The 121,896-nt window shown below is 42.0% G+C and overlaps 2 protein-coding genes and 3 long non-coding RNA genes across 6 annotated transcripts; 2 read left to right on the top strand and 3 right to left on the bottom strand.

The window, feature by feature from the left end:
- The first annotated feature begins 28,939 nt into the window (after positions 1–28,939).
- Positions 28,940–65,869, top strand: tm9sf2 (transmembrane 9 superfamily member 2). 2 transcript variants are annotated; one of them, XM_056394906.1, is made up of 18 exons: positions 29,137–29,208; positions 33,246–33,313; positions 33,631–33,676; positions 33,900–33,993; positions 36,453–36,580; positions 48,631–48,760; positions 49,150–49,274; positions 49,542–49,650; positions 50,588–50,667; positions 51,258–51,366; positions 51,713–51,845; positions 52,830–52,949; positions 53,298–53,355; positions 53,436–53,595; positions 53,881–54,032; positions 59,218–59,329; positions 62,379–62,550; positions 62,928–65,869. In XM_056394906.1, exons 4-18 carry the CDS (start codon positions 33,925–33,927, stop codon positions 62,993–62,995), a joined length of 1,725 nt encoding a protein of 574 aa, XP_056250881.1. In that variant the 5' UTR covers positions 29,137–29,208; positions 33,246–33,313; positions 33,631–33,676; positions 33,900–33,924; the 3' UTR covers positions 62,996–65,869. The 2 variants fall into 2 exon arrangements, with proteins under 2 accessions (XP_056250880.1, XP_056250881.1); XM_056394905.1 differs by lacking the exon at positions 33,631–33,676 and having other exon boundaries at positions 28,940–29,208.
- On the bottom strand, positions 39,820–42,462 carry LOC130181118 (uncharacterized). Its single transcript, XR_008829525.1, has 3 exons — positions 41,946–42,462; positions 41,241–41,310; positions 39,820–41,145 (listed from the first exon to the last, which is right to left on the bottom strand). It is a non-coding gene; the product is annotated as an uncharacterized LOC130181118 (long non-coding RNA).
- Positions 65,870–66,653: 784 nt separating the features above from the next.
- Positions 66,654–104,512, bottom strand: pcca (propionyl-CoA carboxylase subunit alpha). Its single transcript, XM_056394903.1, has 24 exons — positions 104,400–104,512; positions 102,838–102,949; positions 100,734–100,811; positions 100,457–100,504; positions 100,189–100,257; positions 99,655–99,768; positions 98,750–98,803; positions 97,802–97,933; positions 97,291–97,327; positions 95,558–95,636; positions 94,271–94,373; positions 93,971–94,065; positions 88,225–88,375; positions 87,825–87,968; positions 83,608–83,682; positions 83,322–83,390; positions 83,127–83,202; positions 82,832–83,045; positions 78,114–78,216; positions 77,735–77,833; positions 77,570–77,623; positions 76,781–76,921; positions 75,570–75,647; positions 66,654–67,285 (listed from the first exon to the last, which is right to left on the bottom strand). The coding sequence occupies exons 2-24, from the start codon at positions 102,889–102,891 to the stop codon at positions 67,217–67,219; spliced, it is 2,136 nt and encodes a 711-aa protein (XP_056250878.1). The 5' UTR covers positions 102,892–102,949; positions 104,400–104,512; the 3' UTR covers positions 66,654–67,216.
- Positions 104,513–104,830: 318 nt separating this feature from the next.
- Positions 104,831–106,223, top strand: LOC130181119 (uncharacterized). Its single transcript, XR_008829526.1, has 2 exons — positions 104,831–105,015; positions 105,290–106,223. It is a non-coding gene; the product is annotated as an uncharacterized LOC130181119 (long non-coding RNA).
- Positions 106,224–106,643: 420 nt separating this feature from the next.
- LOC130181117 (uncharacterized) lies at positions 106,644–113,805 on the bottom strand. The gene is made up of 2 exons (XR_008829524.1): positions 111,179–113,805; positions 106,644–111,059 (listed from the first exon to the last, which is right to left on the bottom strand). It is a non-coding gene; the product is annotated as an uncharacterized LOC130181117 (long non-coding RNA).
- Positions 113,806–121,896: the final 8,091 nt, after the last annotated feature.

The following is a 121,896-nucleotide window of genomic DNA, read 5'->3' on the forward strand; positions in this document are numbered from 1 at the left end:
CCGGAAACTGTGTAACCATGCCCACAGAAGCTGAGAATATCTGCTGCTAGGAGATGCTGTGGCACCTGTAAGGGGTTAATGTTTTATAACGTACTAAAATACATTCATTTCATTGTATGGTTATTTAGTGTTAAAAACAGTGTTTTTCTGTGGTTAAAAGGTCAAATTCATGGACTGCACCCGCCAGCAGGTGGCAGTAGTTTGCTTTATGGAACGTAGCCACAGGCCACAGCACGTGGAAGTAGACATGTATGTTAGTTGGTAGTCAGAGCCCGGACAAAGTGTTGACGCAGGTGCCCAGTGCTGCTGTATTGCTACTCTTGCCGTTTTGCAGAGTTTTCGCCGGTGAAGTCAATAAACGAACATTCTTCTACACCACGAGTGTCATCTGTGTGAGTGGTGTAACAATACCACAGGGAGCATTCTCACTAGACAAACTAATAAGTAATTTGTTTCGATTACATTTATAATAAACCATAGCATTTACCATTTGTAATTCACTGTAGGTTACCAGACGGCTATGGGAGGTCGAGGAAGATTTACCATGTATGGTAGGCCGTCCTGAGTTGGAGCCGCTCTGCCTCAATGTGTACCCCCTCCAGAATCCCTGCAACATGTACCGTGCTGACTACGGTACTTTACGGTTGAGAGGAATACACCAGTACGTTTTGCTTCTTTGTAAAAACATAGTTTCAATCTAAATAAAAGATGTTAGGCAGTCTTGTTTTACTTCAGTGCACATAATTTTACAACACACCACAAATGGAGTAACACACCCTCAAATAAACATCTCCTCAAATGTGTAGTTATGGCAACAGCTGCAAGCAGTGCAAAAATGATAACAACAGATGCACTCAATTATTTGTAAATTGGGTTGTCAATAGCTTGTAAATGCTGCAAATAGCTCACTATATGTGCAAAACGCAAGAAATGCGTATTACAGACTATCCCCTTTCACATATTCCCTGTAACTGGTGCGCTTATCTAGATATTCCCCACAGGCACTGTATCTGTAAACATGATATAAACGTTAAAACTGACATCACAAGGCATGACTCTCAATACTAACTTTCACAGCACTAACAAACAAGCCCACAGACCTATGCTAATCGCTGCAAAGCCTGTTTTGTCTGAATTTTACCAGCTTGACTTTGCAGACAGCTGCACTGCATTGTTCGATTGTTAGCAGAAAGTAGTGAATATGCCATGAACACTACTTTTTTCCTTCCACTCTGGATTTTTTGAGGGCACTACGTAGTGGATGTATTTACACACTCAGACACTCAAATAAAATGGTGCAGGGTACCCATTTCTGTCAACTATACTGAAAATGTGTTTTAGGTCTTATCATTTGAGCTACCCTACTGTAGCGTTAAGCCATATTTAAGGATTTACTCGTTGAAATGGGGCACCAGTCCTCCAGGAGGACAACAATTAAATTACTTCATTGCCAAATTTATCAATCTCATATCGGAAGCCATGACTTCTCGATTCAATGGATCTCCAGTCTCTACGTCAAAAGAATACAACAGGACAACAACTGGGTGTAAATAAAAGAGTTTATTTAACTAAACTACTATGTACAGAGTAAATGCAAGGTGTAATAATCATAAAGATTAAAATAATAATGAAATGAGCAGTGTGATGAGTTGGCAATGGCGGGAGAGAATGTGAGATTTGGTAATTAAATATTACTTTATTTCGACATCAATCCAGTCATGAGCAGAGTGTTAAGACCGGCCTACTGTGAGTTGCGCTGTAGCTGAAGACCCTCGGCTGGAACCCAGGTGGCTGTGGTTGCCGTGGTAACACTGGAGACGCGGGATCTAGGTGGATTCTCCTGGAGGCCGTGTCCCGTTATAACGATGACGGATTCTGCCGGTGTCTCAGCGGTTCAGCTCCGGTGGAGTTTGCCAGGAGACTTTCTGTCTCGGGCACTCTTGATTTCTGCTCGGCTTCTCTGCAGGCGGTTGTGCAGAGGTGTCTCTGCTGGGGTCTCATGCGGGTTGATGCGAAATAAACTCTAATGCTCTTCACTTTGGCTGGATAACTTTAGAGGAGACTGGCATTGACCAGATGACTCTAAAGTTGTCAAAATCTTCAAAAAGGAAAACTTGATGATGATTAAAAGTTACAAAATTACTCTGAGGCACTTAGAATAGGCTTCTGAACAATGTGTGAATTGTTCACGACTGTTTTATCCCCTGGGGACTGGCGCATGTTTCAGGGGCGTCACCCATCTTCTCCTGTATTTCCACTTGGAGAAGAGAGTAATTTTCCACTGAACTTTAGAATAATTTAAATCTAGAGGTTACTTATAAACTCACACATCCTTCTTCCACCATGACCACAAAACATTAAATGGAATAACATAAACCTACTTGCACTAATAATAGCAGAGAGGAGTAATAGGAGTGTTGATTTCATATTACATCCTTCAAACCTAGAATTAATTATGATACAAGTGGTTAATTGATCAAACAACAATATAAACATTTCCCAAAGCTAATGGTCTATACATATGGATTACACAGCAGTTCTTCGACTGTAATAATAATAATAATAATAATAATAATAATAATATGCACATTCCGGATGTCATGTAGTGTGTTACCTTGTGTGAAGGATGCTGACAGTATGGTCACATGAAGGACATTGTCTTAAAATCTACATGTTACATTTCAAACATTCTATGGGATAGAAGTTTGGGATTAAACTATTACATAGAAACATCTCATGAGTTACAGAACAGTTAGATATTTAATTTTACATTCATCCTTTGATCTGTGTCTGTGAAGAGAGTTCTGCTGGTCACTACCCAGGATTGGAATGTGGGTTGTAGTTTATGACTCTTATCTAGAGAGGGACAGAGGAAGGGAGGTTGGTGTGTGTGTGCGTGTGTGTGTGTGTTCATGCATGGCACAGACAGGCCAGGATTCACACGTTAGTGTTAATCAGTCCTTTTGTTGTTACTTGTTCTATACAAGAAACAATCAAATATCATTAAACAAAGTCTTATTGTTACAAACTGGAGATTTTGCCTATATTCTCCAGTTGTCTGGTGTCCATTGGTTGATCCTCTGGAGCTGACCCTTTGATCTTTGGTTCTGTGTCGTTCAGCCATGCTAACAGCATGGTCTGTTTGTGGAAGAGGGGTCCTTCTCTGTTTCCTATCAATCTGATAATTTGATGGTGGAAAGACTCGCAAAGTGTCAATTGTGGGTCCGTAACTCTGCATGTCCTTATAATGAACTTCCTTAATGGTTTTTGACTGATGCCAGGCCACGTATGTACGCTACACTACTAATTCCTGATGTGCTCTATAAAGGACCTGGCCTTTCCAATGATATCTCATGTGTTTGGGTGGGATAATGGGAACTATCTTTTCATGCTGAGACTAAATGGAGAATGTAGCAAAACACCCATGTCAGGAAAAGAGAAAAGATAAATCAAATATTCTTAAGATATTTTCCTTTTTATGAACATGTCAGGAATTATAGATTGGTGTCAGAGTGCAGTTAAACTTTTAAGGAAGGAATAGCCTTTTTATGAACATCAACTGTAATGGACATGAGAACAATTTAATGGGCTTAGCTAATAGATAACTAGCTTGCTAGTTCTTTGTTTACATTCAAATCTCTGCCCCAAAGCACATTTCTTTGTGTGGTAAGAAACATGTTGAATGTATTTTCTATGTAAAGTAATTAATGTAATAAATAAATACATGTTTATAACAATATTTCATTCAACCTCTTAAATGTTCCTGGAGGAAGTTTTAGAGGTGTCTGTCTGTCTGTCTGTATCTGTTCCTCTGTCTGTCTCTCTTCCTCTGTCTGTCTGTATCTCTTCCTCTGTCTGTCTGTCTCTCTGTCTTCCTCTGTCTGTCTGTCTGTCTGTCTGTCTGTCTCTCTCTTCCTCTGTCTGTCTGTATCTCTTCCTCTGTCTATGTGTCTCCTTTGCTCTGTCTGTCTGTCTCTTCCTCTGTCTGCGTGTCTGTCTATCTCTCTTCCTCTGTCTGTCTATCTGTCTGTCTGTCTGTCTGTCTCTCTCCCTCCTGTCTCTCTCTCTCTCCCTCCTGTCTCTCTCTCTTCCTCTGTCTCCTCCTCTGTCTCTCTGTCTCTCTCTTCCTCTGTCTGTCTGTCTCTCTCTTCCTCTGTCTGTCTGTCTGTCTCTTCCTCTGTTTGCCTGTCTCTCTCTTCCTGTCTGTGTGTCTGTCTCTCTCTCCTCCTGTCTGTATCTCTTCCTGTCTGTGTCTCTCTTCCTCTGTCTGTATCTCTTCCTCTGTGTCTTTCTCTCTCTCTCTCTCTTCCTGTCTCTCTCTCTCTCTCTCTCTCCTCCTCTGTCTGTCTGTCTCTCTCTTCCTCTGTCTGTCTGTCTCTCTCTTCCTCTGTCTGTCTATCTCTTCCTGTCTGTCTCTCTCTCTTCCTCTGTCTGTCTGTCTCTTCCTCTGTCTGCCTGTCTCTTCCTCTGTCTGTCTGTCTGTCTGTCTCTTCCTCTGTCTGCCTGTCTCTCTCTTCCTCTGGCTGTATCTCTTCCTGTCTGTCTCTCTCTCTCTTCCTCTGGCTGTATCTCTTCCTGTCTGTCTCTCTCTCTTCCTCTGTCTGTATCTCTTCCTCTGTCTGTCTGTCTGTCTCTCTCTTCCTCTGTCTCTCTCTCTTCCTCTGTCTGTCTGTCTGTATCTCTTCCTCTGTCTGTCTCTCTTCCTCCGTCTGTCTGTCTCTTCCTCTGTCTGTCTGTGTCTGTCTGTCTGTATGTCATCCTCTGTCTGTCTGTCTGTCTGTCTGTATCTCTTCCTCTTTCTGTCTCTCTCTTCCTCTGTCTGTCTGTCTCTTCCTCTGCCTGTCTGTCTCTCTTCCTCAGTCTGTCTCTCTGTCTTCCTCTGTCCTTCTGTCTGTCTCTCTCTCTCTTCCTCTGTCTGTCTGTATCTCTTCCTCTGTCTGTGTCTGTGTGTCTCCTTTGCTCTGTCTGTCTGTCTCTCTCTCTCCCTCCTGTCTCTCTCTCCCTCCTGTCTCTCTCTCTTCCTCTGTCTCTCTGTCTCCTCCTCTGTCTGTCTGTCTCTCTCTTCCTCTGTCTGTCTGTCTCTTCCTCTGTCTGCCTGTCTCTCTCTTCCTCTGTCTGTATGTCTTCCTCTCTCTGTATCTCTTCCTGTCTGTCTCTCTCTCTTCCTGTCTGCCTCTCTTCCTCTGTCTCTCTCTTCCTCTGTCTGTCTGTCTGTCTGTCTGTCTCTCTTCCTCTGTCTGTCTCTCTCCTCCTCTGTCTGCCTGTCTCCCTCTTCCTCTGTCTGTCTGTCTCTCTCTTCCTCTGTCTGTCTGTCTCCTCCTCTGTCTGCCTGTCTGTCTCTCTCTTCCTCTGTCTGTCTGTCTGTCTGTCTGTCTGTCTCTCTCTTCCTCTGGCTGTATCTCTTCCTGTCTGTCTCTCTCTCTTCCTCTGTCTGTCTATCTCTTCCTGTCTGTCTCTCTCTCTTCCTCTGTCTGCCTGTCTCTTCCTCTGTCTGTCTGTCTGTCTCTTCCTCTGTCTGCCTGTCTCTCTCTTCCTCTGTCTGTCTGTATCTCTTCCTCTGGCTGTATCTCTTCCTGTCTGTCTCTCTCTCTCTTCCTCTGGCTGTATCTCTTCCTGTCTGTCTCTCTTTCTTCCTCTGTCTGTATCTCTTCCTCTGTCTGTCTCTCTCTTCCTCTGTCTCTCTCTCTTCCTCTGTCTGTCTGTATCTCTTCCTCCGACTGTCTGTCTCTTCCTCTGTCTGTCTGTGTCTGGCTGTCTGTCTGTATCTCATCCTCTGTCTGTCTGTCTGTATCTCTTCCTCTTTCTGTCTCTCTCTTCCTCTGTCTGTCTGTCTCTTCCTCTGCCTGTCTGTCTCTCTTCCTCAGTCTGTCTCTCTGTCTTCCTCTGTCCTTCTGTCTGTCTCTCTCCCTCCTGTCTCTCTCTCTTCCTCTGTCTCTCTGTCTCCTCCTCTGTCTGTCTCTCTCTTCCTCTGTCTGTCTGTCTCTTCCTCTGTCTGCCTGTCTCTCTCTTCCTCTGTCTGTATGTCTTCCTTTCTCTGTATCTCTTCCTGTCTGTCTCTCTCTCTTCCTGTCTGCCTCTCTTCCTCTGTCTCTCTCTCTCTCTTCCTCTGTCTGTCTGTCTGTCTGTCTGTCTGTCTCTCTTCCTCTGTCTGTCTGTCTCCCTCTTCCTCTGTCTGTCTGTCTCTCTCTTCCTCTGTCTGTCTGTCTCCTCCTCTGTCTGCCTGCCTGTCTCTCTCTTCCTCTGTCTGTCTGTCTGTCTCTCTCTTCCTCTGGCTGTATCTCTTCCTGTCTGTCTCTCTCTCTTCCTCTGTCTGTATGTCTTCCTCTGTCTGTATCTCTTCCTCTGTCTGTCTGTCTGTCTCTCTCTTCCTCTGTCTGTGTCTCTTCCTCTGTCTGTCTGTCTGTCTCTCTCTTCCTCTGTCTGTCTGTGTCTCTTCCTCTGTCTGTCTCTCTCTTCCTCTGTCTGTCTGTATCTCTTCTTCTGTCTCTCTTACTCTCTCTCTCTCTTCCTCCGTCTGTCTGTCTCTTCCTCTGTCTGTGTCTGTCTGTCTGTATCTCTTCCTCTGTCTGTCTGTATCTCTTCCTCTTTCTGTCTATATCTCTTCCTCTTTCTGTCTGTCTCTTACTCTGTCTGTCTGTCTCTCTTCCTCAGTCTGTCTGTCTGTTTCTCTGTCTGCCTGTCTCTCTCTCTCTCTCTATTCCTCTGTCTGTCTGTCTCTTCCTCTGTCTGCCTGTCTCTCTCTCTTCCTCTGTCTGTCTGTCTGTCACAGCATTACATTGCTGAGCGTTAGTTCTAGCGCAGGTGCATGTTTCTCCACACTGGGGTCACGCAAACAGCTACCTACTGACTATGCATGAAGTACCTCATACAACCCCTTTTCAAAAATTCCTAAATATCCCTTAACCTACAGAGGAGTTATATTGTGAATACGTGTGTATGTGTATTCATATTCATGTACATTTACCTTTGAAGAAACTCCATTGTGGCCCTGAGTTCCACTGGATAGTGCATATTGAAGATGTAGAAACACATGAACATGCCAATCAGTGCATTGGTGAAGCTCTTCAAGTTATCCATCATCATCTCCTGGTACGCTGTCACCATGAAAGTTGTTGCAGACAATGGACTCTCTCCTATGAAATAAAAAAGTCATCAGTAAATCCACCCATTTAAATGCCTCTATTTGCATGTAGGGCTCACACATTCTATTGCCTCTCACTTACCACATACAACAATACATGGTGTGGGTGGCAGGTGTTCTGTCTCAACTTCCACAGCGATGCATGTTCTGTCGACCATGTGGAACATTCTTGCACGATCCTCTTTGAAGTGTGAAAGTAGCATCAATACTCTCCACAGGGTCCACCTCCAGCTTGGATCTCTGCTCTCTGTTTCGCAGCTACACTTGATTTCTCCAATGGAAGAGACTGAAAATATTCCAGGATAGAAATATACTCATATTACAGATTGAGCCTTGACTTACTTTTAACACGTGCAATAAGCCTCCTTGCTTTAATGGGTCTGAGCACACCTGCAAGGTCATTTATCTGGATAAGCTGCATATCATCAAGAGGAGTACTGCATGAAGAATGTAAATCTGTCAAAATACTTAAAGCTTCATCAACATCAGAGTCAGAGAGGTTTGTTTCAGTGGCGGCTGCTGGTCTTATAAGGAGGGGAAGCTAATTTTCGGCCTACATCATAAAATGTGTCCGTTTATGTAAATGTAAATTCGCAGAGTGACAGAAGAGAGTCGCCAAACACAACACTAGTCGTTTTTAACAAAGACAAAGTCGCTGAGGATCAGTAACGTCTCCAGATAAACTCCGAACAACGGAATGAAAGACTTGAAAACTGCTCCGGTGGAGGCTTATACTTCAAGATCGCTGATTTGCTCATTTCGCTGTCAATCAAAAACGGACTCAGCCTCAGACAGATCATCCAAATATCATGCAGAAGCCGAGCCAGCCAACTACCCCATAGACCCCCAGACATGCTGAGCGTCTGATGGGCGGGACAAAGCCCAGCATTTATCCAATGACGGTCTAGTTTCGCTGCAGTGGAACAACCCACTCTATGCTTCGCCATTGAAGTCAGTAGACGCTCGGCTGACTGTGTAAAGCACTGTGGCGCTGCGGGGATGAATGAGAAGAAGTCGTGTTGGTTACCTGTGATAAGTAACTAATTCTGAACAAAAGATGAACGTGTTCTAGCGCATATCTAGTCAATGAAATGTACACACAACAGTACATATTTGACCAATTATTTTGTTGACATTTTAGGGGAAGCTGAGCTTCCCTTGCAGTCTTAGAGCAATCGCCACTGGTTTGTTCTGGCTTTAAGTACCTCTTTACATTGCTTTTTTGCGTGCTGACTGCAAATATCATGCAAGTCATTTTTCTGAACAACCATCTGTATAGTGGATGAAGGAATGAGGTGTTTTGCCTGAAGTTTCATGTAAAAAAATACAGAGATTTTTTGTGTACAAGGCTCTCAAATCAATATCATCTGGCATATCCACAGATTCAGGGACATTTTCAGCTGCACCACTTTCCATCACATCAGATGCTGGCTCAGTACTCACCAACTCCACAAAACATGCAGCAGATACTTGCCCTGCTGTTGCATGTTTGTGGATCCTGGATATATGGGAAGTAAATGAAGACCTTACTTTAAATGTTTTGCCACATTTAGCAAATGGACAATTTACCAAATTATTTTGGGAAAAATGTGACCTGAGATGTGCAAGAAGGTCTTTGAGATCTGTGCACTGTTTCTGACAACTTGTGTTCTCACATGTATATGGTCATTGCATAATGTCCAATTCTGACACAGATGGGTTGTTACGTTGTCTATAACTATGTGTTTTAAAAGCACCGTATTTGACAAACACACGTTTACAGTCAGCAACACAACATGGAAATTGGCCATTAGCTTCATGTCTGTGCAGTATTTGGTGATCTACATAACATTTTACCGATGTTAACGAAAGGCTACAGAAGCGGCATGGAAAGACCTTCACCATTTCGCTTTACACCAATAACTGTAGGCAATAATACACACTAGTTGAAACTTATAGACTTGTTCACACCAGAGCTGAAAGCTCCATGTACACATTTTGTAGAAACAATATATTATTTCACAAAGCGCTTAACATGGTAGCCAGGGCGGCTTTGGAATGAAAACCGAGTCAGACCACTCGGAAAATCTTACAATATATTATTAGCAAAATGCGTAGTTATTAGTCAGTACATGCATCGAATGTAATTTGCAAGGAGATACCCCTGAGCAGCAGCGCTGTTTTTTGCTAGTTTGGGTGGATGCTACTGACCTGCACAAAGCTAGTGTGCGTGGTAGAAACACGTGTTCCAATATCTACTTAGTCATCAAACATACATTTCCACATGAAATTAATCTAGAAAGTTTATTAACGTTACCCACCGTGTTAGCCACTTGTGTATCTGAGCAGGGAACTGGGGACACATCCGTCCACTCTTGCTGCAGCAGCTATCGTTCATGCAGAGTTCTCCTCGAAACTTTGTTTGAAGACTGCCGCCAGGGCGGGAGAGGAGGGGGGGGGGTAACTGCTCAATCCTTTGAGAAGAGTACAGCTGTAACTTCGTCTGCAAGCGTCACCAGATCAAAATTTTGAGTTTAAACAAAGTATCACATTTAAAAACAAACACAGATATACCATATGCCCAATCCAAAGTCTGGATCGGGACTCACATGTGGGAAGAAAAAGCCCAGAGAGCCTGTTAACGCAGTCTAATTGCACTTATTTATCTAATTTATTTATTTATATTATATTATAGTATTTAAAATTTTTTTACTGATGAGAGGAAATAAAAATAATGAGATAATTTGTTAACTGCATAAATACATTTATTTGGTCTCATTTATAATTTAATTTGTTTGTTTTCCTGCATTAAACAAAGTTGTGATTCATCAATATCTCTTTGAAATGGCTGGTTGACTTATTCAAGTTAATATAAGGTGATGCAGAAATAGCAGTAAAATTGGTCAGGAATGTTCATTTATACACATATTCACTCGTCTCACAATTTAAGGCCTATTGTGAATTGGGTGACGATGGTTTGTCATTTTTAAAAAAGTGGGTGTCATGGACTCTGCCGGAGCTTCTTAGCCCCTCCCTCCTGCTGCTCCTCCTGCTCACACCCTTCTACTCATCCTCCTATCAATTACCAGCCTGCTCTGCCTCCACACACCTGTTCCGCATTGACTCATTATCCCCTTAGTACTTATACCAGTCAGTTTCCCTCTGTTGTTGTCAGATCGTTGTTTGTGCTAATGCCCGCTTCGTATCCCTTTCAGGACTTATGTAATTTGTGGAGGGGCGATTAGTTGTCATGGTACCCTATAAAATAAACAGCTCTTTCTTCTTTCATAATTGATTTTCTTAAAAGGTATAATAATTCAATACAAATTGTGAAAAGTAGGCTACCACAAATTTGATAGGAACCATGTGTAATTATTTAAAACTACCAATTAACAGCTAGCAATGTCTTCTACAGAGTGCAATAACACTGCAGCAGCATCCATCATTTCCCTCAGGAGATGCACATTTCTACTTTTTAAAAACAATTTTATTGAAGGAATATGAGTAGGCTACAGTACAGATTATGTTTACATATACTCACCCCCCCCTTCACTAACCCACCCCAAACCCACCATGACAGCTCATGTATTTACAAAATAATATTATGTTAATACAAATGCATATATCCACATCAATTCCTCCACACATGGATCTACGTACATGGATCTATTGGATAGTTAGAAATACTCTTATTTTATCAACCATTCTGTCAGGTATTCAATGTAAATGTAAAGGCAATCGGAACCACAAAAACTTGCCAGTGAGGGATGGCGTGGAGCCCTTTCCAACGAGTGAAGCAGTTGACAGTAGAGGTGTTCAGTTCATTTGAAAACGTTTATTTTGAAAATGCAGCAGGGTGTTATGAAGCATAAACAAAGGCCGGGTGTTAATTGTAAATTAAACAACTAACTTGCGGTAGGAAAATAAACCGAAATAAACTCATAACAACTGAAAACAAACAACCGCCCGCACGGTTGAAAAACTGTGTGGCTTCTGCCTGATTACCAACCCCTTCCCACTTGTGCCCCAGTGACACCCTCAAGTAAACTTCATGTTGCCTGCTATTGGCTGGACCCCTCCTATAACCCGGGTTGTGAGTTGTCATGGTAACACAACAATAACATAGCACCTTCATAATATAAATGCATTGCAATAAAAAACATCATATTGGCTACAACAGTAAATGTACATATACACACATGTAGGTGAAAGAGGCTATGCACCTCTTTCACCTACATACATACAGTACAAACGTACTTACATACGTACGTACATATGTATACATATACATATATACACTCACCGGCCACTTCATTAGGTGCACCTGTGCAATGTAATCAAATACAACGGTTATGCCATAAATTCTATTTTTATGAAGCTTATACATTTTTGGTTTTGGTGACATTGTCAGAATAGTGATCGTTCTACTTTATGTTTGTTATTGAGGTCATAGTGGATGTTGGTGGTGTACTGTAGGGCTTTTTTTTTTTTTTTTTTTTTTTTTTTTTTAAGGTAAACACAAGAAACTTGTGCTACAGAAAATGGACCAGACTCAGTGAATAGCTCATTATGCTTAACATCCTAAGTCCTATGATAACTATTAATTTAGCTATACAGACTTATGAGCAGCGATGACTAACCTACTCCCCCACTCTTCAAGACAATACAACTCACCATACAACTCACCTAAAACAAACAAACTCACCTAAACAGTCAAAGACACACTACAAACCAATTCAAAGCAATACAAACAAACAATACAGGTCAACTCACCTTGACTAACCGCATGGTCTCAAAGAGGCTCACACAGGCCACACCCCCCACTTAAAAACACTTCCTCTTCCTGGATTTCTTCCTTGCTTCTCCTAAGAGTCTGTCTATCCTAAGTGCTCCCCCTGCTGGGCCCCCAGGTAACATTGTTTCTTCTCATCCAAATCCACTAACTGGATCTTACTGCCTCATCTGACATGTCCTTTACTATTTTCCTCACACTCTGTCCACTTCCTCCTAACTCCCTCACCAAAGAGACAACAGACCTTGCTACAAATTCATATGCTTCTACAACTAGGGCCTCCAATGGAACAGTCAACTCTATGAAATACACTCTCATTCTACTCCTAGACCACAAGACTATGTCAGGCCTTAGTTTTGTACTGGCTATTTCCTGGGGAACAACAAGCTTTCCTCCTAAAGCTACCTGCATTTCCCAATCACAAGCATCCTCTAAGCTGCCTTGCCTCCTTGCTGTCTTACTAACTTTTTCTCCCCCTTGAACAAACTTGATTGCAACTCTCTTTATTTTAGACCCTCCTAAATTTGCCTGCCTCCGTAAATCTTCAATTCCTGCAGCTAAGCTTTTTAAAACCTGGTTATGTCGCCACGTATACCGGCCTTGCGACAGACTAACCTTACAACCTGACAAAATGTGCATTAAAGTTGCACTACCTGAACACAATGAACATAGTGGGTCTCCATTTACCCAGAGTTTTAGGTTCTGGGGAGTTGGCAGTACATCATAAATTGCCCCTATCAAGAATCTAATACTACTTTCCTCCATGCTCCAGAGTTCTTTCCAGCTAAGCTTTTTCTTATCTACACCTTCCCAATTCACCCACTGTCCCTGCTTAGCCTGGGCCACTGCCTTAGCACCCCTTAATAATTCCTCCTGTCTACGAACCTGCTCCACGACTAGCTTTCTCTTCTCCTTGGGACCTGCTCTACTCCACACCGGTTTGCCTGGGCCAAGCCCCAAGCCTCCCCGGCCTATTTGGACATTACCCACAATCTCTGTATGCCTAAGTGTTGCTTCTGCCTCCTGCATTGCGATTCTTGGATTCCACTTTCTCCCCTTGATCGGGTTTGGAACCACCTTACTAACTACCGCATCTTTGCTCCCAGATAACAGGAGCTCTGTCCTAACCTTGGTACATTTAAACTCCTCCACTAGACTAGTTACTGGGAGCTGAAGTATGCCTTTCCCATACAGTGCCACTGTGCTTAAACATCTAGGAACACCTAGCCACTTCCTAATGTAAAAGCTAACTAATTTTTCCATTTTTTCTGCAGTGGATATTGGAATCTCATATACAGACAGTGGCCACATCAGCCTGGGAAATAACCCAAATTGCAGACACCACAGTTTCAACTTTCCTGGCAGCCCTGATTTATCTATTCTATCCAGTCCCTCAGCAACATCCTTCCGAAACTGCACTACCTGTTCTCCGTCATTCAAGTCTGCCTTGTACCACCTACCTAGACTCTTTACTGATTTTTCCCTAATTATTGGAATTTCCTCTTCATCTATTACAAACTTCCTATCACTTAACTTCCCTCTGCTTATTGAGATACTTCTAGACTTACTAGGCTTGATTTTCATAGTAGCCCACTTTAAGTTTTTATTAAGTCTCTCAAGTATTCTTTTCATACATGGCACCGTTGTAGTTATCAACGTCATGTCATCCATGTAGGCCCTAATTGGTGTAAGGCGCATCCCATCCTGCCGCCTCTCTCCACCTACAACCCACTTAGAAGCTCTAATGATTACCTCCATCGCCATTGTGAATGCCAATGGAGAAATCGTGCACCCTGCCATAATGCCTATTTCTAGCCTCTGCCATCCTGTTGTGAAGCCTGCTGTGCTTAAGCACAGCCTAATATCTTGGAAATACAATTTTACTAAATTAACCACTACTCCAGGCACTTTAAAATAATCAAATGCCTCCCAAATAAGGCTATGTGGCACTGAACCAAACGCATTTGCTAAATCCAAAAATATGACATTCAAGTCTCTTTTCTCGGTCTTGGCTGCCTGAATCTGATGCCAAATCATGCTAGTGTGCTCTAAACATCCTGCGAACCCTGGTATTCCTGCCTTCTGTACTGCAGTATCAATTAAGCTATTCCTTTCTAAATAACTAGTTAATCTCCGTGCGACTACGCTAAAGAAGATCTTCCCCTCTACATTTAGGAGAGAGATCATTCGAAACTGACTCAGGTCTGAGGATTCCTTCTCCTTTGGGATAAAAACACCTCCTGCCCTACGCCATGCTCTGGGAATAACCTGTTTCTCCCAAACTATTCTTAATTGCCTCCACAAAAACTTTAGGATATCAGGTGCGCTTTTATAAACCCGGTAGGGGACTCCATTTGGCCCTGGGGCCGAAGAAGCCTTTGCACGCCTGACTACCTCCTCAACTTCCTTCCACCTGGGTGGTCTAACATCCATCTCATGATCTATCTTTCCTACTGGCGGCATGTCAGGTGGAAGGCCTATTACTCTATTCTGCTCAAAATCTGAATATGTGTTTCTTAGATATTTTTCTACTTCTAACTTTGTTGCCTTAAGCTGCCCTCCCTTTTCCTGGTTAAACAATCCTTTAGCAAACTTGAAAGGGTCCCTGTAAAACGCTGTCCTTACATACTCTTTATTCTTTCTCTTTTTCCTAAGATATTCAGCCCTTCTAAGTACTGCTAGTCTGCCTCTCAAATCTTCTTGCAACACATTAATTCCCCCCCTCTCTTCCTCTGTTGCCCTTTTCCACTGCTTTCTTAATTGTCTTCTTTCCTTAACTAATTTCTCCATTTCCCTTTGCCGTCTAGACTTAACTAACTGTGCTCTTTCCACCCTCTTTCTGTCTTGCACCCCAAATCTTTCTGTACCATAGGAGTAAATTATATCCCCCATCTTCTCTAGTCTATCGCTTGCATTTCCTCTTAGTCTACTTAGAATTGCAAACAAATCTCTATTGACTGACTCCCATTCTTTCTTGCTATTTGCCCTCGGCCATTTTACTCTAGTTTTCTGCTCCATATTTCTCTCCTTGACTGGCTTATTCACCTCAGTCTCAGCTGCATCCCCTCTTGTACTCTCCTCTTCCCCCTCTGTAGCTGTGTTATTGATATCCTTCGAACTGTGGTTTTCTACCTGTCGCTGGACTTCATCCGACTTATTCGATTGACTTCTTAAAAAGTATCGATCGATGCGGCCACACTGCCTTTCCTTTGCAACACATCTCTTTCTTCCCTGATGTATTCTAAGGCCCCTAACTGACGTTACTTTCTGCCAGCCACAAGGACAAATCTGGAGCTTATTTCCCTCTGGCCTATCATTTTTATTCTCTCCAGCTACCCTCACGTCACCCTGAAAACTATTCTGCCCAGTTCTAGTCCTAGAGAATAGGTCCGTGCCCCTATCCTTCACTGAGTCGCATATCCAGCTCATAGTCATGTCCGTTCCAGTGTCCGTTGCCGTATAGTCTGCCTGTGAGTCATCTTCCACCCCTGCTCTCGCTGACCCTTGGGGTATTTTTCTTAAGTAAAACGTAGCTTATGTTGGCTGACAAAGATGCTAGGCCTCGCCACTGCTACCATGGATTGCTAGCCCATGGCAGCACCCTTGGGGTCTTTGCCTCCTGTCAGCTGTCTATCCAGGCTGTCACATGGTCTTTCCCTTGTTGTCAGCTGCCCTATTCACAGCAGTCACTAGCTAGGCTAGCTTTGAATTAATATGATAAACACAAAGCTTGTGCTACAGAAAATGGACCAGACTCAGTGAATAGCTCCCTAAGCTTAACATGTCCTATGATAACTATTAATTTAGCTATACAGACTAATGAGCAGTGATAACTAACATGTCTTTGGGGTCATCAGGTGGGAACCTCCTTTCACCAGTGTTTCGTCTAGTTGGTCCCACGACACCTCCAGGAGGCTAGACAGTGATCACTGGCGTCCCAGAGTCACTCCCCTAATGCCAGCCATCACTGCTCCTCACACCAACTCATTTTCTTCAAATAATTGTCATGTTATAGTTATGTGGGAAATGTCAGCGTGCAAAGCTCCAAATGTGCACAGCCCAGGCTAGGACTGCACAATATTAGAAAAATATTTCGCCCTGTGATATATAGCCTATTGCGATATGAAAAAAAATGCAGTAAACTTCACCAAATACATGCAGTGTGTTATTCATGTACAGATATACAGCTCATTTTCAAGTTGTGGTAGGTGAGTAGTGCAGCTGCTTTGGTTGTTTGATAAATTGAACTTTGGGGACTGATCAAACTCTGTGTATCCAAGAACCCTTAAACTGGACTAAATTATGTAACATAAGTGGGGCTATTCTTGTAAATTTGTCATAGAAATTTTACCACTTTCTACGACTTTTTCACAAAATATTGCAACAACTTTTCCTCAGACTAACAGATGACCAAAAACCTGATGATCACTCTGGCTAAGCTCCAGAGATCCTGTGTGTATATATATATATATATATATACACACACACATACATATATACATGTGAAACAAAATGTGAAAAAAGTCAAGGAGTGCATGTGTATATATATATATATATAGATAGTTTATTAGTGCCACGGGTGCATAATAGCCCCGAGGCAGCTTTTATCTTGTAGCACAACATGGATTTTTCTTACTTTGAATGCACACAATGAATTCTGCACTACATGTGTTTTTTTTTTTCATTGTACTGATTTTCATAAATTAAAATAAAACAACATGTATGTGGTTTAAGTGTATTTTTGCTATACTTACTAAAACTGTTTAATTCTGAATTAAATTCTTTTTCTAGGGAGCAAATACAATATAATTATAAAAGCATGTATCATATAGGATTTTGAATTCACTGTAATGGATTTAAGTAAGAAACAAAAAATAATTCAATCATTTCTAGATGATTTCAAATTTTTACCTTATTCCTATAGGTTTATGAAATGTGGAATTTCAGACTTTTATAAGACTTAATCCTATAGGATAATTTTATAGGATTAGATGCATTTTTATAAGAATTATACGATAGTCCTTTTGGTTCTTATAGTCCCATAAAATAGGCTTTTGTTTGATATAAAATATTATAGGATATAACCTATAGGATTTTGTCCTATAGGATTGGTGTCACGACCAGGCTTAGACACAGGACGCAGATGCAGGGTATCAGAGTCTTTATTGGGAATTTGAGGTTCTTAACTCCAAGACAGAGAAATAAACACAGGCTATGAAATATTACCTCTGACGTGCTTCTTAAAGAAGAAGCGTAGTTTAACAAATTACCAAAATAATAATCGCTCCAATAAGGGAGGAAAAGACTACATAAAACGTTAACAGAAAATCACTCTCGCTACAGAGGAAAAAATAATTAACAAAAGAAATCAAATAGAACAACAAACTCTCCTGAAAACTGGAGGCACTATAATATGAAAAAGGAAAGTAAATAATAATCACTCCACACGGAGGAAACAAAAAGGCTATGCAAGCATTAACTATGAAGACAAAACGAGGATATAAAACTTACAAAAAAAAAAAAAAATCTCTCTTGGAGGAACCGACAAAATCTGTGGCAATGACTATGGACCAAACTGTGAAAAAGGCTGGGGTGAACGCACATGAACGAAGACGAACACACTGGCACAAGACAAAGGGAGACACAGACTATTTGAACACATGAGGGTAATGGGGAACAGGTGGACACAATCGGGAATCAGGGAAGACAATCAGACCAGATCATCGGTGACACGTGAGGAAGGGCAAGTGACCTGAAAAGAGGAGAGTTACTTTTTCAAAATAAAACAGGAAATGACAAGACAAAACATGGAGACAGGACAAAAACCCAACTTGACCTCACCGCGGTGCGACAGTACCCCCCCCCCTAGGGCCGACACCTGATGGACCAGGCAACTCAGGATGATTTCTATAAAAGTCTTGTATAAGGGAAGGGTCGGCTATGTAACTCCGTGGGATCCATTGCCTCTCCTCTGGCCCCTATCCCTCCCAGTCCACTAAAAACTGTTTTCCCCGGCCTCTGTTGCGTACAGCCAACAGTCTCTTAACTTTATAAAGCAGGCCTCCATCGGCTGCTTCCAGTGGCGGCGGGGGCTTGGAGGCTGGGACCATGCGGCTATCCTTAGTGGGCTTAACCTGACCGACGTGGAATGTGGGATGAACACGGAGGGACCTGGGCAAACGGAGACGAACGGCAGCTGGACTGATGACTTTGATGATGGGGAAAGGAGCAACGAACCGGGGTGCCAGCTTTTTAGAGGGGACCTTGAGGTGAAGATCTTTAGCTGACAACCACACTCTCTGCCCAGGCCGATACTCGGGTGCAGGACGGCGTTTTCGGTCTGCTGCCCTTTTGACTCTGTCCCCCTGACGGATGAGCACTTGGCGGGCGGTGGCCCAGATGCGGCGGCAGCGGCGAACCAGGGCGTGGGCGGAGGGAACTGAAACTTCTGGCTCTGCGTCAGCAAAAACAGGAGGTTGGTAGCCATAGGCACACTTGAAGGGGGAGAAACCTGTGGCAGAGGTGGGCAGTGAATTGTGGGCATATTCCACCCAGACCAGGTGGGTACACCATGAAGTCGGGTTCTGGGACACAAGACATCGGAGACCGGTTTCCAGCTGTTGGTTTAGACGTTCTGTCTGGCCGTTGGCCTACGGGCAATACCCTGAGGTCAGACTTGCTGTGGCACCAATGAGTTGGCAGAACTCCTTCCAGAATCGGGAGATGAACTGGGGCCCCCGGTCTGACACGATGTCCTTAGGAAACCCATGGATCCTGAAGATGTTCTGCATCATAATTTGAGCAGTTTCCTTAGCTGAGGGCAGTTTAGGTAAAGCAATGAAATGTGCCATTTTGGAAAAATGATCCACCACAGTCAGGACCGTGGCGTTACCTTTCGAAACCGGGAGCCCCGTGACGAAGTCCATGGATATGTCCGACCACGGTCTGGAGGGGATGGGCAAAGGTTGCAGGAGTCCCATGCGTGACCCGGAGGCCGTCTTGTTGCAAGCGCAGACCGGACATGCCTCGATGTACTCCCGGACCCCGACTCCATGGACGGCCAGCAGAATCGTTGGGAGATGACGAACATGGTTCTCCGGACTCCCGGATGGCAAGTGAGCAGTGAGGTGTGAGCCCAATGAATCACCTGTGGGTGCAGATCAGCAGGGACAAACAAACAATGCTCTGGGCACCCACTAGGTGGAGGCATCTCACCATTTGCTTGCTTCACCTTTTGTTCTATCGGCCAAGTAACCACTCCAACCACACGGGTCAGTGTGAGGATGGGTTCTGGTTCCTTGGCGACAGGCTCAGGGTCGTAGATCCGTGACAGGGCGTCTGGTTTGACATTCCTGGACCCCGGCCTGTAAGACAATGTGAAGAAAAACCGGTTAAAAAACAATGCCCACCTGGCCTGGCGAGAATTTAGTCTCTTGGCTTGTCTAATATATTGAAGGTTCTTGTGATCTGTCCACACAATGAACGGTTGCTGTGCCCCCTCCAGCCAGTGTCTCCACTCCTCTAAGGCGACCTTGACTGCCAGCAACTCCCGGTTGCCAACGTCATAGTTCCTTTCCGCGGAACTCAGTCGCCGGGACAGAAAGGCGCAGGGGTGCATCTTGCCATCTTCCTCTGACCGCCCCGATCCCCTCAGATGCGTCAACCTCCACCACGAATTGACGCCGTGGATCTGGCAGAGTGAGGATGGGTGCAGAGGTGAAGCGGCGCTTGAGGGTCTGGAACGCCTCCTCCGCCTCTGGGACCCAGTTGAATCGAACCTGGGGAGAGGTCAGAGTGTGGAGGGGAGCAGCTATGACACTGAGTACAGGCGTCCCTTGGGGATGGTGGAACCGGGGATGAGCTCGATGGCGCAATCATGTGGTCGATGCGGTGGAAGTGACGTAGCCTTGACTTTGTTGAAAACTTCCTTGAGGTGGTGGTAGCAGGAGGGTACAGAGGTCAGATCCGGGTACTGGAACTCTGTGACAGGGTGAGCAGAAACAGTGTTTATACTAGTGGTAACCTGTCCATGAGACTTGTCCCGCAGGCACTTCCCCTCAGTCTTCCCCCCACCCCAGGATTTTGCCCGTAGGCCAGTCTATGTGGGGGTTGTGGCTGACGAGCCACGGATGACCAAGTATCAGTGTGCGTGCAGGTGAGTGAAACGGGTAAAAGTTTGTCCGTTCAGAGTGGTTGTCTAAGGTAAGAGTTGCAGGTTCTGTGACGTGTGTGATAGTGAACAGTGCTGTACCATTCAAGGCACTAGCCTTGATGGGTTGTGACAGAGCCTCAGTCTTCAACCCCAGCTTTTTGGCTATTCCCCAGTCCATCAAGTTTTCATCAGCCCCAGAGTCAATTAAAACATCTAATTCAATAACTGTGGCATTGTGTGTTACCTTGATGGAGGTCAAATGACGTGAAACAGGCCTTGACCGGGCAGACGACCACAGGGTGTCCAGGTTCCCTGCAGTAGAAGCACCGCCCCTCCTTGAGGCAGCCCGTTCCGCCTGAGTGAGCTGGGCCCTGCCCAGCTGCATCGGCTCCTCACCTCCAGCCAGAGGAAACCGGCCGCGCTGATCCGACGATGATCGACAGGGAACAGACCCGGGGAAAGCGGGGATGTACTGTGGGTGGTCTGGCAACTGCTGGTGAATTCTCTCAGTCGGTTTTCCATTCGGACAGTGAGGGAGTCCAGGTCTGGAGGAAGGTCCAAAGGCAACAGCCGCTCTTGAACGGGACCACCCAGCCCCTTCAGGAAGACGTCATAGAGGGCCACAGCGTTCCAACCACTTTCTGCGGCCAAAGTCCGGAAGCGTATGGCGTAGTCACAGACGGACTCTCGACCTTGCCTCAGCCCACTCAGCTCCCTTGCCTTTCCTCGTTCCGTAGAGACTGGGTCGAAGGTCTTATGAAGGGCTTCCTTTTAGTCTCAAAGGGATCTGCAGAGCGGGGAGTCTCTCACCCACTCAGCCGTGGCCCCTCCCCTCGCCCTTCCCGCCAGGTGGGAAATCATGAAGGCAATCTTGGCTCGATCTGTGGGAAATGCGTGAGGTGAAAGTTCAAAATGCATTTCACAGTCGGTAAGAAATGACCTACTTTGTTCGCCTGGCTCCAGCTCCGGCATAAGAAATGGTGGGGACCGGCGGGGGCTCAGGCGCAGCGAACAGAGTATCAGTCTTGTCCAATCGGCTGAGAAGCCGCTGCATCTACTCCGCGAGATGCCCCATCTGAGCATTAATGACAGCCTTGAAGTCTTCTTGGCTATGGGCGAGGCCTTTGACTCCCTAGCCTAGCGCTTCCATCTGCTCCTCCTGATGGAAGAGGCGGGCTCCCTGTGACCTGAGAGACCTGTTAGCTGCTCAGACCCTGCTGCTTCCATACTGGGCAGTGTGTACTGTCACAAGGCTTAGACACAGGACGGAGATGCAGGGTATCAGAGTCTTTATTGGGAATTAGAGGTTCTTAACTCCAAGACAGAGAAATAAACACAGGCTATGAAATATTACCTCTGACGCACTTCTTAAAGAAGAAGCGTAGTTTAACAAATTACCAAAATAATAATCGTTCCAATAAGGGAGGAAAAGACTACATAAAACGTTAACAGAAAATCACTCTCGCTACAGAGGAAAAAATAATTAACAAAAGAAATCAAATAGAAACAACAAAAACTCTCCTGAAAACTGGAGGCACTATAATATGAAAAAGGTAAGTAAATAATAATCACTCCACATGGAGGAAACAAAAAGGCTATGCAAGCATTAACTATGAAGACAAAACGAGGATATAAAACTTACAACAAAAAATCTCTCTTGGAGGAACCGACAAAATCTGTGGCAATGACTATGGACCAAACTGTGAAAAAGGCTGGGGTGAATGCAGATGAACGAAGACGAACACACTGGCACAAGACAAAGGGAGACGCAGACTATTTTAACACATGAGGATAATGGGGAACAGGTGGACACAATCGGGAATCAGGGAAGACAATCAGACCGGTGACACGTGAGGAAGGGCAAGTGACCTGAAACGAGAGGAGAGTTACTTTTTCAAAATAAAACAGGAAATGACAAGACAAAACATGGAGACAGGACAAAAACCAAACTTGACCTCACCGCGGTGTGACAATTGGTTCCCAAAGCAAATGTCAAGGAGGCATGCACTGCTTCAGCTCCACCACCACTTGGCAGACCAGATCATAATCTGGTTTTTCTTCAGCCTTCCTACAAGCCCTGTGTACTGAGGCAGGCTGCAACCTCCCGCTCATTCAGAAACTGGATCCCGGAGGCCAGTGACTGAAAAGTCTGTTTTGAATGCACAGATTGGAATGAATAATAATAAGGATAAAACCAAGGACCCTGACCTTGATTGAATGGTTGAATGTACCACGGACTACATTTTTTTTTAAATGTATTTTTTTGGGCTTTTTGTGCCTTTATTGATAGAGCAATGGAGAGAGACAGGAAATGGGGAGGCAGAGAGAGGGGGAATGACATGCAGGAAAGGGCTTGTCCGATGCAGGAGTCGAACCGGGGCCAACTGCAGCGAGGATCTTAGCCTCTGTACATAGCTCAACCAACTGAGCTATACGACACCCCCCACGGACTACATTAACTTCTGTATGGACACTGTAATACTAGCAAGGAATGTACACTGCTTTCCAAACAATGAACCCTAGATCACCAGTAACATCAAGACCCTCCTCAACCAGAAAAAGAAGGCCTTCAGGAATGGAGACAGGGAGAAGCTCAGGTGTGTGCAATATAAGTTGAAGAGGAAATTAAAGTAGGCGAAGGAGGACTACAAAAAGAAAGTTAAGAGGAAGCTGCAGCACAACAACACCAGAGAGGTGTGGAAGGGGGATGGGGACTATCACTGGCTATAAAGAGAAGACCAGCCAGGCAACATCAGGTGATGTGGACAAGACCAATGAGTTCAAACTGTTCTACAACAGGTTTGACACAGCCTCACCTGTTCTCTCTCCCACTGTTCAGCTGCAGCTTCTCCTACAGCATCTCCTTCATTACCTGACACTGCAGCTGCAACTCCCTCCACACTGGGGTCAAGTCTCCTGTCCTTTACATCAGAAGAGGTGAGGGAAGAGCTCCAGAGGCTATGTCCTGGAAAGGCAACAGGCCTGGAAGGTGTGTGTCCAAGGCTGTTAAAGAACTGTGCAGCCCAGCTGGTTGAGCCTCTCCAGAGGAGATGATCCTGGATTGTGGATTACTTGACAAGAGGTGGTGCACCCTTATAAATACCTTGGCGTGAGAGGTGTCCGTGAACATGGATACCATCCAATGGAAGGGGCAGAGCCGGCTCTTTTTCCTCAGGAAGCTCAGGTCCTTTGACGTCTGCAGTGAAATGTTGCACATGTTTTATCAGTCAATGGTGGCCAGTGTGCTCTTTTAAGCTGCAGTCAGCTGGGGCAGCAGCATGTCAGACATGAACACAAAGAGGACAAGCTGGTAAAAAAAAAGCTGGATCTGTGCTTGGCAAGAGTCTGGACTCACTCAGGACTGTTGTGGAGAGACACATAAGATGGAAGCCATCTTAGACAATACCAACATCCTCTCAACATTCTGGCAGGACACAGAAGAGCTACAGGTGCAGCAAACGTCTCATCTCACTGTGCTGCAGAATAGAGAGGTTGAGGAGATCCTTTGTTCCACTGCCATCAGGGTATACAACACCTCAGCCAAAGGAAGTGGACTGATGTAATTATTATTGTTTATTTATTATTCAGTTATTATTATTATTATTATTATCATCAATGAGCTAATGGACACATGAATTTCCCCTAGGGGATAAATAAAGTAGCCTATCTATCTATCTATCTATCTATCTATCTTGTTGAGCTTCGCATCCTTGCTTGCGTTGAACTTCAGGAAGCAAACTTAGACGATATATCTTTAGCCCTCCTGGCATATTTATTTCAGACTTAACTTGGTATAACCTTCATGACCGAACATGTGCACGCACAGACAGACTGAACAACAAATCGGGGTGTGTCCCAAAACAAAAACCAATGGCATCCGTGCACAGCGCCACACTGTGGTGAACACGCAACACCACAATTGTACAACAACCATACATTCACACACAACAACTGAGTACATCTAATTGTATCTCTTAACACCCCCACTTGTACTCAGGTTCTGGAATTTCAAAACTTAAAGAAAATCACACAGTAAAATACAGTGCAGATGTGGACCTTTTCCATTCTTTAGATACCAAACATAATACCTGCGAACTTTTTCAGTTTGACTTTGGTGACAGGCTTAGTCATAACATCTGCAACCATCTCCTCAGTACTACAATAAATCAGATTCATTTTTCCCTCATTCACAATGGACCTTATGAAGTGATATTTAATGTCCACTTGTTTGCATCTTTGCCTGCTTACAGGGTTTTTGGCTACTGCAATTGTTCCCTGGTTATCCTCATACACTACAGTCTTTGTGTATTTGTAATCATCAATGCTTTTTAGCAGTTGCTCCAAATATATACACTCTTGCATAGTGGAAGCCAGGGCCATATATTCTGCCTCACAGGTTGAGAGCGCTACCGTAGGCTGTTTCTTTGTTTTCCAAGAAACTAGAGAACTGTTCTCACTAAGGCTCACACAGTAACCTGTAGTGCTGCGTCTGTCTGCAGTATCTGACGCCCAGTCAGCATCACTATAGGCCACTAGCCCTAACTCCTTTTTGTCATTTCTTCTGAAACACAACTCTCTGTCTGCAGTACCTCTCAGATACCTTAGTACATGTTTCACAGTTATCCATTGTTCTTCTGTTGGTTCACAAAAATATTGTGATAGCTTGCTTACCACAAAACTTAAGTCTGGACGAGTACAGGTTGTCAAATATATAAGGCTGCCTACAGCCTCCCTATACATCCTAACATCACACATTTTAACAGCGTCTTCTGTGTAATATAGTTTTTGATCACATGGAGTGTCTCTAGGTTTGCAGTCCTGCATGTTAAACCTTTCCAAAATCTTGTGGACATATGTTTCCTGTGACATTTTTACACATCCATCAGACTGAGTAAAGTTGATGCCGAGAAAATGCTTAAGTCTACCTAAGTCTTTCATTTTGAACTTTTCTGCAAGCATCTCTTTTACATCTTTCATCACTTTTTCATTGTTGGTTGCGATTATCAAATCGTCCACCCAGACTATCAAAATCACCTTTTCATCTTTAGTCTCTTTGACATAGACACAATGGTCTGCTGGGTTTTGTGTGAATCCTTTTTCAGTTAAACAGTCATGTAGAGTCTTATTCCAGTTTCGGCCAGACTGCTTTAGGCCGTACAAAGATTTCTCCAGCTTACATACCAGACCTTCTCCTTCCTCGTAACCTTCTGGTTGGTCTGTGTAGATCTCGTAATCTATCGGAGCATGTAAGTAAGCAGTTTTTACGTCCATTTGATGAAGCAACAGGTTCTCCTGTGCTGCTTTCTGTAACAGTACTCTTACACTTGTCAAATTTGCTGTTGGGGAGAAAGTTTCACCATAATCAATCCCCATCTTCTGACTGTAACCCTTTGCCACAAATCTTGCTTTGCACTTGTCTTTACCTTCAATGTCAGTCTTTACAGAATAAACCCATTTACCCCCCACTGTTTTCTTGCCCTTTGGCAGAGTAGTCAGAGTAAATGTGTTGTTTTCCTTTAATGACTGGATTTCTTCATCCATTGCTTTAGTCCACTGTTTTGAGTTAACTGACTCCATAGCTTCTTTAAATGTATGTGGGACACCACACATTGCTCTATAACAGTAATTAATAGTAGTATGAATCCCATCCCTATCACTGTTACTAGTTACAAAGTCCTTTAAGTAACCTGGTGTCTTCCTCTCTCTTGTAGGATACCTCCCGCTGGCAGTTTCACTACTTGTCTCACTTGACTCTTCTTGGTTAAACTCACTTGATGTACTACCTTGTGAATTTTTGTCTCTTACCCTTGTTTCCTGAGATTTCTCAGTGTTCTCATAAACCTCTTGTGTTGCTCTATCAGTCTCTGTCTGTCTCACTCTGTCATCTTCATCATTATTTGGTTCTATCTCTACTGTCTGTGTTTGCTTTTCCACATTTACCTTGTTCACAAATTTCACAAGTCTGTGTTTCTGCACCTTTTCAGTGTCAGGATGATAAACCAAATAAGCTGGACTATTTTTGTCGTAACCGACAAAATATCCCTGATCACATCTGGAATCAAGCTTTCCCTTGTTCTGTTTGTATGTGTAACATACAGATCCAAACTTCTGCATTTTGGACAGATTTGGTGTTTTATCAGTTAACATCTGGTAAGGGGTCTTCCCTGTTCGCTTATTAAAGCATCTGTTGCGTACTATGGCTGCTGTCTGAACAGCATAGTTCCAGAGAAATTTGGGTAGCTGACTTTCAATTAGCATGCACCTGCCCATCTCAAAAAGAGTACGCCAGCCCCTCTCAGCGGTACCGTTCTGATGAGGTGAATATGGAGCTGATGTCTCATGCTTAATGCAATTTTTCCTTAACAGGGTTTGAAAGTCTTTACACATGAACTCAGTGCCATTGTCAGACCTTATACATTTAACCTTCCCATAGGGGCAGTATCTGCAAGGAACTTTTCAGTTGCCTGCACCGTGTCACTCTTTGATTTTAGAAAGTATACAAACACTGCATTTGAGTAATCATCGGTAAATGACTGCACATATTTGTACCCATCTATAGATCCATTAGCTACTGGACCTGCTAGGTCTGTGTGTACCATTTGCAAGGGAGCCTTTGCTCTTGTATCAGGTTCTCTACTACGGGTTTGTGCAAACTTTCCCTGGATACATAGCTCACACTCTTGATCAGGCTTAGTAGCCTTGCCCTTAATCTGCATACCACTGACAACATTTTGCAGTCTAAGTACATCCTCATAGTTACAATGGCCTAATATTTCGTGCCATGTTTGCATGTCATGACAAGTACTACACTTATCACTATCATCAACCTCAGTGTGCAAATAATACAATTTGTCATACACATGAATGTTCAACCTGGTACCATCTTCATGTATCAACACATCCTGTCCTTGTTTAAAAGTGACTGTTGCTCCAGAGGCAGTTGCTGACTTTACCGAGAAAATATCCTGGGGGTAAGACGGTATAAACAACGCGCCTCTCAGCGTTGCTCTGCATCGTCGTCCCGTGCTGTCTAACAGGAACACCTCTGCATTCCCCTTGCGTTGAGCGACGCCTCTGCACAGGGTGCCGTCTGCCAACTCCACACAGTGCGTCTCCGGCTTGAATGTGTTGTGGAAGCTTTTAAACTTGGCTATATCGGTAACGATGTGGGATGTAGCTCCAGTGTCAACCATCAGGCCCTTTTCGTTGATGCTGCGTGCTGGTTGTTGCTGCTGAGCCCAGCTGTCTGCGTCCCTGATCCTGAAGGCGTAATCTGCTGCTGCTGCTGTAGATCCGTTGCCGCTCTCATCTGCGATTTTCCTCGCTCCGTCCTTTATGTTTTTACGTCTACAGGTGACATCGTTGTGAGTGTCACTTTTACAATGACTGCACCATGTCTTTCGCCGACATGCTTTCGCTCGGTGACCTTTCATGCCACACTTAAAACACACAATTCCCGCATCCTCGTTGGTCCTGTCCCATGCACTTGACTTGGCGGGCCTCCGCCCGGCTCTCGTAGCCGTTTTCATCACATTGTCATTGGACTCTGCTGAAGTTAGCTTTTCTGTGGCTTCAAAGCTACGTAGTCTTGTTTTGAACTCCGCGAATGTGATATCGTCCTCATTATGTGTTACATGAATTGCAAATGGCTTAAAACTTTCAGGCAATCCCTTTAAGACCATGGCAATCAGTAAGCCGTCTCCTAATGTTTCACCCGCGTTCCGCAGCGCCGTGATGGTGGTCTCTGCCCTGATGATATAGTCCGTAACAGTCTCGCTGCTCATTTTCTGCAGCGACGTCAGCGTTGTGTACAAGTTAATAATGCGGGGCTTCCCCTTCCCTGCATAGTACTCTATCAATATTTTAAATGCTTTTCTGGCATTGTCCGGTGCATCTCTCATAATTAATGAGAGGCTCTTATCATCCAAAAGTTGAATTAACTCAGCATATGCATCGGCATTTTTCTTACCGTCTGCTGCTATCTCATTTTCACTGTTGGGCTCTCTCAAAACCGTATTCTTGAGTCCCAATAAATGCAAATGTCCAAGTACCTTAGTCTCCCACAGTTCATACTTAGTTTCGTCTCCATCAAACATGAGTCGAGGCAACCTGCTTGTCCCTCGTGGATCCATGATGCTATCCGTTAGCCGTTAGCACGCTGTCCGTCGCGACTTTCTATCGGCAATCAAACATCAGAAAAACTCTTCCCGGAGTTGCTCCTGGGCCCATAACCTGTTGAGCTTCGCATCCTTGCTTGCGTTGAACTTCAGGAAGAAAACTTAGACGATATATCTTTAGCCCTCCTGGCATATTTATTTCAGACTTAACTTGGTATAACCTTCATGACCGAACATGTGCACGCACAGACAGACAACAAACATTTGAACAACAAATCGGGGTGTGTCCCAAAACAAAAACCAATGGCATCCGTGCACAGCGCCACACCGTGGTGAACACGCAACACCACAATTGTACAACAACCATACATTCACACACAACAACTGAGTACATCTAATTGTATCTCTTAACATATCTATCAAATGGATTTTTTAATTGGAATTTTCTTTTGGAATGCTATAGGGCTTTTACAGTTATTTTATTTTTATTTATACATTTTATTTGTCATTATAGCAGGCGGTTTTGAATATGTTTGAGGAATGCAAAATCAATTCATACTACTCCCACTACTACTAGTAAAAGTATTGTATTGAATTGTTCTATATAAAGTTTATCGTTGGATAACGACGATAGAGCGACGTACTTATGAACGACGTTTGAAGGACACTCCTCTCACGCTATTACCACACCACAGGCTCCTTCGGTAGGAAATCCGTGGCACTATCTACCCGCCACAGCTGGTGTATGATCCCACAATTCTTCACTTCACCAAGCGGGGCTTCCGGCTGTGACGTGTCTGCCTGCTGCAGAACCGGATACTGGTGGCTGTGAGTGCTGGATGTCAGAGTGGACTACGAAGAGGTGGGAGGTAACTGTGTGAATCTCTAGGGAAGACTCGCCGGGGTGAACATGGTGCTGTGGCTGTTTGGAGCTGCGCTGCTGGCTCGAGCGGCTGGCTTCTACCTCCCGGGCCTGGCGCCCGTCAGCTTCTGTGAGCCGGGGAAAGACCAATTTCCAGACTGCAAGGTAAACATGACATGTTACAGGTACCTGTACGACAACCAGGTGTTCTCACAAAGTAGCCGAATGACTGATTTACAGCGCAACCACTAAACAAACAGGGAGAAGGTACCAGATGCGTTAGAGGAGCTCGAGCTTTACAAACATCTGTAATGACTAACGTTAACCACAACAAACAGCAGGCTAACGTCCACGGAATCCGTGCTAAACAGACAACAAGCTAGCTGTTTAGACGGCTCTAAGTAACTTCGTTAGTCTGGATATCAAACTGTGAACAGCTACTGGCAGACTGGAACCTGTAAGCGACACATTATTTGGTTATAATGTTAGTCCTGGATAATCTGTGTCACGAAGCTGGCTATGAACTGGTTCTGTTCACTCTGAGTTCATGTGGAGAGAGCCACAATGAAGTGATCAATATGATGTGAGATGAAACAGCAACAGCAGAAAGTGAAATCTAAAGAATATGATCACATAACTAGAATAGAAAAGAAGCTGCAGATCAACACTAGAAAAAAAATCCTACAAGTAAGGCTGATGATATACTGTAAGTAAGTGCAGGGAATACTATAAGTGTCAGTAATGTTACTTTTCTAAACATGTGACGCACAAAAAGTTAAAATTATTGTCAGTTTCTGAAGCAGAGGTGGAGTAGTTCATGTCTAATGACCTCTGTCTGACTGAGAAAAATCATCACTGTCAGGAATGAAATGATTGTGCAGTTAAAATACAACCTTAATCATCATTATATAATTGAATAGTGATTAAATAACAAAAAATAAAATTAAAACCACAGGAAAGTGGAATAATAAATAACAAAATGATTCCACTGATCTATATAATATCTACTGCTCTTTTATTTGTCCCTTTATTGTTAACTCTTATCCTCTTGTCCCTGTCAGGATCCTGTAGAAATGATGACTCAGTTTTTCCAGTGATCCGATTGGTCATTAGTTGACAGGCTGTGACAGGTTTTGATCTGATCCTCTAAAGTTAACCTGCTTTGGAGCAGGTTAGGAGTTCAGTGTAAGTTACCATGGTGATTTACCCCAGTAAAGAAGTGAACCACTGTTGTAGGATTGAAAACCCAGAGTTAATCTCAATAACCTCAGATCCCATTTTGTAGTACAGGCTTCTCACCTAGTCAAAAGTGAGAGTTGCCACATACAATATATTGAAATATTTGAAGTCATTATACTACCAAGTGGTGGGAGGGATGATACTTTACAGTGTTTCCCACTGGTCTGAAATATACTTGTGGTGGTAGCTGGCGAAAAGGGCAGATATTACCTGCTGGCACAAAAATGGTCTACTACATGTGACAAACAACAAATACGTGTGACCTTTAACACAATATTTTGATTTATTGAATATTTCTATTAACTTTACATAATATACTTAACAGATCCTACCCACATGGGAAATCAATGGGTACGCATCTGTACATTTCCCCTATATACATTGTATTTTGGAATGAACATGGCGATGTGCACCTGAAAAAATGGGACATGCTTTTTTTATTTGACTTGATATTTGAAAATTAAACTTGAAAAAGAAGGATGTAATTAGATTAAAACAGCAAACAAAAACATGTTCAGCAAAAACAAATGCGGCCAAAGAAGCATGTGAGTTAATTTTTAATTATTCAATTAATAACTTTCCTTTCACAAGCTAACTATGCCATGAATGTGACCAGAGCCAAGTCATTGCCCACACACCTACATCTTTGATAATGATGTGCATAAGATTATCTTTTAGATAAATATTGATTTAACTACAATATCCGCGTCCGCATCTTCTAACATACAGTACTTGTCCCTTCTAACGTCTCTCTCTCTCGCCCAAGTAAAGACTATGTGTGGGAAACACTGTATAACACCCTGTCATTTTATGTCACATCCTCTAAAATAAAGAGGTTTTCTTTTTGCAGTCTTTTGCAGTCACCATCAATGACACAAAGTCCACCAAGGTTTCCCACACAGACTTTGCTTTGGCAGGCCAACCAGGTATATTAACGGCCACTCAAGTATATTTGCTGACTCATTTTGACATTTTATTTGTATGTTGTCAGAACAACACCATTTGATATCGGTTACTATTCTCTGCTCACTCCCCTGTAACACTTTGTTCTGATAATGCACAAATGTTGTGTTAACATTCACATATAGTATTATAGTATATTTCAGATCTGTGGGAAACACGGTCCATCATGTAAAAAACTTGAGTTAAAACCACTCAGACTAACAAGAAAACATACAATCAGAACATAATAAATAATTCCAAACTTTTGTGCTTCTAACAGCAAACACAGTTTGAAGGACAAACCACTAACAGAGTTAGATTATTTCCCTGCTACACATTAAGAAATGGAATGGACCTAAAAAGGTACAAAGACTTTGTCACTCCAGCTGCAGCAGGGTACAGCACTGTACCTTTGAACGTTGGTACATTTTTGTACCTTCTTGCCTACCTCTAAAAGAACATTTCTGTACCCCTAGTGACAAATTTTTTTTCTTTTTTTTTGGCATTTTTGCCTTAATTTTGAGAGAGACAGGAAAGCCAGGTTGAGAGAGAGGGAATGACATGCAGCAAAAGGCCACAGGTTGGACTCGAACCCATGGCCGTTGCAGTTAGGACTGAACCCATGTGATATGCATTCCACCAGGTGAGCCACAGGGGTGTCCCCAGAGTTGGCTTGATTGAGTTATGAGGTACAGTTAGTGCGACATGTCATTTTATACCTTTATGAGGCAAAAACATACCCCTAAATTCAGAGACAAAATCATTGACAGTTTTTGACCAAAATTTATTTAAAGAAATGTATTTTAAAAAACATCATCATCAGCCTGTACCATAATCTTGTTAAAACTACAATTATGTACCCTTTGCTGTCAGCAATGATCTTGTACTTTTAAAATTAAACAAAGTTTACAGTTATCACGCTAAGGACCATTTCACTACCTTACAGGGTACTTTTCTGAAAAATGTACTGTTGGGTACAAAAATGATACCCCTATTTCTCTGTGTGTACACAACTAAAGGCACACCATGAAAAAGTCAGTATGCTTTACATTCAAGTACATAGTAACTCCACAGCAAAAACATTAAAGTGCTGCATTGCCACAACTTATCTGTATCAGCATTCACCAAAACATTAATAACACACTGAAAAATCACAGCACAGCTACAGTATCTATACACTCAGCAGCTACACTCCTGTCTTCATATGATGTTCAGGTTTAATTGGGTTGTTTTAGAGAGGTGTTGATTCAACTGTGTGATAATTCTAAAATTAATCACGACCTCCCTGGAACAACACAAACTGAACATTAAAATCTTTATGGAGGCTTATCTGTTATGGGACTGTAGCATTACTATATCATCTGTAGCTAGGTGCACCTAACACCTAACTGCCAACTGAATGTATCCTACTTTCATGTAGTAAACAATTTGTTGGAATTTCCTTTCTTTGCAGTCACATTGTCCGAGTTGGGTTCATTAGAATGTTCAATGTTCAATTTTTCAGGTCAGGCTTTGTGAAATCTCAGCATGGACTAGTCCTGATTGATTGTCATGCTGCCATAGACAACTGTTCCACACACTGGTTTACACTCTGCTCAGTAAAAAGTCCTGAAAACAGACTGGAGTAACAGAGGGACTGTGACATGTAGAGTCCCCACAAGAAGAAATTATTCCCTGAGCCTTTTTCATGATTAATATTTTTAACTGGGGAATTTAGTCACACGTCTTTAAGTATTTTTCTATTGAGCTGTGTCAGAAAATGTTAAAGGGGTCAATTCACCCAAATTACTCACACAGTGAGCTACAAACACATAAACAAAAGAAAAAACAATTTCCTTCTGTATCCAAAACATTGTTTGTGGAAAAGTTACACTGCTGTTAAGTCTTAAAAATCTCATAAAGGCCTCATGACAAGGTGGAAAAAAGAAAATCAACTAGTCTGAACAGCATGAAAACAATTGTGTGATTGGAGTGTTGCTGCCCTCTTCTAATACGTGTCTGTTTGCTGTGTGTTCTTCTAGTCAACCATTGAGCTGTTTGTGAACAGGCTGGATTCAGTGGAGTCTGTTCTGCCCTATGAATATACTGCGTAAGTAGCACTGTACCAATATGTCTGTTGTTTCTTTGGAGGATTTCTTGTCTTATCCTTCAGGCTTCAGAACCTAATTTATTTTATTGTTGGCCAGAAACATTCAAGAGTTGTTATTCTTGCAGTTAGAAGCTAAAGTTGATTTTTATGTAAGTATTCAGATATTTTATTCAGTAAGTTCAAAAACTATTACAGTGCAGAGTCCCGTCATCACTACAGTGTTTTAAAAAAAAAAAAAATAGACTGACAGGACAGGTTTCTTAGTTTGAGGTATGTTTTGAATTGAAATATTTTTATCATGGCTTTATTCACAACAGATTGAACTAAAAGGCAAAACAATAAGCCTCAACCTTCAAAGTGAAGGTAATTGTCATTTTTACATTTAATTTGCTAGTTTTAGATTTACAAATGGATCAGTTTTTCATGTTACAATTTAATATAATTTACATGTTCCCAACTACTGGAATTACAGGACGTAAAGAGTTGAGAAACCCTAGAACCAGACAAAACGTCACTAGTCCAGTATGTAATTGGGAATAAAGATATAGTTTAATGTGCTCTGAAAAGTCTCCTCCTTTTTGTGTAGGTTTGACTTCTGCTCTGAGAAAACAATGAAACGTCCATCAGAGAATTTGGGCCAGGTTCTTTTTGGGGAGAGAATCGAACCTTCACCATACAAGGTACAAGAGTTGTTGAAGATATTTTAGTTGCTGTTTACATACACAAAATAGACAGCAGATAGCAGCTCACAGATACGTGTGTAGGCCAGTTACACAAAAGTGGAAACTACCTTATGATGGGATCACACCAGCCCCGACGTCTGTCAACAAATAGACATTAAATAGTCATTATTCAATTCAATTCAGTTCAGTTCAATTCAATTCAGCAAAAGTTATTTGTCACCAGGGGGCACATAGAGTAGTAAGTAGAGTAGTAAGTAAGTATACAAAAAACACACAACAAGTGTCAGACAACTGTACACATTAAGAAAAAAAAGGTGGTGCAAAACAAATACTATACTATATGTAACTATAATGATAAGGATAGTAACAAGATACCATGGGAAGATACCATCACTAGTGTAAATAAAACACTGTACACCATTATTGTTTCTATGTTATCACATCAGTGCTCAGTGCTGATGGCTCACCCATCTTCAAACTCGGCTGCATTTTGAGCTCAACCTCACACTTGTAAAGCTTCATGACTTTATCTTGCAGGTTGTGAAGCTATCATGGTGACGGACGGACGGACGGACGGACGGACGGACGGACGGACGGACGGACGGACGGACGGACGGACGGACGGACGGACGGACGGACGGACGGACGGACGGACGGACGGACGGACAGACAGACAGACAGACAGACAGACAGACAGACAGACAGACAGACAGACAGACAGACGGGTGGTGTCTGCTACAATAGGACTCTATAGGACCACTTTTTGCCAAAACAGTACCAGCCCCACATTCTTGCAGCAGAGTAATAATAAAGCAGAAAATCTTTATACTGGATTATAGCTTCTGACCTTTATTTGAACTACCAAGCAATGTTGCATCATCATATTGCAAATATATGTATATATTTTATATTTACTTAAATAAATATGAAAAAGACATACTGCTGACATCATGGTTAACCCGTGAATAAAATTTTCTCGATAAACACTCTGAGTAAGGCACGCTGGTTTTTTCTACATGCACATAGTAACAATAGTAGCTTCAGTACTGATTATTCACACATGATAAACCAGTGGAAAAGACAGAACAAAGGCTCCTCAGAATGATACATCTTTGGTATGTGTTAGGCAGTCAGACAGATGTATGTGTTTCACATGCTGTGAAAACTATATATATTTGTTCAGGGTTGGCAGCGTCATGTCACACACTCTAGCTCTCGATGTTCTGTGCAATACACACCCACTATAAAATCTGCAACTGTCTAAAAATAGCATGAAACTTTAAGTCGCTATTTGTAAGTTTTCTTTTTGTAATAGTTATCACAACATCAAATTTTTCACAGTTTTTTGCAAATTGTGTCGCCATGGTTACTTACACCTCAAAGAAAAATCATGGCACATTATCATGGAACACCGATCAGACCATTTTGATGTATAATTGGCCTTTTTCTAAGAGCTGCCGGAAGAGTTCTAGTTTGTCATATGAAATACAAGTGATTGCTACAAGCTGCTGCTGCCGCTGCTGAAGCTCGCTGCTTTTGTCCTGGTCCTGCTCCTACTTGCAGCTGGAGTAGCGGACTCCCAGCTCTTGCTGCTGGAGCTGGCAGCTTTCCCTCAGCAATTAAATCTCAAAGGATTAATAAACCTATCAAAACAAAAGAAAATGGGATATTAGAGACTACTGCTTGCAGCAATCAACAATAACATTTTGTGTCTCTGTGTGGTGCACAGCAGGCACATAATTAAGCAATAAAAATGTTAATATGTTGATCAGATTGAATAATAAATACTAAACAATCTAATAAGGTTTTGATAAAAGAAGAAAGAACACTCAAAGATTAAGGGAAACTTGCAGTTACATGAGAACATTAATATCAGTTTTGGTGGAACAACTCTACTATCCTTTATGCACTCATTGTACTATAAGTACCCAGTCGGGTTCAATGCAGATCAGCATTATTACTTCATCATTTAAGTGGGTGGCAGATTAGACATACTTGTGTTCTTTGTTCAATAGTGAAAAATATTTTTTCAGTTTGATGTACTTGGCTAAAAGTTGTCCCTGCTTCCAGTCTTTGTGCTAAGGTAACACAACTCAGGTGTGCTAAGCCTGTGCTGAATGGAACGGTAATATTGATATTATTATTTGACAAGGTATGACGACAAACTAGGGTTCCTGTATGGGGCTGGTGTGTGTCATTATTCCTTTGTCATAACAGGGGACATAGAAACTTCTGATTGACCAGACAGAGTAACAGCTAGTCTGTGTTTTATATGAGCAAGAAAAGGTGTTAAATTTCACATCTTAGATCCAGCTTCATTTTAAATGTCATGTTGAATTGAAATTTTTGTTGTAACATTTGCGCAGTGGAGAAAGTTGTGTTGTTGTATCAGTGACAGCAGACACAAACAAACAGTTGCAGTGGAACAGTGCTCACGACGGTGTGTCCTGTGTCAGTTTGAGTTTAAGAAACCTGCAGTGTGTCAGAAGGTGTGCACCAGAACCTACAACACCAACAACCCATCAGACAAAGCCAAACTGGACTTCCTCAAGAAAGGCATGTTACTCAACTACCAGCACCACTGGTATGTATGACTCACTGACACACACATCATAAAGTGAAAGAAAACACAACCTCATGCACACACCAAAACACATGAATAATTTACACATCACAACAGAGGATTTCAAATGTAAACTGGAGGTTCTCTATAAATGGTTTGAAAAAAATAACAACTAGGCCTTTATGACCAGGGAACTTTTATGTCAGTGTATGAGAATTACCCGATCAGTTTCTTTGATAAAATAACTTAACATGACAGGACATGGTATGAAAACGATATGTCTCCACAGCTAGTCTAGCCTTCACTTCCTTTGTTCCACTGCTTAACAGGAGTAAATGTGCCTGGTGCATTCCCTTAAAGTGACAGTACCTGATTACCTAAGAAAATGAGTTAATTAACCCATTCTATACATTAAATATAATCTAAAGTAAAATTTTCTCTCCCAAAAAACATGAAATAAATTATGAACAATTTAATTTTACCATTTTAAATACACAGGTATAACTCAAAATTTACATCTTCTAGGAATGTTATAAGAAAACTATGAGGAAAAAAATCAAGCTAATCCTTCTCTCATACATTCCCGACCCCCTTATTGTTCTCTAAACTTAGAAATGATTACCAACCAGCATAAACACAGAACCATGTGCTAATTTAAGTCCTAAGAACAGTCTTGAGTCTTTTCTTTTCTTTTCTTCTTTACCACTGCCTCATACTGATTCCAAGAAAAGATGGATCTTGGTGATAGGTGTATCTAGTTCGGTGGTCTTAGACTTTACACAAACCCGGCAAACAAGTCCATGATCATCTGGCACCGATTAGATCACTTTGCCTAAGACCCATGAGTTTATAGTTGCAGTCTCATCCACACGCACAACAATGTCCCCAGGCACAAGTTTAATGACTTGTGTGACCACTTCTGGTGGAGCTCAGGCAAATACTCTGTCATCCAACGTTTCCAGAACAGGTCCAGCATATATTAGACCTGCCTTCACCTTTGGCGTGCATAAAGGTCTTCTGGAAAAGTCCTGGAGGCAGAGTTGGCTTAGTTTTTGGGGGTTTTTGGGGTGAGTGCCTCCCAGTCATTTGGGTCACTGGATGGTCTGGTAATGGGCCGACTATTAAGGATGGCCTCAGCCTCACAAAGAAATGTCTGAATGCTCGCCTCGTCTAGACCTTGTTTTTAGGGTGGAATTGAGGATTTTTCTGATGGACCTGATCAAACGCTCCCACACTCCTCCATGGTGAGAGGCTGAAAAGCAAAAGCAAAGTGCCCTCTATTTTGGATGTGTTCCTGCTCTGCCCCAACAAAATTGGTCCCGATTTCAGAACACAGCTCCTCAACTTCACCTCTTCTTGCAGCGAATCAGTGTACTGTTAATGAAGTAGTATGTGTCGAGGGATACTGCTGCCTCCAAGTGCACAGCACAAATGGCTAAGCATGTGAAGATGATGCCGTATCTCTTGACAGTAGCCCTTCCATGCTTGACCTTGAAAGGACCAAAATAATTTTCTCCAGTTCTAGCGAAGGGTAGTTCAGATTGTTGTACTAGCACTGGGGATCCAGTATTTTAGACGCAACTTGGATAAAACATGATGTGCCCACTGTGACCTTATTCTTTGTGAATCTCCTGAAGGATGAGCTCTGACACACGTAGGTCTTTAGACAGAATGGGTGTTTGGCTTCTTCTAGCATGGCAGCCCAACTTAGCCTTAGATTGAGCTTGTATATGTGGCTGCTCCTTTTGACAGGCTCACCCTTTTGCAGAGTGTTCATTTCCTCTTCCAATTTCTTTTCTTTGGCAGCGGCATATAATCTTCAGTTTAGCTTCTTTATCCAGGGGTAAGGGTTCCTTTGCTGTGGCTTGTTTGTAGTTTTCCATAATTTTGTGTTTGTGTCTTTGTTGATTCTCATCAGCGTACGTTAAAGGGGACCTATTATGCAAAATGCACTTTTCCATGGTTTTCTATCAGTAGTATGTGTCCCTGGCGTGTCTACGGACCCCCCAAACATGAGAAAAGTCCATTCTCTCTGTCTTTTGCTTTCTCCACCTTTCAAGAAATGTGTGCTCAAACGAGCGAATTGAAGATTCTCCCCTGGTGACGTCAAGAAGGGCGATGCCCCTCCCCCCGGATGGGTGACGCTCCCCGAGCTAGGTGTGTGTTCCGCCCCCTGAGTCCGTGTTGCAGACGGTATCGTTAATTCCCTCGCGAACACTGGCTTTCGGTAGAACAATGTCGAAGGTACGAGCGAAACACAGTCGTTTATTTGTTGTTGGTTGCACAAACCAACACAGAAGTCTTTTTTTAATCCCTACGCCCGATGATCTGAAGACCCAGTGGATTCATTTTATTTTTGATGGAAATGTTCCCGCTCCAACTCCGAAAGTGTTGTACGTGTGTGCTAACCATTTCACCTCGGACTGCTTTCTCAACGAGGGCCAGGACAACGCAGGATTTGCTACAAGTCTCAAGATAAAGCTTGGATCAGTACCGACTGTCCGTGACCCAACTTTGAACTTCGGAGTTGTAAGTTTTACCATTTTATGTTGCTTTACTGTTTGTTCACGAGAGCCTGTTGCGTGTGTTGTTAGCATGGCAGCTAACGTGGCTAACGTTTAGCGTCGTCGACACGCAGCCGGGTGTAGCCGGGTACAGGTTGTATGTAATTCTTCTGCTTGGTATCGCCGTGTCACATTGATAAGAGCCACCCTGTTAAATGTATTATATTTTAAAGGCGTTTTAGCTGTCTGTAAAGTCAAGCCGGTAAAATTCGGACTAAAAATAGGCTTTGTAGTGATTAGCGTAGGTGTCCGGGCTTGTTTATTAGTGCTGTGAAAGTTATTATTGAGAGTCATGCCTTATAACGGCCGTTTTAACGTTTATATCATGTTCACAGATACAGTGCCTGTGGGGAATATCTAGATAAGCACACAGTTAAGGGGATATATCCAAGGGTATAGTCTATAATACACATTTTTTGCATCTTGCACATATAGTGAGCTATTTGCAGCATTTACAAGCTATTGACAACCCAGTTTACACATAATTGAGAGCATCTGTTATCATTCTTGCACTGTTTGCAGCTGTTGCCATAACTACACATTTGAGGAGATGTTGGTGTAATCTCTGTTTCCTCTGTTCAGGCCATCTATACAGCTTCCTGCAACAGGGGATGTTGCATGCCAGACTGACCCACTGCAGGCACACAGTTATCCTTGAAGATCTTCAGCCTCACATCAGAAGTACAGGTCTGTAGCCATCTGAAGTGCATCTACTTTTGATAAACCTAACAGTCATTTATCAGTCGTGGAATAATGTGCAGGTAAATGAAGCTGTGGTTACTTAGAACTTGTGAGAGTGTGTAGGCTAAGGTTTCTGTCATCATCTGTCACCTGGCTGCCATGTAGTACAATGAAAATGCTGACCGACCACAAGCCCAAACAAAAGAAGGTGAACCACTGTTCAAGGTCCAATTTCCAAAAGCCATGAAGGGAGAATGCAGAGCTACACCAGTTAAGACTGAGGCGACATTCTATAAGTGTTATATTATTTTATTTTTCAACCAAAAAATGTTTTGTACACATTGTATTAAATATTGCACATATAATGTTATGACAGTTCCATCAACAACAAAATACAGTAAAGAAAATGTCAGGAGGTATTTAGAAACAGACTCATTGTCATTGTTTTGTAAAAACAAAAGTGAAAAATGTAAAAAAAAAAATCTTTTGTGTTTTATCAAACAGGGAATGTGGTGGACCTCATATTTGAAAAAGTCTTTGTGACCTGGGACCATACACAGAAGCTGCTTTGGCCATCCCCATCCCAGAGGACCTCACTGCACAGTTCGAGCGGCCTGAGAAGGAGGAGGTCATATCCAGCTATGTGTCCCGGTTCTATCATGGGCCAGTCTAAAACCCACATACCGGCCTGTGGCGTCAGGAAACACGGCATGGATGCGTAGGACCACGCAGGCTAGAATGACGACCCAGATTCTGCAACCAAGGAAGCCCCAGCACCAGCTCACAAAGCTCCTATAGGCTAGATACCTGTACTGACTAAAACAACTGGACAGGACATTTAGTCTTGCAAACATATATCTATGTTGTGTCTCACAATTTTTTTTATGGATCCAGTGAATCCTACAGTTTTTTTATCATCACTGATTATAAGTGCCTCATTTGATGTAAATAAATGCTTGATTGTTACTAAAGAAATGACTCCTCTGAATTCATATTATATGCACACTATCTGCTGATAGAAGAACTTTACAAATCAAAGAGCAGCTAAACTAATTTATTTGAGTGTGTGTTACTCTATTTGTGGTGTGTTATTACCATTGTAAAATTATGTGCACTGAAGTAAAACAAGACTGTCTAACATCTTTTATTTAGATTGAAACTATGTTTTTTACAAAGAATCAAAACGTACTGTTGTATTCCTCTCAACCGTTAAGGACCATAGTCAGTGCAGTACATGTTGCAGGCATTCTGGAGGGAGTACACATTGCAGAGCGGCTCCAACCCAGGACGGTCTACCATACATGGTAAATCTTCCACGATCTCCCATAGCCATCTGGTAACCTACAGTGAATTGCAAATGGTAAATTCTATGGTTGATTATAAATGTAATGTAATCAAAACAAATTAGTGATTAGTTTGTCCAGTGAGAATGCTACCTGTGGTATCTCTTAGCAGCAGATGTTCTCAGCTTCTGTGCGCATGGTTGCACAGTTTCCACAGGAGCACCTGTCCAAAATATAGAGAAAAATGGTAACATTCACCAAAATATAAAGCTTGTGAAATTCAAACACTGACAGACAGTGGACCTAAGGTGGGTAAGAAGTAAGCTTCGCTACATATCAAGTGCATATAACAGAGGTAATTTATAACATGTCACTTATTGCATATAATGTGGAGCTTGACAACAGTGTAGTGTAGAAAACTGCACAGTTCAGTCTTTGACTAAAGATTACTGTTGCTGTCAGACATGTTTATGCTGATTTACAGCTTTCATTGTAGTACACAAAATAAATTTACTACATAAAGGAAGATGTCATGATGAGCATCACTGCTCAAAACATGGAGAAAAATTATTTACTTTGTCAGCACCTATTAAAATATCTGACTAGTACTGACATTGAACACCTGTAGCAGTCTACATACAACAAACATTTTCACACTGTAAAAGTATATCTAAGGAAGCATGACAGATAACTACATTACACTATTCACAATAGTGCTTATTTACCAAAAGAGCTCCCACTAATGACGAGACAGTAACAGTTAGCATTAGCTACCTAGCTACATGTTAGTAACTGTGTGCCAGCTCTCATCAACAAACTCAAAATGTAATGTCAAAATACACAAAATTGGTTACCAACCATTCAGAAACGTCCTGCTGCAGTTGTAGAGTTTGAACTTCTTCAGCAGCCTCTCCCTCTGGCTCAGATTCTGGATAAAAGTTGTGTGGTTGAACCAAATCGCTACCGACGCCAGGTTGCCGGTCACGGTCACCGTAAACATTAGAGCACGGTGCCAGAAGCCCGAACGGCATCCCCTTCCGGAGAGGGGCGTGGTCAGGCACATCTCATTGCATTTAAAGCTACAGACACAGAAACAGCCTGTTCTGAACAGGGCTCAAAAAGAGGGGTTTACAGGCATGCTGAAATATAGGATCGGAGTGGATTTTTTTAGCAAAAAGCTTCAAATACATGCTTTGGGGACCTCTGAGACTTATTCAAACTTGTTGAAAAGGAGCATAATATGTCCCCTTTAAACATCCATGCCACTGCTTAAGAAAGCATGTCGCATTCCATGAGGAAAAAGTGCTCTATCAGTTGCTTCATTACATCCATCCATTCATTTAATCACAGAGCATTGATTGTAGCATTTTTCTTGATCTCAGGATCTGCTCTGGTGAGGTCTTCCAGGTGATCAGGAATCTGACGCCAGCTGTCAGCTGACTTGGTGAGAATGTCTGGTCCAGAGAGCCAGGCTTGGTTCTGCACAAAAGAGTCCACCTTCTGTCCTCTTGATGCATAATCAACAGGATTTAAGTGTGGGCTGACATGCCTCCACTGAGATACTGTAGAACCTTTAAGAATGTCTGATAATGTATTAGCTATGAATGCGTCCTGCCATAGTTGCCGTTGTTAATTCTAAGCATGGGACGCGACGGTGGTGGGCTTAAGTGGGGCAACTGTTGTCTTTATCCAAGATCTTTCTTTGCTGGTAGGATCACTGGTGCAAAGATTCCCAATGGATTGTAGATGGAACTCACCATGGTGAGGATGTTTCTTCTGGTGGGAGGTTTGTTTGGATGACAATTCTGAATTTGAAATTGTCAGACTGGACACACCATTGTAGTCCCAAAGCTCTCTCTAAGGGGAGTGAATCCTGATCTGTATAGATAGATAGATAGATAAATATTTTATTTATCCTCTAGGGGAATTCATGTTTCCATTAACTCATTGTTGATAATAATAAAAATAACGATTAATAATAAATAAACAATAATTGAAATAGTCCACTTCCTTTGGCATTCCTTATACACGCCATAATAGCTGTGTCATCTGAGTATTTCTGGATGTGGCAAGACTCAGAGTTGTATTTAAAGTGCACCATATACAGGGTGAACAGGAATGGAGCCAGAACAGTCCTCTGTGGAGCCACAGAGACATACTGTTAGACAGCACAGAAGACGGCCGTCTAACAGTATGTTTAAGAATGGGGGTTGGGTGGTGTTAAATGCACTTGAATCAAAGAAAGTCAAAGAAGATAATCCTCATGTAACCACCTGGCTAGGCCTACTTTCAGTCCTGACACATTAACCATATCTCGTCAGTAACATGAATTACCATTTCTTCCCACATTGGAAGAACTAATGATGTCTGCACTCTGCACTGTTTCACCTGTCCTCGTGATTCTCCTGCTCTCAAACTCTCTTTTTAGAAATAATCTGCGATTTGAGACATTTCTGCAAAAAAAACCAACAATTTACAGATGGGATGTTAATTTAAGGATTTAGGTTAATTTAGGGAAACTTTTCACCTTTTATGTGAAAAAAAGTTTGGTTTTACTTGACATTACATTATTCACAGCACTTTGAGGACATAACATGAACGAAAATACTGGACGAATTGTGTCCTGTATTGATTCAAATCACCTGTTTGAAGAACCGCAAAATCAGGTCGCCTCCTTCTGCAGAAAATCCAACATGTTCGTATTCTTCTTCTTTGGCAATTTCGGATGGCGCTGCCTGATGCATGGATTACAATACAACACCAATACACTGTCATAGTGGCGTATAGCCGCAATTTCAGTTACAAATGTCAAATCCACAGAGTACCAAGAAAACAAGTACTACAATTTTGTCGGGAGGCGGCACGAAATTTGATGGAGGTGGCCGCCTCCCAATTCTCTATGCAGGAATAACCCTGAGAACAAGACATGATGTTTTCCACAGGACTGGGACCCTCCCTGTTTGTAGACTTAAGTTGAAGATCCTCTGGAGAGGCTCAGCCAGCTGTGCTGCGCTGTTCTTTATGAGCCTTGCACACTCACCATCCGGGCCTACTGCTTCACCTTCACCTCCTCTATTGTAAAGGACAGGAGACTTGACCCCAGTGTGGAGAGAGTTGCAGCTGCAGATGTCAGGTTGTGAAGGAGATGCTGTATGAGAAGTTGCAGCTGAACAGTGGGATAGAGAACAGGTGAGACTGTGTCAAACCTGTTGTAGAACAGGTTTAACTCATTGGCCTTGTCCACATCGCCTGATGTTGCCTGGCTGTTCATGTCTTTATAGCAAGTGGTGGTCCTCATCCCCTTCCACACCTCTCTGGTGTTGTTGTGCTGCAGTTTCCTGTTTGCTTTTCTTTTGTAGTCCTCCTTTGCCTACTTTAATCTCCTCTTCAGCTCATGTTGCACACACCTGAGCGTCTCCCTGTCTCCATCCCTGAGGGCCTCCTTTTTCTGGTTGAGGAGGGTCTTGATGTTACTGGTGATCCAGGGTTTGTTGTTTTGGAAAGCAGTGTACCGTCCTTGCTGGTATTACCGTGTCCATACAGAAGTTAATGTAATCTGTATTCAACCATTCTATCAAGGTCAGGGTCCTTGGTTTTATCATCTCCCTGTGACTCCAACAGTACATTCCAATCTGTGCACTCAAAACACACAATACAGTAATATCCCTCTACCAGTCTGGTAGCCTATGACACACAGTTCTGGTACCTAAAGTAGGGATTGGCTGGCTAAGATAAATGACTATAGACCAGTGTTCACATCACACATCATGAAGACCCTGCAGCGACTGCTTCTTTACCTTCCGAGGCCACAGGTTGAATATGCACTAGACCCCCAACAGTTTGTCTACAAGGAACATATTGGAGTGGATGATGCCATCCATTACATGCTCCACCAGGCCCATTCTTACTAGGATTAGCCAGGTGGTTACATGAGGATTATATTCTTAGATTTTTCAAGTGCTTTTAACACCATCCAACCCCCCATTCTTTTTTTTTTTTTAAAGTATATTTTTTTGGGCTTTTATGCCTTTAATGGACAGCACAGTGGAGAGTGACAGGAAACAGGGAGGCAGAGAGAGGGGGAATGACGTCGAAATGCCGTCCGATGCGGGATTCGAACCGGGGCCAACTGCAGCGAGGACTGTAGCCTCTACACATGGGGCGCCTGCTTAAACCACTACGCTACACGACGCCCCTAACCCCCCATTCTTAAAGACAATCTGGAAGGGGTGGGGGTTGAGCTTTGCTTCACGTCCTGGATTGTAGATTACCTGACAAGACGACCACAGTACGTGAGGTTGGGTTTTTGTGTCTCAGGGACAGTGATGAGCAGCAATGGGGCTCCACAGGGGACTGTTCTGGCTCCGTTCCTGTTAGCCCTGTATACGGCGGACTTTAACTACAACTCTGAGTCCAGCTGCATCTAGAAATACGCAGATGACACAGCTATTGTGGCGTGTATCAGGAATGGGCAGGAAGAGGAGTGCAAGGATCTGACGATGGCCTTCAGTGAATGAAGCGACAAGAACTGCCTCTTTCTGAACATCTCCAAGACCAAGGAGATGGTCAGCGACTTTCGGAGGTCTAGGCCCACCCTTCAGCCACTTAAGATTCGAGGGAAGGACATTGAGATGGTGCACACTTTTAAATACCCAGGTGTGCACCTGGACAGTAAACTGGACAGGGATGCCATCAACCAGAAGGGGCAGAGCCAGCTCTTTTTTCTCAGGAGGCTAGTCCTCTGATAAAACATGTGCAGCATTTCACTGCAGACATCCATCAGTGGTGGCCAGTGTACTTTTTTATGCTGCAGTCTACGGGGGCGGGCATTTCCGACATGAACATAAGGACACTGGACAAGCTGGTCTAAAGTGGCAGGAGTCTTGAGGTCCATTTTTGAGAGATGCATGCAATTTAAGATGGAGGCCACTCCATCAATACCAACCACACGCTACACAACTTTCAGGCAGGACAGAGGAGCAGCTACATCTGCAACCAACGTCTAATCTTGCTGCTCAGCAGAACAGAAGTTTTGGAGATCCTTTGTTCCCACTGCCATTAGGCTATATAACACCTCAGCCAAATGAACTGGACTACTATAACTAATTATGTTATTATTATTATTTATTAACTATTACTATTACTACTAATGAGCTACTGGACACCTGAATTTCCCTTAGGGGATAAATAAAGTCCATCCATCCATCCATCCATCCATCCATCCATCCAAGAACATATTTTAATAACAATAACAACTAGAAAATTCCTGAAGAAATGCTGAATGCGCCTGCTGCGTGGTGCGTATCCATCACACGTTTCAATCTATACAGACCTGTACTTTGAGTTTCATTCATGTTGTAGAGACTTATCCTAACTCTGACTTAAGTCACTGCAAGTATCCCTCAGAAAGCTTTTGTAACTGAGGACTGGCCAAAGTGACCTCACAATGATGGTTTCGAACCTAAATTTGTCACTCCAACCATAGCAAGACATGTATACACACGTGTACATGCCCTAACAGAAATTGATCTGCAATAAAGCTACTGTGATTTGCTAGAACAGAACAACATGGACAACAGTAAAACATGCCCTGAGTTAATCAGTCTAATTAGCTAATCAATCAGTTGTGTGAAAGTTTGGGCAGCAACTTTTCTTGTGTGTGTCTGTAAATATGCATGTGTGTATTGTTGTGTGTGCCAGTAGAGCTGTCTACCATAGAGCCTCCATAAAGCTTGTGTTACCAGGTTGAGACACCTATACAGTTAATAGCCATAAGGTGGAGATCATGTTTGTGTGCTTATTAATGTATGTGTGCGCGTGGTGTTAGTAACTGCCAAAGCGTGATCTTCAAAAAGCCCTTTGAAGTTGTCAGGACTGGCCCAAATGACCTCACATATAGGTTTTTACACAAAAATTTCCTCACAATCAAGGGAAGACATGCACACACTGTGTTGATTTACCTTATAGTTGCTCTCATATCTGACTTAAAACGCTAAGAGTTAATGAAACTGTCTAAGAATGACATAAAACGCAAATGCCACCAAAAGAGTCTCAAGTCTTGAGACCCGTTTAACGTTTCACCCATTTTTCTACGTTGCAGTATGATGCAGCAGTAGAGCTCCAAAGAGGGGTGGGTTTGATCGTTTTCATGATGTCCCCCCCATTCATTCTCTGTGGGATTTTTTTTGTAATTTATGTCGCCATTTATGTCACCATGGTTACTCGAATCACTAAGAGAAGTCATAGTACAACATTTCCAATCGAGCCACATGTATTGAGATATATATTTTCTGGGTTTTCTCAAAACTGCGAAACTAGATTTGTGCTGAAATTTCGATACAGAAGATGAATAATAACTTAAAAATGCATTTCCTGCTGAAAATATGTGTGAATCCTGAGAGCTGAATAACATTGCTGAAGCAACTGCTGAAGCAATGCGGAAGTAACTGAAACAGTGGTTTAAGATTAAAAGCAGAACTTGTAAACTGGAGATTGAATAGCATGAAATGTTTGAAAAATGTCTGAATTGTTGATGGAAAGTGTAACAAATAGCACCAAAATGTACAAAACAGAAAAAGATAAATAGCATCAAAACGTTGAATATAAGAATAAATCTCCTGAAGTAGCTGAACATTTTGATAGTTGCGGGAGTACTTAACAACCGTAGGAAAGTAAAAGGAGGATCTCAAATGTAACACCAGTGGAGCAGGCTAAATTCAATACATCTGCTTCTGGAATGTAATCTCTCTATATGAGTACTTACTTGTAAACAGCTTTCTGTCTGTCTGTCTGTGTCTGTGTGTGTCAGTGTGGCTGTGTCTGTCTGTGTGTGTCTGGGCCTGTTCAGATCTGGTATTAACATGCGTCTTCAGTGATCCAATCACGAGTGGTCAGCGAAAAGTCCGTCAGTTTAGACCTGGATTTAAAATGTTACTTGATTGATCACTTGTGATCAGATCTCACTTCTCCTCTTTATATGCAAATAAACATGTATGCGTTGTTGTTTTTAGCCAATTGACCGGCAGGACCGTTGTCAGTGTGCTTTTGTGTGTGGGTGTGTGAGAGAGAGAAAGAGAGAGTGAGCGGGGCACGGAAGGATTGAGCGAATTATATGCACTGCAAACAAGTCTTATAATGAAACAAAGTTTTATCCATTTGAAATAGTAAAATATTTTCCTTTCATTATGAAACTGTGGCAGGACTAATCAGACTGTGACAGAGGACGTCAGTGGAGTTGGTGGTCCTTCAATGTAGCCGAGGACGTATGTGTTCAAACTGCTAAAAGAATGTGGACTCGTGGTCTGAGTGATTGGATCTCAAATGCGTCCTCAATGTGTTACACCTATACTTAGAGCTGACTACTTGTGATCAGATCACCTGTGAGGGATGTTAATAACAGGTCTGAACAGAGCCTCTGCTTGTTTTTTGTGTGTGTGTGTGTGTGTGTGTGTGTGTGTGTGTGTGTGTGTGTGTGTGTGTGTGTGTGTGTGTGTGTGTGTGTGTGTGTGTGTGTGTGTGTGTGTGTGCGTGCGTGTGCGTGCAGGATTGTGGATAACATGCCAGTCACCTGGTGCTATGATGTTGAAGATGGACAGAAGTTCTGTAATCCTGGTTTCCCTATTGGCTGTTACGTCACAGAAGGAGGTCGGCCTAAAGATGCCTGTGTGGTCAATGTTAGTGGGTCACACACAAACACAAACACAGAAAAACAGAAAATTTAAATGATACAAATATTTGTGTAGGAATGTCTCCAACTGCACATAATAAGTGACACATAGTTCAAGCCAATCATCATGGTCCTTAAACATATAAGAAAGGTTCCCTTCAAGCCTACACAATAAGGTTTATTAAACTGAAAAAGACAAACAAACACTTAAGTCGGTTCATAAGGGGGGGCGTCAGATTCACTGGGGGGTAGGCACCAGGTCAGCTGCCACAGTGTCTCAGTCTCCACAGTCAGTAAGGTTCATATCCTGCACATAGGTGCAGCTGTAACTGTAAAGACTAAACATTTTTATCCTGTGTATGATTTTAACTTGTGTGTGTTGGTTTTATTTTCCAGTCTAACTTTAATGAAAAAGATGCCTTTTACATCTTTAACCACGTGGATATCACCATCCATTACCACATTGTTGAGCATGAACAACTAGGAGCACGATTGGTTGCTGCCAAGATTGAACCCAAAAGGTAATGAGTGTCAGTCTTAGCTGATGTGGAGTCAAAATGTAGAGACCAGGCTTTTAGTTTGGTTTGTTTTTTGTGGCTGACTGTACAACGTTTTGTAGCCCTGATGTTGTCTCTGTTGTCCCCTGGTGTCGTTCTGCAGACTACTATAATAGTATGTATTAATTGGCGTTCTGATAATGTAGGTTCTGCCTGCATTGGGATCAGATCTTATTATGCAAATTAGAAAATTGGTGACTGACTTACTTCCCCCTCTCTTTCTCCATCCAGTTATGAAAACCCTAATGACAGTCCTGATTGTTCTGGAGGGCCAAAGTTCCTGAAAAGCAAACACACTGGAATGTTTAAGATCCCATACACCTACTCTGTCAACTTTGTGGTGAGTACAATAGTTTTATTTTTATTTAATGCTGTCTGCATTTTAAGAGCCTCTAAAAACAACCTGGGCTACAAACTGAAACTGAACTGATGCTGAAACTGGGAGAAAGTGAAAAACCTGTTGTATGTAATGTATTTATCTTGTGAAGACTTTTCAAATGACAAACAGTCAAACAGAAATTCAGGTGTCAAGTTTCATGTCACCCATTTTCTTGTCTTAATTCCTGACTAAAGGCACTTCTCTGCCTTTAAACTGCACCACTCAGTTGTGCCAAGCCTCATCTCAACGTTCACCTCTATCTTCAGCTCAATACAAAGTGGTTTCATGGTTCTTCAGAGAACTGTGGAGGTGGAAGTAGGAACAATGCTGTATTTTTATGAACCCTACAGGACAGTGCAAAGTAATATATTACCATACCTTATAGTTGGTGTAAATACAGGAAAATTTAGAAGTTTATAGAGAAGTTTTGAAGACGAAGTAGAGAAGTTTATACATGCGTGACTTCACGAAAGAAAAGATGACAGAACAGAGGTGTGCTGAGTGGGTGACCCACCTGAGCAGGCAAGCAGCAGACCATCTTGGCACCTAGATTCAGTACGGCACTGGATCATATCCCCACACCCTCCATTCCTGGTATTGGGGCACACAGTGAGCTGCTATGACACCGAGCTAACTTCAGTGCACCTTCTGTGAACCTGTATTGTCACTGCTAATGCTCTGTCATTTAAACATCTTTCAACAAATCATATTTAGACTTACAGTTAGAATTTATTAATTACAGTTAAACAGATGATTTTATTCTTTGTCTGAATCAAAGTAAATGTGAGAGTACATTTTATTACATTTATTAAGTTTGTGTGCTTTATATCTATCTTTATATCTATATCTACTGTGTGTCTGTGTGTGTGTGTGCGCGCGCGCACACGCACACCTGTAGGAAGACAAGAATATTCGCTGGGCATCAAGATGGGACTACATCCTGGAGTCAATGCCTCACACCAACATCCAGTGGTTCAGGTAAGACACACAGACATATACACACATACAAATGTAAGTTCATTAACATCAAATGTTTTTCACACTTATTGTGGTAATGTTTTTTTCAAGTCAAAGTTTGAGAGCATGTAAAGACAGATCTGTGACTAATCCAGAGTAAACAAACATTTGTGTCTCCAGAGTTAAATAAGAAATCAGGACGTTCTCTGTTAGATCTTCTGAACTGATGCTCTTAGTTTGTGTAGTGTGCTCACACAACTAAAGTCAGGGCAGAGCAAACTCCACTGGATTCGAAACAACATCAATGTATGAAGTGACTGTGTTCCCTCCACCATGACTGCACAGTGTAACAGTCCAACCACCGCAGGCATCTGGTCTTCTGAAGGACCAGTTTTCAGTGACTATAGGTTTGTAGTTAGGGGCAGACTAAAGACAGCAGTGAACATTATTTTGTTTTTTTATGTCCCACAGTGTCATGATTCAATCCAACCATTGCTCAACCCTGGTGTCTCTCAGCTGACTTGCCGTCTCCATGCAGAGACTGTCAATATGTATATACTGATACAACATATAAGTAATGATGTGTTTGATTGGCTGTCTTCTCTCTCCAGCATAATGAACTCGTTGGTAATTGTGTTGTTCCTGTCTGGGATGGTAGCAATGATCATGCTGAGGACTCTGCACAAAGACATCGCCAGATACAATCAGATGGACTCTGTGGTGAGTACTTGTCTGTGTGGCTGGACCACTCTGGAGCAGAGGTGGAGCTGTTGACAGAAAGGTTAATAACTACAGCTTTGATAAACTCACTTTATCTTAAATATCTCTCTTATCACATAAAACATATCAATCATAATCATACAAGGCAGTCGTGGAACTGCGGGTACATGACACAGTTGCTGCAGAGTACAGGTTCCTAAAGTCTAAAGCGTTCAAAACCTGAACGCAGTGCAACGTTATTGTTAGGTTAGAGGCCTTCATCATGGATACGTTGGTCAGTAAAGTTGTTTTGAGGTTGTCCATTTGTGTTACTGTCATCACATTTCTCATCTGTCTCGTTCTCCAGGAGGATGCCCAGGAGGAGTTTGGATGGAAGTTGGTCCACGGAGATGTTTTCCGACCTCCCAGGAAGGGGATGCTACTGTCGGTTTTCCTTGGCTCTGGAACTCAGATCTTCATTATGACCTTTGTCACCCTTTGTATGTCTTTGTTATCTTCATGATTGTTTAATAGAATTAAACACAGTCATAGTATCACTTCATGGTGACAATGACTGATAGGCTTGTTGCTTTAATGTAAATGCAGTTGAATTTATAATGGAGTCCAGTCCAAATGGCATAAAGTCAGATGATGGGAGGCTCTAAACACCCTCACTTTAAAAAGTGCTGTATGTAAGTTTTGATGCTGGACTCACAACAGTGCTTCAATTCTGGTCAGTAAACAGCTGTTAATGCTAAAGTTAGCTATGTAGTGATAACAAAACCTTATGTTTAGCACTTGAGCTTTTGAAAATTAAAGTATACAATCTAAAAATGGTTGTGAGATAATCAGTTAGATGTCAGATAGACATCTAGAAACAGTCACAAAACACAAATTATATAAAACTGAAAACACATTTAAAAAAAAAAAAAATATATATATATATATACACACACACACACACACACACATGAACACAGAATTTAAAACGCAAAATTTCAACAAATATATGAAAACATAAGAAACATTTCACAAAATATAAAAGAATATTTAAAAATAAGAAAACAACATTTCACAAAATATATGAAAACACATTTTAAAGATATAAGAAAACTAGATTTAAAATTAACCACACAGCATTTAAAATAAGAAAAAAAATTTGAATAAAAAAAACATTTCACAAAACATAAAGAGAAAACAAAACATTTTACCAAAAACACAAAAATACCAACAAATTAGTCCCAATTAGTTAAGCCTAACCCTAATCATGTCCTTTCTACAATGTTGTGTTTCTGTTTGGATGTATTATGTTTTGCATGTCAGGGCCAAATATAAACATCAGCCAGTATTTCATAATCAGATTTTTCACTTCAACTCTTAAATGTCAGTATTGTTTTCAACCTAAACAATCCAGTATCAATGTGATTCTATACCTGCCTCACCGATCCTAACATATTTAACATGTGATAAACTCCTCCCTCCAGTCTTTGCCTGTCTTGGGTTCCTTTCTCCGGCAAACCGTGGGGCTCTGATGACATGTGCTGTTGTTCTCTGGGTTCTTTTGGGAACTCCTGCTGGATATGTGGCTGCCCGCCTCTACAAATGTAAGAGAGAGACAAAACAGGGAAATATATAAAGATTATTTTCATAGTCCAGTCTTGTGTTTATTATTATTTTTTTTATTATTATTCTGACAGATAATTGAGTAATCACATAATACTTTTTAAAATCTTTTAATATGATGAATTTTCCTTGGGTAAAAGCAAAACATAAATTTTATGAATATTATTTACATTTTCCACAGTAATAAAAGTAATTAAATATGCTGAGTACATTCATGCTCAACTTTAAACTCATAAAAACTGCAGCCTATACAGGGGCTGTGGACATTAAGTCCAGTTTGTTTTCTGGTTTCTTAAAATACTTTATCTCATTCTTTGGTTAATTTCCAGCATTTGGAGGAGAGAAGTGGAAGACCAATGTTTTGCTGACAGCCTTCCTCTGTCCTGGGTAAGACTGTTAAAGTTTGCTCAAATAATGAACATAACTAATTCACTCCCTCATCTAAAATCCCTGTTGTCTCTGCTTAGGGTGGTGTTTGCAGATTTCTTTGTAATGAACCTGATTCTGTGGGGTGAAGGGTCCTCAGCAGCCATGCCCTTTGGGACCCTGGTAGCCATATTGGCTCTTTGGTTCTGTATCTCAGTGCCACTTACCTTTATAGGAGCATACTTTGGCTTCAAGAAAGCAGTAAGTAAATTTAAACACACATACTGTACCCCCATTCATGCCCAGTACACTCCAGCTTGTTGAAATTTCATGTCAGATGTGGTTTGCAGAAAGAGTATGTTACTACAGTGTCATCAGTGAAGAACAGTAAGTACTCAAGTAACAATGAGAAAAACAATCGTACAACAGTACTTTAATCCTTTTATAATCTATAGTCATCTAGTTCACATTTAAGAAAACTTGACTGATTATTTCAGGCTGTACCTATCTGAAAGTTTGATCCTCTGTCTGCTGGGACTCTTTAAGGGTATTGAGCATCCAGTACGGACCAATCAGATTCCTCGTCAAATCCCAGAGCAGTCATTCTACACAAAGCCTTTCCCCGGGATCGTCATGGGAGGAATTCTGCCCTTTGGATGTATATTCATTCAGCTGTTCTTCATATTAAACTCCATCTGGTGAGAATGAATCAAGTTAGAATTAAGTCTGGAAAGCTGATAATCAACGGTGTTGTGTTTTTAAATTGTGACCTCTTGAAAATCTTAATTCCTGAAACACATTAATAGGTATTAAAACAAGGACCATTATTCTCAGTGGCATGGGCTATTTCTCATCGAATCAGAAACTGAATTTGATATTAGATAAAGAATATGAAAGAACAGAAGTTTGGCAATTTGAGAAAATGCTTTAAAAGTTCATGTCATACTGTTTTTCTCAGCAGAAACATTACACACCACCCACATTGTTTAGATTCTAGTCGAATACTGCAGATATATCTTATTTTGTCACTTACAATTTACCCAGATTGATTCAATGGGATGGTAATTAGTGCCACGGGTGCTCAGCTCCGAGGCACTCCTCTACAGCTAGAATAGCTGAGTGGAGTGCCTCGAAGCATCTATTAATATTCCTCATCCTCAGGCTTATTATTATTCTTCCGCCTAATTTTGGCGCATAACTCGTCCCGCAGCTTTGAGAAAACCTCTGTAATATATATATCAAAACGTCTTGATCCGCAAAGAGGTGCTATGACTTTTGGTGGTAAAATTCCAATATCTCCCAAAGTTATTCCCAAAATACTGGGAATAAATAATGCATTAGGAATGCATTGGAATTTTCTTTAAAAACCCACAAAATTTCACCTTTTTTCTACAAAATTTCACCTTTTTTCTACAAAATTTCACCTTTTTTCTGAGTCACCCAGCTCTCTCATACCTGCACGTAGAAATGTGATTCAAACTATAACACGGAGGAAAACTTCTGCTCTCTCCAAAACATAACAACTGTTTTTACATAACATGTAAACTTTTCAAACTATGAGCACTCAAAGGAGGAGTGGAAATCACATGGTTACAGAAGGTAACCAAGGTTCTATGAATAAAAATAAACACCTCCGCCCTTTGGGCGCAATCAGAGCCTACAAATACAGCTGCACGATGACCTACCCAGTCTCTTTTCTCCGAATGAGGCCGAACCAGCCTACTGACTGACAAACCAAGCTGGCGTGTTGACCTTTATTCATAGGCATTTAAAGGGTTAAAATCCTGAAAACTAACAAACATTTGGTAGGTTTGAGCAGAACGGAAGTGGTTAAAGAGATGTATGGAAAAAAAAATCTGAAAAAAATATTGATATGATGATTTTATAGCATTTTCTTTGCGTGTCGTTTTTTGGACGCAAGGAACCCCATAGGGTACAAAATGTGTTACCAGTGTATAATAAACCTGTAACAGTAACTGACATAGGATTTTAAAAATATGTCAAAAAAGACACTTTCTTGCAGAAATCCATACCTTCAGCTGTAACAGCCAAAATGATCAGCAAATCAAAAAAGAAAAGTGAAGAAAATGATAGCGAGAGAGGGCTAGTAGCTTCTCCTCTCCTCTGTCTCAGCGGAGACCGTCACAACTTCATTCACTCTTTTAACAAAACAAAACAAAAAACAACGAAGGAAGCAGTAAATGACTTACATATTTAAGACCTAACATGCGGCTAATGTAAAACTAGCGGAGCTTAGAGAGTTGGTTATCTGGTTGCTAGGCACGCACACACGCACACAGGTCAGGAGCTGCCGTTGCCATGGCAATGTGAAAATCTGCCCAGAATTTGACTTCTACATGGCTTCAAACAATTGCAAATTATGAGAAAACCGTTACTTCTTTTCAAAAACCGAAAACACCGTGACAGACACTGAAGCCAGAAGTTTCTTACAGTCTCTATTTTATTCAGATATTCCTTAAAATGAGTGAGTAATCTCAGTTCGAAGACAGAATGAGATTCTTTTGAAAAAAAAAAGACGATTACATTAGGTGTCAATGAGAGTGAGACAGGTATTGCTGCCGGACTCGGCACGCCCGTTTAAATTTTGTGCAGACTCTGCCTGTCAAAGTTACATTTTATGAATCCCAACAACTATGTCTACATTTTGAGAAATAATTATTTGTCTCCTTTTTCGGTTTGGCCATGAGCTTGAGTTAAAAATAAAAATAAAGGTTATTTTTTTACTGCTGCACACACTCTAGCCAACTGACGCTGTCACTCAAACTTTGGAGAAAAAGTGATTTCCACTCCTCCTTTGAGTGCTCCTAGTTTGGAAAGTTTACATGTTATGTAAAAACAGTTGTTGTGTTTTTGAGAGAGCAGAGGTTTTCCTCCGTTTAATAGTTTGAATCACATTTCTACGTGCAGGTGTGAGAGAGCTGGGTGACTCAGAAAAAAGTTGAAATTTTGTAGAAAAAAAAGTGAAATTTTGTGGGTTTTTAAAGAAAATTCCAATGCATTCCTAATGCATTATTTATTCCCAGTATTTTGGGAATAACTTTGGGAAAAATTGGAATTTTAACACCAAAAGTCATAGCACCCCTTAGGGGATCAAGATGCACGTTTTGATGTATATATTACCAGGGTTTTTTTCAAAGCTGCAGGACGAGTTACGTGCCAAAATTTGGCGGAAGAATAATAATAAGCTCGAAGGAATATTAATAGATGCCCCCGAGGCACTCCTCTCAGCTATTCTAGCTCTAGAGGAGTGCCTTGGAGCTGAGCACTACTAAGGTCAAGCAGGAGGTGCAGTGAGGCTGAAAGACACTCAGGACAACCGTTCACTGATCATAATACATTTTATTGAAGAAATAATAAACAAATAAAGCCATGGGGCACAACAGCCAAAGGCCGACAAAGGTCACCTGCTGCAAAAGAAAATACTGGCCACCTCTTCTGTTACTTTTCTGCGGACAGAAGAAGGCCCAAAATAACAAAACCACCGGGTGAATACCAACATGTCCCAGCATGGTAGGGACCACATGCCTCACTGGCCTGCTTGCAGGACAGCAGAGGCTACTGACGAACCAACATTTAGTCTGTAAAACCTTGCAAAGGTCCCAGAAGAGGCCCAACCGGCCGCCGCACAGATATCCTCCAAGGGAGCCCCCTTGAAGAGCGCCCAAGAGGTGGACATGCCTCTGGTGGAGTGGGCACCCACGGGCGGAGGGAGTCCAGCACCATCATAGGCCTGAGCTATGGCCTGGACCACACAGCGGGCTAACCGCTGCTTGGACGGCGCGTGGCCCAGCTTGGTGCCCCCATAGCAGACGAAAAGCTGGTCTAATTGGGGCTGTACGCGCGATGTACACCCATAGGGTGTAGGGTGTACCCTGGCCTTAGGGACCGCACTGGACACCCGCTATGGAGTACCACAGCGGGCAATGAGTGGTCTCCTGTGAGGCAAAGAGGTCTACCTGGGCCTCCGTAGTTATGGTCACCCTTGAACACACCGGGCCCAACGGAACACCTTCCCTGAGGCCCAGGGCAGTGGTCCACCATGCCACTGCCGGAAGAAAAGACGAAGCATATGGAAGGGCAGGCGTTTCAGGAAGCGATTGAACTCCTTCAGGTTCAAGATAGGACGCAGGCCGCCGTCCTTCTTTGGAACCAGGAAATAGGTTGAATAAAATCGACCTAAAATCGTTTAACAAGCATCAAAACAGCCTGCGAGAGGACCCAAAGCCAAAAAGAATCTTCTCCCGTTTTCCCCAAAACCATACAATTTATAACCTCTGAATAACCTCTAGTTACATATTCATGACCTAGCTGATTCCTAATAACCTATAGAGGTACAGAGCCAACATTTATGTCCAAACATGGTCATTCTATATGAAGTTAAAACATACCGTAAATTTTATTATGAAAAACAAAATTCAGCTCTTAGGAATGTTTTGGAGACAGGAACTGAGGGGGTGCTCACCCGCTGCTGGCGCCTGGGCTTTCTCTAGGGTGTCCTCCATAAACACTCCTATCTTTAACTCACAAAACAGCTAAGACACCACACGGGTGTTATTGCTTCCTTCTGTAGAAGGGCCGCGACCTCTGTCACGAGGGACTGACCTGTCGTGCAGGAAAGTAGGAACGATTCCCAAAAACTGAGGTGGTCTGGTTCTGAACTGGAGTCTGTACCCTGACTCCAGCGTATTTAGCACCCAAGGGCACTGAGTACACTGGCGCCAGTGAGCAAGGTGCTGAGGAGTGAAGTGTGAGATTCAAAAGAATCTCACTCTGTCTTCGCACTGAGTTTACTCACTCATTTTAAGGAATATCTGAATAAAATAGAGACTGTAAGAAACTTCTGGCTTCAGTGTCTGTCACTGTGTTTTTGGTTTTTGAAAAGAAGTAACGTTTTTTTCATAATTTGCAATTGTTTGAAGCCATGTAGAAGCCAAATTCTGGGCAGATTTTCACATTGCCATGGCAACGGCAGCTCCTGACCTGTGTGCGTGCGTGCGCCTAGCAACCAGATAACCAACTCTCCAAGCTCCGCTAGCTTTACATTAGCCGCATGTTAGGTCTTAAATTACATTTAGTTAGGTCTTAAATATGTAAGTCCATTTACTGCTTCCTTTGTTGCATTTTTTTTGTTTTGTTAAAAGAGTGAATGAAGTTGTGACGGTCTCCGCTGAGACAGAGGAGAGGAGAAGCTACTAGCCCTCTTTCGCTGTCACTTCTAGTCGCGTTGCTCTCCTCCCCAGTAATGTTAAATTTAGCACCGAAAAAAACATAATAGTGGTAATTTAAATAGCGGTTCATGGGATTTATTAACCCTCAGGGGTCCCTCTGTCCTTTTTTGGACATTTTCTTCACTTTTCTTTTTTGATTTGCTGATCATTTTGGCTGTGTTACAGCTGGAAAGTGTCTTTTTTGACATATTTTTAAAATCCTATGTCAGTTACTGTTACAGGTCTATTATACACTGGTAACACATTTTGTACCCTATGGGGTTCCTTGCGTCCAAAAAAGGACACGCAAAGAAAATGCTATAAAATCATCATATATCAATATTTTTTTCAGCTTTTTTTTGCATACATCTCTTAAACCAATTCCGTTCTGCTCAAACCTACCAAATGTTTATTAGTTTTCAGGATTTTAACCCTTTAAATGCCAGTTTGAAGACATGTTGCCTCAAAATATGAGATATTTCCCACATAATACAGTCTTTTATATCAAGACATTTCTCAAAACTAGAATATGATCAGGGTGACTTTTGAACACTGGAAATAAATCATGTACTCATCCCGGCAGTAGCCCCCGTGGCACTCAAAATTTCCCTGGAATTTTCTAGTTCTTATTAACATGTCTCCTCCTTTCCTCCAGGTCCCATCAGATGTACTACATGTTTGGCTTCCTTTTCCTGGTCTTCATCATCCTGGTCATCACCTGCTCTGAGGCCACCATCCTGCTCTGCTACTTCCACTTGTGTGCTGAGGTAAACAGTGATCATGCAGTAACAATAAGACACCTCTAGATCCTAACACTGTGACTGAAGCTTTTGTTCAGAGTCAGATGTTTGAACCCTGAACCAAAACATCCTCCAATTGGTGAGTCGGTAGTGATGGCCAGTCACTGCCTATCTTCTGCTGGCTTCCAGCTCAACTCCTCCCTGTCCCACACCCAACCAGAGGCTCTTTGCACTGCCTTCCCAATCTGTGATCAGATTTCTTCCTCTCCTTTCCCTCTATTCCAAGAGGTGTGAGCATCTTCCACACAGACAGCACCTGGAAACCAGCCAGGCCTGCCACTCTTTGTCCCTGCATTGTTGGACTACGTTCTAATAATCCTTTTCTGAGGCCTCTTCACAGACATCTTGCCACAGGACTGTTGGTTCAGTCGGAATGCTCCTATTTGCATCCTCAGACCACAAGGCTGTGTCAGGCCTCAGGGATTTTTGGACAACCCGGGAGAGAGTGTAGAAGGGGCTCTTCTTGGTCTTCTTGGAGGAGGATGGCTTCTTCCCCTCACTGATGAACTGGTTAGATGGGATGGTCTCATGTGGGACTGACACTTTTTAAGTCTCTCCTGCTCCAAGATATCAGCCACTGCTCTCAGCCAGGGGAGATAAAGATGCTCTCATGGCAAGGTCCTAAGTGCAGCCCTGCAACTTGGATTGTGTCTCTGGTCTGCTTTCCTCCATGACTTGAAGTGGGAGGTTCCATGTCCTAGTCTCCCCATGGGTTCCCAATGATGTCCTCAACATGCTTTCTGCCTGTGCCACTGATGTTTTAGCTGCTCACTTCTCCTGATTTTGGGGTGACGCTTTCACCTTTGGCATTTTCATTGGCCTTGTCTCTGTATATCATCCCAACCTCTTTGCCACCTTGAACTCTTGGACCACTGATGATAGGGGTAGCTGTAACTGTCCAGACCAGGGCCCATATTCGCAAAGCCTCTTAAGGTTAAAAGGAGCTCTTATCATGCCGATTTAGGAAGTTGAGATTAATTGGGCTCCTAATCCTTTTTGACTAAGAGTAATTCACAAAGCCATTTAGCACTAAAAGTAGCAGCTGAGTCAGTCAGAGAAAAGTTCAAAGTAGTGGAGAGGACTCCTCACTTAACTCAGAACTCACTGAGACCACATCACAAAGAATCAATCAAATGTTCTGCCACAGGGTCGAGCTCAACAGCTGCATCATCGCAGTTTTTTGTATTTCAAATGTATTTCATTTTCTGGTTTTTGCTGGTAAAAGTTACAGCAGTACATGTGGTGTGTGAAATATTAACACTATTACATTCCCCGATGAGGAATGAGGAAGTGGGGATGAGGGAAAGTAACAAAGTAACTTAGCAATATAACCCAGTTAGCTTTTTACCCTCGCTACAAAGGTATGCCACATGAAAGAAATAAAACACCATTTACCAAAGCATCTTAATTAATTAAATGTTATTGGAACCAAAGCATAGTCAAAACGATCAAAGCGCTCATAAGAGTATAGTCTAGTTCAGTCTTTCTTTCACACTTCCAAATCATATCTTTTTTTTTGTTATTTTTTCTCTCTTTTTTTACCCAATTATATAGGTTAATCCAAACAATATATATATATCCCATATCCATATAAGAAACAGAAATGAATCACATTTAAATACAGTTCCTAAGTTAAATCAAAAGTCCTTTAAAATAGTTTTTGGTATAGTGAGTATTGTGAGTTGTGTGTTAATGAGTGTGAATGGGTTAAATTCAGTTCAGTTCAGTTGTGTTAGGGTCAGTTCAGTTCAGTTCAATGTGTGTGTGTGTGGTTTGGGCCTGGGTGTTTGTCCAAAAAGGCAGGGAAAGGGTTCAGTTTGGTTGAGGGGGTTTTGAGGGTTAAAGACGGGATAGTGTAGGGGAAGCCAGTAGAGTTACAGGCAAGAAGACAGCACTTAGCTTCTCTTTCTTGAGATCCAACCCAGGCAAGGCACAGCTACCGAGCATATCCAAGGGAAGACAGACAAACTTTCCTCCTTGACATACTCTGGATCAGCACACTTCCTCTGTCCAGGATTGTTTAGGGTGTACTTTTATGTAGTTCCTTATTTTCTTTAAGAGGTTCGATAGATTGTCCAGAAACTTGATTAAGTTTTTTAAGTTATCTCTCTTTCACTCCTCTCTGCCTTCCTCCATGCTGACAAAGAGCTTGTCAGACTTTTTCCCTTCCCCCAGCTCACAGGTGTGTCTCATTTATCTCCTCTCCTACCTACCCCTCTTCCCTTTCCTTTCCTTCCGGGAGGTAAAGGGCTAGGCTGCTCTTAGTTTTCTTTTTATGCTGTTTCTGCCACAATACGTAGTGCAAGAGAGAGAGAGAGCAGCAACACCAGACAACACCAAACCACAGTTTTAGGGTCGTAACAAACACAATAATCATTGTTTAGTTATCACTGACTGTCTTCGGTCAAAGGTCCAATGTATTGTAGTGTTTTGTGCAAGCCCAGTCCCAACACTTGCTCACACAGCTCACAGAGGAGGACCAGCTTGGTGAACTTCTGACCTACCTGTGAAGGTTTGCGTTCTCTTGTTTTTCCACTGATGTAATGGGCTCTTTGTAAATTGTCAGTAGTATTGTCATCATTGTACTACTTCCCTTGATATTTTATTGGGTTCTCCTCAGTTGATGGTTTAACTGTCCCGTGGACCTGGACCTCAGACTTGCTGGTCTTTTCCCCCTCTCTGATCACCATGCTTCTTGACCTGTTGCCAGGTCATCAAGTGCCTTCAAATTAACCAGTTTTGTGCATAAAAGTACTGTAATGGGAAAATAATTGTTCCCATAAAGTCGGCAGGTGTTCAACAGTGCGACTGTGGACTCCACAGTATCCCTACTTCAATGTAGGGTGATACTGAAATGATTTATGATTGATGATTTCCTCAGGGAAAACTGGGTGGTCATTCATGACTCAGGCCACTCACTCTTTCAAACCTTACATTCAAGGGCCTAAATCAACAAGCTTGTGATTCTTCCAGTCATCTCACCTCTGCCTGTATCTCCTCTTCCTTGTGTTCACAGGACTACCATTGGCAGTGGCGCTCTTTCCTGACAAGCGGCTTCACTGCTGTCTATTTCCTGGTCTACGCCATTCATTACTTCTTCTCTAAGCTGCAAATCACTGGTCTGGCCAGCACCATCCTGTACTTTGGATACACCATGATCATGGCTCTCATCTTTTTCTTATTCACTGGTAGGTAAATAAGTAATGAGGATGAGGGTTGGTGTTGTTTCTGTGTCTGTCTCATGCACATTGCTCCAGAACTGATCCTTGTTAAGATTTCAGTTCAGAGTGAAATCTTCTGCGAGGATATAATATTATTGATTATTGATGGCATTTTAAATCATTGGTGTCCTTGATGATACCAACAGTATCTGATGGCCCTGCTGTCTGCACTGTAGTGACTCCTGCTATTGGTCACTACAGTGAAAGATGAAAAGGAAAGATAAACTTGACTGATACCATTATTTATAATATTGTCATCATGAATAATATACAATATACACAATATACAGTAAATTATGCAGATTTTTTTTAATGCAGTTCTAATCGATTTTCTCTGTCCTCAGGTACAATCGGCTTCTTTGCCTGTTTCTGGTTTGTTACCAAGATTTATAGTGTGGTCAAAGTAGACTGAAGGATCCAAAAACACAACAGACTATTTCTGGCTGGATGTTGCTTTGTCCCATCAAACTTTGAAACATTCAGCACTCAAACTGAACTTATTCACCTCCTCGTTTGATTTCTTCAGAGTTGACTCTGCCTCAGACAAATGATAGTTTGCTTTGTGTGCCTAAACTGTTTGTGTGTAATTGTGTCTGAGCATGTATACACTGGGGTATAATTTTTTACATACAGTATCTATCTGCATATAATCTGAATGAAACGAAATCACACCTCTACAAGCCTCCTCTCCGTTTCTGACTTAGAAGTGAGTCACGACTGGACTGTCCAGTGGTTTTGTCATGCATTTTAGGCGCATTTTAGTTTTTATGATCCCTGCATTTTATGTTTGCAGATCTAGTCAGACAAATAAAATTGTAGTGGTCTGCCTCTTAACAACTACTTACTACTAGTGGTGTTAAAATTAAATGTGCCCCTGTTACTATTTTAAATGATATTTTCATGTTTTGTGTGCAACACATCTTTGAAGGAAACTCTACTAATCTGTAATCTGTGTCAAATTTTACATTGTGTCCCAAAATCTATCTATGTTCACATTTCAACTGTCAAAATGGGTCAGTACGCTTGTTCCATTCCTGAGGCTCCTTCCAGTGTAGCCTACTTTCTTTAAATTTGGTCACGAGTGCTTTGTAGTCCCCAGTGTCCTCAAATGATACTGAAAAAGTTTTAATTTCTGTGAGCTGCTGGGCTATAACTGATTGATCCTCGACTAAGCATTTGTGGAGAGGTGTAGGTTTAGCCACCTGGCCTTCAGTTCTGTAAAAACACTTTACAAAGGCTACATCCCAGTTACAATATGACAGCTTCCATTATGCAGGTGTGTTTGGTCTGTGCTGTCAGCAAGAAATGATGCAATGCTTTGTTACACAGCAGTGTGTGTTTGTTTGTCCAGACTTTGTAGGCTTCAGGTCATTCCAAGCTTCAGACTCATGGCAGCTGTAATTCTTTAAGTCTGACCAATTTCACCAGCAGGTAGCAGTTAGATACTCATTTAACTTTTGTTATGGGCAGTAAACATCAGTATCATGTTTGCTTAGCTTTTTACAAAGACTGCAAAAATACACACACTAACTCATTTCACCTGTTTCGCTAAATGACCATCATCACATAATAGAAATGAAAAAACTGTAGAATTGATAGAAAGAATTTATTAAACAAGTCTCTGGAGCCAAGCAGCCTCCCTGTTCTGTAACATCTCTCTGAGGTCACATTTTCAAAACTCCACAGAGTTCTCTTCAACCTTCATCTTAACAGATAATCTCATCAGCGATGCTCAAATGCAACAACACACAGCTCAGGGTTGACTGGTACCAGAACACTGATCTAAAACACACTAACACTAACATTATAATATGTGTCACTGTTGTTTTAAGTAGCTTTTATTTATTTCTTAATTTGGTATAAACCAAGATTCCATTGCAACAAAAATAAGTGGCACTGGTTGATTGCATGGACAGTGTATGTGTTACAGAAATGAATCAAAAATGTTGCAACATGTTTCAGTTGGCTTTATTTTATTAAACTGAATCCTTTTTCAGTAACATAATACAAAACCAATGTATATTCCTTTTAGGAGAAAGATGTAGATATAAAGTAGTACTAGTGAACACAACTTTTCAGACTTTTCATCTAGATAACACCTTAACTCCTTTTCCCTTCTTGCCCCCTCGGGCATGCTGGAGCTGATCTTTCATAGAGGTTGCCCATGAATGGAATGTATTTTTAACTTTTAGATGTAGCAGAATTTTGTCTTTTATTTTCAGTTTTTCATTTTTGATCATTTTTCAAATAGCATGTAAACATGCAAAATGGTGTGTAAACAGTTTGGATGGTGGCAGTTTGAGAAAACAGTTCATGAAATTTGAAAAATGTTGATTGAATTGAGGGCATGTTCTGTTTAACATCCATATGTTGTTTGATTATAAAGCAGGTCTAGGTTCTATATTCGTACTGTGAAAGTATCAAAGTGCGCAGTCCACAGAGAAATGCACACAGCCTGTATTCAGAAACAGCCTTAAAACCAGCTATTAGGACTTCTGTAACTCAGGGTGGTGACTGTTTTGATGTGACATCAATCATGCCCCAAGCACACCTGGACCCACCATCCAACCATGCAGGATTTGGTTTGTCTGAGTGTTTACCTGAAATCTGCTATATTTATGCTCCTTCTCAGCCAGTGTTCTTCAAATGAGTGTGGTCTATCATCACCATCCCTGTACACAAGACAGTCTCAGTCCAGACTGTTCTGGTCTGTGGTTCTATAATGGTGCAACAAGTTACCAAAGTTTATCAGAGCAGGGATGTCCCTTTCTATCATTAAGAATCTGTTGAAGACTCATCCTTTTAGAGAACACCTCCTCTCCAAATACCCCTAACATGTCTAACTATCTCTATGAACTTTAACACTTCTTAACCTGATCTCCTTCACTTATTAAATAGATGTAGTACTTACTTACTTACTTACTGTTCATGCCAGAAGGCATTTCTCTCAGACTGTCAACAAGCAATTCTGCTCCTTTCTTAATCACACATAGAGCTGATCTTTATAATAACATCATGGATTTACATCCTAACGTAGCTTTTTATGTTTGGTCGTTGCTTCTTTAAAAGGACCATCGCCATCACCATTGTGAGGAAGGGCTTCTCTCTCCGTGTCTGCTCCTGTGTCTCCCTCTGTGTAGACTCTCAGATTTATTTACTCATTAATCCAAGGTGCCGTTCCTGATTGTTGCGGTCCACTTTAACCCCTGTGTACTTGTATAAAATGTGTAGTTTGTAGTTGATTACTCCACAAAAAAATTGATAAACAAAAACTCAACAAACCTTACCTGGGACTCCAGACTGTCCATGCTTCCTGTGCCCAGCTCTGATCTGTTTCCTTTTCCTAATGACACCTTTATGTTAAAGGTTAATTTCTTTGTTGTGAAGATTTCATCAAATGGTGGTTAATATTACTGGGGGATTACTCGCCATTTACTGCACTGGAAAACAATGTGCAGCATGTAAATTTTCCTTTTCTCTGAGCCACAACTACTCATAGTAGGCAGGTGTGTGTGTGTGAGGGGGAGGTTTTATTATAGAATAATCATGGTGGTGGGGGGGGCATGTCCCTCACCCTAACCCAACCTTCCAATTACTGGCCAACTCACCAACTGTATGTGTAGCAGTAGAGACAGCTACACATTCTTTGTTGCAGGGGGCAAACTGGCCCTTCGATGTCAGTTTTGGATTTTGGGAAGTTCTGGGTTTTGCTCTCTGTTGCCATGGAAGAGGAAGTGCAGTAGTGAGGTCTCCATTGTAGGCACCAGTGCTACTGCTACAAGGTCCACAAATAAGAGGCAAGCAATAAAAAACCATCCCGAGAAGACGAGATCCTGAGATGGGGTGGTCCTCGTCTGAGGTGAATCCAAACCATGGCAGGAAAATCCACCCGACCTGCTCACTGTTACAGTTTTGACTCAGTCAAGTTTGTAAACGAAAACTGGTCACTGTTTGTCCACCTCCCATTGGTCACATCAACACCATGTGCTGTTAGTCATACGGTGTCATCTCTATTCTTACTTTAACGGTCTGACTACACAACTAAAAACAACAGTCAGATAAACTAAAGGTGGAAAAGAAGGAGCACTTTATTAGTTGTATGTAGAGTGTCTTTTAGTGTCAGTTAAACCATTACATATTTGCACCTTGAACGGTATTGAGCTACACAAACTGTTCCATTCCAGTATAGCAGAGCTGAATAGACTCTTTTTGGTACTCTAATCTATGAAAAAATACATCTGAAAAATCAGCAGCGGCTTATAAAACCAAAGGTCCATGTTCTTCCATTATACTGGAATGGCAGGAAAATCTCTCAAAACTTTGGCAGGTAATCCAAAAGGCCAGAAAGCACAGGGGTAAAGTCAAAAAATGTTTTGTTTAGTAGGTGAACTGACCCTTTAACAAAAACTAACAAACAGGTCTAGAAAACACACAACATGAAGGAGTCTGCTCATACAGCTTGGCTTTGAGTCACCATCACGGAAACTAAACTGGTGGGGGCCGCTGTGGAGACTGACCACTGGCAAAACAAATCAAGCTTCTGTCTAGTCTGTTTGCTGTTTGGATCTTCGTCTGTGGACTCAGAGGAGTAAGGCTCGTCCTGGTGCTGATGTGACATGTCAAAGGTTCCGTTTTATTCAAGCTCTACCAGCAGGTCTCCCTCTCCCACCGTCTCCCCTGGCTTACAGTGGACACTCTTGACCTGGAAAGACACATGTAACCCACAATAAATTGGCATAAATAATTATAAATAATTCATTAAAATGCTTAAATAATTTAGTTAGAATTGTGTGCATTTCACTGAATAAAAGCAATTAAAAAATATCTGATAGTAATTTAATGGGTACAATTAAAAGTATGCGTATATAAAAATTGTAATGACATTTCCCCTCTAAGAGACTTGGTGCCCTGTTTTCTTGTGGACATAATGTAAGCTCAGAAAACACAGATAGAGACACATACACATGACAAACAAGATGGCGAGCCAAACTTGCGGACTACGTTCCTAAAGATACAGATTCATCATCACACTAGTAAGAAGACACACTGCGTGAAAGACTGTAACTGCTAGATACAAGTTACAACAATCCCAAACTCATTTTACGAGCAGAACCTGTCACACTTACCTATTGAGCCTCTGAACAACTTAAAGTAGAAGCTGCTAATAGTCAAGATGTGTATTGAAGTAGATATCACATTCCCTAAGAGCTTCCTTGGGTTGGAAATTGAAATGCCTACCTCAGCCTTGATTGTATCCGACATGCGCTTAACCCTGTCCTCACTTTTAATAGGCACCAACACTCTAAGTATCGTGTATGAGCAGTACTCAAACGCCACACCTCCCAGTCATTTCCCTATGTGTGGTCTTTAAAACTCTTGAAATAAGACAGACAGGAACAGACTCCAGTCTTGGAGTCATGAGACTGTTCAGCAAAGACCTCAAGATTATCGGCCCTGGTCAAACCAAAGTTGTGGAAGGATCAGAGCATCACATGGAAGTTGGATAATGGTTGAACCACCAAAAACCTCTTCCCTATCAGGTGGCGTAATGGTCACAAATGGCCCAGCAAGCCTTCAACCCAAACTGCCTCCCTGCATACATCCTCAAGAATGTTTCAAATATTTTTATTGTGAAGCAAACAATATATCAAAATATCTCCATCTTTGGTTTATACAATTTTTCACTATTTTGTAATATAAGTAACAAAGGTGTCCTACAAATAAGTACATAAATGAAAAACAATAAATGGGAGGAAAATGGAAAAAATATACAAAAGATAAGTACATAGTTACCTTTATTAAAACAAAATAAATAAATAGTAACTCCCTCCCTGACCCACCCCGTCCCACTCACCCAGTACTACTCAGGTTGTTCTACTTCCTGTTTCAAGAAAGAAATAATTGGTTGCCACGTCCTTTTGAAGTCTTCCAACCTACCACTAAGAGAATAACGAATCCTTTCAAGGTGTAATGTATCAGTCAGTGACGTTAACCATGCTTTGAAAGTAGGTGTCTCCGTTTTTTTCCAATGGAGGAGAACAAGTTTTTTCCCCACAGAGGAGACCATAGGATAGAAGGTGGCGCTGCCTATTCTGTAGGTTCCCAATGCTCCCTGATGTACCTAGTATAATCAAGAGTGGATCTGGTCGTAATGTAGTCTTGAAGAACTTTGAGAAAAATGAAAACACTGCTGTCCAGAAATTTTCTAGTTTGGGGCATAGTGTGTAACTGTGAAGTAGATTTGCCTCCGCTTGGTTACATTTTTCACAGGTGGGTGATATTTCTGGAAATATTCTATGTAGTTTTACTCTTGAGTAATGCAGCCTATGCAGAATTTTAAACTGGATCAGGCAGTGTCTAGCATTCAGGGAGCTGGTGTTGATATATCTCAGGCTTTCCTTCCATATATTCTCTGCTATCCCCGTACCCAATTCTTTTCCCCAGCCTTCCCCAATAGTGCTGTGTATAATTGGGTTGTAGCTATAATATGATTTTTTAAGGTGGATGGGAGACATCACAATAGCACCGATCGAATAGGGAAAACAATCCTCTCGCTCCATGTCCAGCCAGCTGGCAAGCACAACCGTCTCATCCAGCCAGTAGGAGATGCAACGGATATTTGCTGCCCAATAATACCTGATAAAGTCTGGAAGGGCCAACCCACCATTTGTTTTACTTTTGCACAGGTGCCTCTTTCTGATCCTATGCGATTTGTAGTTCCAAATAAATGAAAGAATCATAGAATCTAGTTTTTTAAAGTAGGTTTTACTAAGGAAGATGGGTAAGTTTTGTAAAAGGTACAGTAACTGAGGGAAACAGACCATTTTGACTGCATTCACTCTACCTATCAAGGAAATAGGAAGGGTTTTCCAGAACTCCAGTTTATTTTTAAACTTATTTAATATAGCCACATAATTAGCCTCAAATAATTTATTATATTTCTTTGTAATTTCTAACCCCAAGTACGTGAATTTCTCCCATGCCAATCTGAATGGAGTTCGCTCTAGTGCATCTGGGTCACTGCATCGCACTGGCATCAGCTCACCTTTTGTCCAGTTCACTCTGTATCCAGAGAACGAGCTAAATAAATCAATCGTCTCTAATAAAACAGGCATTGAAGTTTTTGGCTCTGTAATAAAGGTCAAAATGTCATCCACATATAGCGATATTTTATTTGTGGTGTAATCTGTGTCATAACCGTGAATCTCTTTGTTTGTGCGAATGGTTGCCGCTAATGGCTCCAGTGCTAGCGCAAACAGCAAGGGGCTAAGAGGGCACCCCTGTCTAGTGCCTCTATATAGGTTAATTGTCTCTGACATTGTCTGATTAGTGAGAACTCTGGCAGTAGGATTGGAGTAAAGTAATTTTATCCACGAGATAAATCTTGTTCCAAGTCCAAATTTTCCTAATACAGCATATAAATATGGGAACTCTACGCAGTCAAAAGCTTTTTCAGCATCCAAACTCAGAATGAAAAGATCTTCTATTGGGTGTCTGGGGGAATACAGGATATTGAGTAGGCGTCTAACATTATGAAATAAGTGCCTGCCTGGGATAAACCCGGTCTGATCTGGATGTATTAGCCTGGTTACAAGAGGACTGAGTCTCGAAGCTAGAGTTTTAGTCAAGATTTTCAAGTCAGAATTTAGTAGTGACACTGGTCTATATGAGCCCACCTGCTTTAAGTCCTTCCCCTTCTTTGGGATAAGCGTTATTGTAGCCTCATTCAGTGTTGATGGTAATTTGCCATCCTCCAAGGACTTCTTATACATCCTGAGAAGAAATGGGGACATTTTATTACTAAATTTTTTATAAAACTCATTACCTATCCCATCTGGACCCGCGCTTTTTCCATTCTTCAGGGAATTAATTGTTTTCCTTATGTCTCCCTCTGTGATTTCCATTCCTAAGGAATTCTGATCACTCAGAAAGTGTTGGTATTTGACATGCATCTAGGAACTGTTCCATAGTCTCAGGAGCATGTGCCTGGGAGCTGTATAAAACCTCATAATAATGGCGAAATGCGTTATTAATATCATTGTGTGAAGTGACAGGGGTGCCATTTCCTGATCTTATCTTATGAATATCTCTATCACTTTCCCTTTTCCGCAATTGTCTTGCCAACAGTTTGTGAGGTTTATCTCCAAATTCAAAAAAAGTCTGTTTAGTAAAAGTAAAGGCTTTAGAAATTTTTTCAGACAAAAGTGTATTGAGCTGATATTTGAGGGCTGAGATTTTATTGTGTTTCTCTGCAGAGGGCTGGGCAGCATTTTCTGCATCCAATTTTCGTATCTGCTCCTCTAGATCCGCTTGCTTTTGATTATTGCGTTTCTTTTGTGAAGACTGATATTGAAAGACTCCCATAAAAGAACTGGGGAGATGTCATCTTTATCATTTGTTTCAAAAAATATTTCCATCTGAGTCTCCAAATATTCGCAGAATTGTTTCCTTGTTAGCAACTGTGGGTCAAGCCTCCAGGATCTAAAGTTCCTCCTCAGCTCAAGCAGCTTCAGTGAGACAGAAACCGGGCAGTGGTCCGAGATTATTATGTTGTGATATTTAGCATTATTTGCCCCAGATAGAAGTTTGCTGTCTAACAGAAAAAAATCGATTCTGGAGTACACATTATGAGTTCGAGAATGAAATGAGTACTCTCTACCGGTTGCATTTAAGATTCTCCACACATCCACATCCCTATAGTAGATTTGTGTAGAAAGGGAACATTTTTACGAATTATTATGGCTGCTCCCCTTGCTTTGGCTGTAAATTTGGAATGGTATACTTGTTTATCCAACTGGCTCTAATTTTATTGTGTGCTTCATTTTTCAAATGTGTCTCCTGTAAAAAAATTACATCTGCTTGGATCCGTCTCAAATGAGATAGTACCTTCCCTCGTTTTACCGGTTCATTAATTCCATTTACATTCCACGAGCACAATGTTAGATTTCCTCCTGTTCTCATGTCTCCCCTTGCCATGTCAGTGTGTGTAGTCATGATGACACATCTGTTCCAACTGTGATTCCTAACATGGCATCTCTATTTCTGTGTATTTTGTTCTAAGTAGTACTTTTGCCCACCCTGCCCTTGTCCCGATACGCACCGTAAAGAAAAACCCTAACAAGAAGAAAAAGCCCGCCTCCCCACGGGTCTACCTACAGTCAAAAACCTGGGAGTGAAACCCGGCCTCCACCGCAGAGGTCCGATCTCCCCAACTCTTATCAAAAAACCTGTTCTTAATCATTATCATGCTCCTACAGTAACTGTGTAGCTCAGCAGTTATGTAAACAACCAAAAACCTTAATAAACTGTGGTTATATTGATTCTAACGATAACTGGGAATATTCATATTCAAATGATGAATAGAGAACCTTAGGCTACATTCTTTAGTTCCTCTCCTGATGCTACCATCTAGTCCGGGTTAAATGCGCATATGAACATGAAGAATTTTATGCACAGCACCACCTGGAGTGGGGGAAGGCGCTAACCCTGTTATCAGCTCAGCAAGAGAGCTTCTATTTGTCTTAGCTTATTAAATCAGAATGTGAAAGGAATATCTTATACCCCACTGAAACTATTAATATTAATTGTGGCTTTAAATGTAAACAAAACATCGGTAAATGCCGTGATTTCTGGTCACCTGTTGAAGTCCTCAGATTCCGTTCATCTCCGGGAATGAGATTTACACATATCTGGACTGTTGTTATAGTCTCACCGTCTCCTCACTCTGATGGCCCGAAGTGGCGGGTTGCGTACTCGCGCGCTTCCTCTGGATCTGTGAAGAGCCTCTCTGACCCGTTGTGTGTCACCCGTAGCTTGGCAGGATACAGAAGTCCAAACCTAACCCCGGGTTTGTCGCGTAGTAGCTTTCTGGCTGGGGTGAAAGCAGCTCGGCGTCTTGCGATTTCAGGTGGCAGGTCTCTGAAGATCTGTATCCGCCGGCCCCGGTACATTAGATCTCTGATGGATATCGCCTTCTGCATTATATCTTCATAGGTGTGGCAGTAATGCAGCCTTGCAATAAAGTGTCGAGGGGGTTCATCATTGCCGGGTCGTTTCCTCAGGGCTCTATGGGCTCGGTCTATCACTGGTGTCTCTGTTAGGTTTAACACTTCTTTTAACAACTGAGCCACAAACTCTCTCGGCTTTTGGCCATTTTCATTCCCCTCTTTAATTCCGGCCACTCTCAGATTCTGTCGCTTCGAACGGCTTTCCAGATCAATGCATTTCTCTGATAGTACTTCGACTTGCCCAGAGAGCCTCCCCACTTTGTCTTCCAACTCTTGTATTGTGTCTGAAGTGTCGTTAGCAGCATCGGCTAGCTCCTTCAAAGCTTGGTTTTGTGCGCCCATTTGGGTATTAAGCGCCAATATTGCTGTGTCACTTGCGGTTCTCAGCGCAGCTATCTCCCCTCTCAAGGTGGTAGTTACCTCTGAGATCTCCGCCTCGATCTTCTGCAAATGTCCGACTTCACACGTGCTAGCTCTGCGTGTAGTGATGTAATGGCCTTTAGCACATCGTTGCTATCCGTCTGCTGGGCGTTCTCACCGGCTCTCGTCTCCGTAGTCGAGCCCGAGGCTTCATGCAGAGTCGTCTCCTCGTCCAGGTCGTGTTTTGCATTAGTTTTCCTCGGCATTTTCGACATGCCCGTTCTCGTATAACAGTTCTCAAACTGTTAATGGGTAAATTTCCCAAAGTTTCGTTCGTGTGGCTTTGTTGAAATGGAGTTTTAAACTTAAAATCTGCGAGAGCTACTGAAGAGTGCGTCCTACTCGCTCATCGCTTCCCGCCTCTCTCCCATCCTCAAGAATGAATCAGACCATGATATCACTATCTCTCCAAAGAATGTGATAGCTAAAGTGAACTCTGTTCAAAGTGTTAAGTCTGTCACCTCTGGCAGCTCTGACACACCAACCAAACCCGACCAAAAACCAAAGAACAACTTTAACTTTGGAGACTCTTCAATAGCCAATGAATGGAAAGAACGGATAACTGAAAAACTGAACTCCATGCCAGATGTGCTCGCACAGCATGACCTTGTATTTGGGTGCACTGACAAAATAAAATGTCACATAAAGCTCAGTGATGAAACACCATTCAAGCACAAAGTGAGACCTATGCATCCACAGGACATTGATGCTTTAAGTAAGCATCTTCAGAAATTATCTGTGAGTCAGAGTCTCCCTTCTCCTCACTGACTGTAGTCATCAGATAGAAAAACGGTGGTGTCAGACTCTAAGCTTTCTGTAGTCAACGCAACCTCCAAACGGTGAAGGATTCATATGCCTTACCAAACTTAGGAGTCTTTCTCAGCTTTGAACAGATCCAAATGGTTTGCAGTACTGGATCTGAAGTCTGGCTTCTACCAGATTGAGATGGAGGAGTCAGATAAAAACAAAACTGGATTTGTCTGTCTTGGGTTCTTCAAGTTTAATAGGATGCCACAGGGGATCCCCAACACCCCTAGCACATTCCAAAGACTTATGGAGCATTGCATGGGAGAGCTAAATCTGAAAGAAGCTTTGTTTTCATCAACGATTTGATAGTTTTATCCGTACCACTGGAAGAACACGAGGAAAGACTGCTAAATGTGCGCAGCAGGTTGAGGAAGTATGGCCTGAAACTGTCTCCTGACATATGTAAGTTCTTTCGGACATCTGTCAAGTACCTAGGCCACACTGTGTGTGAAAGAGGCTTAGAAACAGACCCTGAAAACCTGGACAATCTGAAAGATCTAAGAACCTTCCAGGGATTCTGTGGTTATTACTGCCAATTCATAAAAGACTACTCAAAGATTGTCAAAACTCTCTATGCACTCATTGCTGGATACCCGCCACTGCAGCAACACAGCAACGTCAAAGTAAATAGTGAAATACCACAATCTTAAAGATGTCTTTCGTCGCAGATGGACAGCCGAATGACAAGTCGCATATGAAATCGTCATCGAAAAGTTGACAACCGCCCCTGTTCTTGGGTTCACTGACCCGAAGTTACCCTACATCCTACACACAGATGCAAGCACAGTGGGTTTAGGCGCTGCCCTGTATCAGGAACAACAAGGACAGAGATGTGTCATCGCTTACACAAGCCGCAGCTTATCACAGTGTGAGGCCAGACATCCAGCTCACAAATTGGAATTCCTTGCCCTTAAATGGGCAGTAACAGAGAAGTTCCTTGCTGTCACCAACAGCAACCCACTGATCCATCCTCACCTCTGCTAGGCTTGATGCTACAAGCCACAGAAGGCTGCAATACAGATCAGGAAAGCAAAACCAGGACTCAGACCAACTGTCCAGAAGTCCAAACAGTGGAATAACAAACAGGTACGGTAATATTCATTCAGTTTAGATTTGGAAACTTATTCCACCTGTGAGGGGAAGAAAAAGAGTTAACTCAAAAAACAGAACCAATATAGGTATAGCTTAGTAACCTAAAAGCAAGATAACCACTTATAGACCGGTCTAATAATAGAAAACTAAATTTGAAATTCTAAAATAAAGAATTTTAACAAACCATCCAATGTGGGTGTATTATCTGAACTAAACTATTCCTAACCTTGGTAAAATAATTTAAATGAGGAAAAGTGAGTTTGATTTAAATTCTCATTACCTGCAGGACTATTAATTTGATTGAGTAAATTGTTCTATGCTGTCAACCCCACTCTAGTCAAACTTAACACTTGTCCAGTACAGTAGCTTTATTAGTGTCATATATGTTCATATGAATGACACACCACCCACCCACAGAAAACACCTGGTAAATGTGTTTACACTTAATGAATCTGAAAGAACATGAACAACATGCTCCATTATTTTACTTATTTCAGTTTAATGTGTCTTATCTGTCTCCAACATTAATTTTAAAGTAGCTAGAAACAGCTGCACCAACCAATGTTCTGTTTCGTTATATTCATTAATAAGGGTACACAGATCTTGCAGGGTTAGGGTTAGTGACTGACGATGACAGTGGTCAGTATTTCATACTGGTACCTTTGCTTGTTTGACAGCAGTCAAACTGTTCTGCATCTTCATGGCTTCAATCACACAGATCTCCTGACCTTCTGCAACCTACAACGACACACAAATGACCAGAGGGTAAGAACGAGTGTTTAAGTTCACCTATAATGTTTGCAGCTTTTCTGTCAGCACAGGAAAAGGTCTATGTGTGTTAGTGTACTGTAGGTCTATGTATGAGTGTATTGTAGGTCTATGTGTGTTAGTGTAATTTAGGTCTATGTGTGAGTGTATTGTAGGTCTATGTGTGTTAGTGTAATTTAGGTCTATGTGTGAGTGTATTGTAGCGCTATGTGTGAGTATGTTGTAGGTCTATGTGTGTGAGTGTGTTGTAGGTCTATGTTTGAGAGTGTTGTAGGTCTGTGTGTGTGAGTGTATTGTTGGTCCATGTGTGTGAGTGTGTTGTAGGTCTATGTATGAGTGTATTGTAGGTCTATGTGTGAGTATGTTTTAGGTCTATGTGTGTGAGTGTGTTCTAAGTGTGTGTGTGTGTGTGTGTTGTAGGTCCATGTGTGTGAGTGTGTTGTAGGTCTGTGTGTGTTGTAGGTCTATGTGTGTGTTCTACATCTATCTGTGTGAGTGTGTTGTAGGTCTGTGTGTGTGAGTGTATTGTAGGTCTATGTGTGAGTGTATTGTAGGTCAATATGTGAGTGTGTTGTAGGTCTATGTGTGAGTGTGTTCTAAGTGTGTGTGTGTGTGTGTGTGTGTGTGTGAGTATGTTGTAGGTCCATGTGTGTGAGTATGTTGTAGGTCCGTTTGTGTGAGTTTGTTGTAGGTCTGTGTGTTGTAGGTCTATGTGTGTGAGTGTGTTGTAGGTCTATGTGTGTGTTCTACATCTATGTGTGTGAGTGTGTTGTAGGTCTGTGTGTGAGTGTATTGTAGGTCTATGTGTGAGTGTATTGTAGGTCTATATGTGAGTGTATTGTAGGTCTATATGTGAGTGTGTTGTAGGTCTATGTGTGTGAGTGTGTTCTAAGTGTGTGTGTGTGTGTGTGTGTGTGAGTGTGTTGTAGGTCCATGTTTTTGAGTGTGTTGTAGGTCTATGTATGAGAGTGTTGTAGGTCTGTGTGTGTGAGTGTATTGTTGGTCCATGTGTGTGAGTGTGTTGTAGGTCTTTGTGTGTGAGTGTGTTGTAGGTCTGTGTGTGTGAGTGTGTTGTAGGCCTGTGTGTGAGTATGCTGTGTTACCGTGTCTCCAGGCTTGACGGACACAGCCACCATCGTGCCTGGCATCGGAGAACGCAGAATACTGCTTGTGTCTTCTGGGACTTTCTCTGGCATATAGGAGTTCAACTGTGCAGCTAACTTAGACAGAACATGAACCTGAAACTACATGAAAATACAGAATGTGAGAAACACGGGAAGGGGGTGTTTTTTCCTGAAATATGATTAAAACAGAGGAACACTGTCTCTTTTAAAGGGGAACTCTACTTTTACACGGTGCATTTACAGGTGTTGGGGAGTAAGACAGTGAACAGTAGAGCCAAGTGTCACCTGAGTCAGTCTGGTTTGGGTCAGAAGAACACCTTGAGTTATGAAGAAGTGAAGTCTGCTGAAGGTTAGAGGAGCTGCTACTCTATCTAATTTTTAACTTTCAGTCATAGGAGCTCAAATGAACTAAAACAGATGGATTGTCTGGACCACGTGTGTGGACCAGCTTTCTGGATTGTGAACATCGAAAAAAGCTGCCAGTCTCTTTAAGAGAACATTTATTTTGAAATTCAGTTCTTATATAAAATTGAAAGCCTGAACCTTTTGAAGGATTTGTACACCGCTATTCAGAATTCAGAAAACAGTAAGAAATCTTAATACAGCTGATGTATGTACTGTATACCATCATCTCTGTTCGACCCTGTGATCCATTGACCTCCTGTGACTGTGTTAGAGCTAACACTACACTACAGCTTAGATGTAACATGTGTGATGATGATATGTGTATGTGTGTGTGTGTGTGTGTGTGTGTGCGCGCAGACATACTGATGTGCCGAGGTACTGCAGGACGATCTTTCCTGAAGCACCTCTGGACAGACACTAAAACAAAAAGGACAAATATCATCTACATCTGCAGGCTGTAACTGACCTCTCTCTTCAGTATAAGGTAATAACAACCTGAACCTGTGTGTGTGCTGGTGTATGTGTTACCTGTAGCATCCTGTGTGTGCCGTTGATGGTGAGTGGCAGCAGTGTGGAGGCCAGGTTCCACTGTCCACTGACTTCCACCTTAACTCCATCGACTTCCACCTGCAAACAGATGACTGTTCTTCAGCAGAGGCTCAGAGACAGTGACATGCTGGTGTCAGTCTACACAGGGACTATAGCCACATAACTTATCTCTTCTTTATCTTAGGCTTTGATTTACAGCTGTTATTTACATCACAGCTGTAATTTTTCATTTCTCCTCTTTCCAGTATAACAGGGTCTTGTGCGTCATGGTCACTCTGTTTTCAATCACTCTTCACTGTTTAATTTATATGTAGATCAATATATAACATTTTCTCATGGATGCACTTTAGATACTCACAGTGTAAACATTTCCTGATTTAGTAACCTCCACAGCATGGTGTCCCTCCCCCAGCTCCACACACAGCTCCCAGTGGTTCTCTTTCATAGGGGTGGATGACACTCTGTAACACACACAGATCTTTTTATATTAATAGAGGCCAAAGAATCAGAGCTGCTTTTCTGCAGTAATAACACTATGTAGAAATAATCAAACAGCTACTCCTGTTCACCTGTGTCGCCTACATGCTCTAAACTGTGTTACCACGTTTGTAATGAAGCACACTCATGTCCTTTGTTAGTATTCTCTCATTCAAAACACTGTGTGTTTAATATTAAGATACACACACACAAATTATTAACATCTTATGTGTCAAGCTGTGTAAAAATTGGTTGGACAAATACAACTTTCTGCTTTACAATAAATAAACAATAATAATTAAATTAGAGTTAGAGTTTGGCAGTGGGATCAAAGATCCCCCTGAGATGAGACGTTTGCTACTGTAGCTGCTTCTCCGTCCTGCCAGAATTTTGTGGAGAGGGTGGTTGGTATTGTCTAATATGGCCTCCACAACAGTCCTGAGTGAGTCCAGACCCCTGCCAAGCACAGACCCAACCTTTTTGACCAGCTCCCGTTCATGTCTGAAATGCTGCTGCCCCAGCAGACTGCAGCATAGAAAAGCTTCACTACAGACGTGTAAGGACCTGAGCCAGCTCTGCCCCTTCTGGTAGATGGCATTCATGTTCAGGGACCAGTCCAGTGTACTGTCCTGGTGAACACCTAGGTATTTATAAGTGTGCACCACCTCAATGTCTTTCCCTTTTATGTTGACAAGGTGAAAGGTGGGCTTAGATCTCCGAAAGTCGATGACCATCTCCTTGGTCTTTGAGATGTTCAGAAAGAGGCAGTTCTTGTAGCTTCATTCACTGAAGGCCATTGTCAGATCCCTGCACTCTACTAGGATTAAAGTAGCGCAGCCTATACATATTAAGCTTATACCAGGGGCTAGCTAGGTAGCAGTGTAGCAGCATGTGCCTCTTGTAGCATGGCTTGATGGAGGTGGGGGTTTTGGTAAAAATAAAAAGCCCCTGCAATACTCCCATTTTTCCAATCAAGAAGCCACACTCTCATTGCAGTACTAACAATGCTAGGACATAAATTCAGCAAAGAGAAACTTCAGTTTTGCCAAAAAGAAGTTGAATATCTGAGTGGAAATAAGAGGTCAATTGCTCCCTCACAGTTAGAAGCTATTGCTAAAGATCCAAAACCACAAACAGTGGGACAAATGCTCTCTTTTCAGGGGATGGTGGGGTTCAGTCATCTGTGGCTTTGTGACTATGCTATCAAAACAGCGCCTCTGCGAGCCCTAATATGGGCAGCAGGACAAACAAACAACTCAACCCAGCTAGAGTGGACAGAGGAGGCAAAGGTGCCTTCCATGCACTAAAAGGAGACCTGCAATCTGCCCCAGCACTGGGAAACCCTGACTATTCCAAGCCATTACACAGTCATATGTTGCAGAAAAATCTGGATATGCAAGTGCAGTATTGTTGCAAGATACACCAACATGTAAACAACCATTAACCTACTACAGCACCAAATTGGATAAGATTGAATCAGGCTGGCCACCCTGGTATCAGGGACTGGCAGCAGCAACCTTTGCTTTTCAAAAGGCCTCAGCGTTAACAATGGGACACAAGGCCTTGCTCATGAACCCGCAGTTCTATCTAACTCAAGCTAGAAGAACAGCTGAAAGTTATACTTTCGGCATCTGAACTCACCATCCAAAGATGCAATACAGTGAATCCTGCAACCAGGATGGTGTTGCCTGTGGATGGCACGCCGCACGACTGTGTCCAAACAACACTTTCATGCAAGCATGTGATGATCTCTATAATCAACCAATCACAGCGGTTCTCAAATTGTTTGTAGATGGCTCCTGTTAGCTACAGGAAACCATGCTGGTTATGCCATCATACAATTAGATAAGGATAACATCTTTACAGAAATTCAAGCATCCAAGGCTGCACAACCATGTTCTGTGCAACTTGTAGAAATCAAAGTTTAACAGCTGCATTTATGTTAGCATGAGGAAAGCGTCTTAATGTATACACAGACTCATCTTAAGCATATGTGTGTGTCACATACATGGAAACATTTGGACACAGAGAGGTTTTCTTAGAGCTGATGGCACCCCAGTAACACACGGGTAAGCTGTCTCTGCTCTGTTAAATGCAATGCACCTCCCTACAGCTGTCGCTATCATTAAGTGTCCAGCACATCAAAGGACAGACTCTTTAATTGCCAAGGACAATAATTTAGCAGATGAAGTTGCAAAATGTGCAGCAGTTAGCACAACTACAGGCCCATTGTTGGTAGCTGAAGATTGTGAACCTCTAACAACTCTATCTTCTCTAATACAGGCACAGGAGAGAGCTGATCCTTTTGAGAAGTCGGTCTGGTTGAAAAAGGGGTCTATCAAGGTAACATGAGATGGTCCTCAAAAGGGTTTTTGGATAAGTTCTCATGGTCATTTTCTGTTTCCTGTTTTGTTGTTGCATTTCGCTATGAGAAATGCAACCTTTCTTACCACTGCGCAAGGGGGGAGGTTATCAAATGCCTCCAAGCAGTTTGGTGGTCACCATCCTTGGCAGCCACAGTTGATAGAATATTGCATGTGTGTACATTATAACACAAGGATAGCTTTTTCGACACCACAAGATGGTCCATTTAGGCATTTAATGATAGATTATGTGGACATGATCACAAGAATAAGAATGATAATAAGATGGATTGAAGAAACACCAACGACGTGACCAGACTATAAATCAGATCAATCAAATCAAGTTGTTGTGCAGAGAGGTTTTTCCACGGTTTGGTTTACCAGATACTATTAGCTCAGACACCTGACCACATTTTGTAGCACAAGCAATTAAGATAACATTAAAGATGCTAGGGATAAAGCAGACATTTGGGTGTGTATACCATCCTCAGTAACAGGGAGCAGTAAAACGAGCTAATGGCACTTTAAAAGCAAAGTTGGCTAAAATAATGTCAGACAGCAACTGTAAACTGGATGGAGGCTTTACCACTGGGACTAATGTCTATGAGATCACAGACTAGCAGACTAACACATCTAATACCTCATGAAAGTGCACAGGGAGATCAATGTCCGTCCCATACCTTAGAGGCCATATGAGGGTCCTCCACTTGAATAGTTAGAAAAAGAGTTAACCAGTTATGTACAACATCTAACATATCCATAAGGTTATCTTCCAATAGATGAAAGGTGCCACAAAGGAGAGAGAAGCTGCCATTTCAGACCAATTGCAGAGGATATGCCCAGGAAAGTGGGTATATGTAAAGGTGTTTAAAAGAAAGTGGAACCAACCCAGGCGTGAAGGCCCCTTTAAGCTCATCTTAGCAACACCAACAGCCCTAAATGTCGAAGATAAGTCATGGCAGAAGGCCCAGGATTCAGTTGGGAAAGCAACCAACTGCCTCAGGATACACAGTTCCAGTCCAAGGAGGACCCACTGCAGGAATATTTCCACCATTGACACCACATCCACTAAAGCCTTCAATACTGTACCAGTTGCTCCATGGTGAGATGGCAGTCCAACAGCCAAAACCACCACTTCCTACCGAGGAGACAGAGGAGAAATCATACTTTCCAATCACCCCTAATTCCAGTCATATGCCTCCATGGCCATGAGCAGCACCAATATATTCTGACCAATAGCCCCAATCACCTGAGGAACCACTCGCACAACCTTTCACCAGCAACACTGCTAGTGATAACACTGCAAATGATACTGCACCCAAGGAAGTTGGAGACCCAAACAAAGTGGTTGACATGATGCCACAGGAGTTCGAACTTCTTAGCCATCGCCCAAGAGTCAGTCTTGACGCCTACGAGGAATTGGAATATGTCGCAACACTCAGCCACAGTGAATGTAATGAATGAATACAATACACCAATCACCGTGGACTATATAATCTCACGGACTTCCACAATTACATGCATGAACACACCACACTATAGCAATAGATTACTGAGAACATAAAGAGTATTATGTTTGAAGAGCACATAAAGACCACAATGCTCCAAAATAAGATCCTGGATTGTGGACAATTTCAATAACAAGTTCAAGTGTCCAAGTTTGCTAAATGTGTTTAATTAGAAACAAGCTCACAATAGATTCTTCACAAGTGCCTCCAGTTCATCACCCTTATTAGCCAGGGAGTTGACCTTTCCCATGAGGACTGATGGTAGAAAAAGCTTATATCTCCATCTCCTAGCCTTTAGCTTATCCCCTTTAGCTTAGCCCCAGCTCTGTATCCACATGGTACACATCTATCAAGGTCATTGTCCTTGCTATTATCATTTTCCTGTGATTCCAACAGTACATTCTAATCTGTGCACTCAGCAGGCTTCTTCAGCTCAGCTGGTATTGGATGTTTAACTCCGTATCTGGTAGACTTTAAAGCCAGGAGTTCTTCCATCGTGTACGTTGTTTTCTCCATCAGCAGACAAAACAACGTAGAATAAAAAACGCCAATCAACAAAAAATACACTAATATATCGCATAGAAAAAAAACTACGCTACTACTACTACTACTACTACTGCTGCTAGGGTTAGCCCTAATATTCAAATATGAATTTGAATATGGTGATAATCAAAAAAAGTCTTTGCCTGTGATTGATTATGATCACATCAGGCTTTCTGCGTCCTCACCTCAGGTTACCCAGGATCCTCTGTGACCGGAGCTGTGCAGAGATGTAGAGAGCTGCTGCCGAGGCCAGCAGCTCCCGGCGTCTGTCTGCCTCCAGCTGGTGACCTTTGAATCCGTTTGGATAAACTTCTGGCAGGAAGTTGGTGCTGATGTCACCAGAGATGAAGCGAGGGTGGGTGATTATTTCCCTCAGGAGGGGAATGTTGTGGGTCACACCTGGAAAGAGGCACAAACCTCATTGCAAAAAAGAAAAGCTTGTTTCTTATCTAATTTTCAGTGTAAAAATGTTTGGCGTACCTCTGATAACGTAGTTATCCAGAGCGTCCTCCATCCGGGCCAGGGCCTCAGCTCGCGTAGCTCCGTAGGTCACCAGCTACAACAGAGACCACAGGAAATGATTGCAGAAACACAAACCCTGTAATCTACCTATTTTTGTGACTATGTCTAAAAATATGAAACACACATTTACAGATCCACTGTATACTGACTGACCTTAGAGATCATGGGGTCGTAATAGATGCTGATGTCACTGCCCTCCTGGATGCCGCTGTCCACACGGACCTGACAGAGTGAGGGATGGACAGGAAAAAGTTCAGGCCCTTAGCGTGAGGAGACCAGAAGATTCGGGTCCAGACTACAGGGTCTGAGGCTGACTCTCGTTTATGCAACAGTGGGCAGCAAGTTATGTAGACTGATGAGGTGAGTCTATGTTACAAACAAGTCATCCACAGAAGTTTTAATACTGTTGTCACTCTCTCACACACACACACACACTTACATTGCTGAGGTTGAGTGGCTCTTGGTATTGAGACAAACGTCCAATGGAGGGAAGACCAAAAGACTTGTAAGGATCCTGAGAGAAGAGAACAAACTTCCAGTTTCATGCACAACAGTAAAATCAGCAGAGGTTCAGATGTTTAAATTACTTTCATAAAAAACACCACTGTCAGATGATATATATATATATATATATATATATATATATATATATATATTTATATTTATTTATTTAAGATAAACACAAAGCTTGTGCTACAGAAAATGGACCAGACTCAGTGAATAGCTCCCTAAGCTTAACATGTCCTATGATAACTATTAATTTACCTGTACAGACTAATGAGCAGTGATAACTAACATGTCTTTGGGGTCATCAGGTGGGAACCTCCTTTCACCAGTGTTTCGTCTAGTTGGTCCCACAACACCTCCAGGAGGCTAGACAGTGATCACTGGCGTCCCAGAGTCACTCCCCTAATGCCAGCCATCACTGCTCCTCACACCACCATTTTCTTTATCTTGCCTATGCTACCACAAACAACACCATCATCAACTCTGACAAAACACACTAACAGATTAAGCAGATTCAGCAAACAAACTCCCCTAAACAGTTGGAGAAAGTGGCGGCCATTTTGAAGGAGGCAGAGTCAAGGAGAGAAGCCTTTTTGAGCTAAACTCTCCCCCGCCGGATTAGGCTGTGCTCTACATCCCCCCCTATTCTTCAACACCACACCATGCAACTCACCTAAAACAAACAAACTCACCTAAACAGCCACAGACACACTACAAATCAATTCGATACAAGCAAACAATACAGGCCACCTCACCTGGACTAACCGCATGGTCTCAAAGAGGCTCACACAGGCCACACCCCCACTTAAAAACACTTCCTCTTCCTGGATTTCTTCCTTGCTTCTCCTAAGAGTCTATCTACCCTAAGTGCTCCCCCTGCTGGGCCCCCAGCTACCATTACTCCTCCTCATCCAAATCCACTGACTGGATCTAGCTGCCTCATCTGACATGTCCTTTACAATTTTCCTCACACTCTGTCCACTTGCTCCTAACTCCCTCACCAAAGAGACAACAGACCTTGCTACAAATCCTCTACATCCTACTTCCACTGGACAAATCCTAACTTTCCATCCTCGCTGCTCTGCTTCTGCCCCTAACTCTGCATACCTGAGCTTTTTCCTTTCATATGCTTCCTCAACTAAGGCCTCCCACGGAACAGTCAGCTCTATGAAATATACTTTCATTCTACTCCTAGACCACAAGACTATATCAGGCCTTAGCTTTGTAATGGCTATTTCCTGGGGAACAAGAAGCTTTCCTCCTAAATCTACCTGCATTTCCCAATCACAAGCACCTTCTAAGCTGCCTTGCCTTCTTGTTGTCTTACCAACTTTCTCTCCCTCTTGAACAAACTTGATTGCACCTTTCTTTGTTTTAGGTCCTCCTAAATTTGCCTGCCTCCGTAACTCTTCAATTCCTGCAGCTAAGCTTTTTAGAACCTGGTTATGTCGCCACGTATACCTGCCTTGCGACAGACTAACCTTACACCCTGACAGAATGTGCTTTAAAGTTGCAGTATCTGAACACAATGAACATAGTGGGTCTCCATTTACCCAGAGTTTTAGGTTCTGGGGAGTTGGCAGTACATCATAAGTTGCCCCTATCAAGAATCTAATACTACTTTCCTCCATGCTCCAGAGTTCTTTCCAGCTAAGCTTTTTCTTATCTACACCTTCCCAATTCACCCACTGTCCCTGCTTAGCCTGGGCCACTGCCTTAGCACCCCTTAATAATTCCTCCTGTCTACGAACCTGCTCCACGACTAGCTTTCTCTTCTCCTTGGGACCTGCTCTACTCCACACCGGTTTGCCTGGGCCAAGCCCCAAGCCTCCCCGGCCTATTTGGACATTACCCACAATCTCTGTATGCCTAAGCGTTGCTTCTGCCTCCTGCACTGCGATTCTTGGATTCCACTTTCTCCCCTTGATTGGGTTTGGAACCACCTTACTAACTACCGCATCTTTGCTCCCAGATAACAGGAGCTCTGTCCTAACCTTGGTACATTTAAACTCCTCCACTAGACTAGTTACTGGGAGCTGAAGTATGCCTTTCCCATACAGTGCCACTGTGCTTAAACATCTAGGAACACCTAGCCACTTCCTAATGTAAAAGCTAACTAATTTTTCCATTTTTTCTGCAGTGGATATTGGAATCTCATATACAGACAGTGGCCACATCAGCCTGGGAAATAACCCAAACTGCAGACACCACAGTTTCAACTTTCCTGGCAGCCCAGATTTATCTATTCTATCCAGTCCCTCAGCAACATCCTTCCGAAACTGCACTACCTGTTCTCCGTCATTCAAGTCTGCCTTGTACCACCTACCTAGACTCTTTACTGATTTTTCCCTAATTATTGGAATTTCCTCTTCATCTATTACAAACTTCCTATCACTTAACTTCCCTCTGCTTATTGAGATACTTCTAGACTTACTAGGCTTGATTTTCATACTAGCCCACTTTAAGTTTTTATTAAGTCTCTCAAGTATTCTTTTCATACATGGCACCGTTGTAGTTATCAACGTCATGTCATCCATGTAGGCCCTAATTGGTGTAAGGCGCACCCCATCCTGCCGCCTCTCTCCACCTACAACCCACTTAGAAGCTCTAATGATTACCTCCATCGCCATTGTGAATGCCAATGGAGAAACCGTGCACCCTGCCATAATGCCTATTTCTAGCCTCTGCCATCCTGTTGTGAAGCCTGCTGTGCTTAAGCACAGCCTAATATCTTGGAAATACAATTTTACTAAATTAACCACTACTCCAGGTACTTTAAAATAATCAAATGCCTCCCAAATAAGGCTATGTGGCACTGAACCAAACGCGTTTGCTAAATCCAAAAATATGACATTCAAGTCTCTTTTCTCTGTCTTGGCTGCCTGAATCTGATGCCAAATCATGCTAGTGTGCTCTAAACATCCTGCAAACCCTGGTATTCCTGCCTTCTGTACTGCAGTATCAATTAAGCTATTCCTTTCTAAATAACTAGTTAATCTCCGTGCGACTACGCTAAAGAAGATCTTCCCCTCTACATTTAGGAGAGAGATCATTCGAAACTGACTCAGGTCTGAGGATTCCTTCTCCTTTGGGATAAAAACACCTCCTGCCCTACGCCATGCTCTGGGAATAACCTGTTTCTCCCAAACTATTCTCAATTGCCTCCACAAAAACTTTAGGATATCAGGTGCGCTTTTATAAACCCGGTAGGGGACTCCATTTGGCCCTGGGGCCGAAGAAGCCTTTGCACGCCTGACTACCTCCTCAACCTCCTTCCACCTGGGTGGTCTAACATCCATCTCATGATCTATCTTTCCTACTGGCGGCATGTCAGGTGGAAGGCCTATTACTCTATTCTGCTCCAAATCTGAATATGTGTTTCTTAGATATTTTTCTACTTCTAACTTTGTTGCCTTAAGCTGCCCTCCCTTTTCCTGGTTAAACAATCCTTTAACAAACTTGAAAGGGTCCCTGTAAAACGCTGTCCTTACATACTCTTTATTCTTTCTCTTTTTCCTAAGATATTCAGCCCTTCTAAGTACTGCTAGTCTGCCTCTCAATATATATATATATATCTAAGGTCAGTCAGTATATATATATATATATAAACTTTCTTTCACTGTCAGGTGACAATGGTCGATCAATAACATTGTGTGTTCACTTCATGGTTAATCATCAGAGCAGCATCACATCATCATGTCTGGAGAGAAGAAGCGCCATCACAGTAATTATGCTGTTTCAAGATATAAACTTTAACATAGTTTACTGAAGTCACATGATGATACATGAAAATATAAATAGATTCAGACATGTGGAAATGAACAGTTTATTGTTCTATGTCAAGGTTAAAAGGTAACTCATCATTTAGTCTTATGAATCAATCATTTTATCTGCAGATGAACAAACAGACAGGCTGAATGGATCATCAGTCAGTCTATTTTCTGCTGTTGTTTCTTCACACTCAATGACAGAAAACCTGCTCGGTGTCACTGAGAATAAACCTGATCTCTGTCACTGAGAGAAAACCTGCTCCCTGTCTGTCCATGAGGTCCTGACCTTCAGATACATAATGACTTCATTTAACACAATATTTCATTATAACAGTCATAAAGAGATTTGTTACAAATGCGCGCACAGACACACACACACCTCAGCGTAGACACGACTCTCAATGGCCCAGCCATTTATTGGGATGTCTTCCTGTTTGTGCTGCAGTCTGTAGCCCCTAGCAACCTGTATCATCTGTTCCACCAGGTCCAGACCAGTGATGCACTCTGTGATTGGATGCTCCACCTGGGGTCACAGGTTAAAAAGATACTGGTTTCAGCACAACTCAAGGAACCCTTACTGGCCTTTTCCAGGTATTTCAGCAGAAGGTCTTCATCAGCAGGTGAAGTGTCTGATTTCTTGCTGATGTTTTTATTTCTTTTCTGTTCCGTCTATGAAGAACTAGTTTGTCTCATTTGATACATGTGAAATGTTCTCTTGTTCCTCAGTGGGTTCTCCAAGCCCCCCCACCCCACCCACACACACACACACACCTACACACCTGCAGTCGTGTGTTCATCTCCAGGAAGTAGAAGTTCTTCTGAGAGTCCACCAGGAACTCCACGGTGCCAGCAGAGGAGTACTGCACAGCCTTGGCCAGCTGCACTGCCTGCTCTCCCATCGCCCGCCGTGTCTCTGGGTCCAGGAAAGTGCTGCAGACACAACACTACACATTGAGACTCACTCAGTGCTTCAAACGGAGTCAAATAGAAACAAATTCTACAAATTTAACAACAGCTTTTTTTCTAAATACTACAAATTCACAAATGTAAATTCTCCTTAGTGCTGATTATTGTAAATACAGTACACTTACTGAGCACCTTATTAGCACTTTAGTTGTCCACCTGCTTATTCATGCAATCATCAGCCAATCATGTGGCAGATCCTGGTGAGGAGATTCACTTAATGAGGAAAACTGTGATCTCAGTGACTTTGACTGACATGATTGTTAGTGTCAGACGCAGGTTTGAGTGTTCTCAAACTGCTTATATCCTGGATTTTCACTCAAAACAGTCTTAAGAGTTTTTACTCAGAATGGAGCAACAACAAAAACATTCAGTGAGTAACAGCTGTGTTGATGAGAGAGGTCAGAGAGAATGGACTGGTTGTAGCAGATAAAAGGCTACAGTCACTCAGATAACCACTCTTTACAACTGTGCTGAGCACAAAAGCTTCAGAGTGAACAACACGTCCAACCTTGAGGTGGATGGACTACAACAGCAGAAGACCACGTCAGGTTCCACTTCCTGTCACCAAGAACAGAAACCTTAGGCTGCAGTGGACACAGACTACCCAACACTGGACAGTCAAAGACCTGGTCTGATAGATCTGGATTTCTGTTGAGGCAGCAGTTGGTAGAGTCCTTTTTAGAGTACTTTTTCATACCAATCAATCATGGTCTGAATTTCACAGCCTGAATATTGTTGCTGACCATGTTGTAGCAGACATACCTGGTCTGGCATCAGTCACAAACGGTTAAAGAAGTTCATTGTAACAACATGCAGAGTTATGGTCCCAAAATTCACACTTTTTACTATTTCCACCATCAAACTATTGAATTGATAGGAAACAGAGACAAAAGACCCTTCACTCTCACAAACAGACCAGTCAGAGAGATTCACAACCAGACCGTGGGTCAAAGGGTCAGCTCCAGAGGATCAACAAATGGACTAGGCAAACTGGAGAGCATAGGCAAAATCTCCAGTTTGTAACAATACGACTCTTACTATTGATATGCGATTGTTTCTTATATAGTAAAAGTAACTGTGAGGGAGCTGGCAAGCATCCCCCTCACTAAGGTGAAAACTATGCACATTGGCTAAGACAGGAAGTTTATTTTTTGTTGTGCTTTTATTTTGGGAACCCCTACTAACCACTCTCTCTGTTTGAGGTCTACTTCCGGGGGGCGTGTTTTCATGGAGTGCACACATGGGAATGCTGCCAGACTCAGCAGGTGTCAATTACCTCATCAGGCTGTACCAAGTGGGCAGGAAGGAGAGAGGGGAGTGGGTAGAGGGGTTTTACTTAAGTTTGGCTTTTGTTGGGTATTTCTTTAGTTTATTATGTATTCTATTTTGATCTGTGTTAGGCCAAAGGTTAGTTTATGTAAATATCAGTGTGGTTAAATTGTAAAGGTATTCAATATGTGTGGTGCTAGTGTCTAGGGTCCCTGCACTAGGTGATGTTTGGTAGAGGCTATGGGTACTTATACCAGGTGGGAAAGCAGGGTAGGGTGTCAGAGAATGGGGGTCAGGTTGGACATCACCGCTGCCGCTGCTATCCAATGTAACCTGCTACACCAGTCAGACTGCTTTGGTTGTCCAGCCATCCTGTGACCTCTATGTAAGAACTGTTGGATGTTGTTTGTGTCATTTGCCTCAGCTCACCAGTAAACTAAGAGCTCTGCAACCAACTTTTGTGTGCCTGATTCTGTCCTCTCTCATGCTTGTACTCCAATCCTGCTGGCCTTCATCCTGATTGTAAGGGTTCACCATCATCCAAACCTTACATGTGGTGTCAGAAGTGGGATGAGACGCGGCCAGATTGAAGGGGTATAGCGTGGAGAGTTGACAGTATGGGACCTAAAGCACACGGCAGAGCTCCAAAGACAGAGGTGGCTGAAGATGGCCTGGAAGAGGGTGCTGCAGGAGGGCTGCCTTTGAATATGCATCCTAGGGAGGAGCACCTGGTACCTGCAGAGATGGACTCAGTTACCAGTATGTTGCAGCAATTTCTTCAGTGCCAACGTGACCTGAGTGACAGGTGGGACAAAGAAACAATTAGACAGGACAAAAGATGGCGCCAAATGCAGGTCCAAATGAATAACCTTCGTGATGAGGTGGAGCAGCAGCAGAGGGAAGAGAGCCAGCCCCAGTTGAGCACACGACCATCGCAGCAGGAGCTGGAGGAGCATGTTTCCCAGTCCAGGGCCGAGTTAAGAGGCAGGGGCGGGGGGCAGGCAGTATTAGCTGAAACTGTTCAGGGTCCAGAGGAGATAGTTCCCCAGTTCACAGCACAGGGTGACCCAGAGAGTCAGGGTCCAGACCAGGATTCAGGTGAGGTGGATCTAAATGTTCTCTCTGAATTACCTTACTTTGATGAGGTTTTTACTGACAGTCCGGTGAAGGTGAGGAAAAGTAGGAGACAGAAAAGGCAAGAGAAAATGGCAGGTTCCGTTAGAACAGGTTCAGGACTTTCAGAGCCAGAGGTGTGTGATACTGATAAAAGTTGTGATTGTCTGCACCTTCAGAGACAAGATGAATCACTGCAGGACCTCTTTAAACAAGCAGCTGTAGTGCAGCGGGGTCAGGTGGCAGGGGAGGGTTACTTCCTTGGAGACCAGGTGCTGTACTACAAAGCCAATCTAGATGACAGGGAAAGACTGGTGGTTCCACAGGGGCTCCAGGAACAGGTGTTAAAGTTGGGCCATAGTATTCCCTGGGCAGGTCATCTAGGGGCTAAAAAGACTTTGGACAGGATTGCGAGCCGGTTTTACTGGCCCGGTCTGGTGGGCTGGTACAGGCGTTTCATCCGGGACTTTTCTGCAAGGGCGGCGCCCTTATCTGATCTCACCAGCACGGCGAAAACCAAGGTGGTGTGGGGTGAGGAGCAGGAAAAGGCGTTCCAGGACCTCAAAGCAGCTCTGTGCCAGGAGCCTGTGCTGCAAAGCCCAAACTTCAACTTACCCTTCATAGTCCAGACAGACGCTTCTCACCGAGGGATAGGTGGGGTCCTCCTGCAAGGAGAGGGGGAAGGAAGGAAACCAGTGGCATACATTGGCAGGAAGCTGTTTCCCAGGGAGACCAGGTATTCTGCAGTGGAGCTGGAGTGTTTGGCCATTAAATGGGCCATCGACACCTTCAAGTACTACCTGCTCGGGAGAGAGTTCAACTTGGAAACGGACCATAAGGCTCTGCAATGGCTGGAGCAAATGAAGGATACCAACAGCCGGATCACACGTTGGTTCCTGTCCCTTCAACCATATCGGTTCTCCATCCACTACCGGCCAGGGAAGCAGAACACGGTGGCTGACTTTTTGTCTCGCAACGTGGTTGGCGAGCCTGCCGAAGGGGGAGAGAAGTGTGAGGGAGCTGGCAAGCATCCCCCTCACTAAGGTGAAAACTATGCACATTGGCTAAGACAGGAAGTTTATTTTTTGTTGTGCTTTTATTTTGGGAACCCCTACTAACCACTCTCTCTGTTTGAGGTCTACTTCCGGGGGGCGTGTTTTCATGGAGTGCACACATGGGAATGCTGCCAGACTCAGCAGGTGTCAATTACCTCATCAGGCTGTACCAAGTGGGCAGGAAGGAGAGAGGGGAGTGGGTAGAGGGGTTTTACTTAAGTTTGGCTTTTGTTGGGTATTTCTTTAGTTTATTATGTATTCTATTTTGATCTGTGTTAGGCCAAAGGTTAGTTTATGTAAATATCAGTGTGGTTAAATTGTAAAGGTATTCAATATGTGTGGTGCTAGTGTCTAGGGTCCCTGCACTAGGTGATGTTTGGTAGAGGCTATGGGTACTTATACCAGGTGGGAAAGCAGGGTAGGGTGTCAGAGAATGGGGGTCAGGTTGGACATCACCGCTGCCGCTGCTATCCAATGTAACCTGCTACACCAGTCAGACTGCTTTGGTTGTCCAGCCATCCTGTGACCTCTATGTAAGAACTGTTGGATGTTGTTTGTGTCATTTGCCTCAGCTCACCAGTAAACTAAGAGCTCTGCAACCAACTTTTGTGTGCCTGATTCTGTCCTCTCTCATGCTTGTACTCCAATCCTGCTGGCCTTCATCCTGATTGTAAGGGTTCACCATCATCCAAACCTTACAGTAACACACACACACACACACACACACACACACGCGCACGCACACACACACACACACACACACACACACACACACACACGTCTTTCCTCTTTGTCCCTCTTTAGATAAACGTCATAAACTACAACCCACATTCCAATCCTGAGTAGTGACCAGCACAACATTCTTCACCGACAGATCTGAAGAATATGAAATTAAATATATAACTATTCTGTAACCTATTTGATGGTATGTAATAAATCAATTCCCTGTCTGTCTAGAATGGCTGAAATACAACATATAGATTTTGAGACAATATAATTAATATGACCAGTGTTGTAAATTTTTACAAAAATATTATATGCATTATAAATATGCTGAATGTTAAACTTATATAATCCAATGAAGTAGCTATATTCATAACTGAGGTTAGATTTGTATGTGAGCCAGTGTTTACTGAAGTTGGACTGTTATAGAATGGAACCTGGAGGGAAAAAAAATGGTCTGAAGGGACCAGGGAGCAATGGTGTTGGAGTGGCAGCCGTAGTGAGGCCCAGGTTGAGGATAGATAGGAGCCTTATGTTTAGGATAGACAGGAGACTTCGAGGATAGACAGGAGACGTAGGTTGGGGATAGACAGGAGGCTTCTGGACACCTGGCACTACTACTATGTCCTGGCATGCTTGGTTTGGGGAAATTCCACACGGGGCTGGACACCATTGTTCCCAAGGGGTTGATAGGTTTGCTTTAGAAAACAGGTGGAGAACCACCTAAGAAGGAACTATATATGATAATGCACAGGCACTCTGTCTTCAGTTCAGATCCTGATCTGATCTCGCTTTTGTTCTTGTGAAAGATTAATTCTATTACATCGGACTCTGACCATCTCCAGTGACTTATTTTTTGAATCTTTTTTGACTCCACTAAAAGTGCAGTTTTGTAGAAATTTATGTGTTGGTGAAGAGGTATAGACTTAGACTCTGGCCCAGACCTGGACCTTTTTCCCTCCCAACATAAATTGGCGAGCCATCCAGGAGAGGCCTGAGGACCCCTGCCTGAGAGGATCAGCTTGCATCTCATTCTTTCCATCACACACTGAGGAAAACGTAATTAATGTTGGTTAAATCATTTTTATACATAAAATTATATTATATATTTCTACATTGTCCTCCCCGACAGACGCACTGATGTCACACTGTAAAAGACAGAAGTAATAAGGCATGGCAACCAGTTATAAATACTCATATATTGAACAATGCAAAAGATTAGAAAGTAAACACAAACAATTTGAGCTCTGGATGATTTCTGTTGTGAGTCTGTTTCCAAACACGTTAACAATGAAACAGTCCAACTCTTCAACTCATTAAACTCACTGTCAGTTGTTGCTATAATCACAGTCTTCACTACATTTGCACTTGCTGATTTAAAACAGATAGTTTCACTAACCTGGGAGCCTCCTCCACCACCTTCTGGTTCCTCCTTTGGATAGAGCACTCCCTCTCATTCAACCACAGAGCATTACCATGTTTATCAGCCAGCACCTACAAGAAGCAGAAGCTGAACAACTGATGTTCACATTTACACATGGCTTCAATCAAATCAGGTGTAAAAACTATAGACTATAACAAGTTCACTGGAAATCTGTCAGTAAAAGTAAAACCTAAGGCTCACACCACTGAAAACACTTAATATCATATTCACATAGAAGTTCTATACTATACGTGTGACTGTGTGCGTGTCTCATACCTGTATTTCTATGTGTCTGGGGTTGTCGATGTACTTCTCAATGAGCAGCCTGTCGTCTCCAAAGCTGGAAGCTGCCTCCTGGGACGAGAACCGGAAACCTTCCCTGTGATAAAACAAACACACACACCCCTTTATGGAAAATGCATGTTAGACCAAGTGAAGTGATTTGTACAGTTAATGACCTCCCTGGAGGTGCAGTGTTTTGTTCATCTTGTTAGGCTAATAGACCTATGTCTATAAGCATACATAAACATACATATTTGAATGCGCTACAAGATAAATGTCAATATATAAAATTATTCCAATTTCTAATAGGTTTCAGATATAAATTTCACACATGGAAATTCAATATATGTACATATATTACATTTACGTAGGGGAATACTCCTCAGTCAGAGGGAACAGGCTGACGCTCTCCAGACCAAGTCAGGGTTCTATAGTCATCCCCACAGATGGTCACAGTCCAATATGATTCAGAGTATAAATAATGAAAGAGTGTATTTGCGTTTTAGGACAAATGTCTATGACATTGGCCAATTAAATCAGCTAATTTAGTATTTATCCACTTAAATTAATAAATGCACCTTTTGTAAGTGAGGTAAAATAACACTGTATAGTTAAAATAAGCAGTAACTCCATTCAGCCACCAGAGGGCATTAAGGATATTTATATAAGGGGCCACTCCACTCCATTTGAACAATATGGTCTGACTGAACTAAAGCTGGACTGTTAATATGTTGTATACAAAGATCAACAACAGTAAGACAATATTCTGTTGCCTGAGCCTCTCAGATGTGAACAGGAGGGTTAGGGTTAGCATCCATACTCAGCAGTACCATGTTGCTATATACTCACTACTACTCTGATTGGGACTGATTGATCCGCTGACTGCATCAGCGGCTGAATAACAACAAATGAAGAAAAGAAAACTGCATTTAAGGAAATGTAGTTCTTCACAATGATACAGTCTGTGGATGCAGAGGACTCAGTTCTTGGATTGTAGGGAGGCTTCCATAGTTGTAGACAGAACTACATTAAATTGTTGGATTAGCAGCAGTGATGTTATTCTGAAGGTATTTAAGTCAAAGTCCAGCTGCAGCAGAAGTGATTGTATTTACATCAGAAGGTTTTACAGTAGAACCTCAGGGCCAGCAGTCAGAATAATTTAAGTAGAAACAGAATACCTTGGTTTTCAGCATTCTGATTGATGTATATTGTTTTCATGAATAACAATGTTGTTATCAAAGAGAAGACGATGACAGAATATGACAGAAACAGGTACAATACCTTGTCTCCTCATCATTCCAAGCTATCCTCATTCCTTTCCCTCCTCCTCCTGCAGATGCTTTAATCATCACAGGATAGCCTAGCAACAACACAAAGATAACACCACATGTGTAAACATGCCTTGGTTTGACTACACAAATCCGACCACAAGTACCCCCAGTAGGAGACATGAGACATGTCCACTGACAGTCAACTAAAATATACTAAACACAAGTGTCAGAGAGCATCAGTGCCTGCACACACAGCTGTGTACACAGACACACACCTTTACACCTGCAAGAGACATTGATGCCACAGAGAACATTTACACGTGTGTTACACTTGTGGATTGATTTCTAAACCTGTTCTTTGTGACAGAGTTATTGGAAACAAACTTCTGTCACAAAACAACAACAGATACCTTTGGTCTGTTAATTCTGCTTCAGTTTACAGTAGGGTTGCACGGTATACCAGTACCAGTATAGTACCGCGATACTAGAGTTTTGAAAACGGTACTATACCAGCATTGAAAAACAAACGGTACTTTTATTTCATTTTATCGAATGCAAATGAATTGGTAAATTGGAGCCTGTCTCTTTAAGCACAGCGAGGCCAGTGAGTGTGACGTAGTTGTCCGAGCCTCCCACGCGCACTCGCATGTTTAGACTGAGGAGGAGAGAGAAACGACAAGTTGCGTCTTAGACAGACGGAGCAGGTTGAAGAAAATACAGTAGATAGAGATGGCAGCTGCAGAAAAGCCCGTACTTGTGGTAAAAATAGGGGCCCGAAGTACGGTGTGGAAATATATCGGGTTCAAACCGAACGATAAAGGCGAGCCACTGAACCCAGAAACACCGCAGTGCAAGCGGTGCTACAAACTGTGTCTCGCAAAAGCAGGCAACACTTCAAACCTGCCGAAACATTTAAAGGACAACCATGCGGACTTGTTCCGAGACTTCAGTCAAGAACGACAGGTGATAATGTTGTTCACCAGTTCACTGCACTGTAATGTCAATGAGAGAAGTACAAAGCCCCTCCCAGCCCAGTAGTAAACCTACAGTAGCCTGCATTCAGAGAGCTAAAACATGTCCATGGTTAATAAGTACATTAAAAAATATATATTTTTTAAATTAAATTACATTCTTTAAATATTTAAATAACCCATTAAGGCAATACATAATAAAATGAAATATTTTTTAACATAAAGTATCGAAATACATATTGGTATCGGTATCGAAACAGAAATTTGGTATCGTGACAACCCTAGTTTACAGGTCTTATAAAAGGTAGAGAGATCCATGGTGATTATTGATCATGTTGATTAAATGTTGGTGACATTCTTATGTAAACAAACACACATGCATCACAACAGACAAAAATGATTAAGGTAATTTTTATATATTGTACAATGAGTATATAACGTGAACATGGTGTGATAAAGTAGTTCAACAAGCTCTACCTCCAGCAGCTACAACAGTAACATGCTGCTGACACACTGATTAATTATGTCTTCTATAATGATATATACTTTAACTGTAATACTTTATCTATATTTTGACATGGCATGGCAGTAAAAGTTTATTGGTTTACACAAATTAGTCTCTTTTGATTGAAACTCGGTTGGACCAACCCACCAGAAGCAGAGACGAGCCACCAAACTCCAGACAGAAAGGGTCAGGACAGGAGGTCACTCAATTCTGTCCCACTCCATAACACAATGTTCACCATCAGTGTGTAGAGGAGTGATGACTTACCTATGTCCTGAGCAATCTTCACAGCTTCCTCAGCAGTCTGACACAGAGAAAGGGAATGGTTACTAAACTGTGTAGGAACTATTTCTTCCATGAACTACACCTGCAGCTAAAAGTGAATGTACTATGACTGAACATGTGTGAAGAACTGGCCTGTGACCATAGTGTCAGTCAGACTGCTCTCTGTGGTCTCTACTATGAAGCAGTTTTGTGTCTTTGTGTACAGTTGTTTGACTCGATCCAGTATACTGGACCTGGATCAACACAGGCGTGAGATGTGGAAACTCAGCTGTCTACTGTCCATTGTACTGCTGTGGATCATGTGTGGGTTTAACTTTTGTATTATTGCATATGTAACAGTAAGGATACTCTTGGTATTGTTTATTATAGTTTTCATAAATAAACAATAACATCAATTCAAACATCCTGTGAACACAGAAGAACAGATCATAAACAACATTTCATCTCATTTCCCTGCTTCATATATGCTGTGTGTGTGTGTGTGTATCCATACCTTGACAACTCCATCAAATCCTGGGATAGTGTTGACCTTAGCGGCCTTAGCAATTAGCTTGCTCTCTATTTTATCTCCCATTGCCTGGATAGCATGCGTGTCTGGGCCAATGAATGTCACACCCTCTGCTGACTAGGAACAAAACAACGATAAAACCATGAGATTGAGATTTCATATCAGACTTATAAGAACATGCATACAGAGTACAAAGAGTTGAGATCCCATCCCACTGCCAGGCTCACTCCACTCACCTCACACAGTGTGTCTGCATTCATTATTTCTATCATTCACTATTTTGATCATCTACTATTTCTGTCATTGACCTTCCTAGAAAGATTGTTTTAACTGCTATTTTAACAATATGATAATTCAGTTATGTGCAACACAATAACTTTGCAACTGCGTCTCATGGCCAACCCTGAGTTTTCACTCATACTGCCATTAAGTTCCAGAATAAACTCCCATACTCAACTGCTGTGAAAGTGAATCCTTTGGAATCATTTGCATTGATGTAGGACTTTTTCGTAAATATGGACAGAATCAAACATTTTGAATTTGCAAAATATGCCTCACAAAAAAAAGCATAGAGCTGAAAGGGTTAAAAAGTCATCTATATAATAATATTACTGATGCTCAATATTCATTGCTGGTGGAGTGGAGATGTGCAAACCATAGCAGCAGTTCAGCAGGCAGTTGTCATGCACAGGTGATGTGATTAGTGTGGCTCTAGTTATAGTTGCTCTGCCTTTAGCTTCTTGAAGTTGGATGTGTTCAGTGTTTGATGGAGTTTAAGAGTCTGATGAAGTTTGTGAATGTTTCCTGGTTCTTCCTCCTTTACTTTGGCCTCAGAAGTTTTACACTTTAGCTTTGATTCTTCTTCTCTCATGGTGAAGAACGTTAATGCTGATGACATGTTGTGTGTAGCTGTGTCTGAGCTGTGTTACTCACAAGTCGCTTTGCAAACTCTTTGTTTTCAGAGAGAAACCCATAGCCAGGATGAACCTTCATAGAGGGAAAAAAAAAAAAAAAAAAAACTTAATTTGATGCGTTTCAAACAGGAGTAGCTGTAAAACCTGTAGCTCTGAGATCATAACTCTGGATTTTTTCTAGAAATATTTGACAGCACCATCTCCTCTCTCTGATGAATGGTTCTGCAGAGAGAATGCAGTTTAAACATGAACACAGATGGCGACACATTAAAAGGAAAAACCTGAATACATGAGTGGAGAAATATAATAAATCCAGAAATTTCCACACAGCTGCACTGCATGTACAATGACGCAGTTAATGTTCCATCATCCTCTGGGGGTAGTATATGAATACTGATAAGGTCCAGTTGATTATGATTTTGTATCAAGAGGAAAAGATCTGAGTGAGAGGGTCCATTGTTGGAGCTTCAGTCACAGAGATGCTTAATCTGTGTTTCCATAGTAACAGAGACTGAAGTGACTGTCGACTGTATTTAGACCTCTGGGAAAACTGGGTCAATATGTGATATGTAAGAAGAACAGAGGAGCAGCAGTCACCTCAGGTGACTGAGGATGTGATCATTCACAACAAGAGTTGTCCACAGTTACATACATACAGAGGGATGTTATAGTAGAGCTGCAGTGATAAACCCTCAAAATCCACATTTGACAGTTCAGGTGCAGAGACCAGAGACTCAGGTCTACAGAGATGTGGATCAGTGATGTGGTCAGATGAGTTGTCCTTCACCATGTTCTCAACAAGTGAGAGAGACTTGGAGAATCTGTGATGAGGAGCAGTGAAGCTATTCTGTAGACACGTGGAGGAACAACACGTGAGTACGACTCTCTCCCTTAATCTGTCACTGTCTGTGTGTTAATACTTACAGCTTGTGCTCCAGTTGCTCTGATGGCATCCATGATGGCATCCATGTTCAGGTAGCTCTTACTGGTGGGGGCGGGGCCAACACACACTGCCTCATCAGCCATCTTTGCATGGACCTACATACACACATACACCAGGAAGTTAAGTCCAGTCTGTGTTACATTTACATTAGATAATGGAATTCTAGTAGTAACATGTAACACTCCTCACTCCATGCTCCACCTGTGGAGCCCTGTTCTGCTCCCTGCTCTGGGAGACCTGCATGCCTGGTATTCACTCAGTAGGAAAAGAACCAGGTATAGCTGAGAGGCTGATGCACTGATGTCACTGTGGTATCAGCATTTCAGGGTTGGGGTTGGTGACGGTGTGGCAGCATCGGTGAGGTTTAGACCAGGTGTTTTTGTTTAAACAGTTTTCAGCAAATAAACTAAAATACCCTTTGTCCCTCTCCTACTTCTCCAGGTATAAAAGGAGAAGATGTTTCCTGGGAGACACAGATCAGTTTCAACAGTTTATGAATACAGATGGTGACTCACAGCACTGGAGTCCACATCACTGTGAACAGCTACAGTCTGGATGCCCATCTTCTTACACGTCTTGATCACCTGATGGAGAAACGTGACATTAACTCTGCAGTCAGTGATAATTACTGCACTGTGAATAGTTTAGATGCTGGAGGCTGTGTTAAGATTTAAATGTACTGTTAATAAAAATAAATATGGGTGAAGTTAGTGTCAGTAATGATAATGACGTGGTGTGAGGTGAAGCTGCAGGTATGAGTTTAATTTACACTACATATCTTACTCTGCAAGCAATCTCTCCTCTGTTGGCAATGAGGATCTTATCAAAGGCCTGTGGAGGGAAACAGAAACAGATTAGCAGGTTTATCACTGACACAACAAGGATGTTCTTTACTCTGAGAAGAATAACAGATCAGTTTCAACAGTATGGGTAAACTCAGGAGAAGGCATTTTGTATCAGACATCGCACTCCATTAAAGTCAAACATGAATCACATCTTTTTCTGTAATGATTTTCTTCAGTGTGAACATCAGTGGTTACAGAGGGAGAGCTGTGTTTACCTTTTCACTGGGGTTGTAGATGGTGGAGTAGTGAACTCTGCTGTGCACTGCACAACATCTGGGATGGAGTGAGGCATACTGCAAGCAAACACACACACACTGTATCAAGCAGCTGTATAATTTCCTTTGGTTATTATTATACTGCTGTCAGTGGTCTTTGAGGGTCCAGGATAAATTCAGATTTAACTGATTCTGATTATCACCTCCTGTTTTCATTTCAAATCAAACAACCTTTATGATCAGCAGGTTCACACTGACATGAGTTTATTGGTTAAATGTAAAATAAATAATCATACAGTCTCAGTATGTGGTCTTTGTTGTTGTTGGGGAATTCAACAACCATCATAAATGGACATCACATTATTTAAACTGTGTGTTGTGCAGCTCATTCATCAACTTAATGACAACAGACTGCAGCTGTATGATGCACTGCACAATGAAGTATGTTGACTTCACTGGTAGTCACTATTAATTTAACAGCAGAACTGTGGTTACACATGTTTCACCAGTTACTACAAACGAAACCTCAGAACAATCACTTTAGATAGAGAGGATAATCTGTTCAGTGTTTTCTATTTATTTCTGATCAATATGAAAATCTATCAGCAGATTATTGGCACGTCCTCCAGGTGTGTACTTAGATGTGCTCATCAAAGAGAGCATCAGTTAAGCAACATAAAAACTGTTGATTAATTGATTTTCAAACCAATCAGAACTAAATGGAAACCAGTGGCTACCTGGACCAGCATCAAAAAATAAAATCTAAAAAGAGGCAACCGCTTGAGAAGACTGCACCACAGATCAGTGTGCAGCTGTGACGAAGACAGACACATCATATGGTGCAAAACCGTCAAGGAAATAATCAACTTTTATTCAAACAGAAGCAAATGACAACAACAAGCAGTTTTCAAACCATTGTAGTCTCCTCATTCATTCAGAATATAGGAGTAACATACAGAAACAGTCTGTCTTGGAGCATTCAGCCTCAGTGTCAGGATGAACCAGGTGACCACTGAACAGTCCAGTGTTAGGACCCTCAGTCAACACAGTGATGTGTCTCCATGAATACGTGACAGTAAGCTGACGCTGTCTACATAGAAAACAGATAGAACTGTTACTGCTTCAGTTTCTTTTGTTGTTCTTCAACATATTGCTGTGTCATGTGTCAAATCTCACTGACATGAACATCGATTTCACTTCTGAAACTGATGTGAAGGTGCTGTAGAGAAATCAGAGTTGTAATGAAGACCTGAGACCAGATAACCATCAGGGCCAAGCAGGAAACAGGGGTCCCAAACGCTCTGGCCTTGTGTCATAATCTACATGGTATGTTCTCCCGATTGTGTGTGTGTTTTTTTTTTAACCAATGTACAACAAAAAGGTGGCCCACAGATCATTTTTTCTAAGCCCACCAGTGGGCTAATGTGGACAAGCAAGCAAGTTCTGAGTCTGGTCCTCAGTGACCCAGTGATGTTTTCTAAAGCCAAGATAAACACAGTAACTTTAAACAGGATTTAGTGAATCCATGGAGGATCATATGGTGGCCCTGAGAGATCAACGCACTGCAACTTAAGAAAACATGCGAATGCCCTGCATTCGGTAAAAATCTTCATCAATTTGACAACACATGCGCTGAAAACAATCATAACGCATGAAAATAAACAAATGTTTTTCAAACAAAGGCGTTTCCACGCCTTTGTCGGCTGGAAACACTTTCGTTATGTTGTAGGACTGAATTTGCAGAGCGTTTGTGTATTTGCATCCGTTGAGCTCTCGGGCCACAAGTAGACATTAACCAGATATGACACAGATTAACCAATATCTCTGTGTGGAGGACAGTTTAATCAAAGCTACACCTGAGATGACGTCAAGGCACACCTCACGCACGCTCTCTGGCCAAGGAAAGACACGCGCTGATATTAGCAGGTCAGATTTTAGACATCAATCTTTAACCAGGTGTTTTTCTCTGCTCGTGTCCTGCAAGGAGACCCCGTGTCCGTCTGCACCGTTCTGCTCGTCTGTACCGGCTGGGACAATATACTCGTGCTGTTTAATTGGTACCTGAAGGATACCTAGCTCTCTGCAGAGTCTATGCTCGGCTCACCTTTACCGCGAACAGCAGCCTGGTCAGAGACGGAGAGAGACTGTGCGACGCCATGTTGCCCCACTGTGACGGTCAAACACCACGACGTGATGACGTTTAGTTTTACGGAGACCTGAGTGGTGAAGAAAGAGGCGTCAACTCCATTTGTTTTTTTCCTCTCAACTTTATTGAAAAGCTCTATTCATCACATTTACAAAATATTAAAAACTGAAGTGCCGTTTAAAATCTTCTGTAGAAGAAAACGTGAAAACATGTTATTACACAGTCAAGAGGATTCACTGAGTTAACGAGCAGTGTGTATAGATCGATCATATGTCTTTAAGAACCAGGTCCAAAGATATACTGTACAGGTCCTGGAATCCTGCTTGAGTCCGACTTAAGGTGCGTGAGTCTGACTTCGGCTGACTGCGCCTGTTTACATTAGACTTTTGACACATGAAATTAAATCTTAGTAATGTTTTCTGAAAACATGGAGGGTGATGGGTTAATTTGTGTGGAGGGAAAGGTCATACATGGAATTCCTGCTAGAGCAACTCTTCAATTTAATTTCTTTCTGTTTTTATTGAGAACCATATACTTCCAAATACTTGAGGATAAAAAACAAGGGCCACCATGTCAGGAGGTGAAAAGAGAAGACATGTAAGGAATAAAAAATATGACCTATAAGATCATTACTTCTTTTACAGTAACAAATTCTGATCTAAACTGGTTTACAGCTTTCTTCTGGAAATGAAAATTGTAATGTTGGTGTCCATATGTAAAAAAAAAAAAAAAAAAAAAAAAAAGCCGTCAGAAAGAGGTCAAATAAATAGCTTCCCCTTAGATAGAGATAACCATAGAAGAGCAGGGGTGGACAGTAACTAAGTACATTTACTTGGGGTATTTTTACATGAGTAATATTCTTGTTGGAAACTCTTCACTTTAACTCCACTACGCTTAAAAGCCAAATAGGCCTATTGTAAGCTGCTCTTGGCTCCACATTAGTATGAAGTACTCTTACTTTGAAGCGGCTTTTAGTCGGTTGAATGAACGTTCTACTATTAAAGAAAATGTGATAGACCATACACTGTGTTCATCACAGGAGAAAAACCAATCACAGCCAACTCCTCCATTGTCAGTCATGTTTGAACCTGTCAGTGTCCTCCTAACCATGGCGACGTTAGATAAAGACGAGGCAGATTTTTCACCAGAGAACATGGTCTGATCTGAAGTCCACGTTTGAAGGTTTAAAGAAAGATTAATTTAGTTTGAAATGTTTGCTGTGTTTACCACAACCAGACGTCATCATTGACAAAACAAACAAAACAAACGAAAACAATGATTCCTTTTGTTGATTCAGTTGTTTTTATGTCCAGTCTTTGTATCATATTCTACAAGCTTTTATTCTCCAGATTCTAGTCAGTTCAGTCAGTAGGTAAATTAAGAGTCATTGGATTCTTTAAATGTGGGACAATACAACAATATGTTGACATAAAATATTTTACTTTTGAACACTCAAGTATTTTAAAATCAAGTACTCCAGTACTTCAACTGCAGTAAAAAAACTTAACTGAACAACTTACCCTTGTACTGGAGTCCTATTTGACTAATGTCCCCCGCTGTAAAAGAGGATCTTAAATTCTTGGAATAAAACGTAGAACACGTGTGTCAGCGAAACCTTCAGCCAATCAGGATAAAGTGCCCTCGTCACAGAGATGATTCCCAGTCGGTGAAGCCGTTGGAGAGCAACTGCAGCCGCATCGGAAAAAATGAAGGCTCGCCCATGTCATGTGACATGGTGATACGGCGCAGCGCCGGCGAAAGTCGAACGCAGCTTTTTGTGGCGCTGCACAGTGCTGACTTGACGTGATGCATGCTGTACTTAACACATTGCATGCTAGTTGAATTTTTTTTTTTTTTTTAACATTCCACATAACTAACAGGACACTCAACACTCAAAACAAATAGTTAAAAGTAGCTACGTAGGTTTTGATAACAAGAAAATAACTAAGTAGGGGAGACCGGGGATGGTTGTAACAAAGGGATAGTTGTAACAGCATCACTTTCACCAATAAGGGATAACATAAGAGTCATGTGATCAATTTCATGTATATCCACTTCCTCCCTGATCTTGCATGTGAATTTGGATGGCTGTGAGAGGAAGTGTGCAGATTTTACAGTCAAAACATCAATTTTCAGGTAAGAAAGTAATTTTTGGGACCAAGTCTATATTTTGATTAGTACTGATGCTGTTGAAGTTTGAATTAGGTAACTTGTATCGGGTAAGAGAGTAGGTTCTTACGTAAAATGTGAGTCATTTCATCCATGCTAATTTCAAACCACCATGCTGATACAGCTAGGTAAACATTGGCTGACAGGGGTGGGGATAGTTGTAACACCATATAAGAAAATGTTACAACCATCCCCATAATCACAATTCACATATTTTCTCTATCCTACTCCTTTTTTTCAGTATGCCAAGACAGTGGGTGAGGAAAACAAATAGGGGTGTGCCTGCACATGTACTTAAAGTTGCATCAGATGAAGTGAGGCAGGGAAAAGCAGTGAGGTCAGTCACCAAAGACTACTCCATCTGCCATGTGAACAAGGTTCAAGAAAGCTGCCCAGTGTGGGCTATCACAGCAGTCAAAAAGTCTTCAATGCACAGTAGTCCCTCTACTGTAAGACCATTTCCCAAAGCAGGGCCAAGAAAGACCACTGGTACGACAAGGAGAAAGTCAGACATCTACACAGATACAAGCAGGCCTTGGAGGAAGAAGAAAAGAGTAGTAAGAAGAATGTGAAAATGGCCATATTTGGAAAGAGGAAACGCAAACAAAATAATGCAGAGAGAAAGACAGCCAAAAAGAGATCCAAGAAGAACAAGGATAAGGGTGAGGACACCCCAGATGAAGATGATTTTTGAATTGTGTGCATGGAGCCCTTTGGAAATTCCAAACCCAAAGAAAAGTGGATCAGATGTGTAAATTGCAAGTTCTGGGCCCATGAAAACTGCACCCCTGGAAAACCCACATACATCTGTCACCACTGTGACTCTGATCACTCTGATTAGATGGATAACACACACAGATACACACACTCAAGTTCATGTTTTATCATTTAAGACAGACACAGTATGCATGTTTGTTGTTTTACTAATTGTCAAACGTCTTCCTGTAATTTTACATGGATTATGAGCTACTTCTGACCTCCTGCTGAAGGTTTCCATTTGTATGTGTAACATTCATCGGTATTATCAGGATATGTTCTTTAAAAAAGCTCTTTTAATGTTAACACTGACACTGTTCTTCATTTAGCCATCAGTGATGAGTTATTTTTGTTCTTAGTGAAGCACAGGAAGATGCTTTAGTGTTGGCACATGCACAATAAACTTATATAGATGCATATTTTGTGGTGTAGTCTCAGTTTTTAGTTCTTCAATCTTGCTGTTACAATTTACCCCAGGTTGTGTTACAACATACCCTGGTAGTGGGGTAGGTTGTAACAATGGCACTCCTTGCATTTGAAATCAAATAATGAATTCTGTGATATAGTTGGAGAAGTTAAAAACATTGCTATTTGTAGTAGACAAATGAGGGTACTTTGTATCAAAATCTGAGTACCCTACCGCAAACATTCTGCAAGTTATAGGAGCTGAGTCAAAAAGTGTTACAACCATCCCCGGTCTCCCCTATATATATATATAAGGCACTAGTAGTATGTTAAATAAAATGAAATGAAACAATAAAGTAAATAAATAAACAAATGAAAAATGCCAGGGTGAAGATAAATAAATAGAAAAAGACTTAAATGAAAACATTAAAAGGTATTGTTATTAATATACAATTTATTTTGTCAAATTTACATTTATGCATGTAAAACGTTGCAAAAAATATAATGAGATTGATAAGAATCGTTCTGTATTGATCTTTAAGAAACCAAAAAAATTGATTTTCAAATAGAATCTAAAGCTACAAGTAATATTGTCCAGGATAAATTTATATCTTGCCACAGTTTACGGGTATGTATACACTTCCAGAACAGCTGGACTACAGTCCCAGTATGACAACCACAGAAGGCACAGCTTATGTCAATATCATTTCTGTATTTAACAAAAAGAGATCTCACTGGATAACATCGGTGAATGATTTTAAATGAAACCTCCTTCACCTTATTGACCAAAAATAATTTTCATGGGAGTCCCTAAATGTTTTTCCAGCATAAATTCTTAACACGACTGTTCCAAAAAGCTTTACTAGTTGAATAAGAAACGATATCACACTGAAATAAAGCACAGATCTGGTGATTGTTCTTACGAACAGGTTGGTTAAAGCACACTTTTCCAATTGGTGAGACAGCTACATCAGTACAAGGAACATCAAGAGCAGAAACTGATGTACAAGCCTTAAATATACACCAGATGGAATAGCAAGACAATGTTATTATTAAAGGAATCCTTGAAAAATAGAGTTGTGTTTTTTTTAAAGTATATCTCTATTATTCCATATATAGTAGTGGTGCTGTGAAAAATTATATATATATATATATATATATATATATATATATATATATATATATAAATAATAGACCATGCAAGCAGCGCTTGTTTGTTGAAGTTAGAAAGGCAAACAGGAAGTTTTTCAATGTTGCAAACCAATAGAAATGTTAAACCACCAATTTCAGAAATTATATGATTGTCAATATAATTCCATATTGAGTTTAATTTTTTTAAAGAATTGCTTGACCCAATTAATCTTAAAAAAAGGTGTTGTTCAAGGTATTGAAGTCCAGAAAATTGAAACCCCCGCTCTCATATGATGGCTGATTTTTGCGTTTTATATTTATTTTTCCATTAAAATTTGAAAAGTAGCCGGTCTATGTCTTTGCCTGTCACGTGACAGGACCCCCCCCCCAACAGGTGCCTTCAGGTGCCTCAGGATTGTCCAGATGCTCCCAATGAGAGTCCCAAGTGAGGGAGGCATCCAGAATGAAGCTGCGCAGAACCCACGAGCATTCCTCTGGGCCATAACCCTACAATCCACCAAGAACCGGAACCCCTGGCCCCAGTGGCGGACATCCAAAATCCGCCGAACAGTGAAGGCAGGGTGATCGTCGATGATGCAGGTGGGTTGGAGGGGGATCAGCTGGAGGGAACAAAGGGCTGGAAGAGACAGACTTAAGCAGTGACATATGGAAGGTTGGTTGGATATTCAGAGAAGAAGGCAGCTTTAACTTTACAGCAGTGGGATTAATGATCTTGTCCACTTCAAAGGGTCCAATGTATCGGGCCAACTTACAGGACTCCACCTAAAGGGGTAAGTCACGGGAGGAAAGCCATACCTTCTGACCGGGTCGGAAATTGGGCACAGGGAAGGGCAGTCAGCCAGGCGTTGGTTCCAAGCAGCAGAATGGAGAAGAGCAGAGCGGACCTCCCTCCAAATCCGACGACACCTTTGGATGTTAGCCTGGACTGATGGGACCGCCACACTGGACTGAGAAAAGAGGTGGCTGAGCCTAGAGAGGCCATGAAGGGGGACATACCTGTGGAGGATGGGCAGAGGGCACAGAAGACTTGTTGGGCGGTGATGTGAGGCCTTGCTGTGCGCACAGACGGAGCAGGCTGCCATGAAGGCATGGGTCTCACAGGTCATGGATGGCCACCAGAACCGCTGTTTAATGAAGGCGAGGGTGCAGTGGAAGCCCGAATGGCAGGGGATCTTAGAAGAATTACCCCATTGTAGGACTTGAGACCTAACTGAATCAGGCACAAAACAGACAGTTAGGAGGGCCATTACCTGGGTCTGGATACGAGCGCTGTGCCTCCCGGACGCAGGTCTCAATCTCCCATGCAGATGCGGCCACCTCACAAGAAGGGGGGAGAATAGTTTCTGGCTCAGAGCTGGATTTCGCTGGAGCAGACTGATGGGATAGGGCATCAGGTTTGGTGTTTTGTGAACCAGGACGGTGGTTGAGGGTGAATAACCTTCCAAGGAACGAAGTCCACCATGCCTGGTGGGAGTTAAGGCGTTTGGCAGAATGGAGGTAAGAGAGGTTTTTATGGTCGGTCCAAACTACAAATAGCCACTCAGCCCCTTCAAGCCAGAACCACTGCCAACAGCTCACGGTTTCCCACATCATAATACTCCACAGGGGAAAGGTGCCAGGAGAAGAAAGCACAGGTGTGCAGCTTGTGATCCTTAGACCACCATGGAGAGAGGACAGCCCCACATCAGAGTCAGGCATCCGCCTCCACAATAAACTGCAAAGAGGGATCTGGGTGAGTCAGTACTGGAGCACTAGTGAATAGCTGTTTCAAAGTGTCAAGTCAAGACAATTTTTATTCGTATAGTGCCAATTCACAACAAATGTTATCTCAAGGCACTTTCCAAATAGAGCAGGTCTAGACTTTTTCAGAGACCCTACGATTCCCACCAAGAGCAAGCACTAGGCGACACTGGCAAGGAAAACCTTCCTTTTAAGAGGCAGAAACCTTGAGCAGAACCGTACTCAGGGTGGGCGGTCATCTGCCTCGATTTTAGCAGGTTTAGCAGCAAGTGTTACACAGGGTCATGGGGACAGTAGGTGGTTTGCATTTGAAGATCCAGACTTTACAGCTCTGGAGGTGGGAGGACCTGCAGAGAGTAATAGGGAGGAGAGAGAAGGAGGAAACAGTTAGAATGATGCAGTCTAATCAAAAAGTTTACAGTGACCTCGTCGGCAGAACAACCTGGACTATATTATACTCAGTTTACTGATTTATTGAGACTGAGGCCCAACTGCTGGTGGTAGGATGGCAACAGGTACAAAGCCTGAGTTTGTAAAAGAATAGGAAGCTAACTGAAAGTTAAGGCATAATAATATATTTTAAGTTTAGATTTGAAAGTCTGAATGGTCTGATATCAGACTGACTCTGTTGGTAAAAGCTGAGCCTACATCTAATTAACTCGAATTAACCGTCTGTAGAAATAGGCAATTACTAAGAACCGCTGCAACTCTTTCCATGAAGTGGGTTTGGACCACTCTGCCACTGCCTGAACTTTTGCTGGCTCCGTCTTCACCTGTCCCTGTTCTATAATGAAACCCAGAAAACTCACAAAAGTTATGTGGAATTCACATTTTTCAGCCTTCACAAACAGTTTATTTTCCAGAAGATGAAAGAGCACTAACTTGACATATTGAGTGTGTTCTTCCAGATTCCAGGAGAAGATGAGTATGTCATCCAGATATACAAATATCAAGTGGTTCAGCATTTCACAGAGGACATCATTGACCATGGCTTGAAAAACTGCAGGGGTGCTGATGAGGCCAAAGGGCTAAAGGCAGTTTTCCACTCATCTCCTTCTCGGATTCATCCCTCGCTGCTAACTCATATTTAATATTCTCAGGTGACCCAAGAACAAACAGGGACCTTTTTGTTCTTGGGTGACCTGCTTCATCCCACCCACTCACTGCTGCCAGGATCCTAAAGTCAACTGCAAACTTTGCAACTGATCTGGAGCCCTGACGGAGAGAGGAGTCAGTCAGCTGCTACCTGAACAGGATGGTCAAAAACTATCACTACAAATAGGACACTGCCCTTCCCATCAAGCTGTGGCCCACTGAGAAGCTTTATCAGTAATTAACCCCACAATAAAGGCTATATGTGACTTATCTGAGAAGTAGGTTGTAGGTTGCTGCTGAAACACGAGAGAGCACTGGAGAAGGAACCGCTCACACACCCCCATATCCCCAGAGTAGCGTTCAGGGATCGGAACGAAAGGCTCATGGGCTAGTGGGGGTGGAGTGGTCTGCTCCAGGTGCAATGTGGGGAGTGATGTTGGAATGTCAACTGGTGAAGCTGCTGTGGCAGAAGAGGCTATGAGGTGGGCGTTGAGCTGGTCCATTTGGCTGCTGAGTTGAGTGTAACTGGAGGAGAGGGCTCGCAGATTCTCTACTACTTCACAGAGAACTTTATCATGTTGCCCTGGGAGGTTAAAGCTTGGCAGAGTGAATTTATGTCTGCTGGGTCCATTGTAGCCAGATTGTTATGTTAGGGCTCTTGTTTTGGACTCAGAAGCAGACACAGACACAGTTGGTATTTGTAGAGAGTATGTTGGATTTATTGCGATAAAGATGAAGTGGTGATGGGGCTGGTGAAGGCAGGGGCAGGCGGGTGGGCAGGCAGTTGAGCAGGATGGAATGGCTGGGGGAATGAGCTGAAGCGGCGTCAGTCGATGGTTTGACAAGATACTGGTACTGGAATCCTGGGGCACAGGGAAAAACGAAAGCAAAAGCACAATTGGGAAAAAACACAAGTTTCTCTTGTCACTAAAAGTCACTAAACTGAATGGCTGAGAGTTTACCACTGAACAGCCAGAACTACCTGGCGATGAGTGGCAGGAGAGCCAGGGTTCCTATACTGCTGGGTAGATGACATGATCGCAGTCAGGTGTAGAGGTGAACCAGGTGCCAGATGAGGTAGGCGCACCCACGACAAACACACATAGACATACAGGAGGGGGGAAGGAGACACATACGAAAAAAGAGAACACAGGAAAAAATGGAGTCACAGCCAGAGCCGTGACACCCTTAGCTTTAAGCCTGTACATAATGTCACGTTCCCTGTGAGAGTCCAGGGGTTGGGGAAAGCTAAATGAAATAGTAAAGCGGGCCAAACAGAGCAGATACAGGGAAACAGATTCAGCAAATAATAAGGAATTCTATTCACACACAAAAGAAAACTACAACAAAAATACAGTCAGTAGAGCACTGGGTAGCACAAACTAACAATAAAAGAGAATTAGGATAATCCAACTTACAATAACCAAATAAAAACGGAGACTATCAATAGTAGAACGATCACTACAGCTCCACGCAGCTCTCTGACACCAGCACACAAACACAACACCATGGCATAACACCCCCCCCCCCATAAGACCACTGATACCCACTGATTGGAATAGTAAACCACCACCGCATTAATAATGACGGTCAGTTTTGTGGAAAACAATCATGTGACACAACATTACCTGCGAGACAGTATCTGCCACTACGTTCTCACCTCCCCTCTTGAGCCTGATCTCAGCGTATCAGCCACTGGTTGTGATTGTACATCTAGGTAAGGAAAACAAGAGGGTTATGTATCACAATAACTGAAAAGAGCTGCACCCAACACACACAGGAAATGCTGCAGAGCAAGCTGCATAGCCAGGGTCTCCTTCTCTATGATGAAGTAGTTTAACTGATGTTGCTTAAATTTGGCAGAGATGTAACAGAGGTGTACACCCCCATTACCCTCCTGCAGCAGCACAGCACTGGCCTCAGAGGTGCTGGCATCAACTTCCAGCTGAAACGGCAGAGAGAAGTTAGGAGCAGCCAACACTGGAGCACTGCAGATTTAGCAGCTTAAAAACTATGCTGACACTTGTCAGTCCACACAAATGGGACAGCAGGACTACACAAGTTTGCAATGGGTGCCACTACCACTGAAAAACACTGATAATACCCAGCCATGTCCAAGAAACGCCTTAGTTCGTGTCTAGTGGTGAGGGCCGGATAGGAGAGCACAGCTGCCACCTTGGCCTCGACTGTTCAAACCTGCCCATGACCAGCCTGCTTCCCAGGTAAGTGACTGTAGCTTTTCCAAACTCACACTTTGAAAGGTTAAGGGTCAGCAATGCGTAAGCAAATTACTGGAACACTATCCTCAAGCTGGCAACAAGCTGGAATACACTACCACATCGTTGAGGTACACCTTTCACTGGGGCACATCCCTTAACACTACATGCATATGGCGCTGGAGAGTGCCTGGTGCATTCTTCATGCCAAGTGCATTACATTGTACAGCATGAAATGGTCAGGAGTAACAAAAGCAGAGATGCCCGGTGCCCTAGGAGTCAGGGGAACCTGCCAGTAAGCTTTCAATAAGTAAAGCTTGGTGATAAACACTGCAGGAACAATCCTGTCAATGCAGTCCTCCAAGCCACAACTCCCAACAAATTTCCAGTTGACGTCGGGTCCATCCATTGACAGAGAGAGCATGACACAACTCCTTTGTACCTGCCTAAAAGGAGGAAATTATCACATTAATGATAGGCTTTTAATATCATAATATAAGTACACTACCAGTCAAAAGTTTTGTTACATCCCAATTTTTCTAGTTTTCTTTTTTTTTTTTTTTTTTAAATTGAAGTAGATTAAGTCCAGCAAATAACTTTAAATGTTACAAAGGTAAACAGTAAACTGCCAAAGGTACAAAACAAAATTCCAACAGGTGTCACAACTTGTAAACACCGCAGAACAGAATGTACACCCTTAATAGCATTATTTGTACATAGGTTTTGGGTCATGTTTTATAGCATCAACACCTTACCAACTGTTCTGTCATCCTTTGTTAAATGCCTTTTTCTCACCATTATACAGTACTACTTCCTGCAGTTCAATATTGTACAAATAATGCTACTGAGATGTATCTGTTCCAGCACTCTCTTTATATAGACAGAGGCTTTTTGTAAGTAATTTATACGAGTTGGGACACCTGTAGAATTTTTGCATCAACTTTCAAAGCTTAATTCCACTGCGGCAAAATAGCTTAAAGTTGTTAACTCACTTAAGTTTACATTATTTCTCAGTTTAGGTGACCTAAACTTTGTTTTAATCTTTGGCAGTTTACTACTTACCTTTGTACCAATTAAAGTTATTCCCTGGACTTGAGCTACCTAAATTTCACTAAAAACTAAAAAATGGGGTTGTTCTAAAACTTTTGACTAGTAGTGTATTCTTCATTAGATAAAGGAAATGGGTTATAACACCTACTGAATATTGAAGGACCACCAGAATTTTAAAATCACATCACACTATGAGAATTTAATATTAGATTACTGACATACTGTCTATGGTGGCTAATAGTCCTGAGCTGCTGTCTAAATTCTGAAAATGAACCTTATTCATCATATTACACCATTTAATAAGATTCTTTTATCCATTCCATTATCTTTTATCCACTGAAATGACCTCTTACCTTAAAAAGATGAAGCAAAACCTCTGCTGTTGAGTGGCCCGTGAATTGAGATCCATAATAGTGGTAGACAAAATGGGTGCCGGTCACATCAGTGGTCCAGTACCTCAGATGGAGGTCCAGCTGCTTTTTCTTTGTTGTTTTATTCATGCTCTCATCAAACATAACGATGTACAGTTTCTCACTAACTTTGACTGACAGCTTTCTCTTGATGAATGATGCAATGCAATATTTAGGCAGTTTTTTCCTTACCACAGGGAAACGCCTTTGCAATGGCCGAATCTACAACATCGTGGCAAAGACACGATGTACGTCGTCATTCGACTTGAATGAATGGTGCCTACTCATTGTGTGAAGTATTCACAACACCTCAGACCTCCGTGTCTCACTTGACACCATGCTGCTTGATGACAATGTCTGTTGAGCAGTCACTAATGAGTTGAAGTGGGAGTGCTAAATGCTGGCATTCGCATACCGGTCGTTTCACATGCAGCGTAGCGCCTGTCCTTGTCAGATTTGATGTGGGATTCAACTGCTTTTATCCCCATGGTCCCTAAATTGAATGTTTTCTGGCATAGCTGTGACCTTCCTTCATGAGGGTCTTAAACTACTCCAGTCATTTTTCATCAAATTTGCACTTTCCCATTTTCGCGCGTAGTGATGAACAGCTTTACCAACATAAACATCTACATTATAGAACTAGGACCTACTTAACACTACTGTAAATGCTGTAAAGTTGATGTTGGAACTGCAAACATATAGACCGTTGTTTTATGCCAAACTATCAGGTAAGCGCTGCCTAGCTTGTCGGCATAACCACACCTTAAACATAAATGTGTGCGTGTTAGCAAAGCGACAACAGTGTGGAACAAGTGACATGAAACTTCAGGTTTTTACCAGTCTTAAACACACCATCTGCAAATTTAATACTTACATCAAATTTATGGTAAATACAAGACAAATCAATAGGCATACCTTATTTTCCTTTATTTTAATTCCAGACTTTTTAAGACCGCGGAAACCCTGTAAAACCATTTTCAGGTAATTTATATCCTTTCTCATTTTCTCCCTTTTCTCCATAGGACATCGATAGGTGCACTGCTTCATCAGAACTGCATCGATGTCATGTTGCAACACGCTAGTTCGAATGAAAATACAGTCTGATAAAATATGTATCCCCCTGCAACTTTGGCGAAGGAAGAAGAACCTTTACAATATTAACCTCAATTACTCTTTATCGTTTGAAGTATTTACAAAAGAAAACACTTGATGATTGGACATAACATGTTTAGTATAGAGATGTGTATTACAAATTTTGAAATCATAACAACGATTATGACTGTAATCATCTGTTCCGAGGAGGGGCGATCATTTACATTTATTTGTCATTCACCATGTACAATGCTGTATTCAGTCTAATTTTCAATTCGAGTCCAGTGAACGTAACTAAGATGCACAATGCTAAAATGACCGGCATTATACAATACAATACATATACAATAATTTTGCTGTAAACAATCGTTCAAATCCCCCATAGCAGGACTCAATCTCAGACTCACGTAAAACAGGCACCAGGGAAATACTTTTATTCACATCAAATGCTGCGGTGGAAGCAGTTGGCAATGCTAGCAGAAGTGACTGAACTTGACTGCAACTCTAACTGGCGCAACCTATCAGCTGTCTAGGTCTCCAGCCTCTTCAACTCAAGCTCCCTCCGGAGCTGGAACTCAACTGGGCGTCTAACCGTCTAATCTAGGAGATGACTCCGCAGAAAACAGGACAAATTGTGGCAGTGTGACAGGCTTCTAGTCTGCCGTACCACTTGCTACACCGGAGTATGAATGGCAGGCTCCCCAGGAGAAACCGGATAAACATCCTGAGCAACCAGCTGAGGATGCTGCCACCATACCCCCTGCCACCGAACCAGGAGGAAACTGTAAGTTCCAAACCCCCTTATTTACTAAGCTCTTTAAAAAATCTTAGTAAGGGCACTAGGTATGGTAGGCAGGTAGGTAGGCTTGGTATGCCACCAGACCAAACAAAAGCTGAAACCATGGCTACCACTTAGCCCAACCCAACTTGGAGTTCACACTCACACACACACGCACGCATGCAACAAACAGATGTCACTTGCAACCTTGCCACCACAAACTTCCAAAGGTCCTGCTTAACCAAAACTTCACAAATATGCTCTACACTCGCTGAGTGTGCCAATTTTGAGACAACTTGAAAGGCTAAACTCAGCGGCTGGAGCCCTGAAATGCCAATGCCTGACAGGGAGTTGGATCCCTGCCCAGAATAACTCAGAAAATGAAAAAGGCAAAGTAATAAACAAGTGCCCGATGGATGGACTGGGAACACCCCGGCTGGACACTCACCTGTCTAACTGAGGAAGCTGTGTGTGATCAACAAATGAGCCAAGCAAAACATACTCAGACACCAACACTCACTGACCAGTCACTGGAAAACACAAGCCCTGAACCATACCCAATCGTTCTGTTTTGATCCCGGACGAGCCCCCAATTGTTACGTTCCCCGTGAGAGTCCATGTGTTGGGAAAAGGTAACAATAAATTAAATAGTAAACCGGGCCAAACATTACAGATACAAGGAAACAGATTCAGCAAATAATAAGGAATATTATTAACACTCAAAAGAAAACTACAACCAAAAACCGACTGGGTTACACACTGGGTAACACAAACTAACAGAGAATCAGGATAATCCAACTAACAATGACCAAACAAAAAGGGAGACTATCAATAGTAGAACGATCACTCCGGCTCCACGCAGCAGTTTCACATTTTGTATGAAGTATGGGTATGACAAGAGAAGGGGAATAAAGAAATACAGATATGGATAGCTTTGTGGTCTGTTAATGGAGTGGTCAAAATTTGTGATGTATTTTTCTTCTGGACACCAGCCAGTAAGCAATTCTAGATTGAAAAGATCTTGTACTCTTAGACCATGTAAAGACTCGTTCTCGTTTTAGTCTGAAAATCTTCTCTCCAAATATCTATTGAATTTAATCTCTGCATGAAAAGCTTCAAATAAGCACTTACAGTAGGTTGCTATTTTGCCTTGATGGCCATCTGACTATCACATTATCGAAAGCAATAATAAAGTCACCACCGATTAAAAAGAAGGCATTAGGAAACTTGTCTAACCACAGTAATAACTTTTGCTCTGTAGTGTCAATCAAATCTTCTGATTTAGTGTTATAGCCATAGATATTAGTGGCAATTATAATAACTTTGTAAAATTCAATTGACATATATAGTGACCTTTTACATCAACATCTGAGTGTAGTATGTTACCTGTAAAGCTGTTGTTCAATGTGCCCTCATCTGCTGACCTATATGAGAGCCAGATTTTGTTACCCCATTGTGACCTCCAGAAATTAACCTCACAAGCTGTCTCTTGGAAAAAATAGAAATCTCCTTTTATAATACTTTGCAAACAAGAATAAGGCTTTGCACTTCCCATTGTCCCTCAAAACCCTGGCATTAAGAGAAAAAAAGATAAAGACAACTAGAACTATGAATAGCAAGACAATAAATTGCAGGTAGTTCTCCACAAACGGAAGTGGTCGTTAAGCCTCTTTAGTATAAACTACATGATAACATGATACAAAAAAATGTATTTGGCTTACAATGCAGCTAGAGAAGAGTGAAATGCCCATATCCCTCATTTCACTTCCATGGTGTGGAAAAAGGACTGAAATTAAGAAATCTCAGTAACGTATGCAACATTTTTAAAGCCAAATAAAATTGTCTTTTCAAAAGAAAGAAAAACAATAATTGTGCTCCGTTCCTGAACTTGCATTTCTAAACTGGAGAAAACGCCAGTTGACTCAAATCAACTAAAAGAGTCAGGTAAAGTAAAAGTGCATTGGTCTGTTGGCATAACTCAAATGCACACTAAAACATAAGTGCATTCAGTGTAGGAACAAATAAAACACTAGAAAATTCCAGGGAAATTTTGAGTGCCACGGGGGCTACTGCCAGATTTATTTCCAGTGTTCAAAAGTCACCCTGATCATATTCTGGTTTTGAGAAATGTCTTGATATAAAAGACTCTCATATAAAACAATTTCACATCCTTTCATCATGTATTATGTGGGAAATATCTCATATTCTGTGTTGTTTTTTTTAATAAAACAAGAGGCAACATGTCTTCAAACTGGCATTTAAAGGGTTAAAATCCTGAAAACTAATAAACATTTGGTAGGTTTGAGCAGAACTGAAGTGGTTTAAGAGATGTATGCAAAAAAAGCAGAAAAAAATATTGATATATGATGATTTTATAGCATTTTCTTTGTGTGTCCTTTTTTGGACGTGAGGAACCCAAGAGGGTACAAAATGTGTTACCAGTGTATAATAGACCAGTAACAGTAACTGACATTAGATTTTAAAAATATGTCAAAAAAGACTATTTCTTGCAGAAATCCATACCTTCAGCTGTAACACAGCCAAAATGATCAGCAAATCAAAAAAGAAAAGTGAATAAAATGTCCAAAAAAGGACAGAGGGACCCCTGAGCCATGACCCATGAACCGCTATTTAAATGACCACTATTATGTTTTTTCTGTGCTAAATTTAACATTACTGGGGAGGAGAGCAACGCGACTAGAAGTGACAGTGAGAGAGGGCTAGTAGCTTCTCCTCTCATCTGTCTCAGCGGAGACCGTCACAACTTCATTCACTCTTTTAACAAAACAAAAAAAAAACCAACGAGGGAAGTAGTAAATGGACTTACATATTTAAGACGTAACTAAATGTCATTTAAGACCTAACATGCGGCTAATGTTAAGCTACCGGAGCTTGGAGAGTTGGTTATCTGGTTGCTAGGCACGCACACACGCACACAGGTCAGGAGCTGCCGTTGCCATGGCAATGTGAAAATCTTCTACATGGCTTCAAACAATTGCAAATTATGAGAAAACCGTTACTTCTTTTCAAAAACCGAAAACACCGTGACAGACACTGAAGCCAGAAGTTTCTTACAGTCTCTATTTTATTCAGATATCCCTTAAAATGAGTGACTAAGCTCAGTGCGAAGACAGAGTGAGATTCTTTTGAAAAAAAAAGACGATTACATTAGGTGTCAATGAGAGTGAGACAGGTATTGCTGCCGGACTCGGCACCCCTGTTTAAATTTTGTGCAGACCCTGCCTGTCAAAGTTACATTTTATGAATCCCAACAAATATGTCTACATTTTGAGAGAGAATTATTTGTCTCCTTTTTATGGGTTGGCCGTGAGCTCGAGTTAAAAATAAAAATAAAGGTTATTTTTTTACTGCTTCACGCACTCTAGCCAACTGTCGCTTTCACTCTAATTTTGAAGAAAAAGTGATTTGCACTCCTCCTTTGAGTGCTCATAGTTTGAAAAGTTTACATGTTATGTAAAAACAGTTCCTGTCTTTTTGAGAGCAGAGGTTTTCCTCCGTTTTATAGTTTGAATCACATTTCTACGTGCAGGTATGAGAGAGCTGGGTGACTCAGAAAAAAGGTGAAATTTTGTAGAAAAAAGGTGAAATTTTGTGGGTTTCTAAAGAAAATTCCAATGCATTCCTAATGCATTATTTATTCCCAGTATTTTGGGAATAACTTTGGGAAAAATTGGAATTTTAACACCAAAAGTCATAGCACCTCTTTCGGGATCAAGACGCATGTTTTGATGTATATATTACCGGGGTTTTCTCAAAGCTGTTTTGGCGGAAGAATAATAAACCCGAAAGAGAATATTAATAGATGCCTCTCAGCTATTCTAGCTGTAGAGGAGTGCCTCGGAGCTGAGCACCCGTGGCACTAATTAAAGCTGCAAGTAGCGTTGAGCAGGCCCTCGCACTCCTGTGCAACTCAGGGGGGCTTGCGGCGCGCCATTTGAAGCGTCGCACATCGTAACGACTGCCGGACACCGCACTCATGGGTTAAGACAGACTGTGTGGTAGCAGAAAAGATTTAAAAGATTTTATATGCATACTCAAGTTTGACCACAAGGTGGAGCTAGAGACGACATAATGAGCACACTTGAGGCTCTGTATCACAAACAGAAAGGTTGAGGCAGTTTGGACAATTTGTGTTGAAATGAGAGCGAGTTGATTTTTAATGGCGAAGGATTGAAATTCGCCACGCCATCAGGGGCGGGTCCTACAGCGAAAACTCAATAGCTTCGTAACTTTAACATCTCAAAGGTCTTGAGATGAGGCTGACCACAGATCATCTCAATGAATTCCCTAGGAGGAGTTCTGTTTGGTTGAAGGTATGGGCGCAAGAGGCTTTTTTGTAAGTCTTGGCATGTGCCTATCGATTTTCATGCATGTAGGTTAAACCAAGGGTATAGGAAAGGCCTTCTTGAAATTTTCAAGGTGGCGCTGTTGAGCCATTTTGCCATGTGTGAGACCCATACCAGATGTAAATTTTCACCAGGCCTGACGCGTATACAAAGTTTCATGACTTTTTGAATATGGGAAAGGCCTCAAAAAGGAGATTTACTTTATGGAAGGAAAATAATAAGAAACGGTACAATTTCAATAGGGTCCTTGCACCCTTTGGTGTCTGGGCCCTAAAAAATAAGTGGCTTGTGTTTTCAAATACCTGATAAGCAAGAACTAATTATTTTCTGTAAGCATTTATTATTTTGTAGCTTCATCACGCTTTCTGGATTATGAAGTTGGAGGGAGAATTTCTCTGTTATCAATAAAGCTGTGTCCTCCCACTAAGAAAGCCACCTTTCCCTCTTCTGAGCTGCTTCTGCCATCGTCTATAGCTTTTTATGATTTTCCCTGTCGATTTTGCAGGCAATTATCATGCAGGTACCTTGAGATTTTAAATGCCGCCCAGACCGCTGCTCTGTGCACCCGAGATGAGAACTGGATAATAATGCTTCTGGGCTCATTTGCATTCTTTGCGCCAAGGCGGTGGACTGTATCAATCACTTTTGGTAGGCGCTTCTTATCCTCTGGTAAAATAGTGTGGCATATAATTTAATCACTTCCTTTGCTATTGGCTCTCTATCTCTCTATCTTCCCTGGTATGCCATTGAGCCAATAATCATGTCAGGGGATGGACCCTCAGGTTGTTGTGAGTGTCTGGTCTTTCAGGTTGTTGTGAGGGTCTGTGAGATTTTTTTGTATTGCTCTTTGAAAACTTGACTTTTACTCACCATGAAGTGATGTCTCAGAAACTTACCAAACTGTAATGTTCTGGTCTTCAAAGTATTTATTATAATAATTGTTAAAAAAATCTAACCCGCTGCTGTTTCAATTTGTGACAGAGTCCTTCACATTAAAAGTCTGACAGGTGAAATACTGCCTGACTCAAAGGTACCATAGGCCATCAGGTGTAAACAGGTCTCTTATGGGTCATCCTGAATTTGGAGATGCATATTAAAGACCGGGGTCAGTCACAAACATGTTTTTGGATCTGAGCAGCAAATATCCAGTTCACACCTGATGTTATCTGATCATAAATCCCAGCACCAAGTCATGGATTCATTTAGACAGTAGTCAGTAGTTAATTATGTGTCTAGAGGCCTATAATCACCTGAACAGTTGGTGCTACAGTACATGACAAATGAAATCTTATCCCATTGACCAACATGTTCTTAATCAGTGTGGCTGAAAGTTCCAGGAAAGAAAAACTACTGGTAAGTAGCCATTGAGTTCGTTGTTGTTTTTTAAACTAGTAATTCCAAGACTCACAGACTGGATAGGATTCCTCTCAGCTGGACTCTGCTAAGATTTAACTCACACTGAATTCAGTCCAGTTCCTTTTAAACCTCATGGGTTTTTTTTAAGTATCGTGATAACGACTTAGGATGGGGAAATGTCTTATTGTAATGGTTTGCTATGGCAGACACTTTTTGTTAGTTTTGTTTTGGAGTTTTTGCACTTCCTGTTTTATTTTGTAATTGGTTTCCATGTGTCAGTGTTTTTGCTTCCTGTCTTGGTCCTGTGTCTGTGATTGTCTGCCCCGCCCTAATGTGTTTCACCTGTGTTCAATCACCCTTGCCTCCCTTGTCTATACAGTCCTTGTGCTTCCCTTTGTCTGTGTTGGTTCGTCTGTTTAGTTCAGGGTTTG

Source organism: Seriola aureovittata, chromosome 14 (assembly GCF_021018895.1).
Source record: "Seriola aureovittata isolate HTS-2021-v1 ecotype China chromosome 14, ASM2101889v1, whole genome shotgun sequence".
Taxonomy (NCBI): Eukaryota; Metazoa; Chordata; class Actinopteri; order Carangiformes; family Carangidae; genus Seriola; species Seriola aureovittata.

Coding starts and splice junctions, on each gene's coding strand:
- tm9sf2 (XM_056394905.1), top strand. CDS start 29,092: ATGGTGCTGTGGCTGTTTGGAGCTGCGCTGCTGGCTCGAGCGGCTGGC. Junction 29,209..33,245: donor ACCAATTTCCAGACTGCAAG/GTAAACATGACA, acceptor GTGTTCTTCTAG/TCAACCATTGAGCTGTTTGT. Junction 53,356..53,435: donor ACAGCCTTCCTCTGTCCTGG/GTAAGACTGTTA, acceptor GTCTCTGCTTAG/GGTGGTGTTTGCAGATTTCT.
- pcca (XM_056394903.1), bottom strand. CDS start 102,891: ATGGCGTCGCACAGTCTCTCTCCGTCTCTGACCAGGCTGCTGTTCGCG. Junction 75,648..76,780: donor CCGTCAAGCCTGGAGACACG/GTAACACAGCAT, acceptor GTGTCGTTGTAG/GTTGCAGAAGGTCAGGAGAT. Junction 67,286..75,569: donor CTGCTGTCAAACAAGCAAAG/GTACCAGTATGA, acceptor GTGTCTTTCCAG/GTCAAGAGTGTCCACTGTAA.